This window comes from Malania oleifera, chromosome 8 (genome assembly GCF_029873635.1).
Source record: "Malania oleifera isolate guangnan ecotype guangnan chromosome 8, ASM2987363v1, whole genome shotgun sequence".
Lineage (NCBI taxonomy): Eukaryota > Viridiplantae > Streptophyta > Magnoliopsida > Santalales > Ximeniaceae > Malania > Malania oleifera.
In genome coordinates, this window is record NC_080424.1 from 13,290,129 (window position 1) to 13,434,307 (window position 144,179).

The 144,179-nt window shown below is 35.7% G+C and overlaps 3 protein-coding genes across 12 annotated transcripts; 2 read left to right on the forward strand and 1 right to left on the reverse strand.

Moving 5' to 3' along the window:
- The first annotated feature begins 13,098 nt into the window (after window positions 1–13,098).
- Window positions 13,099–46,767, forward strand: LOC131162284 (uncharacterized). The gene is made up of 3 exons (XM_058118593.1): window positions 13,099–13,678; window positions 33,768–33,892; window positions 45,893–46,767. The coding sequence occupies exons 1-3, from the start codon at window positions 13,429–13,431 to the stop codon at window positions 46,568–46,570; spliced, it is 1,053 nt and encodes a 350-aa protein (XP_057974576.1). The 5' UTR covers window positions 13,099–13,428; the 3' UTR covers window positions 46,571–46,767.
- Window positions 46,768–68,668: 21,901 nt separating this feature from the next.
- On the reverse strand, window positions 68,669–79,291 carry LOC131162471 (probable serine/threonine-protein kinase At1g09600). 10 transcript variants are annotated; one of them, XM_058118989.1, is made up of 10 exons: window positions 79,069–79,282; window positions 78,761–78,898; window positions 77,727–78,650; window positions 76,191–76,475; window positions 75,551–75,868; window positions 74,217–74,444; window positions 73,120–73,217; window positions 71,301–71,403; window positions 70,895–71,194; window positions 68,669–69,327 (listed from the first exon to the last, which is right to left on the reverse strand). In XM_058118989.1, the coding sequence occupies exons 3-10, from the start codon at window positions 78,177–78,179 to the stop codon at window positions 69,124–69,126; spliced, it is 1,989 nt and encodes a 662-aa protein (XP_057974972.1). In that variant the 5' UTR covers window positions 78,180–78,650; window positions 78,761–78,898; window positions 79,069–79,282; the 3' UTR covers window positions 68,669–69,123. The 10 variants fall into 10 exon arrangements, with proteins under 10 accessions (XP_057974972.1, XP_057974971.1, XP_057974973.1 ...); XM_058118988.1 differs by having other exon boundaries at window positions 77,727–78,898; window positions 79,069–79,291; XM_058118990.1 differs by having other exon boundaries at window positions 70,895–71,188; window positions 77,727–78,898; window positions 79,069–79,287.
- A 44,914-nt stretch (window positions 79,292–124,205) lies between these two features.
- LOC131161989 (lysine histidine transporter-like 5) lies at window positions 124,206–128,083 on the forward strand. Its single transcript, XM_058118070.1, has 7 exons — window positions 124,206–124,345; window positions 124,438–124,824; window positions 124,994–125,390; window positions 125,494–125,599; window positions 126,637–126,728; window positions 126,804–126,872; window positions 127,985–128,083. Exons 1-7 carry the CDS (start codon window positions 124,293–124,295, stop codon window positions 128,081–128,083), a joined length of 1,203 nt encoding a protein of 400 aa, XP_057974053.1. The 5' UTR covers window positions 124,206–124,292.
- Window positions 128,084–144,179: the final 16,096 nt, after the last annotated feature.

The window sequence follows — 144,179 nt, forward strand, 5'->3', positions numbered from 1 at the left end:
GTTTGGGGGTGTTTGATGAGTGGCATAAATTAGAATAATTTATCACTTCTTAACTTTAAACTTTGGCCTAATTTTATTTATTTTTTTCGATTTTAGGTCTCACTGCGGTCATTTAATTTTATTGTAGATTTGAAGAATGTTAAAGATGAATTCAGCCATTCAAGTGAGTCGGGCTTCATGCAAGTGAAGAAAAGAAGTCGTGTGTGTTGGTGCGTGAATGAGGGTTTCGGTTGGGTCATGCACATGGAGATGCATGCATGAGAGTTAAATGCTTAAATAAAATGTGAGAGCTAGGTTTTTAATTCAAAGGGGAAGTGGGCTTCATCTTTGACGTGGCCACGAGGCTCCATGCAAGTGGAGGTCGTATGGGCTTTGAAATGAAGGAAGTTGTGAGAAGGCCAAGCAAGCACGTGGACTAACCGTGGGGTGTTGGGCTTTAAAAATAAAACACCCACATGAACAGTGCCATGCAACATGAGGTGTTGGGTCTTTTTCTTCCTAAAGTGCCAAACTGCACATGGACTTGGAAAGATGGTTGGGCTTCTCATGAGGTGTTGGACTTGGAGGAGGCTAAGGGCCTCAAAATGAAAAACAAGAGAGACGCTGAGCTTGGACAAAGGGCATGCGCCGAGCTTGATTTGACCCAGCCATGCACTAATGAAGACGGCAGCTTAGGGTTTTCTTGAAGGGGGGGCGGAGGTCTTCTTTGTGGGAGGCAGTGCTGAAGAAAAAAGAAAAAGAGACGAACAATAGTGAGAGAGTGGCTGGGCGGCACAGAAAAAAATAATAATAATCATTGGAGGAAGAGGAAGGCGGGCACGATGATTGTGCTCTGTGTGTTCGCTACACACAACGGCTGCTCTACATGTTGATTTTTCTTCCATTCCTATAAGAAAAGAAAAAATGGTGAATTCATTTATATGGAATTTAATTTTCGGCATGAACAATTTTCTTATTTCTAGGAAAACGATGTAATCTAGTTTCAAACTATGTTTTCTTTTCTATGCTAATTTGAAGTAATTTTCTTCTATATTTTTTTTGATTTATTCTAAGCTTATTGCTTTTAATTAACTGGTCATTAATTAAATGATTTTGATGTTATGATTTGCTACCGAAAGGGGAAATTATAGGATAAATATTGGATATTTCAGTATAGGTAAATATAGAAATCGAAAGACTTGCATGAACCTATGTAGTATTAAAATCGTGGGTCTTATTGCGTTCTTATTTTATTAATTTGCATACTCTTATGTTAAATAATGAACAAGAATAGTTTCCAATTAACTATCGAAAGAGGCTTTCGGGAAGAATTGGAGATTTACTAACAAACAGATAAAATGAAATCTTATTAGCTAGATTAGTAAAGCATAGTAGGAAACTAGGTGAAATCGATTTCCTAGAAGTTTTATTTCTCATTAATTTGATACTTGGCAAACAGTTTTATTTTCCTTTAAATAGTTTCTTTAAAGTGATTTTATTTCATTTTGCACTTACAAAACTCTTAGTTTCTTTCTCAATAAATTCAAGATTAGTATAATTCCGGTACTTGTCAAAAGTAAGTTACCAATTCCTAAGGACGATACTCTTCTCATCATTTTACTATAAAACTATGATACTGTGCACTTGCAGTTTTGCACCGATCAAACTGGCAGGAAACCGAGTTTATGACACCTGCATGTTTGGGGTTGTCAGTTAGAAATAAAAGGTTATAATCCATAAGAAAAGAAGCTGGATGCAAGAACAATCAGTGGTAATTTCATTGGTTATCCAGAAAAATTGAAAGGGTATATATTTTATTGTCCTAATCATGCCACCAAAATAGTTGAAACTAGAAATGCGAGGTTCACTAAGAATGATGAAACTAGTGGGAGTATGGTTCCATTAAATGTGGAAATTAAGGAAATTACAACTCATGCTATTCAAAGTGAACATATTATAGAAAAACCACAAGAGGTTGCGTTAAGACGATCTCAAAGAGAAAAGAGATCTTCTATCTCGGATGATTATGTGGTTTGTCTTCAAGAGTCATATTTTGACTTAGGAATTGAAGATGATCCAGTTTCGTTTTCACAGGCCATTAGCTGTGATAATTCTGATAAATGGATAGATGCTGTGAAAGATGAGTTAAAGTCTATGGAACAAAATGAAGTCTGGGATCTTATAGAATCGTTAGAAGGTTGCAAGAGAGTTGGATGTAAATGGGTTTTTAAAACCAAGCGCGACTCTTGTGGTAATCTTGAACATTACAACACCAGACTTGTAGCTAAAGGCTTTACTCAGAAAGATGATATTGATTATAAAGAGACCTTTTCACCGGTCTCTAAGAAAGATTCTTTCAGAATTATTATGGCTTTAGCAGATCATTATGATTTAGTGTTATGACAAATGGATGTGAAAACTGCCTTTCTAAATGGAAATTTGGATGAAGATGTTTATATGGATCAACCATTGGGTTTTACAGTTGAAGGGAAAGAAAATTTGGTGTGTAAACTTAAGAAGTCAATATACAAACTTAAACAAGTTTCCCAACAATGGTATCTTAAGTTTAATAATACCATTGGTTCCTTTGGATTTAAAGAAAACACTGTTGATCGGTGTAAGTTTATATTTCTAATTCTATATGTCGATGATATTTTTCTTGCAACTAATGATCTTGGTTTATTACACGAGACCAAAGAATTTCTTTCTAAAAACTTTGAAATGAAAGATATGGGAGAGGCAAATTATGTGATCGGAATAGAAATATTTCGAGATCGGTCCCAAGGTCTGGTTGGTTTGTCTTAGAAAGGTTATATAAATAAAATTTTAAAGAGATTTAAAATGGACAAATGCTTAGCATCTCTCGTTCCAATTCAGAAAGGAGACAAGTTCAGTCTTGTGCAATGTCTTAAAAATGATCATGAACATATACAAATGAAGGATGTTCCTTATGCATCTGTTGTTGGGAGCTTAATGTATGCTCAAACGTGCACAAGGGCAAATATTAGCTTTGTAGTTGGAATGCTCGGTAGATATCAAAGTAATCTAGGAATGATTCACTAGAAGACTGCAAAGAAAGTTCTGAGATACTTGCAAAGAACGAAAGATCACAAGCTTATTTATCGAAGGTTTGGTCATCTTGAGGTGGTTGGATATTTGGATTCTGATTTTACTAGATGTGTGGATACAAGAAAGTCTACATTTGGCTATGTATACTTGCTAGCCAGTGGAGCAATTTCATGGAAGAGGGCGAAGTAGTCAACAATTTCTGCGTCCACTATGGAAGCTAAATTTGTAGCTTGCTTAAAGGCTACGGTTCAGGCTAATTGGTTGCGGAACTTTATTTCAAGACTTGGAATAGTTGACAGTGTTGCCAAGCCGCAAAAAATTTATTGTGATAATTCCGCAACTGTCTTCTTCTCTAAGCATGATAAGTATTCCAAGGGTGTTAAGCATATGGAATTGAAATACTTTGCTACTAAAGAAGAAGTACAAAAACAAAAAATGTCAATTGATCATATTAGCACCGATTTTATGATAGCTGATCCTTTGACGAAAGGATTGCCGCCCAAAAGATGGGCAATATTGAATCTTAATGTATGTTGTTTAATTGATACTTGAGCTCGATAATGAAAATGTTTCTGTTATTTATGTTTTTCATTTTTGTATACATAATTGCTATGGAATAATGATGTTCACTTTTTGAGGCTGATCCCTAGTTTTGATAATGACAAATTGCAAGTTACTTATGTATGCACTCAGTACTTGAATAGATCTTTAATTGAAACACACACATAAGGCAAGGAAATGGAAGCTAGAAAGGACATAAAGCGCACATATTCCTGACATATTCTATGAAGTTTTAGAAGAGCAAAGAAGAAGAAGACTTATTATTTATTTTGTATAATGGATTTTGTTTCATTATTTGGTCTGTAATATTGTGGTCTATAATAACTGCATCTCATGCATGATAACTTTTTTGCTCAAAAACCATAGTTTGACCATAGGGAACTCAATGACCATAGAAAAAGCTTTGGTCAACCGACGCCAGGTTTTTAGGCTAAATTAAAAAATCCTAGGTCATAAACTGATCATAGGTTCCCATGCACATAATGAAAAACCCCTAAAAGATTAAATATTACACTTACAATTATAGGGACAAAACTTATTAGGCCAATTAGGACCTAGCTTGAGTTTTGAAAGGGCTTCGGGCGACCGAAGTTAAGAGGTTAAAATGGTTCGGGTGACTGAATGTGTAAAAAGTCAAAAAGTTGACTAAGACCCGGGCGACTGAGCCTAATTTGAACTGATTGTCCACGGTCGACCAAACGCTCAAAGTAACTTTTCCCACTATCATCGGGCAACCAAACTTATAGCTCAAAATAGGCCCGGGTGACCAAATTGTGAAGTTCGGCAACCCGAATCATGGACCAGGCGATCGAAACCACGAACGATTGGAAAATCCCTAGCTCAACCGACTGATCGTTGCCTACGATCAACCGAACCGGAGAAATTTACTTTTCTCCTTGTGTTTGTTTGGGCGATCGACCCTAAGGACCGGGCGACTGAAACTCTCGGGTTGCCATAATTTAATCACGGTAATCAGGGTAAAAATGCTAATTAAACTTTTCTAAAAATTCCCTTTGAGTCCCAACAGTTATATTTTTTGGGAAACTTATAAATACTCCTTCATTTGCCCTGATTAGGAATAGATTAGAAATTTGATTAGGAACATTCTCTTTGAAAATTATTTTACTCTTAGTGCTATATTTTCTTAATCTTCAAGTATAATATACATTCTCTCCTTCATTCTTGCTTGCGAAAATCATTCATAGAGGAAAGCATTAATCTCATCCTCTTCATTTGCAAACTCATTGAAAAGTGAAGAGTGATTGATATTTATTCTTGTGTGCTTATTTATTATACTTCTCTAAAGCATACACACTCTAACTCATTTGATTTTAAAAATATATTTGAGTGTGCTTTGAGTATTTCCCATTTCACTTAATTGGTAATTTTTTTTGGGAAATCATTTCTTGCTTGTGAATGTTTTCTGCATCTTCATTGCAAGACTTAAAAGCCTACTTTGTGCTTATTGCTAAATATATTTTTGTCAAAGCAAATATCTAATATCTCCTACACTTTACTTCAAAATATTTTTAGAGATATTATATGTGCACTAGATCTTTGAAGAGTTGTTAATATATATAAAATATTTTTTAAATCAAAGATCTTTATCTCTCATATATCTCATATATCTTTTGAGAGAGATACACATATTCACATAAACTATACTGAGCATAAAGCCTTATCATACTTGAGTGCATTACTAGTATTGTGCTTATCGTTGTACACATCAGCTTGTATTAGACGCATTTGTTTGTATAAAATAATTTAATTATCTGTTGTATTCCCGATGTGTGGTCGGAAGAGGGAGACTAGCCCTGTGAATAATCCCGTATTGCTCTGACTCGATTAGAAGAGCACCGGACTAGTTTAGACCCGGTTAAAAGAACTAGGTGCACTATCTTGGTAAGGTGTTGTAAACGGTGTCGCTCCACCCGTGAATTGAGCAACTAGTGGAATCCTTGAGTTGCGGCTTAAGGCGGGGATGTAAGCACAATTGGCCGAACCTCGATATCATATCTTATGTCCAAATTTCTCTTTCCTTACACTATTTAATTTATGCACTTATATGTTTTTTATTGATTACTGTGAATACTTGGGAAATATTGAGATTACTTTAATTGTTTAAATTTCTACTTAGTTTAATTTGTTGTGGGAATTGGAATTTGTTTAAAAAGACCCTAGGTTGTGAAATACTGTTGTTTATATAAATTGACCTAGGAAAGTTTAAATTTCCAATTCAACCTCCCTCTTGGGAATACACCAATTCCAACAAATGATAACAGGATTATCTCAATTAAGTCATCAAAGTTGGACCTAATGTATGCCTCTCACTTAAAGATCACTACATGTAGTGGAACTTGTATCGTAGTGCATGGAAGAGACTATGTTTATAAAGATGATATGGAACCGCTAGGACTCCTACAAGTTTTCTACATATTAATGATAACTAATGTATGCACATTATGTTTATATGATCAACTACGTTAAGTAATTTCACTTGAGTCAAGTGGGAGAATGTAAGACATTAATTGTCTCAAATAAAATTATGATCATATTTATTGAGGTAATATGAAAGGTCTTTAATATTAAATATATTAATGTTATCATAATTTACAATAATAATATCTCGAAATATGAAAAGTCTATAATTATGATAAATTATGTATATTAATTAATTACTTGATGGAAGTGATGAATATATAAAGGAGGTTTGGGGCTGGTCCTATCTCAACCTAGAAAGCTTGTGCTAAGATTTCTATCAAATTAAGATATAACATAAGGAAGCGTAAGGTTGTGAGATAGAAACACAGTCTAAGGATATATGCTTGGAGGTTATAGATCAAGGTATGATTTTCTTTTCACGTTTGTTGTGTAAAATTATGAGTTTTGAAGGTCTTTAAATTTAAGACGTATAAATCATGTTATTAAGACGTATAAATCATGTTTATTGTGTGTGTCTAAACTTACATTCATACGTCATGGCTTATGGGTATAACTTTTAAATCCCATTAATGCTTTGGCCAACATACACTAGGGGGGCTAGTTTATGCTCTTCAAAGGCCCTAAAGTCATGTATTTCATAGGAGAATGAACCATTTTTCATCTGCATCCACCTTCATTTTTTAAGAACAAAGGAGTAGTAGATCTTATTAAATTTCCATTAATAACTTACTTGGTATGTTAGATAGAATATAATGAACTAATAGTGGAATAGAATGAAAAATTATATAACTAATATATATAAATATAAATATCAATTTCATTTCATTATATTCTTATATATCAATACATTGGGTAAGAGTATAATTAGAAGTGTAGAATGGTTCAAGTGGATTATATGCGTCAAAAAGAAAAGTTTTATGAGTTAAAAAGAAATATAATACGCATTCTAGTTAATGTACTTCAGTAATTTCTTTACAATGTTGTTTGCGCAAAAGGGCTTCTACATATAAATCTCTCACAAAAACATAGTTCATATTATAAGTTGTCGTTTAGTTGTGTTAGCATTGGGGGAGTTTTTGTGAGCAGATTTTGTAGAGACCCGAACCCATAAAATAAAAAAGAAAAGGGTAAAAAGGGAATAACAGCAGGGTTCGTCGATGAGGTTAGTATGTTAGTCGATGAAGTCCCTTCAGTTCTTTGTCGCTGAAATTTAGAGTGTCGTCAATGAAAAAATACCGAGCGAACCAAATATCCAGATGGGGTTCGTTGACGAGGGAAGAGCTTCGTCCACGAACAACCTGGTTGATTCTTCGACGAAGGCGTCGCTTTGTCGACGAATTTGACTCGGTCAAAGGTTCTATAAATATCATTTTTGGTTGCTTAAGGGATAAGAAAACTCAAAATCTCTCTCTCTCTCTCTAGAACCGGCGAGTTCTCTCTCTCTCTCTTTCTCTCTCTCTCTCTCTCTCTCTACGATTCTTCGTCGTTCGTCATCCCTTTTGATGATCGGAAGTTCCTGCATGGATCAGAGGGAGAAACTCTACAATTATAGCGGATCAGATCGTCGTTTTGAGGATTTTCGAGATTTTACCTAAAATCGAGGTAAGGATCTGAATTCATTTTCGATTCGGTAGATCTGTAGTAGATAGAATTATATTGAAATATTGTTCTTCGATTTTTAGGTTTTGAGGTTTCTGTGTCGTAGTTTTGGATCAACAAGCTCATGTTTCAATTTTTACATTAAAAGGTAAGGGAATTTGTTTACATCAGTATTCTTAGAAAAAGAAACCACGAAATTTGTAGCTTATGTTTATATGTACATATTGACTGCTTATTTGCAAAGTTTTACCGGGTATAAATGTCGATTCTTACGGTTTTCTTTTACGGTTTTGGAAAAAATAGAGTTTTTGGCATATGATCTCCAAATTTATTTTACTCCTTTATTTGCATTAAAACTAAAGTAGGAGATGCCCGAAACTCTTAAATAGCAATAGAAATGATATTTTACGAACCAGCTTATATGAAATGTATAATTTACCAAATAAGTGTGATGTATGATATGAATTGAATCTTTATTGATTTGAGATGTATGTATATGAACTATGGGGACTAAAGTCCCAAGTGATTATCAGAAAATGTAGAAAACAAGTGTCAGTTAGATACCGTGCCAAGTATGAGAAAAGGGTAAAATCGAGAGGTTACGAGGTGGTTTTTACCACAGTATGAATGAAAGCATGCATGAATGATATTGTGAAAATACTGGAATTGCACAAGTTATTACATTTTAATATAAATTGTATATATGATATTGGGACCGCAACTTGTCTCAATAGTATATGAAGCCTTAAAAAGCTTATATTATGTAGGCTCGGTACTGTTGCCAAAACAGAGGTACAGTGCAACCATACGTAGTTATTGTTCAGTATGCATACTTAGTAGTAGGCTTGGTAAGAAGGGCCACCGGTCAAAAGGGATTAGGGTGGTGACGGCCAAGTTGGACTACAGTATGTTATGATGCCTGATAATGCCTATAGGTACATGACTCGATCAATGTTTTCTTATTGCACAACCCTTGCCACGGGGAGGTACTAGCATAGTTATGATAGTTTCGAGAGGGATCGTACAGTATATGTGCCTGTACCCTGCCCTAACCTCGGGAACTTTCACTTGTAATGAAGGTGGGTTTTATATTATCAGGGAGTTATATATGTATTATATATATACATTACAGTATTGAGAATGTGCAATTTATGTAACTATTTTCAAACAAGATTATAACTGTACAGTCACACACTGATGTAATATCTTCCTCCTTACTGAGAAGTGTCCCACCCCAATCTTACAACCTTGTTTTCAGGAGTTACAGGAAATCAGTCCTAGTCGTCTAGAGAGGCTGTGGAGCATTGAGTCCTATTAGTTAGCGTAAGTTTTTGTATGAGTACTGGGTTGTTAGCCTGGTTGGTTTTGTGAATGTACTACAATTTATGTTTTACGTACATTTGAATATATGTAAGGAACATTTAGATACTCCAGTATATCTATTAGAATCCATATGAACGTTTATGTTTTCTGCAATATATGTGAATACAAATCATTATGAAATACCCGTATGTCCCTGTTTAGGGCGGGTAGTTATGTATGTTATTAGGATTTGTATAAGATATGTATGTATAATAGCACTTTGGGGCCGTATTAAGGGCTGGGGCGCTACAGGCTTAACATAATGTAAGCACCAAGTAATCAACTTGACCTAGAAACTTAGCCAATTAGGTATTGGGTCCAATCATGTATGTTAAACACTCATCTTTGACTCAATTTTTCAATGTAAAAAAAACCCACAAATGAAATTCTCAACAATCTTCTATCTTTAAATTATGGTACTATCTTGAATGGATGTCATTTTTTATCACTTAGTGTCACACAGCTAACTAAAAGCCATTACTTAATCATTAGAAAGGCAACAAAGCATTGGAGTCTACTAAGCTACGAGATCAGCGTTAGTAAGATATGTCCACATTGCATTTTGTTTAAGTTAACTCGAGATACTAATCTCCGTTAAACTCATTTTTCCTCTCTCTTCCTTTATCTTCTTTTCTCCTTGGTGTTCTAAACTTTTCCTTTAATAATGCTCTACAATGGTCTGGATTGGTCCAGGGCAGTCCAAGGATCTTGCACAAAAATTGAGAATTTTATTTTTTTATTTAGGATTTTTCTTCTTGAATTTTTGTTACCTTCTTGGAACTTATTTTCAATTTTAAATTATTTTTATGCACATGAGAAAGTGTTCTTCAAATAAAAACAAAAAAATAAAATAAAAATAAAAATGCAAAATAAGATAATATTGATGCTTAAGCGCGTAGCTCCCACCATTCCCCACGTGGCTCCCATGCGCAACGCATGTACTCATGCATACAAGTCCTACCTCAAATTAAAGAAGTATTATTTTACTTGAACTTCATAATGACCCAAGTTCACGTTCCATGATACATTTGATGTAAAGTCTAAGGTACACTACCCTTCTAGTTGGTGCAATGTGTCGAAAAATATAGAATGGAAAACTTACCTTAGTTTGCATTTTAGAGAATAAACGAGTATTATTTTACTTGAACTTGTTGAAAAGTACAGTTTCGAGGTTTTAGAACCCAAATTCATCAAACATGAACTCTTTGATGTAAAATCTAGAGGACACCACCCTTTGATTTGTGGGATATGTAAGAAAAGGTGAAATTGAAAAATAAATTGCGACTTACAATTTAGACAGCAAAGTAGTAGGCTAAAATTTATCAAGCATTATCTATTTGAGGACATCGCTCTTTTGGATCATGGGACATATAGAAAAAGGCAAAATTGAAAAACTAATCTTAATTTGCAGGTTATACTCCAAAATAGTATTATTTTATTTGAATTTCTTAAAAACTAGAACTAAAAGATGTTGATGATCCAAATTCATTAATATTAAACATCATCCATTTGGTCGAAAAGCTGGAGACACTGTCATTTAGGTTTTTGGTTTATGGAAAAATGGAATTATAAAACTAATTTTGGCTTGGAAGTTAGACAACAAATTAATATTATTTTACTTGAAATTATTTTTAAAAATTAGATTTTGTCCTTTCACAACCAAATTCATCGATTCAAACATGATTTGTTTGATGTAAAAATTGGGAAACATTGCCCTTGCGGTTGATGGATTGTGCGGGAAAATGTAAAATAGAAAAACTAATCTCAATTTGCAAGTTAAACACCAAAGCATTATTGTTTTACTCAAATGTTTTTAAATCTTGAATTTAATTAAGCTTGTTAGTATAAAATATTTTTCATTCAAAATGTCTTATATATGATTGTTATTTTTTACTAATAATCCCTTATTATTTATTAAATTTTTGTACGGTTCGACTGATTGAACACTTAACGGATTGATTTATCTATTTTTTTTCTTTGGATCCCAAAACCCATTCCAATGTTTATTTAATTGTACGATTAATTTGATTTCTTCTATAAGTTTATATTATGATTAATTTAATATTATTAGGTATGTTAATAAAAAATATATTATATTGTTCATATGTCACAAAATATTATATTACTATTTAGAATTAGCAATGATTTTCATAAATATGATTAAGAACTATTGCAAGTATATTTGCCTGACAAAAATCATGGCAAATTTAACACCAACATACGCGCGCGCGCACACACACACACACACATATATATATATATATATATATATATATATTTGCAAAGCTTTAAACATCAAGGTATAATCATGACAAATACTTTTTACCACGCTTTTCAATACTATTTGTCATTGTTTTGGGCCACAAAAGACCCATTTTTTTTTTGGATTACATAAAAACTCTAACCATGAACAAGCCCTTCGGATCCCCTAGTGCGGCACCAAACCTACAGATCAACGTCCTCCTCCTAGGTCTCGCTGATCAGGTAAAGTTCGAAATGCGGACACGACTGCCGTGCATTAGTTGGACGTTCGGCCAACCCGACCCTTGTGACACATCTCCATTACCATCTACAGTCTTTGCTGGCTCATAGAGAACTCTCACCATCCACGGTCCCCGCTGGCTCACAGAGCGAACTCTCACCATTCACGGTCCCCGCTGACTCACAGAGTAAATTCTCACTATCCACAGGTACCGTTGGCTCCGTGAGTGTATCTACCTAGAATTGAACTCTCGATGCTCCTTCTTACGTGCTGATATCTTTCCACCGCGCCATGTCTGTGGGGACAAAAGACCCATCTTCTTGAGCTTAGAAGAGTCGATTTTATTATGGCTTTGTCAAAAACAAATTTTATTAATTGAATTTTAGCCACTTAACTTAAGATTTATGTAATTTGTGAATAAAATTTAATATAATTTTGTATTATATTGTATAAGTTGACAAAAAATTAAATCTATAGATTAAATTTTAAACTCTCAAAACCAAAGCAAAGAATAAAAAGCTCTCCTATTCAAAAAATAATTATGAAATTATACACAATTTGTGCCCTTGAGTAGTTACTAATTAAATAAATTCAAAGTTGTTTTCATTCATATTTTATATGCAATCATCTTTCCAAAAAATATTTTCGATGCCTTATTTTCGATGCCTTTTCAATTGTATACGTTTTCAAATACTCACGAACATACAAATAAGGATAACATGAAATTATAATTTATGATTTATCCTTTGTATCAAACAAATTGCCCCTTTTTTATTTTTAAATACCATAACTTTTAAAATATCTCTACCATTTTCTAGTTATTTTAAAAAATTGATACGATAAGTTTAAATGTGAATTCTTAAAATATCTTTACATGCTAGTTTCGATTATTAATTAAGAGAAAGACTTAACAATTTTTAATCATCTTATTTTTGCAACAAAAAAAAAAAAAAAAAGGTTCATAATACCCTCATACTTAACACGTTTTCTCTTAAAAGAAAGGTTAAATACGTAATATTTTATTTAACCAATTAAGTTCTAAAAGGGAATACCTGAGAGGATTTGAATTTAGAGTCGTATTGGATTTTGATAAAATGTAATATAAAATTATATTAAAATTTATTCAAATTATTTTAAATTCAAATTTAAGGTTTGAAATCTATGTTGTCAAACATTACCTTAAATAACACACTTCTTTTTTCTTATCCAACTTTTTCAAGAGAATATGTGCCAAAGCATTGAACTTATTTTTGTTCAAATCCAAAACTTTTAATTATTTGGTGCTACACCAAGGGATTCGAAAGTGCTTGTTGGTGGCTGAAGTTCCTATATAAAAAAAAAAAAAAAAAATCTATTCACAACTCTTTATCATAAAAGGGGACATTATTTTAAATTTTAAATTTAAAATGGAATCATAATTCCTCCTTATCTAAACTTCTCCTATTGTATGCACAATTTAAAATTTAAAATTTAAAATTTAAAATCTACTCATCAATCTCCATCATATCAACTCACCATAGCTAATATCAATTAAAAAAACTGCAAATTGACTCTAAGAAAATGATTCTATTTAACTAAAGACTTGTTTTCGTTATCATCATCTTGAGGAGGGGTAGAATGGGAAAGGAGGTCCACCTCACTAGCGTCCTCTCCTGCATAGTGCCGCTACGTACATGCACGCATCGATCCACAACCTTTTGCTTCGGCGGAGTAGTCAATCGTCATTCGTCACCCATTAATATATATAATTCGGTTAAAATAAGCATATTCTCTCTCTCTCTCTCTCTCTTCTCGCTGCACTCTCTCTTCTTCTCCATCCCTCTCTCTTCCCGATTGCTTCTTTGGTTCGTTCGCATTTCGCCTCGTATCCATCCCACATTTTCTCTCTACTCAAATTGGAAATCCCTTACCTTCCCATCGTGTCCGCGGTGGCCATGGATGTCTGGTCCGTGCACGTCAAGAACACACATCAAACGCCCCTTCTGCTGCGAAGCTCGTTTGTCGATAAAGCCCTTTCCTGGAATCCGAGGCACTTGAGTTATTCCGGAGTCGAAGATGGCAGGGCGTTCGAGATCAGGGTTTCGAAGCGCAAGGCTGCTGCTTTGTTTTCTCCTTCTAAGTGTCAGCCGTCGATTGTTAGAGCCATGGGGAAGAAGAATCACGGGGGGAATTCGTCTTCGTCGGGTAAAGTGATTTCCCAGCTCTTGTGCTTTTCAATTCTCGTGAATTTCAGTTTTCCGCGAACCGGGTTTTCGAATTTGGGTTTGATTTCGTGTTTGCGGTTCTGTTGCTGTTGGTTTCTCATTACGCATCGATGGTTTTTTCCGTTTAGCTGTCATTTGATTGCTCAGAAAACTGTGGAAAATTAAGTGAGAAGTTCAGTTGCCACGTTTTTCGTTTGGGCTGTGTAAGCCGTTAAGTGGAGGAATTTTTTTTTTTTGGGTGTCTGTTTATTAATTCAGAAGTAAGTGTGAAAGCTGCTTCACGGAGTCGAGATATGCATAATATTATTTCTTCATTTTTCACTTCTTGCTTGTCAACCGTTTCTTCATATACTTGTGTAAAATAATCTTTGGCTTTTGGAAGGTTCCTCTTCTAATTTAGTATTATGAGCTTAAAATAAGATGCTGATCATTTATTTACACAATGTACAGGAAAATTATTGATAAAAAAGAAAAAATTTTTGATGTAAGAATTAGCTTGTAGTACTAACAATAGAAAAAAAATGGAATTTAGTGTGGGATGTCTTGGTTGGATTATTATTATTATTTTTTATCTCCAAAGAGTAAATAATATTAGTGAGGAATCAAGGGGATGCTAACCACATCAACCAGTCTGTTGAGTGTTGCAAACATCAACCAATCTTGGCTAGATGATGTGGGACAGGAACTGAAAATCAGAAGCAGAGATAGAATTGAGTAAGAGAAACAGACTGCAGAAGAGAAGGAGGAGAAAGAACAAGGGAGAAGAAGAGAAAACAGCAGGGCAGAAAAGTGGGTGGAGAAAGAACAGAAATTTGACACAAAACAAAATTTACAATAGAATAGAGAAGATAAGTTGAGGAGGAACAAGAAGGACGAAGTAGAGGAGAGGGAGAGGCTGTCTGAGAGAGAGAGAGAGAGAGAGAGAGAGAGATGGAAAACCAATCAGGGAAATCTAAATTTTTATTTGTTAACTGTTTAATACAATATAGACGAAGTACTTATGCATAGGACTGCAATTGAGGTGAGCGGAGCTCTAGCACATTTAGGTTTGGTGTCACGGACCCCCAAATAAGACTCAATTAAGGGCTGTGCGACACTCACTAGAAGCTCTCCCTCAACAGAGTCGGCCGATAATTACACATTCACGCCTACAGACATGAGCACCAAATGGGTCTAGAAAGCCACTCATAACCATGAAAGTATTAATACAAACAACAATAGATCATGAAGGCAAGAGATATTCATACTCAATGATAAATAGGACTAATTATTTAATTAAATTAAGAGGAAAACCATACAAGCCATAACACAAGTAATTTGATATCCATTATAAATCCTTGGAGAATACATGTAAAGTCATTTATCCTCCCCATTTGACCCACATTACATTGCCACCCCCTAACACCCTCCCCCACTTATTTTATCGACGTCTTCATCAATTTGTTGTAAGGAGTCTTCAGTTTTCGGGTTCTGTTGTTGTTGTCTTGAAGTTTATGAAATCTTGAATCTTTTGTGTGGCATGCTAGAGGTTTTCTGTCTTCTCCCAACTGTTGTTGTTGGCGACCTTCGTCGTTGACAATTTATCTGCAAGGATCTCCTCTACATCTTTGGTCTCTTACCTCTGTACAACTCATTCACTGTGCGAAGTAACTGCGCTGCTGGCTTGTAGCAAATTGAAAACAACTCTTGTTGGTTGTTGAACTCTTTTGGGCATTGAAACAGAACTGAGCCACATCAAGTAGTTGCACTCAATTCTTATAATTGGCGTTGACGAAATGGAGCAAGTACTCTCCTAGTAGCCCATGGAATCTCTTCATATGTCCGTTTTTCTATGGATGATAGCTTGAAGAGATGTCAAGCTATGAATCGAGGATTCTAAAAAGTTTTGTCTAAAATTTTCCAGTGAATCTTTAGTTTCGGTCACTGACAATATCTTGGGGAACACCCCAATACTTCACAACATTCTTGAAGAATAGTTATGTCATCTCCTTTGTCGAACACTATTTTCGGTGCGGGTTTAAACATACCATATTTTGAAACCCTCTCTATAACCACAAGTATAAACCCCGCATCTCAAAGGGTTTCATGATATGTCTGGAAGAGCAAGTATCGGTTCTCTCTTCATAGCATCCTTCAAATCATCAAAGGCTCCCCAACACTTCTCTGTCCAGTTCCACCCTTGACCCTTCTTCAGTAGTTTTGTTAAAGGAGCTGTTCTCCTCGAGTATCCCTCTATGAACTTCTTGTAATAGATGGCACGCCCAAGAAAGGAACGCAACTCCTTTAATGTCGTCAAGATCTTCCATTTTTGAATTGCTCTCACTTTATCCATATACCTTTTGATATGACCTTGCTCAATCACATGAACAAGGAATTTGATGCTTCGTTGTGCAAAAGATCACTTCTCTTTCTACTCATCCAACACAACTTGGATGGTTGTAGGCACCAGTTCTTGGCCTACTTCTTCCTCTATCCACATCGTGGTGAGATACATGTATTCACCCCTTCTCAATTCCTTTTGGAGTTACATGGATGAAAGGAACTTCTTATCATCTCCTTCCCTTTGGCGCAAAGCGTGCAACATTTACCCCGCCTTCCCTTTGGTGCTTGGCGTGACACCCTACCCACCCCTCTTGGGCGCTTGGCGTGGCACCTTGGAACCCTTTTGGGCGCTTGGTGTAAATCATTTTCCTTTTTCCTCAAGATTAACTTACCAGAGCATGCAGTGTACCCGTTAGTGCTTGGCGTGACACCCTGCTACCCCTCCCGAGCGCTTGGTGTGGCACCCTACCAACATTCCTGGGTGCTTGGCGTGAATCATTACCCTTTCTCAGCAATAGTGCAATGTTAAATTACCAGAATGTGCAACGTTCACCCTGTCTACTCGTTTCGGGTGCTAGGTGTGGCACCCTACCTACTTTAGTGGGCGCTCAAGGTGAACCATTACCCTTTCTCTATAGTCTGGTGGAAGTCCTCCGACCACTCCACCATCAAATATTCATGGTCCTCAACCCTTGTTTGCAGGTTCTTTGTGAATTGGTAGGTTTTTGGCCGATGTTTACCACGTGGGCCATCAAAAGTGAGTGCGAGAATTGGTTGTTAACCTGTCACCATTTCAAAAAAATTTTATTAGTTGCAAAAAATATTTAGGTTTTAGTACCATAATTTGAGACCCCTCATTGGTATTTGTTATCAGCCTTCGAGACATCTGTGCCATTGCATTTAACTTAGCACTCATCTCCTGCATCGTGTTTAACTTAGCATTCATCTCCTGCAAGTTGTTCTGAAATTGACTCATTATGTTCTGGTGCTCGCCCCACTTCTTTGAACTCCTCTTTCAGGGTGTCAATGGATTCTTTGATATTCTCTGCAAGCAAATAAAAAATTCTAGTTAACTCCAGTAGGGAGGTCTCAAGTTCTATTGGCTCTCTCCCTTGAAAATTAAGGGATGGCATCATGCCCTCAATGTGTTTTAGCCTATTTTCAAGGGCTTCCAACTACTGAATGCTCCTCTAGAAGACCTCAAGCTCTATTGGTCTTTTCTCTAGGGGTTTTATATGTGGAATGAATTTCTCAAGTTCCACGATTTTATTTTTCAAGCTCAGATACACTATAGAGGTTTTCTCTAGTGTTTTCTTTGGCAACCTCAAGCTTTATTGGCACGCCTTTTTCTTTTGACAATTTCGCCACAAACCCTTGGAGTTCAAAGAACTTTGTCTCCAAGGTTTTGAGTTTGGTCACTCTTGCCTCAAGTGCTTCTATACGCTCTGTCTTTACGGACTTTTGAAGTTCTCATTTTACCACTTATGGTGCTTGCATACGCTGTGCTCTGATGCCGACTGTCACGGACCCCCCAAATAAGACTCAATCAAGGGCCACGCGGCACTCGTTAGAGGCTCTCCCCCAATAGAATCAGCTGATAATTACACGTTCAAGCCTGAAAACATGAGCACTAAATGAGTCTCGAAAGCCACTCGTAACCATGAAAATATTAATACAAACAACAATAGATCATAAAGGCAAGAGATGTTCATACTCAATGATAAATAGGACTACTTATTTTATTTAATTAAGAGGACAACCATACAAGCCATAGCACAAGTAATTTGATATCCATTATAAATCCTTGGAGAATACATGTAAAGCCATCTCTCCTCCCCATTTAACCCACATTACATTGCCACCCCCTAACACTTAGCCTATTTAACAAATGTGCCTTTAATATGACATTTAGTAGTTCGGACAAGCTGTTATTGAGCTGAGCAACGAGTAGCTTGTGAACGACTTGGCTGATTTGCAGCTCTAGTTATATACCCAACATTACAACTAAAATAAATAATTAAAAAGTAACCTCAAAGTACTTAAAATACACAAAAAAAAATCTTAAATTCATGGAACTTCTAAAATATCTAGATTACTAGTTTAAAACAAAATCTCTAATTTTTAAATCTTCAAGAAAAATATGATTGCCTAGAATTATCTACAATTTAAAACAAAATCTCTAATTTTTAAATCTTCAAGAAAAATATGATTGCCTAGAATTATCTACAATTTAAAACAAAATCTCTAATTTTTAAATCTTCAAGAAAAATATGATTGCCTAGAATTATCTACAAGCAACCCTCCTTCAACCTCCCAATGTTAGAGAAAACTTGACCTTGGATTTTAGAATGGCGCAACAAGAGTGGGGAATGTATATCCACGAGTCATTTGACTTGTACATATTGTCCATTTTCAATTGACATGTAATTATCAACATATTATCAAAATCATCCTCAAGATTCCCTATCTCGATAAATTCGATAGGTTGAGAATTATCGCACTCAGAAGATAATTTAGGGCTTGGGGCCTATGATCAGAAGCTTATCACATGATTCAACAATTTTCATCATCTAAAATTGAATCCCAATTTTGACATTGAGTTTTCTTGTCTGCTCCTTGGACTCTTCTACAACTTGAACTATTGCATCTGCTTACTCTTCAAGGAGGGTATCATGCAGTCTATCATCCACACAATCAATGGAGCTTTCATTTCCACATTGATAATCCATGGCAACAATTAATTTAGATTCACTTGCAATTAATTTAGATTCACTTGCAATTTCCTTGTTTCTATGATTGTATGTGTACACTGTTAGTCCATAACAAAATTTTTTTTTGTTTCATTCTTGATAGGATGTTCTAAGAATTCAGATTCACTTGCAATTTCCTCATTTCTTGTCTATGATAATATGTGGTGTCCATAACAACAAAATTTTTAATTCATCCTTGACAGGCTGCTTTGAGATCAGAAGCTCATGTTATCCAAAATAGGAACTCTTTCTTCTCTTGAGATGGAAGATGATCTCATCACAACATTTGGCAAAAAATTATGATATTAACTAACTTTTCATTCTAAACCAAAAGAAGGTTTGAGTTTTACCTTGTTGTCTTTGGTAATATTGTATTTTATCCCACTACTCAACCACATAGGCCACAAGCTTATAAGACGCAAATCTTGCTCTCTTTGTTTTTGGTGTTCCATTGTATTCAAAATAAATGTCAAGATAAAACAACCAATCTATGAATTTTCTCTTGGAAAAGTTTCCTTTGAAACAAGCAATATCCGCAAGACAAAGCATAGGAGCCTAGGTCACATTTTTCCCAAATTTATATCTTGTGAAATATTAAAATGCTGACCCAAATTAAAATGTCTTCAATTTCTAATCACTATTTCTAATTCAAAGTCAAACCACTTGGGGGTAACTTGTTATTTGTCGCTTTTTGGGATCTGGTTCTTGAGAGGGAAGGGAAGAGACTAGATGAGTACAAGAAGTCGTATATTTCCTTGGGTGGCAGGATTATTCTCATCAATGCTTTTTTCCCTAACATTCCTATTTAGTACACTACTCCTATCCTTTTAAAATTCCTATGAAATTAGCTAGGAGTCTAAGAAGCTTATGAGAGAGTTTTTGTGGTTAGGTATTTGTTAGTTGGGAAGCGGTTAGGAAACCAAAATCTGAGGGAGGCTTGGGCTTTGGTAGTTTGGTTTCTAAAAGCATTTCTTTAGTAGGCAAATGGTTATGGAGATTCACTTTAGAGTTTGGTTCCTTATGGCAAAAAGTAATAAAGAGCAAGTATTGTACTCATAGGAATGGGTGGGATATTAAGGGGATGGAATTGGTTCACATGAATGCCCTTGGAAATTTCTGTCTTAGGTTTCTGGTTATTTCTTTCCTCTCCCTCGTTTTTTGGTTGATATTGGGGATAGGGTTCGCTTTTGGGAAAATATTTTGGGTGAGTAAGACTTCCTTGGAATACCTTGTGCCTCGATTGTATAGATTTTCTTCTTTCATCTATGTACGATGCTCCTATTTTTGAATTTTATTCTTCTGAGAGGGGTCTTGTGTCTTGGTACTTCCTTTTTTTTCTAGAGTCTCAATGAGAGAGAGAGAGAAGAGCTCATTTTCTTGTTTGTGTTTTGAATTCATTCATTCCCAAAACCCAGGGATAGTAAGCTTTGGATTGGGGACTCGTTGGGTTCTTTCTTCAAAGTCTTTTTTTGTTCGTCTGGCTAAACCTGTCATTCCTAGTCCTTCTCATCTGAATAAAGTAGTGTGGAAGGCTGTTTTCCTTTTAAGATTCAAGCTTTCATATGGCCTTTGGCTCTTAACAGGGTTAAGAAAAATGAGTTTCAGATTAGGAGGCCTTGTAAGGCCCTCAGTCCTGACATCTATTTGATGTTTGGCGAGGAAAGTGAGACTAAGTGTCATTTATTCCTACATAGTGAGACTAATTGTCATTTATTCCTACGTAGTGAGGTGGCAAGGGCATTGTGGAATAATTTGTTTTCTTGTAGCGGTGAGGATTGGGTGGCTCCAAAGACTACTTACGATTTCTTAGCTGCATGGTTATCATAATCCCAATCCAGATTGTTCGATTCTACGATCCTACGGTCCATACTTGCCTAATCAATCCGGATATTAAGTAGGATCTTAATAAAGTAGGATCCTAGTAGTATCTTATCTGGAACCTTAGGATCTTGATCCTACTTGCGATCCTTCTGATCCTACTTTTGCAATGGAATGTGGATTTTTCCTATTTAATATTTTAACAGAAAAGGCCCAATATATATTTTTATTGGCCCAAACACTTTACTTTTGCAATAGACACAATATTTGGTCTAGTTGGCTAAATGCATCAAAATTACAGCAACATAACCAGCATGTTCTAGGATTTGTTCAATCCAAGTCAAGTGGGCAGCTGAGCATCTCTTGAAAGCTCTCCTCCAAAATTGAAACCTCTCTAAGAGCTTAGAGTTCTTGATGGATAGATTCTAGGCTGTCTATCAGTAGGCTTGGATTGTTCCTTCTTCCAGCAATAGTAGAGGTCAGCTGATAGCTTTTAGATCAGCAGAGAGCTTCAACAAATAGGGAGTTGCACAGTCAGGCTGAGAGCTTAAAGTTGCAGGTATGTAGCAGTTATGCTATCTTTGTAGTTTTTTTTTTTCACTTTTTTCCTCTTTTATTTTTCCCCTTTATTATTGACAAGTCAGTGACCAATCTATTTTCCTTAAGCAAAGAGCATATAACTTTCTTTTTCCTCTTCTTTTCTTTGCGACTAACAAAAAGTTCGTCCTCTTCCCTGTTTTCTTCTTCTTCTTTGATGACAAAACCGCGGGAATTGGAAATTTGCATCAGTTCATTGAATTAAGATTAGCAATTTTTTCTTCCTTCTTCTCTTCATTCTTTTTTCTTTTCTATTTAATTATAATTATTAAATAAATAAGCTAGAAATAGTCTGTCCTTTGCAGAGCAATTGCAATTCAGTCTATTTAGATATTTTTTGTTCTTTTCAAGCTCAAAATTGTTGAAGAAAAAGCTTTCTGGGTGCTAGCTAGCAGCCTAGCAAGCTGGCTACATTCCTGAAATTTGCTTTAATATCTTAAACTTACTACCAAGTTTTTAGAATTATTTTATTGAGAGTTTTCATTAATTGCCAAATATATAAATTTTTAATTTATTTTACATTATAAGTAGAATCTTATGATCTACGATCTGATCCTACGATCCGATCCTGCAGACCCTCCCAACGATCCTATGTAGGATCCCAATTCTAACAACCTTGCTTAGCAGTACAGTTTTGGGGCTTTGGAAACAAGAAAAAAGGGAAAAGGTTTTGGTTTTGTGTTGTTTTCTCTATATTGTGGACTCTTTGGCCTAAAAGGAATACGAAGATATTCAGAGATCAGAAGACTTCTAACACATTTGATTTGGAAGAAAGTTTTGTTTTTGGGTGCATTTTGGGATTATTCTTTGGGGTTTTTAAGAGCGTTGCACTGTCCAATATCCAGAGGGATTGGAAGGCAGCATTGATGTGAATGATTTTTTTTTTTCCTGTAAAGGAGGATGGCTTGTACTCTTTTTCTGGTAATTTTTTCTTCTTTCTTGCATTAATGAAGTTTTTGTTATCTAAAAGAAAGAATTCTGAATTTCTTGCTGATACTTCACTGAATTTAGAATTAAACTAACTATGGGTGCTGACAGTATTGAATTTTCTGCCAAAAAAAAAAATATCAAATCACTCGCAGTTGAATTTCTTCAGATCATTGTCAAAATCTCATGAAGCAAAACCAGTATGTCATAGTAAATCTCAAAATAGCTCAGGATGCACAGATGAGTCTCAATCTGAATGCTGGCAGATTAATTCATCCAATAAAAACACTCAAAATAGCACACTCCAAGACAGGAGATTAAGGATTTTTGTTACTCACGAAAGACTCTTCAGCAAAAAACTTGCAGCACGTCTCAGCTTAGTCATGCCATTTTCTTAAACTGACCTCCCCATTTCTCAAGTCTTCACAAAAAGAACTAACAAGGAACATGTCTGAATCTGGTACCAGGAGGAAAATGCAGAACAGAGTCTAATTCTTTGATGTTGCATCAACAATTGACTCTTTAAGATGATGATGGTACACTGGCAGTCCAATCTCTAGCAATTCAGAAGAAAATGTCCTGCATGTTTGTAAAATGAAGTGTCCAAAATCAAAATATTGCATTGCAGATCAAAATCTCTGGGAAAAACCCAAAATCTCATGGCTGGAACCAATTTAGCATCAATCTGGAATTTGCAGAAGGTTCTGTCTTTGTTTTGCATGCACGTTGCTGCTGCTTGGGGCGTGTGTAGTGATGGTCGTCCGGCGACAGTATTACGGCTGTTGGTAGATCAAGGGTGGTGAGTCTGTTGGTGGAGGTGTTGCGTCAAAGTGCAAAGTGAGAAGCTGAAGGGTTGGTGACTGGAAATCCTCAGGTGGCATGTGTGGCTTCTTTGGTGGTAGAACGACGATGAAACTTCTGGGGAAGGTGAGTCTCAGGGGTTTCTGTTTTTGATGGTGTTGGAGGTATTGCAAAAATCTCCTTACAAAAGGCTGTATCAAAATGAATGGCATCAGTTGTAATTTTGGAGGAAAGCTGCATATGCTGAATTGAACAGTGAAAGCCCAACTGTCTGTGTGTTTCATATGGCTATGTGGGACTTCTCTGGTCCATGACAACAACTGTAATACGCAATTGGATTGAAGGGTTGGCTTCAGTGTGTTTATTTTGGAGAATGGTAAAGGAAAATTTCATCAGTGAAAGGTTGTGGTATGGAATCAAAGTGGCTCTCATAACAAATTGATTTAGGACAGTGAACATATTGAATGAGAGAAACCGAAAGAAGAAGAGTAGAAGAAGAAAAAGCAGGGGAGAAGAAGAGAAAACAGCAGGATAGAAGAGAAGTTAGAGACAAAGCTGATATTAGAGATTGATCAGAAATCAGAGACAGAATAGAAAATATAACATAACAGAGAAGAGAAGGGAGGAGGAAGGATAAGGAAGAAGGAGAGGAAAGGAAGAGATTGCATGAGAGTGAGAGAGAGGGACCCAGTCTGGAAATCTGAATTCAAATTAGATAACTGTTTATAGAATACAAATTGAGTACTTGTATGCCCAGCATTACGACTAAAACAAATAATTACAGAAGAACTCCAACTAAGACAAATAATTACAAAATGATCCCAAAGCACTTAAAATATGCACAATAATGCAAAATTATCTAAACTTTTAAAATATCCAGATTTAATAAATTTTTAAAAATCCCTAATTTTTAAATCTCTGAATGAAACTTGGTCGCCTAGAATTATCCACAAGGGATCGTCCATCCCTAGACCACATGGACATATGATGGAAAGAGGCTTGGATTGTAAATATGTTAGTACAACCTACTGCCACATCCCAAAGCCCGTGACCTGCCATGGTACCCACTTCATCTTCTCTACTTGGGAAAAAAAGCCACTTTTGAAACCTCCATGATAGATTGTCTGTTTAAAGGGATGGTCACCCTAAGGCAAGTTTATTCTCATCCATTTATTTCTAACTTAAGCCTTTGCAATCCTTTTACTGAGTATTGGAAGGTTTTTCTATAGCATCATCTTTGGTCATCCTATTGGTCTTTTGTTTGCAAGTTTCACCATAAATACCAATCCAATTTGACCATTGACGAAAAATAGCGTCAATGGTTTGGCTCTATGAACCCGAATGGCTCTATGAATCTGAATGAATAGTCATGACTTGCTCTGGTTTTCTTTGAAACATAGAGTGATCCAACTATTGAAGACAAAGATGATCACCCTTCTGTCTTGTCATGGCTTAGGGAGCTGGTGGATCAATCCAACATCTATGCAAGCACCCTAGGGCACATTGTTCCCATTCTAAGATATGGAAAGGCCAATAAGGATTTTAGCTCAAAAAGTGAAAAATCTATTAGCTTCATGCTACTCGCACCATGAACTGAGCATGGATAACATTGTGCCTCAAGCTCCTAGACGAAAATAAAATTTCTGGAGGGCCATGGTAGTCATGAATCCTCGAAACACCCTTCCAAATGTCAGTCATGAAAGGAGCTCGTGATTGACAAAGAACTATTTTTTTTTTTTTTTTGATTGGGAGAAAAGCACTCAAGGAGATATGTTGGTGTTAAGTGCTTGTCTCTCTATTAAAAGCTGTTCAACAATGAAATCATGAAGGAAGCCTCGCCCCAGGATTTTTAAATGGTGACCATGAAATCCTACAATGGTGGCTGGATAGATATTGTTCTTCATGGAGCACCTGGAACAATAATGTGCAGAGCTCTTGGTGTATCTTTGGAGATGGGGGTGGTACTCTGGTCTTAGGCTGACCCTTGTATGCTTTGTGATTTGTTCATTAACCATTTCATAAGTTGGAGGAGGATATAAAAAATTTTGCCGATCTCATTGAGGTCAAACAGAGGCATTGAGAATCTCTGTGAGAATACATTAGACAATTTAAAGTTGAAGCCTTAGAGATAACTAACTCGGACCAATGACAGTGGCTGCCTTGATGTATGACCTCCAACCCGTCTAGTTTCAGCTTCTTCCTCTCTAAGAGATTCCTAAAGATCTGAGCTCTTGTAGAGAGCAAAGAAGTATTTCAATGTAGAGGAGACCATGCAAGCTAGGAATGTAGCTGAATTGAGGAAAGATAAGAAGAGGAAGGAATGGTACAATACAAACAAACTTGCAGCCCATGGAAGGCGTTTGAGCATTCACTCCCCTAAACACCTCTAGTGGATGCATATATTCATTGAGTCTATGGGCATGACACCGATTTCTAACACATAGAGCCTCATCTATTAAGGTTCATTGGGGATTTGTTGGGTAGCTTGAGCGATATCAGAAAGAGAAGAAATATGATGATGATTATGGGGACTGATACTCTATCAGCTTGATCTCCAGCGGGCCCTATAGGAGGATATGCCTCATGTGCCCATAGCGGCTTGACAACTCCAAATGAATAAACTGAGCCAGCTTTATCTCTCGTTGGTTATTCATCTCATTTTCATACGAGAATCTCTAGGGATTTCAATTTATAGACATAGGATACCTTCAACAGGATAAATATTATCTTCTCTTGCCTGAAGATGGTGAAAACCATCCTCCACAGATTCACAGGTGATATGGTGCAACCTTAAAAGATGACCTCTTTGTAGTTGTTGTTAGGGACTGCCCTAGTAAGGCCAGCAATGTGGTGGTTTTCGTAGTGGTGAAAACCCCAAAATTTACAAAGCTCTAGGTTGAACTTTCTTTGGGGGCAATCACATCAATGCACCATAAAATGGTGAAGTTTCCAACGCCCCTTCCCCGTACCCCGCATACATGGGATCTTTGTGCACCGGACTGCCATTTTTTTTCGCCAATTTGACAAGGCGCTAGGATTCCCAAGATTGATTGATGGCTAGATTGTGTTACATGGCACCCCTAAAGAAGTAGCTGTTCAAAGTCTTGAGGCAGCCAGAAGCAGGGTGCTAGAGGTGAAAGACTTCTTGATAGAAGAGCTGAAGCAAATCAAACTGAATGAACAAGATCCAACTAGAACTGCGCAAGTTGGGTTTGGTTTGCAACAAGCCTAGGAGGAAGAACTAGCGTGCTTTTCGGGCATGATGCTGATGTGTTTGCATGGATTGAGGATATGCACGACATTTATCTGGGTGTTATTATTCATTGGTAATGTTGATATGACCTCTAGTCTTGGGTAAAGCAGAGGATGTGGACATTTTTGCTTTGAGCACAACAAAGCAATTGATAAGGAGGGCCAAACGTTCTTAAATTCTGGCGTTATAAGGGGGTAAGCTACCCCCATTGGGTTGCTGATGTTGTATTAATTAAGGTTGCAATTAACAAATTGTAGGGGCTGCATCATTTTCTTGAATTTCAACATGCCTTGCCTTAAGGATAGCATAGCTTCCTTTTCACCAGAAATGAACATCCCATGGACGCTAACCCTGGGCATAAGATGTTGAGCTTTATGGATGCTTTCTTGTTCTACAATTAGATATTCAGTTCTAGAGGATGTGAAAAAGATGATGTTCATCATCGAAGGTAGACTTATTGTTATTGTGTTGTTCTCTTTAAACTCAAAAATGTGGGGCCACCTATGAGTGGTCAGTAAATTGGATTTTCAGGGAATAGGAGAAATATGAAGCTTGTGTCAGCGACATGCTAGTCAAGCCAAGTTGGTGGACATATCCAAGACCAGGACTTGGAAGACTACTTTAGGGTGGCAACGAAATACTGGATGAAGCTTAATTAAGTCAAATGCGCCTTTGGGATCTCCCCTGAAAATTCCTATGTGTCATTGTAAGAAAGTAGGAATTGAAGCAAACCTAGAGAATTTATATCCCTTACTAGATATGACTTCACTCTGGAGCATCCATGGGAGGCCTGGAATCTGACAGGCAAAATTGCTGCTCTAAGTTGATACATATTGAGGGCAGCAGAGAAGTTCCTTCCATTCTTTAGCTTGCTCAGTAAGGTTCTAGGATTCAAGTGAACAGAGGGTCTTCAAAGAACTTAAGTAGTCCCTTGGATCACCATCTCTGTTGATCAAACTTGAGTTGGACGATATTTTGTCAGGGAATGACTGGAGTCATCTTTTATATTAACCATGTGCTAAGGTGGTAAAGCTGTGATATCAATGAGTATAAAAGATGGTCAATGCCCATGTGACTTTGGAAAGAATGCTGAAGTTCTACAAAGACCTTTGGAAGATTGATTAAGTGGTTGTTTGAGCTAAACAAATTTGGTTATAGTATAAATCTAGATCAACCATGGAAGCACCAGTCCTTGCTGACTTCTTGCTGGGATGCACCATGCTAAATGAACATGAGGTAGGAGAGCTGGAAGAGGCGGTGTTCTCTAGAGCAAAGCATTACTTAGAATGCTTTTTGGCTTGAGCTCAAAGCAACGAACAATGAAGTTGAGAATGAGGCCTTAGATCTATTTTTTCTTTTATTGTGGAGCCGGGTGGTCCTTTACCTTCTTGATATTTTCACTTCAGGAGACCCTTCAATGATAGGGAGATAAAGGATTCCTCCTTGTTAGTCTTGTTGAATAATTTCTGAGTCTCTTTGGAAGCTGTTGGCCGCTCTTGGTATTTGGATCCATCAGGGTTTCATTCCTGAAAATCTTTTTGTGAGTTCTTGACTACCTCTAGTTTTTCTTTTCCTCTCCATAAAACTAGTTGGAAGGCCAAAGTCCCCACTAGAATCAAAGATTTTCTCTGGCTGGTTGTCCTTAATAGGATCAGTATGAATAATTTGTTATAGATGAGGAAACCATTAAAGGCTCACTCTCTGGATGTATGTGTGCTTTGTTTTAATTGCTCTGAAACTGTTCCGCATCTTCTCTTGCATTGTGACTGCCCCTGGAGGATTTTGGCACAAGCTATTTTAATTACTTTGGGGAATCTTGGGCTTGTCCAGTGATAGTGGAGGAGTTTTTGGCTGTTCATTTTGCTAGTTTTGGCAGGAAATATGGAAGGTAAAGATTTATGGAATTGTGCCCTATTTGCTGTATTTTGGGATCTGTGGACGGAACAAAACACGCGTATTTTTTCGTGGAAGAAATTTTCATTCCATTGGTTTGGGAGGACATTTACTGCTTAGCTTCTCTATGGTGTGTGGGTAGTGAGAACTTCAGGGGGTTTGTCTTTTCGGATATTCAGCATGATTGGCTTTCCTTATTGAATTGATAAGGCACGATGATTATTTTGAGTTGTTTCTGATGTTTTTTATTTTTATTTTATTTTATTTTTTCTCTTTTTAATTTTTACTTTTTTTGGGGTAGCCCAGAGTTCTGAAAGATATACAGTGACATTCATTGAAGTAGCAAGAGAGTGTTATCAAATGGAACATGTTGGAATAATAAGATATTTTTTTTTGGTTACCTTTAGTAATTATTAGTAAAGAGCATAACGATACATAATCAAAATACATCACTGTCTAGCGCATAACCATATTTCTTAGTTGATTGAATCCTTGTTATCTTCTGATTGTTTCACAGTGACAGTGAGGAGATAGTCTATTACATTTTTTTTTTTGGATTCGTCCGGGTATCCGCCTACCGTCAACAGTGTCAGTTTTTACTGTCCACTGCACCGGCCAGCGACTAATCCCACGCCCCGTGGATCCGGCCCCACATCACCACGAGGAGGGTAAACCAGGAGCTCAGAGCGGAATCGATCCCGGGTGGCTAATTGCTGACCTCGTGAGAGGCACACCCTGGAAATCGCTCCACCACCTGAGCTTAGCCCTGGGGGCTAGTCTATTACATTTTTGACTATATGGTTGCTGGTTACAGAGAAGAACTTCCTTTTTCACTCTGTACAGTATAAAAGAGCTAATTATTATCTAGTGTAATATTAATTAAATACAAACTCTTGTGAGTCTGCATACAAATAATGCAAAGTATCTTCCAACCTTGCACAACTACTTAAATTCTCCATCCAACTGTACAATCTAAAGGCCTAGTCAATAGACACTACATTAGTAGCACAAGGGAATTGGGAAGTTTTGATAGCCCTCTTACCATGTAAGGATATATAGCCCTTTAGAAAACCCCCAGCTTCTTAGGACAAAGCAAGTATCAACATTCATTTTCCCATGCTCTTGGTGAATGAATAATTCAGTGAAATATATTTTCATGATGGGGATTTCAGGTCTTTTACTTATTAGGCGATGCCCTGATTTGAACAAGGAAGAGGGATTTGTAGTCCACCTTACTGTTCAGCCATGCCACCAAAATGATACAAAATAGATGGAGCCCTTTTTTTTGGTCAGGGGGCCCCTGCCGGGGGGTGGGGGGTGGGGGGGAGGGCAAGGGTGAGGAGTAAGCAAATCAAGTATCAAGATCCCTTTTCCTATGTTTCTAGTGGCAAATAAATAATTCAGATAACCACTTGGACATGCTGCCAAAACGATACAAACGAGATGAAAAAATAGAGGGGTAAGGGGGAGGAGGGCTCAGACCCAGAGACAATTACAAAGAGAAGTAAATGTAAGAAGATCATCTCTAGGTTGACAGCCTTTCAGGTCGAGGCTGCTCCTAGCCAGGGGGAGAGGTATGCCCATTAGCATTCTCTTCTTGAGCATTCCCTTCTATGTGCAGATTGAAGGGACTTAAGTCACCCATCTGTGGTAATTGTACTTTCTTGCGGCATGTTGGGGATCACCTTCTTGCAAAGGTTGAAACCATCAATCCTAGATGAGGCTGTTGTTCTTCTCATGCTTCTTGGTATTGCTTCGAAGCTCAGAACTCAAAAACTGCTCCTTCCTTGGTGCCAACTAGCTTCGACCTCATCCCTTCAGCCTTAGCATTGAACCTTGTCCTCCGCCTTATCTTTCACTGCAATTGTTTTCTCAATGGTCATTTTGGGAACTCCCCAATCCTTGCCTTCTTATCAAGGGCTTGGAAGTGAGGGATCCTTTCTCCAGAGGCAGAAATTTGGCTGAAGCTGCCTGAACAGCAATTTTCAAATGCCAATGAATAATGAAAGAATAAATTCAGTATGTATTCTGTCTATTTCTATGTATTATTATCCTTGTTCAGGATTCCAGTGCATGTAGTTTGTCAGTTAGAAAATAAGTGAGGGGTTTTATAGTCTGGTGTGGTTTAGTTAGAATGATCATTTAGTGGGATATGGTTTGTAGGTCTAAGGAATGGGAAGCGTTGGGCCTGGGCATTTTATTATTTAAAAGTGTCTTCTTAGTGAGTGCTGATATGTAGAATGGGCTTAACAAAACGGGCGGAATGCTAAAGCCGGGGTTAACATTAGCTATGCCAGACCTTGGAAATTTTATTTTGCGTGTGCCGCATTTGTTTTTCAACAGCTGAGATACAAAGTTGGTACCAGTGAGAGAGGATTTTGTTTGGACAAGAACTTTGGATTTGGAAAGCTTCTCTTTCAATCTTCTTCTCATCTTTATTGCTAATCTAATCTCTATATGCTGTTTCTATCGTTAATTTCCTTCTTGCGTAGGGGAATTTACCTTCTTGGACATTTGATTTTATTTGTCGCTTAGGCGATAGTGGGACTCATGGTCTTATTCTTTTGATGAATTTTCTTGATTCTTTTCATATTTCAGTGGGGTGGGATCATAGATCCTGATTTTTGGATTCTTTTGAGTCTGCAAATTGTTTTTTGTTAATCTTATGCATGCTCCTAATATTCTCCCCCTTGAACTAGAGTCCCTCATTTGTGTGCTTTGTTATCAAAGAGATGAGAATGCTTCTCATTTGTTTTTGCATTGCTCTTTCTCTTTGGAGGTTTGGAATAAGTACTTTGTGTTTTTTGGGGAATAGTGGGTTGTCTTCCATGTTTGGAGAGTTCATGTCTCCTCTTCTTTAGGGATTTATGTAAATGGACCCTGAGGAACGCATTATAGATAAATGTGTTGTTTGTGGATTTTGTGTATTTGTTTGGGATGTAATACTGAACTTTTGAAAGGTTCTTCTCTTTCTTTTGTACATTTATGGAACACTGGGGGTGTTTTTGGTACTCTCCCTTAGAGCGAATATTTTGTTTAGAGGGCATTCCTTTGACCAACTTGCAAAGGGACTGGTGTGCAGCTATTCATTACCCTTCTAGATTTGTATTGATCATTTTTTGGTTTTATTTTTTTGTTTCTTGCTTTCCTTTTAGTTGGAAGATGCCTTACTATCCTTATTGTATATTATTTTATCTTTTCTAATATAATTATTTGTTTATAAAAAAAATTATGTTAGAAAAAAGTTTATTGTAATGAAAACACATTTATATTGCATTTTTATGGCATTTTTATTTATGTTTTTTAATATTTTAATTTTGTGTGGGGGGGGGGGGGAGTTGTTTTTGATTTGCTACTGTAGAAGCTCTCTTTTTCTCAGGAAAGAAATTCTCAAAAACAAATGACTTGGTGGTGCTGAAGGAGATTACAATTATAGCCTCGAAGCCCAACATATATTATGAGTTTTACCTACTTTCTATGGGGAATAATTGTAATTTAATTTATTTAGAAAATTTTTATTTCATGAGAATTTTAGGGCCATTTTTTTTGGATCATATTTGATGATATTTTGCCTATTTCTTTATTAGGGAAAAAATATTCAGCCAATTTTTTAGGATTTGTTTTTGATAAACAAATTAGAAGAGAAAAGAGGTTGCAACAAAGGAGTAGTATAAAACAAGGAGAACAAGGTGTAATCACTTTACAAAATAAGAGAAAGAAAACCAGCTATTGGATCACAGAAAAACAAAACCAAGACAACTGAATGAAGCAAAACCAACCAATGCTTCTTTAGGCCTTCCAGAGAAACATGATGAAAGAAACCATTTGTTGGCGCCCTCAGGGACGCAAGATAAACCACTCTACTCTAAAGCAAGTTCTTGGGAGTAGGCATGCCTTTGAAGATTTTGGCATTCCTCTCCAATCAACAACCACATAATTGCCATAACAGTGCACCACTACAAAGGCTATTTTAGGATATTAGTAATTTTTTCCTTTAAAAGCGTATTCTGTTTGTAAAAGACCCTAGCATGTACTATTTTTGGTAAATTTAGAATTTATGACTCTGTGTTCAGGAGCGGTGCCCTTCTCCTTTATACCTTTTTCGTTCTCTCCTCTCATGTCTCCCTTTCTTCCTTCTTTTCTCATTCTTTCATTCACGTTTTCCTTTTGCTATTCCTATCCTGCCATAATTTCTCTCTTCCAACCTGCATTATTTGACATGAGAGCCAAACCTAGTATTCAAATCTCTCTCACGATCCGGTTCCTTTATTTCTCCCTTTGGTCACACCACATCTTTCTTTTCTCATCTTAAATTCATTATAGAAAAAATTTGTGAGAAAAATTTCCCCACTACTGCTCCCTTTGCTCACTGCCATCCACACATCCTTCCACAACCATCATAAAGAGAAAAAAAAGAATGCTGCTACATCAAGTAGTTGAAATCAAAGCAACAGCAGGGAAAAAAAATCACTGCAAAAAAAGAAGTTCTTGTGATTGTTCATCAGCATCATCATCCGTCTTCGACGTATGCCCTTCTTAGAATCTCAGTTGCTTGCCCCTTCACTGAACTCACAAGCTCATTTGCAAAGAGATTTTGCATTGAAGCAGGGAGCAGGTCTATAAAGGATTTACTCAATGTTGCTGGTCATGCTAGTCCTTGGGTGCAAATATCTAGTTGCAGTTCTAACCTTCAGGAGAAGTGGCCTCTCTTAGAACTCGATCCTATGCAGTTGCACTCCATGGCTTCAGACACTTGCAATTCTAGTTGAGAAAGTCCTCTGGGATAAGGTAAAAAATTTATTTTATTGACCACAAAGGCCCCTTAGTTGGACTAAAATGGGTAGATTTGATCTAACAGAAGAGGGTACAAGGCTTCCTTTGATGTTATTAGCTTTTCCATTACAAACACTCGTGCAAATAGATGGTCTTGTGGCTATACAATATGTTGAACATGAAAGGCAGAAGGTATTGGTGACGTATGGTTTCATCAGTAGTTTGGTTGCAAACATGGTGTACTGCTGTGAGGCTTGTCTTTCTATCAGTCATTTCTATAGGAAATTAAGATGTTCTTGATTGCTTTGCAGATTTTTGAATTTTATGGTAAATAAATTGTTTTACTGGGCAACACATGCAATTTTAAATGACACTTCCACAATTTTTGCAGCTTTTGATGCTTGGGGAACATTAAATAATTATATAGTGATTGCAGAACCCTGCCTCATTGAAGAACCAATAGGCCAAGCCCATCTCTCTTGTAATTTTTAGTTTTAAAGTTTTGAACCTGAGGGTGTACAGTCACTTTGCAGATGTTTCAATTTGTATTGATGCTATACAAGCAAATGGTTGAGTGTGGATCCTACATTTTTTTTTTCTTTGGTAATTAACACTGGAAATATTTATAAATTTTGAGTTTATAAAGTCTGGTGAATGCTTAATAACTGATGATTGTCTTCACATTGGTTATCCAGAAAATGTAAAAAAGTCATTTATAAAGTGACACGTTTGGAGTGTATATTTGAGTGTCTATCACTTGGTCTGTCATGGAGATGAACATTATTCGTAAGTTATTATTTGCAATTTTCATTTCCTGTATCCATTAGTCTTAAAAAAATTTACTGAATCTTGCAATACATCATACAATGCAACACGTAAGTACTAAAATTGCTGATTGATGTGATATGCAAGTTGAAAATTGAGTATAATTTCAGGAAATGGTGATCGGTTTGTTCCTGGAGGAGATAGCCCTAAACGAAATAATTCTTCTGATGGAAACAAATCCAATATAATTTTGGACTGGAGAGAAGTTAGAGCAACTCTCTTTAGGCGGGAGCAGGTAATGTATTTCTTTCCTGCAAGGATTGTAGTATTGTTATTTCTTCAAAACATTAGGGTGTGATTAATGATGTTTTAGAAATCGCTCTTTATCATGTATGAAGGTTCATCCTTCTCCTTTGAAAGCAAGAAATTACAACCAGAGCTGAAAAAGAAGGTGTATTCCCAAGAAGGGGGGAGGGGGTGAATTGGGATTTTAAAAATTTTTTTGATTGATTTTTCTTAACTTATTTTAAGTTCAGCAACTACTTGAGTAAAGTTGTTTTTCAATTACAAGTTCAGCGGAAAATTAACTTTGTTAAACCTTTATGAATGTATATACCAAGTTGAATATCCTGTTCAACACCTCAACACAATCCAATCAACACAATTACAACACAATCCACAATAGATAAAGAATTCAGCAATGCTGTCAAAGTTTCAGCACTTTTGTAACTTAAAGTGGAGTTTGAGAATATATGTTTGCTGATAAGAAGCCCTGTATTTGTGTACCTGTTTTCTCAATATGAAACACAATTCAAACTTTTAACACTCTTCCAAAAACTCAATCTTTAAATAAACTTTCAATTAATAAGTCTTGGGTGTTAACCAATCAACGTACTCCCTTATGGTTTCTGCAATTTGTATTGATCAACTAACGTACTTTCATTCGGTTTCCGCAATCCCAAAATCAAATTAATCCTTGGTTTATTTAATTTTCAATTCACGTAGTTATTAAGAATAAAAAATTAAAATCCAACCACGCAGTTTATATAAACAGAAAATTAAATGAGAGTAAAGAAGAGAGTTTTTACGAGGTTTGGCTATACCTGCCTACGTCCTGGCTTTAGGCTAAACCCTCCAAGGATTCCACTATAACCACTCCTTTATGGGCAGGAGCAACCTTACAATCTCTCCTTCAATAGGCTGGAGTTCACCTCTCCAAATAATACCCCACGCTTGGTCCAACAACGATTCAAGAACTTGAACCATGTACAAAACAAGAACAAGTTTTGGTATGCAAAGACTCTCTCAACAAGAGCTAATTAGTACAACAATTAAGCACTAGAATATACTTCAATTCAAAACAATAATTGAAAGAATTTGAAGCCTTTAGAAGTATATCACCGTGAACTTTCTTTCTAGATTGAAAGAATTCAAAGTAGGCTCAGAATTTTGTAAGAGATTCCCATCAAACCTTAGTAGAGAAATTCAGAAAGTGATTGCACAAGAAAGCTTTTGAGAGTTTTGAGAGCAAGAAAATTTGATTGCTGTAATTGCTTGGTGTGTTTGAATCCTAAGCCTTGGGGGGTATTTATAGGTGTTTAATCAAAAGTATTTCGTGCTCCCCAAGTGACTTGGAGTGTTTCCCAAGTTTTTATAACATTTAGAATTCAAAAAAATCAAATTTGGAAACTTCTCGTTTAAAATTTAAAATCTCGAAGAGTGAGTCGACTGGAAAGTATGAGTTAGTCGCCTAAATTCATATAAAACACTGAGATTTTCAAAGACAGAACGAGTCAGTCGACTGGGAACACACGAGTCAGTCGCCTAGGTCCTCTCTGGTTGTTTCAAAATTAGTTTAAATATTTGTCAATCGTCTGGGAAAACCTTGTCAGTAGCCTGGAAAGACCAAACAATTGATTTTTCAATTTTGTTTCCAATTTCTTTTTACTCTTTTGCTTTCCCCAAAATAATTTAAGACTTTTGAAAAGCATTTTCCGGGGTTTTTCAAAGCATGGTCTCTAAGTCAATGAAATTCCTAATGAGTTTCAAATCCAATCAAATCATCATTTGAATGAAGTACTTACATAGAGACTCTCTTAAGACTTTAAAACACATTCTAAGCTTGGAGTCTTCATGCTTGTCCTTTGTTTAGTCCATCTTGTCTTTGAGCTTCAAATTCTCTAAGCTTTTAGCAAGTTCTCTTTGATATTCATGCTCTCATGATCTTCAAGCTTTCATATCTTTTTCACGGAGTCTTGCAATAAGCTTTGTATTCACTTGAACTTGAGCTTTAATGACTTGATTCCTGAAGTTTCATCACTTGCAACAAAATATGTTAAATGACTTTATATTTGTTATCATCAAAACAAGATTAGTAAGCCATATTAGGCTAACAATCTCCCATTTTTTGATGATGACAAATAAGGAGCAAAAGTGAGTGAGATTTGATAAGGCTTCCCCTTCCAATGAGCATATTTTTAACAATGTTTTGAAAATACAATAATCATTCAATAGTATCAACTTCAGATTTCTTCGTTTGTTATATCAATATATTTCATATTTCATCATATATTTCAATTTTAATATCTCAATTTTGCTTAATCCTTCTCCCCCTTTTGACATAAATCAAAAAGAGAAAATAATAAGCAATCAAAAGTCCAAGGTAGACACAAAGTCATACACACAAAATGATATTCATAGAAAGGCATAGGTGTACATAGTGTCATGGTCTTAAATTTCTACGAAATTGTCGAAATTTCCGATTTCCGTCACCCTCGAAATCGAAATGGTAGTCGATTTCCGTCTTGCATAATTTCCGTCGAAATTTCAACTAATCATCCAAAATTTATTGAAATCTCAAAATTTTAGCGAAACTTATCAAAATATTTACCATACGATGAAATTTTGTCAGAATTCAAATGAGAAATATAGGAGTGAAGTGAAATTTCTATCTTAATTTATTTTTATTTATTTTATCGAAACAAAAGATTATTACAAGTTCTTTGAAGTTATATGAAAAAATAAATTTACAGAACATTTTATTTAACCATTCATGTATAAATTATCGTGATTTGTATAATAAATAATATTTAAATGATTTATGAATTTCATTTGTATTAACTGAATATGTTTAATGTATATTATCTTACAAATATGTTTGATATACATACTATTTTACAACTTTTCCACCTCATACAAAACATAGATGTATTTAATTTGTAATATATTAGTCCTAAAACTTATATTATTATGTTTGTTAACCATTTCTAAAGTTTCACAAAGAATTCCATGCTTTAATACTAATTTCTGTTATTTTTTCAAATCGAAATCGAAATTTCCATCGAAATTTCCGTACTGTTGGAGCTTCGAAATTTGAGTTGAAATCGAAATTTAAGACCATGCATAATGTCATAGGCAACTTGAGATACATAACAAAAAAAAAAAACTAACTGAAATACAATCCGAAACATAAACTAACTGAATACATGTGACAAGTCAAGTTTCTTTCCTTTCAAAAGACACCACATGATGAAGCAATCTACATATGACATGTAATCATGTGATCCGATCTGAGGTGTGATGTTGTAGATTATGATTTTTTGAAGAATCTGAGCTTGAAGGTTCAACTGAGTGTACTTGGGAGGAGTTCTGAATTGTTTGGGTGCTTCTATCATGATCAAAGGTAAGAATTCCTCGGGTGTGAATCCTTGATCCATAATCCAAGTATGGGAAAATGTAGGACACTCAAAGTCACCTCGGTCAATATGAAGAATTGGGGCCAAGGTTTGAGGAGTTAAGGAAATTTTATGGCCTCTAACTTTGGAGGAAAGAACCGATTGATTTTGAGTCATGTTGGCATAGAAAATCTTAACAAGATTAGGGTATAGACCCTTTGCTTGATAGACTGCTAGATTTTTCCAATCTATTGCCCTGAACATCGGTAAAATATTCGGAAAATTGTCTGCGAAGAAAGCGGTGTCAATTATCTTACCAAGTATGGGATCAACTGCACGAAGATGAAGATGATACCTTTGTTTGGCTTGCGGAGTAACCAACCATTGATCTAGGTTATCTTCTTCTTGGCTGGAGGAAGAACCTCGATTGGGAGCCCGTTTGGTTCTCGGCATATTTGTGAATGAATATTGGCAGAAACCCTAGAAATCCGAAATGGGTAAATGTGGGTAGATGATTTTTATTTGTTTGGAGGAAGGATTTTGGGTTTAGAATCAAGGGGAATGAAGGAGAAGAGTTCTGGGTGAGTGGAGGAGCAGAGTCTAGTTGATTGGAAAGAAGAAACTTAGGGTTTTCGCGCTAAAAATTTATAAACCCCGATGATCCAGTCGACTGGGTCTCTTGAGTCAGTCGCCCGACTGACAGAAAAATGAAATTCAGCAACCTAGAGGCTTGTCAGTCGACTGGGAATTCTGACTCAGTTGCCCGACTTCCCAGAAATTTCTATTTTTCTCCTTTTCTCTTTTTGTATTCTTTCTAAACAACTTCTCTATTGTGTAATAGACCAAGTTCTCTTCTAATTGATATAAATCTTTCTTCTGGAAGAGGTTTTGTGAAAATGTCCGCCCATTGGTCGTTTGTATTTATGAATTAAAGCATTATGTCCTCTTTTTGCACGTGATTTCTTAGGAAATGATGTCTTATGTCAATGTGTTTAGTTCTTGAGTGTGATATTGGATTTTTTGAAATGTTTATCGCACTTGTATTATCACATTTAATTGTTGTTTCATGTACAATGTTTGTGCACAACTCCCTGCTGCTACATACTTAGCTTTAGCAGTAGATAAAGTTATAGAGTTCTGTTTCTTTGAAAACCAAGATACTAGAGATCATCCTAGAAAATGACACGTACCACTTGTACTTTTTCTATCGATTTTGCATCCTGCGTAATCGGCATTTGAATAATTAATCATTTCAAATCCGGTGTCCTTAGGGTACCAAAGTCCTAAATCAGTTGTTCCTATCAAGTATCTTAGGATTCGTTTCACAGCTATTTGATGAGATTCTTTAGGAGCGGATTGAAATCGTGCACACATGCATATGCTAAAAATTATGTCCAGTCTACTAGCTATCAAATATAATAGACTTCTTATCATACTTCTATAGTATTTCATATCTACCAGTTTTCCTTTTTCATCCTTGTCAAGGCTTATGGAGGTGCTCATGGGAGTTCCTATGGGCTTACTACTTTCCATGTCAAATTTCTTAAGCATGTCTTTTATATATTTAGATTGATTTATAAAAGTTCCATTCTTGGCTTGTTTAATTTGTAAACCTGTGAAGTAGTTTAATTCTCCCATCATGCTCATTTCAAATTTTCTTGCATACATTTAGCAAATTCCTTACATAGATCATTATTAGTTGCACCAAATTTGATATCATCTCCATAAATTTGAATTATTGGCATGTCTTCCTTCTTAGTTTTGATAAATAAGGTGCTATCAACTTTTCCGCTAGAAAACCCCTTTTCTAGTAAGAATCCACTTAGTCTTTCATACTAAGCACTAGGGGCTTGTTTTAAACCATATAAAGCCTTAGTTAACTTAAACACATAATCAGGATTTTGAATGTTCTCAAAGCCCGGTGGTTGTGCTACATATACCTCGTCATTTATAAAACCATTTAAAAAAACACTCTTTACATCCATTTGATACAATTTGAATTCCTTATGAGATGTATAAGCTAAAAGTATTCTTATTGCTTCCATTCTAGCTATGGGAGCAAATGTGTCATTATAGTCTATTCCTTCTTCTTGGTTGTATCCTTGAGCTACAAGTCTATCTTTATTTGTTACCACAATTCCATTTTCATCCTTAATATTTCTAAATACCCACTTAGTTCCAATGATTGAATGGTTATCCGGTTTGAGAACTAATTTCCATACTTTATTTCTTTTGAATTGATTTAATTCTTCTTGCATGACTATTATCCATGAGTCATCACTTAAAGCTTCTTCAACATTCTTAGGTTCATCTTGGGATAAGAAAGCATAATGATTACATAAATATTTCAAAGAAGATCTTGTAGTTACACCTCGTGATGGTTCTCCTATGATTTGATCTTTAAGATGATTTCTTACATATTTCTATTCTTTGGGTATTTCAGAATTTTTTGTAGCATCATTATTTGAATTTGATTCATTTTTCTCTTTTTTGCTTCTATAATTTCCAAGTCTTTTGGTTTTTGAGTAGTTTGAACTTTTTCAACATTTATTATTTTATTAAATGGATTTTCTTCATCAAATGTTACATGAATTGATTCCATAATTCTGAGAGTTCTTTTATTATAGATTCTAAAGGCTTTGCTCTTTAATGCATACCCTAAGAATATACCTTCATCGGCTTTTGCATCAAATTTACCTAAATCATCTTTATCATTTAATATAAAACATTTGCATCCAAAAACATGAAAGTAAGAAATGTTAGGCCTTCTACATTTCCAAAGTTCATAGGGAGTTTTATTTAAATTTGATCTTATTGATACTCTATTTATCACATAGTATGCGGTATTTACCGCTTCAACCCAAAAGTATTTTGGTAGCTTATGTTCATTAAGTATTGTTCTTGCCATTTCTTGAAGAGTTCTATTCTTTCTTTTAACAACTCCATTTTGGTGTAGAGTTTTAGGTGCTGAAAAATTATGATTGATTCTATATTCATTACAAAATTTTTCAACTTCTTTGTTGTTAAATTCTCTTCCTTGATCACTCCTTATATTTGAAACATTATATCCTTTTTCATTTTGAAGTTTCTTGCACAAATTTATTAAACATGTTACAAGTTTCATCCTTGGAAGCTAAAAATAGTACCCAAGTAAACCTGGAGTAGTTGTCAATTATGACAAAGACATATTGCTTACCTCCTATGCTTTGGGTTCTAGTAGGACCTAACAAATCTAAATGAATTAGTTCTAAGGGTCTACTAGTAGAGATATGTTTCTTCTTTTTAAAGCTTGTTTTAATTTGCTTCCCAAGTTGGCAAGCATCACAAATTTTATATTTTATGAATTTTGTTCTTGGTAAACCTTTGACTAACTTCATTCTAGATAAGTTTGATAATAGACCCATGCTTGCATGTCCTAGTCTTCTATGCCAAAGCCAATTGACTTCATTCATGACAGTCGAGCATGCTACATTTTGAGAGATTAGATTTTCAAGGTTTATACAATATACAGTATTGACTCTATATGCTGTAAATAAAATTTCATGTTTTCTTGGATTTTGAGCTATGCACTTATCTTGCTTAAAGACTATGTCAAAACCTTTATCACTAAGTTGACTTATGCTTAAAAGATTATGCTTTAATCCATCCACTAACAAAACATCATCAATTGTAAGTGAGGACTCTTTACCTATTTTACCAATTCCGACAATTTTATCTTTAGCGTTGTCATCGAAGGTTACATACCCTCCATCTTTTTGAATTAGGGTGGTGAACTTTGTTCTATCCCTAGTCATATGTCTTGAATATCCGTTGTTGAAGTACCATTTTTCCTTTGATGGAGTGGTCCTAAAGCATACCTACAAGGAAGGATTCATAGTGTTACTTTTGGAACCAAAACCTTCTTAATTCTTTTTAAGTCATATCTATTTTTAGCGTTCACTTTTCATTCATTCTTGATTTTGACATACTTCTTTTTAAGTGGACAATTAAACTTTGTGTGTCCCTTATTCCTACACAAGTAACAAGTAGTGTTTTCATGAATATTTGTAGAAGATGTACTAGCATATTTTGCTTCTTTTACAAAATGTCCCATAAATAAGTTTCTCTTTTTTTTATTCTCTTTTCCATTGTAACCAATTCCTTCTTTATTACTAATCATCCTTTGTTGTCCAACCATTTTTTCAAAGTTCTCTTTTCCTATAGTAAAGTTGTAAATGATTTTATCTTTATCTTCAATTTTACTTTTAAGATTACTAATTTCTAAGCCTTTCTTGCTTTCACCATTTACTTGTAGTTTTACCAACTCTTGAGACATGTTGTTAATTTTCTTCATTAGGTCATCAATATGAGATTCCTTTTCTTTTTCAGCTGTTTTAGAGGATTCTAGCTGATTTTTAAGATTTTCATTTTGTTCTTTCAAGGCTATATTCCTTTTATTTACTTTAATGAACCTATTGTGTAAGGCGAATAATTCAGCCTGAATTTCTTTGTATGAAGGCATACTATCACATGAATCATTACAAAACTCTCCACTAGATTCTTCCGATGAACTATAGTAAGAGTTTATCTCAGCATTGTGCGCCATGAAGCACATGTTGACAACTTCTTGTTCACTTGATTCATTCTCCGATTCATTAGAGCTTGTATCATCCCATGTAGCTTTCATTGCCTTCTTTTTCTTCATCTTGTCTTTCTTCAGCTACGGGCAATCAGGTTTAATGTGTCTGACCTTTTTTGCAGTTATAACACGTAGGTGGTTCATTCTTAGTTTCCTTTGTGTTTGTTTCTCCTTTATTAGTTTTTGTTCCTTTAAACTTCCGAGGGAATCTCCTATTCTTTCTAAAAAATTTTCCAAGTCTTTTAGTAATGAAGGCTAGTTCTTCATCATCTAATTCATTATCTTCGTCTTCATCACTAGAACTTTCTTTGGTAGCCTTGAGGGCTATTGATTTCTTATTTTTATTACTGTTCTCTAAATTTCTTTCGTTTATTGCCATCTCATATGTGAGAAGGGATCTGATTAACTCATCAAGGGAGGTATTTTTCATGTGTCTTCCTTCTGTGATTGTTGTGGCCTTAGGTTCCCATATCAGAGGAAGTCCTCTAAGGATTTTTCGAATCATTTCATATGTTGAGTAATTTTTCCCTAAAGCATTTAAGAAGTTTATTATGTGAGTAAACCTAGTATACATGTTAGTGATAGTTTCGTCTGGATTCATCTTAAAAGCCTCATACTCGCTTGTGAGCTTGTTTATTCTACTATTTCTAACATCTATCATTCCTTCATGGGTTACCTCTAGCTTGTCCCAAATTTCTTTAGCTAACCTACATGCCGTGACCCTATTAAATTCATTTACGTCTTAATGCACAATACAATGCATTCATGGCACTTGAATTAACTTATAGCAGCTTAAAATCATTATCGGTCATGTCTTTTTCTTCTTTGGGTACTTCTTTACCATCAACTAATTTAGTGGGAATGTCGTCACCATGTGTGACAACCTTTCATGCCTTCCAATCTCTAGTTTGTAGATAGATTCTCATTCTTTGTTTCCAAAACGTATAATTTACACCACAGAAAATAGGAGGTCTAGTTGAGGATTGTCCCTCACCAAAAGGGTATACACCTAGGTGTGGCATAGAGATCTTTATATAGCTTCTAGTTAAGATTTGCTATAATCCCGCTCTGATGCCAATTGAAAAGGAAGGTGTATTCTCAAGAGGGGGGTGAATTGGGATTTTTAAAATTTTTTTGATTGATTCTTTCTTAACTTATTTTAAGTTCAGCAACTACTTAAGTAAAGTTGTTTTTCAATTACAAGTTCAGCAGAAAATTAACTTTGTAAAACCTTTATGAATGTATATACCAAGTTGAATATCTTGTTCAACACCTCAACACAATCCAATCAACACAATCACAACACAATCCACAATAAATAAAGAATTTAGTAATGCTGTCAAAGTTTCAGCACTTTTGTAACTCGAAGTGGAGTTTAAGAATATATGTTTGCAGATAAGAAGCTCTGTATTTGTGTACCTGTTTTCTCAATATGAAACACAATTCAAACTTTCAACACTCTTCCAAAAACTCAAGATTTTAAATAAACTTTCAGTTAAGAAGTCTTGGGTGTTAACAAATCAACGTACTCCCTTACGATTTCCGCAATTTGTATTGATCAATCAACGTACTTCCTTTCGGTTTTTGCAATCTCAAAATCAAATTAATCCTTAGTTTATTTAATTTCCAATCCACGTAGTTATTAAGAATAAAAAATTAAAATCCAACCATGCAGTTTATATAAAAGGAAAATTAAATGAGAGTAAGGAAGAGAGTGAGACGAGAGTTTTTATGAGATTCGGCTATACCCGCCTACGTCCTCGCCTTAGGCTAAACCACCCAAGGATTCTACTATAACCACTCCTTTACGGGTTGGAGCAACCTTACAATCTCTCTTTCAATAGGCTAGAGTTCGCCTCTCCAAATGATACCCCACGCTTGGTCCAACAACGATTCAAGAACTGAACCGTTTACAAAACAAGAACAAGTTTTGGTGTTCAAAGACACTCTCAACAAGAGCTAATTAGTACAACAATTAAGCACTAGAATATACTTCAATTCAAAACAATAATTGAAAGATATTGAAGCCTTTAGAAGTATATCACCGTGAGCTTTCTTTCTAGATTGAAAGAATTCAAAGTAGGCTCAGAATTTTGTAAAAGATTCCCAGCAAACCTCAGTAGAGAAATTCAGAAAGTGATTGCACAAGAAAGCTTTTGAGAGTATTGAGAGTTTTGAGAGCAAGAAAGCTTGATTGCTGTAATTGCTTGGTGTGTTTGAATCCTAAGCCTTGAGAGGTATTTATAGATGTTTAATCAAGAGTATTTCGTGCTCCCTAAGTGACTTGGAGTATTTCCCAAGTTTTTATAACATTTAGAATTCAAAAAATCAAATTTGGAAACTTCTCGTTATGTTTAAAATTTAAAATCTTGAAGAGTGAGTCGACTGGAAAGTATGAGTTAGTCGCCTGAATTCATATAAAACACTGAGATTTTCAAAGACAGAACGAGTCAGTCGACTGGGAACACACGAGTTAGTCGCCTGGGTCCTCTCGGGTTGTTTCAAAATTAGTTTAAATATTTGTCAATCGTCTGGGAAAACCTTGTCAGTAGCCTGGAAAGACCAAACAATTGATTTTTCAATTTTGTTTCCAATTTCTTTTTGCTCTTTTGCTTTCTCCAAAATAATTTAAGACGTCTGAAAAGCATTTTCCGGGGTTTTTCAAAACATGGTCTCTAAGTCAATGAAATTCCTAATTAGCTTTAAATCCAATCAAATTATCATTTGAATGAAGTACTTACATAGAGACTCTCTTAAGACTTTAAAACACATTCTAAGCTTGGAGTCTTCATGCTTGTCTTTTGTTTAGTCCATCTTGTCTTTGAGCTTCAAATTCTCTAAGCTTTTAGCAAGTCCTCTTTGATATGCATGCTCTCATGATCTTCAAGCTTTCATATATTTTTCATGGAGTCTTGCGATGAGCTTTGTATTCACTTGAACTTGAGCTTTAATGACTTGATTCCTGAAGTTTCATCACTTGCAACAAAACATGTTAAATGACTTTAATATTTGTTATCATCAAAACAAGATTAGTAAGCCATGTTAGGCCAACAAGAGCAATAGGTTCCCATGCTGAATTGGGTGTCTGGGAAGGAAGGAGGTGATGGATGCAGCCTTTCCTCTGGTCCTCTGCATTTAGGGAGGCTGTTTTCCTGTTTCCATGATTTGGACCCGTGATCTCCAATTATGGTATAGCGCCCTAACCATTAGGCCAGGGTTTGCCCTCAAACTTGAATTTTAGAAAGAATGTTGTGGTGGAGAAAATATGATTATAATAGTTTTGAGTGGGATGGCTTTAATATGTATGGGCTTGTAAGTGCTGTAGTTTTACATATAAGGTCTTGCATCAAGATAAAGACACTGTTCATTCTGCAACATTACAAAAGAAATTCTGGTTTCTAGCAATACGCCCAGATCAGGTTGTTTTCAGCTTGGTTTGGGTAACATGTTCTGAGATCTGCATGCAGCATGGCTATAATTTGTTGGATATGGTATTCAAATGTTACCCATGTCCTAAATGGGTGACACATCATGAGGTCTGGTTATTTATGATGGTTCAGTTATCTAGTTTTCCTTTTCAGAAACAACTCTACGTGCCTTGATTTTGTTTGTCACTAAAATAAAATCTAGGTGTTAAAAGCTGGATGTACATTGTTGGCCAACAACATAACAAACAGCTCAAGCTTTTAGGAAAAGTTGTCGTCTAACATGATACAAGCTATGATTACTAAGAGGTCCAAGGTTCTAGTCTTGCCTGCATTTGTTGCATGTGCAGGTAATTGTTAAAGCTTGATATACATTGTTGGTCCACAACCTAACAGCCTAAGCTTCAGCTGAAGTTATAATCTAGCACTAAGTATTGGATTTTGTAGAGGATCATGCTTTGTTGTTTTCCATCTAGGAATGAATTATTTTAGGTCATCATTCTTGATGCTGTTCTTTTATAAAATGCTCAAAATCATGCTTTCCACAAACAGTAAATTTAAGCTCAAAAACTTATCAGGCAGAAAAGGCAGAATCAGAAGTTCGTACCAAGGAAGGGGCATCCTACGAGTCTAAACCTCTAGGCCAGAAATGGGCCCACCCCATAACAGTACCTGAGACTGGCTGTGTCCTCGTTGCCACAGAAAAGCTTGATGGTGTTCGCACTTTTGAGAGAACCGTTATTCTCCTCCTCCGATCTGGAACTAGGCATCCACATGAGGGGCCATTTGGGGTTGTCATTAACCGCCCACTTCCAAAAAAGATTAAACACATGAAGCCCTCTAATCTTGATCTAGCTACCACTTTTGCTGATTGCTCTTTGCATTTTGGTGGCCCCCTTGAGGCAAGCATGTTTTTGTTAAAAGCAGGTGACAAATCAAAAAAGCTCCCTGGCTTTGAAGAGGTGATCCCTGGCCTCTGCTTTGGTGCACGAAACAGTTTGGATGAAGCTGCTGGACTGGTGAGGAATGGGGTACTTAAGCCTCAGGACTTCAGGTTCTTTGTTGGATATGCAGGCTGGCAGTTGGATCAATTGAGAGAGGAGATTGAGTCAGATTACTGGTATGTCGCAGCTTGTAGCTCAAATTTGATTTATGGGGCTTCGGAGTCATCGGAAAGTCAGTGGGAGGAGATTTTGCAGCTAATGGGAGGTCGCTACTCAGAGCTGAGCCGGAAGCCCAAGCAAGATACACAGTAATTTCTCAGTGAGTAGGAGCTCATAGCTTAAAGAGGCAATTGCTGTATATCTGCTGCAAAATGTACAGGATGTTTAAGGGGACTACTTTTTTTTTTGGTTAATTAGTTTTCCTTTTTTCAAAAACTTATTATTTTGTATGTAATAAGAACTTGAGGTTATTTATTTGAATAATAGTTGAAGAATTTCAATTCCGCCAATAATTGAAATCGGGTATCGGCTATTCTGTTCATCCTGAAGTGTCTGCATGCCAAAAATGTGCTTCAGGCAATCATCACCAGCCACCAGCAGAAAACTCTTTGGAACATCTTGATGAAATGTTACCATGGTTATCCAAATGCCCTGGATGCTGTTCCATGTTCTACCCTTCCTACAATATTTAGACTCATGTTTGATGCTTGGCTATAATATATATAAAAACTGGAAACAATTTGGAAAAGGAAGTAGAGTGGAGGAATTTTGATTTTTATGTTTGGTTGTCATGAAAAGTGAAAGAAAATGAAAATATTCTATATCACTGAATAAAAATTTAATTGTATATATCATTAAAAATTTATTTTTAAATTTTTTTTAATTATATTAGAATAAATTTTTATTTTTAGTAGCATTTGATATTTAGAAAAAACATAACAGGATTTAAGTTTATTATTATTATTATTATTATTATTATTATTATTATTATTATTTACCCCAAAAGCCTTGACCTAAACAGGCCCTTGGACTCTAATATTGTGTTTGGAATCATTAATTTCAAGATTTATTTATCTAGATTTGGTTCAAATTTTACTTTACTTTTTTGTTTAATATCCTCCAAATTTATATTTAAAACTCAAATTTGAAGCTTCAAAAGACATAAAACAGATAGTTGTGTTTTGCAGTCTCAACATTGTACTTTTCAATAATAAGATCAAATAAACGATTTAATCAACCGTATAATCACAATAGTAAAAAAAAAAAAATATTTTAAAAAATGATCAATCAACCATAATCCACAGTAGTAACAATAAACATACCTTATCATCTCTAATAAAAAGATCAAATAAAAGAATTTAGTCAAAAATCTTCTAAACAATCTTTTTACAGAAGCATTTGTGTTTAATTACAAGTCCTAGTTTTCAGCACAAGGGAATGGAAGCATACAATTTAGTAGGCAATTAACTCCTCGAGGTAAAGATCAGTTAACTTCTTTGCATATATATATAGGCGATGCTACTCTTTTTCATTTTTTACTTGATTAATTTCCTTTCTCTAATTGCAATTGGGCTGATTCAAGTAAATGGTTCGGTGTACAACTTACTAGAAGTTATAGGCCGTTGAATCTTGGATAATAGTCATCAAGTACCTATTGTGGCGAAGTGGTAGTGAATTCAATTTTAGAATAACGGATTATTGTATTTTAGCCTACAAACTCTACTACTATAATTACGGACTACTCTAATACGGTTTTTAAGTAATTTTTTTTTAATTCTCGACAATCAAATTTGAATTCCATGATTGTTGAATTGAAATGTGAAATGGTTATAGTGATACTTTTTGTACCCTAGCAAAAATGCACAAAAATAACTTTTTGATGATGATATAGAGGTTTGTGAAGGGGATCATTATGGCAGACCTCATGTAAGAGGTTTTGAGATTGTCCTATCACACAAGGGATAACCTGTAGAATAGGGATGATACAACAAAAGTCTTAGAATTCAATGAAAATCATAAGAAAGAATAGAGAAGGGAGGTGATCAAATACATATTAGAGAAAGAGAAGGAAGAATACACATGTTTATACACTTATCAGGTCAATCCTAGGCCAATTACATGCTTACTAATCATAAATTCAAAAAATTAATTATAATCACAAAAAATGTAAAATATTAATTTGGGAATTTTCCAAAAACTAAAGAACCTAATAATTACAGTTGACTTCTTTTCTCTATTTTCCTCTGGATAGCCCTTTATAATTAGTTAGACAGTTGGACAATAAGAGATTTGTCCTCCTAATTTTCTATGTGCCACGTGATCAAAGATTGAGAACTTGTTACATATTCCAAGGAGGTATACAAAAATTGTACAAAAAATTTCCCCCTATGATTATTCCATTTGGTTTCATTTAATGATTTTAAATGAGTAATTGTTATACCCTATGATTGTGGAGTATGAATTACCTTCACTATCTTCCTAGGTCAATCATCTCCTCATCGGTCAAATTAATCTTAAATGACGCCCCACATTTTGACTAATCAAGGGTGGATGATAAAAGTTGATCACCATATATTAGATTTAGGCCAGGTGAAGGTATGATTCCCACCTGACTAAAAAACGCTTTCTTCTTTGAATGCGACCACATCCACATTAGATTTTTCTTTAACTATCTAAGCGTCAATATTAGAATTTGAGCCTATATTGTTTGGCGTTAATAAGATCCGTACGATCTTTGAGATAATCTTCTTCATATGTAGGCTTCAAATCCTTGGCTTATGATAGCTTCTTGAATTCTTCAAATTCGGTAGGGTTATAATCCTCACAAACAGAGCAAAGCATGACCTTTTCTAAAGAAATGATGAATGCATATAAAAAATTGGATGAAATGGTTTTTGAATGTTGCAAAATTCTTTCCTATCCTAAAGGTACACCTTTTATGCCCAACTGTTGTCTTTAGATGAGTGAGATTTTGGTTTTCAAACCCACTAAAAATTTATCATCCCTTTGGTCATTGCCTTTTCCCAACTATTCTCTTCTTCCCCCAGCCCCAGCCACTGAACCAGATATTATTGTTGTTGACGACCTTCTGCATTGATGACTCTATTTGCAATGATCTCCTGGACATCTTTGTTTATAGGCTGCCTTCTGGAAATTGTTGATCTCCTTATCTTTTGTCGGTGCGGATCTGCTTCATCTGTGTGGAATGGCTTTAAATTGCTTACGTGGAACACGAGATGGACTGGACGTCTATGGCTTTTCATCCACTCGGGTTGTTCAAGCCGATAATATGCATGTCCCACCTTCTCGATCACTCTGATTGGACCTTCATAATAGCGTAAAAGCCTTTTATCCTTGTCGCGAAGAAATCGAAATGTCTCTGGCGGCACTTTTACAAGAACCAGATCTCCAGTTTCAAATTGTTGTGGTCGTCTCCCTTTGTCAGCCCATTTCTTCATGCCCTTCGATGCTTTTTCTAATTGAGCTCAGGTGACTTCGATGTTTTGTAACCAATTTTTCGTGAATTGGTATGCTTTCGGGCAATTTCCTTTGTATGGACCATCCAGAGTGTGCGGGAGAGTCGATTGTTGACCCGTCACAATATCAAAAGGGCTTTTATTAGTCGCAGAAGATTTCATAGAGTTAAAACAGAATTGTGTCGTGTCCAGGAAAGTAACCAAATTCTTCTGATTTGAGTTAACAAAATGTTGCAAGTATTCTTCCAGCATCCCATTAAAATGTTTGGTTTGACCATCTGTCTGTGGATGGTAGCTGGTGGACAGATTAAGGTTTGAACCCATCAATCGAAAGAGTTCACCCCAAAATTTCCCCGTGAATCTGAGATCCCTGTCACTGATTAGGCTTTCTGGAACACCCCAATATTTCACCACATGCTTGAAGAATAGCTGAGCTGTCTTCTCTGCTGAACATGGTTTCGAGACTGGTATGAAAGTTGCATACTTTGAGAACCGGTCAATCACCACCAAAATTGTGTCGTACTCCTCTACTTTTGGCAACGAGGAAATGAAGTCCAAAGAGGCACTCTCCCATGGCCTAGCAAGAACTAGCAATGGCTCCAATAAACCTGAGGTTTTCTTTCTTTCTACCTTGTCTTGTTGACAAATCAAGCAAGTTTTGGTATAACTCATCACATCCTTTTGCATATTCAGCCAATAGTACCTTTGTGTAATCAATGCATGTGTTCTTCACCATCTCGGATGACCAGCCCACAATGTATCATGACACTCTTTTAGTAAGGTTTTCCTCAAGTTTCTAGATTTGGGCACATAGACTCTCCCGCCTTTAGTCATTATCAGTCCATCTTCTACCCAGAATTGTTGTGTCTTCCCTTCTTCTATTTGTTTGCTCAGTGTCTGCGCTTACTGGTCTGTACTTAAATGTTCTCTGATAAGATTTTTCAAAGGTAACGCCACCCTACTAGTTGATAAATAACTGATGAGTTTCAATGCTGCCAATTCAGTTTTTCTACTTAAAGCATCGACCGCTTCATTCGTCTTCTTTGCTTTGTATTCAAATCAAAATTAAATTCAGCTAGCTTCTCCTGCCAACGGGCTTGTTTTGAAGTTAGTACAGGTTGTGACAAGAAGTGAGTAATTGCCACATTATCGATTTTTACCACAAATTTGGACCCCAAGAGATAGTGCCTCCACACCCGGAGACAGTGTACCACTGCAAGAAGCTCCTTTTCCTTTGCTGTATAGTTTCGTTCGGCATCTGTTAACTTTCTACTTTCAAAAGCAATTGGATGCCCTTCCTGCAAAAGAACTCCCCCTAATGCAAAGTCTAAGGCATCTGCTTGTACTTCAAACGACTTTGTCACATCAAGAAGGATTAGCATAGGATCTCCTACAATCTTTTCCTTTAATTCAACAAATGCTGATTGACACTCTTCTGACCACCCCCATGGTACCCCATTTCTCAGTAAATTTGTTAACGATATAACTCTTCTGGAGTAACCCTCTATAAACTTTCGATAATAGTTGGCTAGGCCCAAGAAAGATCACAGTTCTCTAATGGATGTAGGTGCTCGCCATTCATTGATGGTTTGTACTTTAGTTGAGTCCATTCGTATTTGGCCCTTTCAATGATATGCTCGAAGAATTTAATACGCTTTTGAGCGAAAGAACACTTCTCCCCTTTTACATATAACTAATTTTCTTAGAGTTTTTGAAAAACCTTCCAAAAGTGATCTTTATGTTCTTTTAAGGATGCGCTGAAAACCATTATGTCATCAAGGTAAACAACCACAAATTGATCAAGGTAGTCCCGAAAAACTTGATTCATTAAAGAACAAAAGGTAGCAGCGCATTAGCTACCACATTTGCTTTTCCTCGGTGGTAACTGATAGTACAATAAAAATATTTAATAAGTTCCAACCACCTTCTTTGCCTCATGTTCAATTCCTTCTGAGTGAAAAAGTACTTTAAACTCTTATGGTCGGAGAAGATTTCACATCATTCAGCATACAGATAATGCCTCCAAATCTTCAATGCATGTACTACTACAGTCAATTCAAGATCATGTGTAGGGTAGTTCTTTTCATATTCTTTCAATTTCCTAGAAGCATACGCTACCACCCTACCATACTGCATCAATACACAGCCAAGTCCCTTCAAGGACACATCACTGTAGATAACATAACCCTCACCCCCTGCCAGGATGATCAACATTGGTGTCGTGACAAACCTTTGCTTTAATTCTTGGAAATTTTGCTCACAACTGTCGTCCCATTCAAATCTAATGTTCTTCCTAGTCAGTCGCGTCAGAGGCCCCGATAACGTTGAGAATCCCTCAATGAAATGACGGTAATAACCAACCAGCCCCAAGAAACTCCTGATTTCCTAGACCTTCCTCGGTCTAGCCCAATTCACTACTGCATCAATTTTACTAGTATCCATAGAAATTCCATCCTCTAAGATAACGTGCCCCCAATATGCAACCTTCTTGAGCCAGAATTCATATTTTTTGAACTTGGCATACAACTTCTTCTCTCTAAGCATCTGTAAAACTTGTCTCAAATGCGCCTCATGCTCCCCATAGCTCCTCGAATAGACCAGTACATCATCAATAAAAACAACAACAAACTAGTCTAAATATTGGTGGAAGATCCTATTCATTAAATCCATAAATATTGCAGGATCATTCGTAAGACCAAAAGGCATAACAAGAAACTCATAATGGCCATACCTGGTCTGAAATGCTATCCTCGATACATCTCCTGCCCTTACCTTTAATTGATGATATCCTGACTTGAGACCAATCTTAGAATACATCTTTGTACCTTGGAGCTGGTTAAATAAATCATCTATATGGGGTAGAGGATACTTGTTCTTGATTGTCACCTTATTAATTTCCCTATAATCTATACACATCCTCATAGACCCGTCTTTCTTCTTCATAAATAGCACTGGAGCTGCTTCTCACAGGGATACACTGGGCCATATAAAACCCTTATCAAGCAAATCTTGCTACTGATTCTTTAATTTTGCTGACGCCATTTGATAAAGTGCTTTAGAGATCAACACTGTACCTGGAAGTAGATCAATAGGAAAATTTATCTTACAATCAGGTGGCAAGCTTGATAGCTTATCTGGGAAAACATCTGTAAATTCCTTTACTACTAGTGTACTAGTGAGCTCCAATTCATTCCTTGACATTTCCTTCACAAAGGCCACGAATCCTTGACAACCACTCAGGAGCAGTTTCCTCGCCTGAATAGCTGAAACTAACTGAGGTGGGGATTGCACTCACGATCTTATAAATCTAAATCCTGGTCTTCCCAGAGGTTTGAAAATCACTTCTCTTGAATGGCAATCTATACTAGCAAAGTTAGCCACTAGCCAATCCATGTCGAATATTACATCAAACCCATGCATGTCCAGCACTATCAAATCAGTTGACAGAATCTTCCCCTGAATATCAACTGGACGGCCCCGGAGCACCTTACTACACCTCACTGTTGACTCGGTTAGTGTAGTTACTAACAGTTCGGTGTCTAATAACTGTGTTTCTGCCCCACTTAATTTAATATACCCCATAGACACGAATGAGTGTGTGGCTCCTGAATCAAATAGTACAATAACTTTAAATGAAAGCATACTAACCATACTTGTCACCACATTGCCGGCCGTCTCAGCATCGCCAGACGTCAAAGCAAAAACTCTAGATGGAACCATATTTCTCTACTGGCCTCCATGTGGCGCCTAATAGCCTCTTCGAATAGGTCTAGGAGTGGGAGCAGCTCCAATTTGAGCCTGATAGTCCCTCATCATATGCCCTGGATCCCCACATCGGTAACAAATATCTCGCCCGACACGACACTAGCCCAGATGTCTCTTTCCACAAGTCGGGTTAGCTGGAAAAGGTTGCATACCTTGAAAACCACGATTCCCTAACTCCTGCCCCTGATCCCTGTAATAGTCACCTCTCTTCCACAAACCACGATGGAACCCCTGCTGAGAACCAGAAGGCATGAATCTCTTCCTCTATCTTTGCTCCTCAGCCTCTAACCACTCTCCAGCTTCTGCCATAGTTGCCCTATCTACCAGTTCGGAAAAATCTTGCAATTTTAGTATCAAAACTTGCTTATATAATTCTCTCCTTAGACCTCTTCCAAACTGCCTTACCTTCTTCGTCTCATGTGGAATAATGTACGGGGTGAAGCGAGACAACTCAATGAGCCTCGCAGCATACTGCTACACTGTTTGCGGTCTCTGCTTCAGATTCAGGAACTCCTTTATCTTAGCTTCCCTAAATGAGACTGGAAAATATTTATCAAAAAATATCTCCTTAAATCTCTCCCATGTCATCTCTATAGGCACTGCCCTCTACTTCTCTAGGAGTTTCACTGTCGTCCACCATCTCTCGGCCTCTCTAATTAGTTTATATGTAGCGAATAGCACCCTCTGCTCCTTAGTACACTGCAGCACTGCAAACACTTTTTCAATCTCCTGCACCTAGTTTTTAGCGACTACAAGATTAGTTTCTCCTAAGAAAGCCGAAGGATTCATCTTAATAAACTTCTCAATCGAATTGTCGTGGCTTGTAGATGGACCACCCTGCTCTCTGGAGTTCCTAGCAATTTCAGCCATGACTTACTAAGCCACACTGCGCAATACCACATCTGAATCGCCACTAACAGCGCTCAAGGCCCTAGCACCCTCATTACCACTAGCATGGGCGCTACTACCACTAGGGTTCATCTTGAAAAGACAATAAACTTAGCTTAGGACCCTATTACCATAACATATCATCTAACTAATATATCATATCCTTAATTGATTCATCATCCCCGATTCAGTCCTGCAACCTAGGTACCAAATTCGAAAATAGTTTACCATGACTTTCCTGAAATCGTCACCCCAGGAAAGACACACAAATCATCACGAAAGTCCTACATCTAGACTACAAACCAAACCTCAAATTCCCTTATCGTATACTATGGTATTGTTACCGCTGCATTCTAGAGTTTACAGAACCTAACATCCTAGGCTCTGATACCAAACTGTAATGACCTGCTTAATTTACTACATAATCAACCATATTAAATATCATTAACTTAAAACATAACAAAGTCAACCCGAACCCATGGGTGACAGGGACACACCTATTATACACAGTGAAAATCTAAGCAGCAGTAAGCATAAATTCCATTCATCCAACCATAGAATACCATATACTAGAGTTACCTATATTTCATCATATACTGTATAAATATACAAGTCTCAAAATCACAAAAAGATAAAACTAGGATTTTACATCGAACCCATTGACCCTAGTTCAAAAGACTCACCCTCCTAGCAGGGTAGTAAAAACTGCCTTAACGGCGGGCTCATTCTACCTATCTTTCTGGGTTCCCTGAAATGGTTTAAGTTAGGGTGAGATACCTCTCAGTAAGGGAAATAAACTAAATACATTTGAGCGGCAACATGAATATTTGCATGCTATAGGATTTTACATCGAACCCACTGACCCTAGTTCAAAAGACTCACCCTCCTAGCAGGGTACTAAAAATTGCCTTAATGGAGGGCTCCGTCCGCCTGTCTTTCTAGGTTCTCTGAAATGGTTTAAGCTAGGGTGAGACACCTCTCAGTAAGGGAAATAAACTAAATACAATTGTACGGAAACATGAATATTTGCATGCTATAGTAAGTATACGATACATGTCACATGCTTGAAAACATTGATAATATCATAACTGAGTAAACATACAATTTCATAGTGTTACTAAAGCATACTATATTTCATTGTTCGTAAAATTATTTGATATAACTAGTAATTCTGAAATTTACCCAGGATGAATAGCTAATTGATGTCATGTATTACCCCCTATGACGGGTTGTGCAGCCCGAAGGCGGAACCCGACAATGACTGGCCAGCCACTCCCGAGTAAAAAATGTTTGTAAGTATGATGGGCTTGTCACACCCTGGTTCGGACTACCAAGTGGATGTCTACAACTCTACACTGAAAGCCACATTGACTATCCATCTCCCACCCCCTCTACTAGCAGGGGCAGTTAACACAAGTCTAAACTGAACTGAATTGTATAGCTATGGTACTGTGCTCCTAATAACTTATCTGAACTATCATCCGGGTTCTGATAACATATAGTATAGGATAATATACTATTTTAGCATAAATAGATTGATAACATTTTTCTGAATTCTGTAATATTATAAATAGTCACGGCCTTGCACCGAATACATTCATAACTACGGCCTTGCATCGAAAACATGCATAACTACGACCTTGCGCCGGCTATCAATCATGGTCTTGCACCAAAAATTTCATACATACTAATCTGAATAAATGTACTTTTTATCATGTATTCTGAAATCATAGTTTACTGTGTTATCATGCTATTCCTGAAAATAACTGAAACATGCTTTTTTATGTAAAATTGACTTAACATAATACAAAATGTGTAAAATAATATTCATACCACACAGACTGAATAAAATCATGAATTGTGTTCTGAAATCACATTTCTTGACATTTTATAGTAACATATATATTCCTGTGTAACCGCAGTATTTTCCCAAATATACATTTTCACAAATATGCTCATATATAATACATGCTTTACGAAAATTAATCTGCTATTAAATAATAATAATTTTCATGAAAAATTACTACTTTAGTTTACTCCCTTACCTCACTACTGAAAAGCCCCTATAATGAGTGATCATACACCCGTAGGGTGTTCCTCGTTCAACACCTTAAAAACAACATCTCCCTGAACAAAACGTTAGTATTTCTTCAAGTATTACATTTTCTACAACTGTAGGAAAGCCAAATACTAAATAAAAAGTCTTACCCTGAATTTGGGATGGAGTCCAAGTTAGTCCCACCAATGATCCACTCCAGCCGACTTGAAGAGAAACTTCCCAGGAGTGTCGTGGCGGCCTCAGATCATCGAACCGGCAAAAGACTGGCCCAAAATCTTTGAGAGAAGGGAGAGGGGACGAGTAGGGGAGAGAGAGAGAGAGAGAGAGAGAGAGAGAGAGAGAGAGAGAGAGAGAGAGAGAGAGAGAGAGAGAGAGAGTGAGGGTTCTTCGCGTGATTTCTGAGAGAAAAATCGAGTTTAGGCTATTTATACACATGTACTCATCGACAAGCCACGTCACTTCATCGACGAGGCCACAAAGGGAGTTCGTCGATGAACGCTCATTTCTCGTTGATGAAATTCAGAGCTGAAAATAGTCTCTCGGTAACTTCTCGTCAATGAGACTCATGTCCCCGTCGACGATCCCATTGAGTGTGTTCGTCGACGAGACCCCTGTTGAATTTCCAAATTCAATTTACTTTCTCTCGCTCTCTCTCTCTTTCCTTATTATTAAATTAATATAATTCACTGGGTCTCTACATGTGCGTTAAAAATGTTTAAGAAAAATACAAAGTGCTTCAACCCATAAGCAAACAATGAATAGATAAACACATAGCACATAGATGTTTGCTATACATACAAAATCTTACTATAAAGAACCATCAAGCCTTGATAGGCTAAATACCTGGATCGACTGTCTAACATCCCTAGTGGAGTCCTTAATTTGTCAACACATGCAAATAAGGATTTGATGCCTCAACAAGGATGGTGATCCAAAAAATATTTTATCTTTTGATTTTGTCTTTTTAAGGTTCTACGAAGTCACCACTAAATGTAGTTAGCTTATTTGATTACTAGAAACCACTTGGTCTCTAAGCTAAAACCTAGGGTTAAGGGACCAATAGTCATGGTATGTACTACTAGAGTCAGGTTCAGGAGTATGATTTTCTGAGGGGAAGGTCTAGTGATTGTCCCTACATACCTATTCCATGAATGATGATTGATTTTTCTGAGATCAACTGATCTAGACTTTGATCTTAATATTGGACAAGCCTGCACAAATAAAGATTGTCCTCACCTCATCCTAGGAGCATGTGTAAACATAGTTCCTAGATCCATCATTGGATTGATTTTGACTCATGATTTTCAAATTTATTATTTACCTTGCAGTTTAATGTTGACAAGCCTTATATAGATAGAGACCTTTATCACCTTAACATCCTCGAAGGCATGCACAAACATAACCTTGAAGTCAGTCGTCAAATTAATTACAGATAACTATGGTAAACAAAGTAAAGAAATAAACTAAAGTTACAAAGCTGAACCAAATAGCGTGCACACAAGACTAGAAAGTCTAATATGACCACTAAGGGAACTTCAGATAATTCTACTAGACTAACTGCTCCTCAAAGTGTCAAACAAAGGCCTATATATTCAATTCCACGTGTTTCCCATCATGAGAAAAAATCATGGACCAAACACTTCACATCTTTTAAAAGGTCGATGAAACTAGCTAAAGCATTCTTACTTAACTAGTCAACCAAAAGTGTTCCTTGGTTTACCACAATAACACAGTCACGACGTTTGAATGCAAAGTAAGAAGAAGTAGTGAGCAAGTAAACAAGAGTCACATGGTAACAATAAAGCAACGTAATTCATTCTAAACATCACCATAAGCAATGTGTGAGGAAGCATATAGGCTAAACATGTTTCCAAATGCTTGTGAGTTTTACGACCACTATTTAACACTTACACTCCCATAGAAAACTTTCTATGTTATTCTTACTCTAAAACTAGGAAACATAAAACTTATCAAGGGGTCATAGTCTCATTCAACACTAAGACATAAACACACTTAATAGATAAAACCTATATTACTATTTACATGATGATGTAAACAAGATAAATGACCACAGAGAAGTATAGTGTCCAAAAAAATCTTGTCTGTGATAGGATCCCACACACATGTATTTAAGAGATAGATGAAAAGTAAGCAAAAGAGCATTCAAAACTCACATGAAATGCAATGACCTGAAAATTAAAACTATTAAAATTATTAGGAAGTATAATAAATGAAATAGATTAACGGATAATAAGGAAAAAAAAGGAAAGATTTTAGAGGAAGGAATAACAAGCCTCGTCGATGAATGTTCTGTCTTTGTCGACGAGTGTCCTTCTGGAGATCATGGACGAACTCCAGTCCCTCGTCGACGAAGAAATCCTAAGAGAGTAATTTTAAACTCTGAATTTCATCGACGAATGTATCTTCTTGTCGACGAATCTACGTGGCAGTAGCGTTTATAAAAGGATCCAAGGTTGCTTCCACGCGAAGAATTCAAGAAATTTCTATTTCTCTCTCTAGGAAGTCATTTTCTCTCTCTTCTCTCTTCAAATCCAGCCTGGATTCAGCCCGAATCGCTGAACATAAGTCATTACGGTATTCTAGGGAAGATTCTCTACACATATAACAGATCAATTTCTTAAATTGGGCTTTTTTAGGAAACACTCCTAAGTTGAGGTAAGGGCCTGGATTCTTAGTTTTGGGGGTTTTAAATGTTTGTTTGAGGTTTATAAGTTGATAAATTGCTGAAATAAGGGTTATTTGGGGTATATCTGACTAAACTAGGGTTTTGATTCAAGGTTCAAGTGAACGCCGTGGGTATTGGTTCGGGAATACTATCGACGTAGTTTAGAAGTTAGGTAAGGGGAAATTATATATTAAATCATGTTTTATGAAATAAAATATAATGAATTATGTTATACTTATGTATATATTTTGGTATGAGTTTTTAAATGTATATATTTTGGTATGAGTTTTTAAAATGCCAACCATGTGAATTATGTTTTCTAAGTTTAGGACCGTTTATTTAGCTATGTATATGTGAAAATGAGCTAATGAAAGTGAAAGGTATTTTCTGGGAAATTATGTACGAAATGGAAATTATATTTTTAGTATTTAAATGCTAATTGTGAGTTGACTTAATTTACAAGGAATATGTATGAATTTTATTGTTAAATTATGTGACATGAGTAAATGTAAGTTCTGTGCAAATGTACGTTATATATATGAGATGCAGACTAAGTAAGTAATGCATTTAGAATAAAATGTGAAATGAGCTATGCTGCTTGTGTATGTTAATGCAATTAGGTAAATGTATGACAGCTAAAAGCCGTGTTAGTAGATTCTAGCGCATTTGTATGTGGACTAACTGATGACAGCTAAAAGGAGCTGTGTTAGCAGATTCTAGCTCATTTCTATGTGGACTAATTGATGACGGCTAAAGAGCGGCTGTAGTACGAATGAAATGACAATGGAATGAAATGTAAAATATGAACGATGTAAATGGGAAAGAGTCACTTAAAGTGAAATGCAATGCACTGTTTAAGCTATGAACATGAACATATGTGAATGGTTGAATAATGACACAAAGAATAATGTATTATGATATTAGAAGTATCTATGTTTGTAGAACATATTATGATTGGATGGGACATACTTTTCGCCTTAGGGCTTGCTAAGAAAGGCGAGTGCGCTAGTAATTTTAGATGTGACAGTAACTACATAACGTACTACAGCAGAGGGAACCTACTTGTATGGGCGGGTATATTTCCCTATCATCGGGGCCTTCGTTGGTAAACCTTTGTTTGAACTGTGTGAGTACGAGATCAATCTAATACTAGAGGGCTCACTGAGTAAGGTAAGTGCCCTGATATGCTTCAGTAGTGACCTTTGGGTTGCCTAAATATCAGAGTAGAAGGGTGCTACTTGTATAGGTGGGTAATCACCCCTATCTTCAAGTAATCTTGTGGGTTAAATCTTTTGCATGTGATTGATTAGGTTTAGAGAATGATTTCAGAAATTGTGTGATCGGTTTTCAAATGTTAAATATTACATTGTTATATAATCTCATGTTAGCCATATGCTGTTTTAATATATTGTTTCTTCCCTTACTGAGATGTGTCTCACTCGAATATGAATATTTTTTTTTCAGGACATCCTCGAGGACGGTCTTAGAGAGCTCGAAGGTTTATAAAATTTTTGAGGATTATAAAGAGAAAGGGTATATTTTGATAATACTATTGGGTTGTATAAAGTCTAAGTTTATGTTTTTATGTTTTATGTTTTAAGTCTGCTGGGAAAGGAGTGAATGTGGATATTGGTTTTGTGGAATGAGTTTTTGGGGGCATATGGATTTGTGAATACAGGTGGATGAATGGTTAATTTGGATTATAGATAGAAATAATAAACTCTAGTATTTTATTTATGGAAATTATGATTTTCGCTGCATATATGTATTGATTTATGGATTATCAGGATTTTATCAGGTATAACGCACCAGATCGGGTTTGAGGGTTCGAGGCGTTACATTTTGGTATCAGAGCATTGATTTTGAGATTTTGAGAACTTAGGAAATAATTTATACCAGAGTATAGGAATGAGTTAGGATGAAAATATGAGATGGATAGGTTAGGTGTTGATAAGTATAAGATTTTGTCTTATAGTTTGGAGGCAGAAATCACTCGACGGACTTATATGATTTTCTGATTCAGTCAATGGTCTCAAAAAACCATGGTAAATCCATCGACGGTGATGTTTTTTAGCTGCGAGATTGGTCCTTATATGGAGACTTTGGATTTTTATTGTATTTAATTTAATGATTATGTCATTTGAAGTTATGATATGGAATTCTTATCTCTTCTCTGTCCTTTTTCAGGATGGATTTTGGAGATAGGGATGTAGAGGTTGAAGAAAGGGAAGGTTCTGATACTTCTAGTGAAGAGGATGTTGATACATCCAAGGTTTTGTAGGGTATAGCCCGTCAGGTTAAGGCAGAGATGAAGAAGGATTCTAAAGAACAAAAATGTCCATCTGTAGGTCAGGGCTGCAACATTAAGGAGTTTATGAGGATGAATGCTCCGACCTTTACAGGAGGACCTGATCCAGTGACTGCAGAGAATTGGGTACAAAAAATAGAAAAGATCATGGTTGTACTCAACTGCACGGACGAACAGAAGGTCCGTTATGCTGCATTCAAGATGACTGGAGAAGCGAAGGGCTGGTGGCTTTCTGCAAAGCTACTAGAGGATCAGAGGGTGATAAAGATAGCTCTTACCTGGGAGAGATTCAAGGAGCTGTTCTTTGACATGTATTTTCCTTCATCTGTCAGAGAGGAGAAGATTGAGGAATTTACTAATCTGACCTAGGGGGAGATGACCATTGTGGAATATGCAGTGAAATTTGTGGAGCTGTCACGCTTCGCACCAATTCTGATTCTGAATGAGGCAAGGAAGGCCAGGAAATTTGAGAAAGGCCTAAGGTGCAGAATCTATGAGCTGGTGGCTGGGTTCTAGGTCCAGAGTTTTTCAGAACTAGTTGATAAGACCTCGGTGTTGGAGAAGAGTATCCAGAGCAACATTGAGTCTTTAGAGCAGAAGAAGAGACTTGCACCACCTAGTTTTCAATCTGAGATCAGTCAAGGATTAGGGAAGAAAGGAAAAGAAGCAGTGGGCTCTGTATGCCCAAAATGTAATAAGAGGCCTAGGGGCAAATGGTGGTTTGGCACTCCGAATTGTTATTGGTGTGGCAAGCCATGACATGTTAGGAAAGATTGCCTGGAGCCATTGTCTATGGTATCTGTGCAGAATTAGGATCGGGGAAAGTAGCAGGTATCGTTAAGAAGAGGTGCTCCAGCTCGAGTGTATACACTTCAAGCTGAGGAGGATGCCATTAGAGAAGCAGGTATGAGATTATATTTAAGATAATGATGATTTAATTTAATGAAGAATGATTGAATGGTTTATATAATGATATGTATGCTTAGTTCTTATAGTTATAATTAGAAAATGAATTCAAGTAATGTGAAAGGGTGATTAGTTAGTAAAATTTTGAGGACGAAATTTTTTAAGGAGGGGAGAATGTAATGACCTAGGAATTAAAACTATTAAAATAATTAGGAAATATAATAAATGAAATAGATTAACGGATCATAGGGAAAAAAGGAAAGATTTTAGAGGAAGGAACAGCAGGCTTTGTCAATGAATGTTCTGTCTTTGTCGATGAGTGTCCTTTTAAAGATCATGGACGAACTCCAGTCCCTCATCGACGAAGAAATCCTGAGAGAGTAATTTTAAACTCTGAATTTTGTCGACGAATGTATGTTCTCGTCGATGAAGTCTCTTCAGTAGTTCGTCGACGAATCTTGCCTTCTCATCGACGAATCTACGTGGCAGCAGCATTTATAAAAGGATCCAAGGTTGCTTCCACACGAAGAATTCAAGAAATTTTCATTTCTCTCTAGAGGAAGTCATTTTCTCTCTCTTCTCTCTTCAAATTCTGTCTGGATTTAGTCTGAATCGCTAAACGGAAGTCGCTACGGTGTTTTAGGGAAGATTCTCTACACATCTAATGGATCAGTTTCTTAAATTGGGCTTTTTTGGGAAACGCTCCTAAGTTGAGGTAAGGGCTTGGATTCTTAGTTTTGGGGGCTTTAAATTTTTATTTGAGGCTTATAAGTTGATAAATTGCTGAAATAATGGGTTATTTGGGGTATATCTGACTAAACTAGGGTTTTGATTCAAGGTTCAAGTGAACGCCGCGAGTATCGGTTCGGGGATACTGCCGGCGTAGTTCAGAAGTCAGGTAAGGGGAAATTATATATTAAATCAAGTTTTATGAAATAAAAGATAATAAATTATTTTATACTTATGTATATGTTTTGGTATGGGTTTTTAAAATGCCAACCATGTGAATTATGCTTTCTGAGGCAATGACCGTTTATTTAGCTATGTATATGTGAAAATGAGCTGATGAAAGTGAAAGGTATTTTTCTGGGAAATTATGTACGAAATGGAAATTATATTTTCAGTATTTAAATGCTAAATGTGAGTTAGCTTATTTTATAAGGAATATGTAGTTAGCTTATTTTATAAGGAATATGTATGAATTTTATTGTTAAATTATGTGACATGAGTAAATGTAAGTTTTGTACAAATGTACGTTATATGTATGAGATGCAAGTTAAGTAAGTAATGCATTGAGAATAAAATATGAAATGAGCTATACTGCTTGTGTATGTTAATGCAACCATGTAAATGTATAATAACTGAAAGCCGTGTTAGTAGATTCTAGTGCATTTCTATGTGGACTAACTGATGACAGTTAAAAGGAGCCATGTTAGCAGATTCTAGCTCATTTCTATGTGGATTAACTGATGATGGCTAAAGAGCGGCTGTAGTACAAATGAATAAAATGAAAATTGAATGAAATGACAATGGAATGAATTGTGAAATGCGAACGATGTAAATGGGAAAAAGTCACTTAAAGTGAAATGCAATGCAATGTTTAAGCTATGAACATGAGTTGAATAATGACAGAAAGAATAATGTATTATGATATTAGAAGTATCTATGCTCGTAGAACATGCTATGATTGGGAGGAGCGTACTCTTCACTTGAGGGCTTGCTGAGCAAGGCGAGTGCGCTAGTAACTTCAAATGTGGCAATAGCTGCATAACGTACTAAGGCAGAGAGAACCTACTTGTATAGGCGGACATATTTCCCTATTATCGAGGCATTCGTTGGTAAACCTTTGTTTGAACTGTGTGAGTACGAGATCAATCTAACACTAGAGGGCTCACTGAGTAAGGTAAGTGCCCTGATATGTTTCAGTAGTGACCTTAGGGCTGCCTAAATATCAGAGTAGAGGGATGCTACTTGTCTTAGTGAGTGATCACCCCTTATCTTCAAGCAATCTCGTGGGTTAAATCTTTTGTATGTGATTGATTAGGTTTAGAGAATGATTTTAGAAATTGTGTTATCGGTTTTCAATGTTAAATATTACGTTGTTATATAATCTCATATTAGTCACGCGCTGTTTTAACATATTGTTTCTTCCCTTACTGAGATATGTCTCACCCGAATATGAATATTTCTTTTTCAGGACATCCTAGAGGTTGGGCTTAGAGAGCTCGAAGGTTTATAGCATTTTTGAGGATTATAAAGAGAAAGGGTATATTTTGATAATACTGTTGGGTTGTATAAAGTCTAAGTTTATGTTTTTATGTTTTATATTTTAAGTCCGTTGGGAAAGGAATGAATGTGGATATTGATTTTGTGGAATGAGTTTTTGGGGGCATATGGATTTGTGAATACATGTGGATGAATGGTTAATTTGGATTATAGATAGAAATAGTAAACTCTGGTATTTTATTTATGAAATTATGATTATGTTTTCCGTTGCATATATGTAATGATTTATGGATTATTTGGATTTTATCAAGTATAACGCACCAGACCGGGTTTAAGGGTTCGGGGCATTACATGAAATGTGCAAACCATTCAAGAAAAATTTAAACTGAATGCATAAGAAAGAGGCCCTAGGGGGTCTAGATATTTTTGAAAATTTCCAATTTTTTTTTAAAAAATTAAATGGACTTTCTTAGAATTTTCTATGATTTTTAGGGAATTTTTTTCTATTTTATTTTTGGAGTTTTTTACAATATTGAAACCTTAACCTACACAAAAGGAATCCTACAACCCTAAATATAATTTAAAAAATATATATATTTTATGTAATTTTGTGTGTGTGTGTTTTTTTTTTCGAAACTTTATTATTTATAACTTAAATAATAATGATAGTACCAATAAAATAAAAATAATGATATTATATTAATAATAAGTTTACAAAGAGTAATGAATAAATACCCAAAATACAACTAGATTTTTTTATTTTTAAAGATTTTTTATTTTTATGGATTTTAATTAATTTAAAAATATTAAAATAAAATAAAATAAAATAATAATAAAAAAAAGAATGCATGTAGGCATGTAGGGGCATGCCACCAACACTGTTCATGTTCCACCTTTAATAGCTAAGGCTTAAGAAATCCTAGTTGTCAGTTGTCACGGTTTCGAGCCCAAATCTGACAAGATATTGTCTACTTTGACCAACTACCTTATGATTTTGTCCTCTAAAAGGCACATCACATAATTGGAATCCAAATCATCCGTATAAGCCCCAAATTTCCCTAGTATATCTTATAGAATGTGACACTCTCTCTCGTCCAATCTATGATGCCCTCCTCTAAGTTCCTATTTAGGACCTTTATAGTTAGGTTCAAGCTCTCTCTCTCTCTCTCTCTCTCTCTCTCTCTCTCTCTCTCTCTCTCTCCAACTTAGACTCCCAAAGACCCTAATCTCAGACCCTATGCTTCCTTCTCTCAAAATTAATGTACAATCTCTCTCTCTCTCTCTCTCTCTCTCTCTCTCTCTCTCTCTCTCTCTCTCTCTCTCTCTCTCTCTCTCTCTCTCTCTCTCTCTCTCGTCTTCTTAAATGGACCAAGGGGCTAGGTTTTGCCCTAATAGAATATTTTTCCAAAATACCCTTAAAAATAAAAGGGCTCTCCTTCTCATGTCCAAAGAGATTTTTCTCGACACAATTCTTGTCCAAATTCAATCAAATAAATCCTAATTTGACTAGATATTCTCCTTGAAAAGGTGAACCAATCCCTTAATATGAAATTGAAGCCCAAAATTAGGCCAATCTAAAGTATGCTCACTAAAGGTTAGGAAAAGATAGGCAACCTTAGTTAATTACGTTTAATATTTTTTTTTTTTGCTCATTATTTGCTCAATCAATCAATAATTCACCCATACGTCCACCCACGCCCCCCCCCCCCCAAAAAAAATGATTGTTAACATCTAGTTTGAATGTTCGATTGAGAATGAAGAAAATAGAGCTAGAAGAAAAATTATGAATGGTGGAGTGTCCTAGGTTGAAAATCTTGTAAAGGCAACCTAGAAAAAAAAAAAATAGAGTAGAATGCTCTTATCTTGTACGTAGCCAATTATTTAATCTAAAAGTTCTTCTTTTTTATGAAACTTCATACATATGTGGTGTTGAGCCTGTTATATCCATGCTTTTATAACCTTGAGTTAGCCTACATTACATGTTTAATGAGTCCATTCTCATCAATGATTGACTGCTTATGATGTATAGTACAAATATTAAAATGTGTAGTGCACCTTTCAAGAGTATATTATTCACATAACAATTGCTATTTCCTGGTTGAACAATTTGCATCATCTATTGAAACCCTCTCAATGCCTTAAGTCATATCTAGAGTCTTTTAACCATGCATCATTCTATCTCTATCCATCTAAATATTACAATGGGCCAACCACCTTTTAGCTTTTTATACTATTAGTTTGAACCAAAAGCAAGAATTAGTTGGCAAATTAGGGGTGGTTTAGTAGCAAAAATAGGCATTGATAAAGAAAATTGGTATCCATGAAGCTCGAGGTTAAAAATTACGTTCTTTTGAAATCAAAATTGGAGGGGCTGTCTTTGAAGAGCCAATATTGAATTGTCTTTCGTAAGAATGCACCTCAACAACATGTCATGGTTTGGCACATAGCAAAAAGGCACGTTTCTATATATAAATTATTTGTACCTTAAGGTTTGTCTTCTCCCTCCATCACTCTCATAGCACTGTGTCTTGGTCCCACATTAGATGTGTACTAGTGAGATCTTGTACTTATAAGGAGGATCTGGGTTCCAACTAAGTGAGACGTATTTTATAGGATAAACTTGAAAGCCCAGTGGGGTAAAAGCAGATAATACCTCACCAGAGTTGAGTCTAGAACTATTACACGTTGTCATCATCTCTCATTTTGGCATGGTAAAATTTCTTTCAAAATACGGCTTGTTTGCTTCCTCATTTTCTTCTTTTATATATAAAAAAAAAAATCAACATTGACTTGCATCATTTTTGCATCATCAAGATTTGAGTATACCTTATGTCGTTATCCATTAATTTGGCTATGTTTGAATTAAAAAAAAAAATGCATCTCACAACATCTAATTACGCTTTATATTTTGCAAACATTATGTTGCCTCTTTTTAATTTAGCTTTATTCCATTCAGCTACATTTGTTCCAAACTTGTTCATTTTCTGATATCCCATCATCCCACTTTGATTTGGATTTGTTCTATTTAACTACATTGTAAGATATTCTACCATGCCTCTTATGATTTTACTTTTTTCTTTTACCATTCAACTTTGCAATGTATTCAAAACTTAATTTCCTTTCCTATGGGGACAAACCCTACAACCTTCTTTCCTTTTATATTCAAAACACAAAGGCTTCACTCTTTCTAGTTACAAAAATTTCAACTAGAGAAGGGGCTTAGAGGGTTCATCGTTCCCCATCATTGATTCTAAGCAACCCTACCCTCCAAATCAACGAGTTCTTTAAGAAACACGAGAGTAAATTTGATGAGCTTGGTTTAAACAAGGGGAGGGTAGTCACCCCACCTTGGTCTTCTTTCTCTTTTGGTTCACTTTCTTTAAAAACCTTTCAATTTCTTCCTTTTCCAACTCGCAAACATACTATAAAGCTTATGTTTGCCCATATCTTCTGACCGCCAAAGTTGAAAAAGAAGCTTGTTCACTGAGGTTCCAATATTTAACTGTTATATATACATTTATGGATTACTACATTCACTCAGCACTGCCAAAAAAAAAAAAAAAAAACTTAGAAACAATTTTTTTAAAAACCCAAATTAACCAAAAAAAAAACCCCCTTAACAATTCACCAAATAATAATAATAATAAATGAACCAAGCTACTCCAAGTAAACAAAGTGCTTGTCCATAAACAACTTAGGAGGTTCCATCAGACAGCTAAGCAGGCAATGTTCATCCTTGTTAATCCTGACTGTCATCCTAATTATGGAAAACAATTTACATTGAATTTTGGCATTTGAGGGGGAGAAGAGGAAGATGTTATAGCAGCAATTTGAGGCCTAGAAAATGAATCTAGATGAGAAAAATACAAATTATCACCTAATTGCTTGAAGTGGACCTTGAGGCCAAGTCATCCCACTCCTAAATGAGAGACCAGAGGATCCAGTTCCTGCCCCTTCGAAGGCATTGTACAGGACTCAATCCCAAAAGGGTGAGAGTTTTTGGGGGGGGGGGGGGGGGGGGGGTGGGGGTGGTGGTGGTGACACAAGAAGAATATCTCTTCACTAGGACTGGTAACTAATTCATGCAATTGGGACATGAGGCACTCAGCTCTAAGAGGCTCTATAACCATATTTATGTTCACAAAAAAATAAAACCCTGTCACAGAGAGCAAATTTCTATAATTCCATATTCAAAATACAGCTGCGAATGGAGAGCAATGTTGGAATTATACAGCATCTGTGCATGTAGTGGCTTGGACTGAGGAACTCTTAGCCATTCACAGCACAACCCCAGTGCACGCAACAGTAGTAAACCAATGAAAAATGCAGGCATCCTTTCTCAAGCAACATGATCGCATGGTTAACCCCCAATAGAATACCCTTGACCCCTCTTCCTTGGTTCTTGCAAACACTATTTAACTCCACTTGAGTAGGTCAATCAAAAGATTAACAAGACTCTGTGGCGGGTGGCAAAATCCTTGCTGGTGAAAAGGAACCAAATCCAAACAGAATCGCTTCCAAACTAGACCACAGGACTTCGGTTCTCCTGGATTATCGACCATTTGTTACGTGAACTACTAAATTGGACTGCCCATAATCCTCATAAGTTTTCTTGGTCTTGGTCTTATCAAGACGTGCTTTTCTAACAGCCTGCTGGATTTGTCTCTCATGTTCTTTAAGCATGTCATCAATATTTCCCCCAGGAGGCATCAATGGACCAGAGTAGTGGATTCTGTTTTTCTTTGGTACATAGTCCTAAAATCACAGAAAAAAGAAAGTTCAGTCCTATAAATAACCCCAAAAAAAGTCAAGGACCATAATAAGGTCAGAAAAGAGCTCAATGAATATGATCATAGTAATTATGACGTAAACAGAAAATAACAGAGCTGCCTTTTTTCATATTGATGATGCTGTGATTAAAGATGGTAAATGATATAGAGATGTAATAGGAAGAAATTCAAGGAAAGCCTACATTAAATATTTAAAATTGCTAGTCTCTCCTTGGAACTACAGTGACACTATAACCGGAGATTTACTTCCAACAAATACAGAGGAATCATATATTCATAAAGCGAGGCCTGCAAAAGATCTGTAAAATATAAGAGAAACCCCTATTCATACATTTGAGAACCCAGATTGAAAATAAATCTGCCCTTCTCTCAGTTGTTTTACTGTTGTGTACCATTAACTAATTTACTCATTGCTGCTATTGTGGAGCAAGTTTTTGGTATTATAGTCTGATTTCATCAAGGTTTATCCAAACATATTGGACTAAGGAAAATGCCATGATTTTACTAGTATCCAAGTTCAAAGGTAATCATATTAAGTATTCCATGGAACAAAGTAAAAGACAGGATGAATTTGTTCTCCGCATAAACATAGAATTTAAAGTAGTTGACATTCTCATTCTAAGTGTCCCAAAACCTCACTCTGACATATCATAGCTAGTTTGGCGTAATTGGCTTCCCACCTCTCACTCAGGAGACTTTAAAAAATGCAGTTGTGTCTTAGTATCTGTCATATTATTACTGGTGGTCATATCTTTTTGAAGGATCATGTTTATTGTCTGCATATAGAAATATATACAAATATAATATATGAAGTCTTAAAAATGATACATCTCCTTTCATCCCCATCCTCTTTCTCTTTATCAATCTTAGAAGTCCCAGAAATCATATTTACACAATTTATACTGCATTTATGTAGGCCTCATTCAGTGTAGGGTCCATGTTCATATATCACGTGGAAATTCTTCAATAATTGTACCTTAAATGCCATTTTCAACCATGTCTTGTAAAGTTTATCCATCTCAATCTACCGAAATGTGCTCAGCTCCCAAAAGCGAGATGTGCAAGATGTAAATATGAAAAAAATATCACAAAGTGAGCAGGCAATTTGTAAATCATTTCCTAAGCTATCAGATCTCATTCCATGAGCATGTCAGTGGATAAGTTATATAGCCCCAACAGAACTTGTCATTCATGTCCAGGAAATGTGGTCATTTGTTGCATTATATAACCAGTGAAACACTAGCATATGTAAAAAGCATACAACTGCATGACTCTACTAATCTGTAGATAAATGATTATATTGATTAACCCAATGATCATGAAAGAGCCAACATATTCTAAAAATAAAGTATCCAAAGTATTGGCAGTGAATAATTTCAAATTTTTATGGCCCACTCATTCATGCTTCAGGTTTCAAGTTCAGGTTCTGATCTTGTCATAGTCATATAACCAAGAGGCTAAATAGAGGGAAATGTGCATGAGCTTGGTTGGCAGTGAAAAGCATAAGAAGATTCTTTTAGATGTTCAATTACCATTGATGATTCCCGGGAGGACACAGTTTCATTCTTTCTGTGAGAAAAGTTGGACAAATCTGTTGCTCCTTGAGGAATGTGAGATTTCTGTGTCTTCAACTCTGCATTATTTCTCGAAGTTCGTCCTGGACCCATATTTTCATTATTCCTTACCTTCTTAGTCCATGATGATCCATCAGCCTTGTGGTGAATCACTGAAGCAGAATGAGATAGACCACTGTGCACAGTCCCTTTAGGCGGTTCAATTGGATATCCAGAACCACTGTATTCTGCATTGCTGCCTTTAAGGTTTGACTGCACCTGCCATGCCTGAGTGAGTCATTAAAGTGAAGACAGAAATATACATTTCAAGACTACTAAGTAGATACATCCTTCATGATACGTATACATATACTTTCATAAGTACCTGCCCCTGAGCATTGAACTCTGGTGTTGGCACTCCCTTCGTATCCCTTGAGCCCCTTCTGACTGATTCAGGTCCACGTCCCTTTACAGCCCCTGCCCTTTGCCTGAAATGGAAATATAGAATGCATATACTATAATTCTCCCCACCCAAAAAAAAGGCAAGTACCATTATCCTGAAAAAATCTTAAATGAACAGGACACAGTTTTAACAAAGGTGAGCAGCAGAATAAATGACACGATAAATTTTAGGGTAAAACACACTAACCTCTCCTAAGGTTTGACAAAAAGACAACTCACCTCCCTTGAGATCTTAAAAATCCCATGTACCTCTCTTGAAATTTTGATTTTTGGGACATTTGCAACCCTCAAATGGTTTGTCATTTTGCAATATATAAGGGAATGTTTGTGTTCTTTTAACAATCATCAGGGGAGGTTCTGTGGAATTCATGAAATCTCAGGAGAGATCCTTGGTATTTTGGAAACCTTTGGGAAATTAATGTCTTTTAGCCAAACCTTAAGGGAGGTCCTAGGATTTTTGGAACCTGAGGGGAGGTAAGTGCCTTTTAGCCAAACCTCAGGGGAGGCTTTTGTTTAACGAAGGAGCAGTTGTCAATGTTTCAAAGAGTAGGCTATTTGCATGGGGGTGCTTGCCTCCTCATTCCCTTTTACCAATGCCATGATGCTCATGGGCAGCTTATCTCTAATTGGATTTTTATAACCTCATCTTTCATATGGGTTAACCTTCAAATTTAGAAAACCCAACGAATCAGGCATCTCAAATGCACCTAATTATACTACAGTTTTCCAGTACTTCAAAATTTTGACCATTATAGTACACGAGAGAAATAAATTGCCTTGCCACCAACCAATGCATTGCTTTCATTCTGAGATAATATTCATTGCAGCTGTTGCTGTAACATTGGCATGAGAATGATGTGGATGTCTCTAGTGTAACAATAATGTGTGCAATCCAATTACATGGATTGAAAGATACAGTAGTATGTGGAGACAACTACTTTTATAATATTGGAGCACTAACTATTTCAAAGTATAAAAATAAAACAAAATAAAATGAGTGCCAGAAATATATTTAAAGAAAAGACGATCAACAAAGTGCTGACTAAGTGTTTTGGTTGTGCCTAGACTACATGTACTGGGACTTGGACTCCTGGCACAACACTTTCTGCAACAGGCTCATAAGCCTCCTACCTCAAATTAGCAATATACATAGAAGTGAGGAATTTAGACTAGCCGTAATGGTTTCTCAGAACATTGACAAGTTCCTACAAACGTGTCAGAATTTTAGGTACAAGTGAGATGCAGGTACATTACTACACAGCCCAGGCTACATAGAATGTCTGGTACTTACAATTTAAAAAAAAAAAAAAAAATGAATACCAGTAATTACAATTTTAATAAATATAACTTGTTAAGGCTTCATGTAAATTGTAGATCCTGGGTTCTAGTGTTATCGCTTTTGTTTGTTGTAAGTTTGTTAAAAGATTATCTTGTTAATAATAATGGGTGTCGCTCATTTCTGAAAATCTATCCACATGCAGTCAGGCTGCATGTGCAGGGGAGTGTAAGGCTTGATATACATTGTTGGCCTACAACCTAACAGCTCAAGCTTTTAGGTGAAGTGTTTGCTTAACAAGATTGATGCAACATCCTGCATAAATACAGATGCATCAATGGCTTTTGTTTTTCCTCTCTCTCTATCTTTTGTATTTACATCACTTGCTTCTTTACTGTTAGAGAAAACCGGCAACTTGACCAGAAAAGGAAACACAAATAGACCTACAACAAATCAAAAAGCATACCTTCTTGCTTCATCTCTAAGCTTGGCATCAAATTCCTTGCTTGGAGGATATTTTGGTAAACTTGACGGGTCACAAGGCAGAGGCTTTGTTGTGAAGAACTGAAAAGAAGTTAAAAGTTTAGGGATATATTTCCAAATTAAAAAAAAAAAAAAGTCCTTAAACGAGGTAACCATAATATCTGAGTATCAGTGTGTAATCAAATGCGGCACCAGCAGATCAAAAAACTTCACCATAAAATAAAGTGGTTTGAATTTTTATCCACATGCAAGTCCCTATTCTTAAATTAAATTAGAATTTTGAGAAGTGCTTTTCCTTTTTTTAAATATAAAATAATTTTGACAAAAATACGTCCTTGAAAAGATGGAAAAAAAAGAAAAGAGAAAAGTTCTCATATGGCATGAAGCAAAAAAAATGTGCAAGACTGTTGAGTATAACCAGGGGAAGAAAAGAAGGGAGAGGAGGAGACCTACATTGCCATCACAAAAGAAAGGGAATTATACAGGCTTAATTATAATATTAACTGTGAAAAAGTCATGAACCAACAAATTATGAACAATAAAACAAATCATGAACCAATAAATTATGAACAATGAAACAAAATTATGTGTGTACAATAAGAAGCCACATAAAATTTTGAACTCTTTTAAGACAACAAAAAAGGCCAACCATGAGCTTTCCTTTGGTCCTATTGAAAATCACTGAGAACTGGGATAAATCCAGAATGGCATCTAGTGACTCCTTAAATTGAAATACACTCATCAAAGAAAGATATGTTTATTGATCCTACTGAATTTGGATTATATCCAGCTTTTCCTCCACTAGGCACCATGTCTGACAATTGGCATCAAGGCCATTCATTCTGCACTCATATCTCTCTCCCGTCATTCCAAGTTATATATTCCAAATACTTTCTTAGATAGAATCCTTCCTCTTCCAATTAAAACATGCTCAACAACTTTTAATCATACAGAAGCAACTATTGATAGTATTAGAACTTGGTTCAAGTTGGTTATCATTGATTAAAGCAAGAAAGATAGATGCAGAACACTTCTCGCAGAGCAAAACTTTTGACCCTAACAAGGGATTCTAAAAATTACCTCACTTTTAAGTGCAAAAGCTGCTCTTCCCCGGTCCTCTGGTTCTATTGTGAGGAGCTTATCAACAAGAGCCAAAGCTGAAGGAGGGAAATCTTTGAATGTCTCAGAAACACAACGCTTGTAAGGATGTTGTGGTTTGAAACTAGTTGCATGTGGCAATTTAGATTTCCTCCAGTACTCTTCAGAGGGTGAACCGCAAAGCTTAAAAATCTTATGCATTTGCTCCACCTGGGAATATTTAGGATTATATTAGTCACGTGTTGAAAGAATTCTATGATTAGGCTCCACTGAGAATTGTTGCACATGAAAATGTAACATACTAACAAAAAATTTGAAATTTATGTTATTGTGTGCAGTTTCACAAACATCCAAATGTATCTATAGCAGCACATAAACTAGCTTACATTCTGTATGGCATAGATGATATGTTTTCTCCACCCTATGAGCAAAGCTGATCAACCACATTTATCAAGTCAAACCACAGCTTAACTGCTGTGTGTGTGTGTGTGTGAGAGAGAGAGAGAGAGAGAAAATGAGGTAGAATCAACAAAGGAACAGCTATCAGCTTAACTGCAAAATTTCATTCATATTCATAGTAGACATAGTTAAATGCTGGCAACAGATTTGGGAATTAATAAAGTAAATATCAATATTAATTCACAGATTACTGACTCACAAACAAAATCAAGTACACATTCTTAAAGAAAGGATTGTGTATAGTTTGAAAGTAAAAAGAAAGCAAATTAACAAAAGATTTTGAACAAAAAGTCAAAAAAGAAATATTCACACAAATGCATATCTGCTGACAGGTTACTGATTAGTTAGGCTATAAGCACCCAATAGCAAGCAAACCATCCATGAGGTTAATAAATGTTTTTATATCAATAGTTAGGTTATTGGTAAGGAAAGAGATGGAGATACTATGGAGAGAATGCTACTTTGTTGTGGTTAGAAGTTAAAAAAGAGTCCAATTTATCCTTCTAGAAATCAAGAAGCATGTACAATATATATGATTTTTATTATAATTCTTGTCAAAAGAAATACACACATTCTTTCCTTAATAAAGTTTCTATTTCTATAAAAAAACGTAAAGCAATACACTTGCACACACATTATTCAGGGTCACATATTTAAACAGCTTTTCTTTTCCTTTTTTTTTTCTGCAGCATCAATATTTACTCTCTCTAAAAGAAAAGTTACATAAGATATTGGACATGCCTGTAGCATAAGCTGTTCATTTCATCATCGATGAAACTTCCAATATAATAAAATAGAAAATTAAAATTTTCTAAAGTAAGAAGTTCATGATAAGACTGAACAAATACAATAAATACCTCTGTTCTCCCAGGCATGATAGGCTTCCCAGAAAGTAACTCTGCAAGGATGCAACCGGTGCTCCACAAATCTATAGCAACTCCATACTCAGTGGCACCAAGTAAAAGCTCAGGAGCCCTATACCACAGAGTAACAACACGACTTGTTAACGGCTGGATTTGATCAGGCTGAAAAAGTGTTGCTAGACCGAAGTCTCCAATCTTGAGAACTCCATTATTGCTGATTAGAAGATTAGAGCCTTTGATGTCTCTATGCAGGACACCGCGACTATGGCAATGTTCAAGTCCACGGAATAGCTGTTGCATATAACATTTAATCTGCAAGACAACACAATCCCAAATAAATTCACTTCAATTGCAGGATAGCAAACTACCTGATGCAATTATGTGAGACGAAAAAAAGATAAGGAAAATCTCCAAGGCTGACATCATGTAAATTATTTCCCAGAAATGAAGATCGCAAATGCCATAGACCAAATGTATGGACTTCCCAGAACATCAATTGAACCAAATTGACATACATTTTGGCAGCATTTTTGTCAAAAAATAGAGAGAGACAGAGAGAGAGAGAGAGAGAGAGAGAGAGAGAGAGAGAGAGAGAGCCTTGAATTTTTGAAAGCATATGTGAAAGAAGAGGTACCTGTGGTTCAGTAAACTTGATGCCACGAGTTGCCGTAAGCCCAGCAAGATCATGCTCCATATATTCAAAGACAAGGTACAAGCTGCACGACATTCTTGAAGTAACTAGACCCTCAAGCTTCATGACATTTGGATGGTCAAGCTTACGCAAAATAAGTATTTCCCGAGCCATAAAACGAACACTTTCTGGATCCATATTAACGAACCGTACTTTTTTCATTGCAACAATTCTACCAGTTTCAAGGTCACGAGCTTTGTACACACTACTGTAAGTTCCTTGCCCAATCTGCAGATAACCAGCACATTAATAAATATAAGCCGATAAAACAAATAACAGAGTCAATAATTACCTCTAAAATAAAACCCAAAAAATTCGACAGAGTTTATAAATCCAAGGAAAATATTTAACCTACCAACACACTATATACACAAACCATAACTTCGAATCCTTGACAATGTTGACAGCTTTTAACAGAGTTTGATAATTTGAAATTTTAAAATCGAATGGGTCAACTGCATTTTACATGTCATGTCAATATATAAATAATCAATTTGTATTGAATCATTAGAATAGCAGCCACCTCATGTAAGGATATATAAGTATCGAAATATTAACAGTAAAATATCGAAATGATCCTACACCATCTTAAATGCTAAAATTTACCACTTTATTCAAATAATAATTTAACTCCAGCAGATAGATGTTCACATCAACTGCTAAGGAAACATAAAGGGTTCAAGTCGACACCCAAACACAGCCTCAGCCCATCCAAACTATTAGAAGTGATCAATAGTACACATATATCTCAAGAAAGGGGAGAGAAATTTTGTAAATCACTTGATAGTTCAGCTGGAAAATAAACAAATAAATATTGGACAGTTGCCAAATTGATTATCATAAGTCATGGCAATACTTACTTTTCCTGTAGAAAGAATGGTAATTTGATCATGTGATTGTTCCCAGTTTCATTTCTGTTGAAAACTTAAAATTAAAATACTGACGAAGTTCAAAGAAATTTAAGTTTCTGCCTGTCCTACAGAGTGCAATTAGGAAAATATGGAACTTCATTTTAATTCCAACTTGATACATATAAATCATAATATTTCCTTCACATAAAAGCTAAAATAGTCATAAATGCAGGCCCAAAAGAGATTTCACTAAACATCATAATGACGGTACCACAGGAACAGGAATGGTAAGGAGTTAGCTCACAAGGCATACTTTAATAAACCCCAAGGAAACTGCACTTTTACGTAAACCAATACGCCCATTCCTACATGAGCCAATTACTGGTATAGGCTTTGCCATATTTTATCATTTCATAAATATGAGTCAAGAGATATGGATATATCCATTTCTTGTCAAAAAAAGTGGATCCCTTATTAAGGTGTCATAATTAAGAATATAAAAACTAATTTTTGCAGGCAATTGAAGAGGACACAAATATAATGTTCATCAAAACAGAAAGGAATTGTACATGAATTGGATAAAATTAATATGAAGCATGTAAATGAAGAAGTGCTAATAAGAACTGACTTTGTCTAACTTCTCAAATGAGTCTGCCCTTCGAGGCACCCAACCTTTGATGGCTTCTCCTGCCACTGATGATAGCCAAGACGGCCAACCGGCAAGAACCTGCTCACCCTCAGCACCATGCGGCATGCTAACTATTCTAGAAATAGGTGCGTGAGCTACGTTTACTCCTATATCCACCGTTGCCCGTCTCTGATGATGGGTTTTAATGCCTCTTTCTGCACTTGTAAGTGCCTTCTCTTCCTCATCAGGCACTGGAACCCTGACATTAGCTTGCACTGCAGGCTTAGAGCTCGGATGATGAACATACCCATTGGTCCTAATCTCCACAACAATCTCCTCTTTCTTTGAGGGGGCAACTGGCGTTGCTGAAGGCTTGTAATTCAACTGCCTATCTTTACCACTCTCATCAGGTTGAGCAGTTGCACAGGTTCCCTTTGAGCAAATGCAGCCCATAATCACCCTGTTGCCAAATGCACTTGATGTCTCCAAATCTGCACAATCAACCTTTCAAAACCCCTAGCATTAAGCACAAGGGTACAACTGCATTTCCCTTGAGAATCCCAAATTTCCCCCCCAATTTTCTTCAATTATCACAATCTGCAAAGCATTTCCCCCAAAATTCGGAATTTGGGTACTCTCAATTTTGCACAATCAAGAACCACAAATCCCAATGTATCACGATTTTCAATTCCTTTGTTGCAATAATCCCTTGTGATTATCAGCACTGTTTCCTTGACAAATACAGAAAAGGTGCGACATAAAACCTCGAAGCCTCAAACACAATAAATACTCGTCTCACGATAATGACCAGAATCCTCTTGATAATCCAAACCCAGCGTTTATAGCACTTGAAACAAATATCTATAACGATCGAAAACCCAAAACCTCAAGCCAGAGAATAATGCGTAGGTGCAAAACGCCAATCTTCGAAAAATTATACGAGAAACAGGGCAGAAAATTTGAGAGAAATTTGATTGAATCTTATTTTATATTGCATATGCAAAGAACCAATGATGGCATAAATTCAAATGTACCCAGTTGAGGGGACCTTGAGAAAATTGCAGATTAAACCTCGCATGCAGTTCTGGCCGAGGTGGTTGGCCACTCACCGGCGTATCTGGATTGGAGGTTGCCTCTGCCTCTGCCTCAAAATCGCTGCCCGAAACAAAACTCTTTTATTTTATTCAATTCAATTTTTTTTTGGGCATAGGTAGACCAAAACAAGAAAAAAAAAAAAAATAGAAGTGGATTAGTGGGAAATTAGCTATGCGAGGAGTCAACAGAAATAACAAAAAAATGAAATAAAAGGGTTAGGATGTTGCATTTCGAAAATTTTCGTTACTCTGTTTGCTCGGAATTGGAATGTTGGTTGTCTGAGGGCCGTGTGGGAGAAGCGCCAGACAGAGACGGAGAGGAGAGCGAGGGTTTTGCGGTAGCCAGAAGCCCCTAAAATTGCGAAAAGCCGAGAGTTTTTTTGGGATTGTGACAGAGTGCAGAGATGACGAGGGAGAGTGGGAGAGAGGCAGAGGATCCATTTGCCAGCGACAGAGGCTGTGGGCGGTCTCACTTCAAACTATGAAAAGGAATGGAGTCGACATGCAGCGCACCACTTCAACTTTTGCCATGCTATGCCCATGCTACCCTCTCATAACTCGGTGATAATAATAATAATAATAATAATAATAATAATAATAATAAAAAATAAATAAATAAATAAATAAATAAATAATTAAATAAGATAAGGGACGAATTTTACATAATTTGGATATACCTATTCCACAGGTGGATGAAATCAAAACTTCACTATTTTTTAGGAAGAATTACAAAGTAATATAAAACTGAATATCTCTCTCACTTTCTTTTATATCTCTCATATTTCTTTCCCCTTATTTCTCTCTCTCTCTCTCTCTCTCTCTCTCTTTTTCTTCTTTTTTTTTTTCTTTTTTCTTCTTCTTTTTTTCTTTTTTCTTTTTTCTTTTTTCTCTACTCCACTAGCAATGTGGGAGGAGATTTTTATAACCTTCACAAGCTAGCTAATACTAATTTTATTAGTGTAAACATATGAGACAAGTTCACATGGGAACATAATTAGTACAGACATATAAGACAGTTTCATAAGGACATTAATTAGTGCAGACATATGAGGGCAGGTTCATGGGGACATGAAGAGGTGGACAAAATATGGATGAATGACAGCCACCCTCATCCATTCACTCCCCCTTGGCTATCACTCATATATTAACTTCTTTTGTTAAAATCTTTAAGATGTTTCATTCCGATGAGATGAACTAATTTCTTGAATATTGTAGTAGGCAAAGCTTTGGTGATCAAATCCGCCGGATTATCATTTGATCGAATCGGCTGAACATCTATATCACAATTCTTCTGGAATTCATGTGTATAGAAGAATTTTGGAGAGATATGATTTATTTTGTCACCCTTTATGTATCCTTCTCTTAGTTGAACTATACATGCAGCGTTATCTTCATATAAAACTATTGGAATATCCTTAATTAATTAAAGATCACAATTCTTAGATATAAAAATCATTTATATGAGCCACACGCATTCTCTACTAGTTTCATGCATAGCTAGTATTTCAAAATGATTAGAGGATGTTGTTGTTGTCAAATGTAACTTTCATTCATGCCATTTCCATAAAACTGAGTACAAGATATAGAGATACAAGAAACTATTTTAGGAAACTATTCTATGTCTGTACAATATTTACGACTACAATCATGTTTGACCCTTGAATGAAGGAATTCCTAAATCTAAGATTTCCATAGCTGGCTAATTGCGGGACTCACGCCAACACTCCCACTCAAGTTGATGTGTAGATATCTCTAACACCTAACTTGTCAAGTGAGTCATTGAAGTTTTTGCTGGAAACTGCCTTGGTAAGAATGTTAGCTAACTGATCTTCAGATTTAATGAAAGGGAACTGAATGATCTTCTCTTCCAAGTTCTGTTTGATGAAATGTCGGTTTATCTCCACGTGCTTGGTGCGGTCATGTTGAACTGGGTTGTGAGATATGTCGATGGCAACTTTGTTATCACAGAATAAATTCATTGCAGAGTCAGGAGGAAAACCGACCTCTGTTAGGAAACCTCTAAGCCAAAGAAGCTCACATAATCCTTTCACCATGCTTCGAAACTCAGCTTCAGCGCTAGATAATGCTACCACCTTCTGCTTTTTACTTCTCCATGTAACTAAGTTTCCTCCAATAAATGTAAAGTAGCCTGAAGTAGACTTTCTATCCAAGATATTCCCAGCCCAGTCCACATCTGTGTACCCTTCAATCTTCAGATGAGCATTCTTGGAGAACATTAGTCCTCTTCCTGGTGATGACTTTAGATAGTGGAGAATTCGAATTACGGCACCCATATGATCTTCACTTGGATTATGCATAAATTGGCTTACCACACTTACAGCGTAAGCAATGTCTGGACGAGTGTTAGATAAGTAAATGAGCTTCCCCACTAGTCTTTGATACCTCACCTTATCGGCTGGAACCTGGTCCAAATATTCTCCAAGCCTATGGTTCTGCACAATCGGCGTATCCACAGGTTTACACTCTAGTAATCCCACTTCCGTTAATAAGTCTAGTACATATTTCTGTTGAGAGAGGAATATGCCTTTTCTTGAACTTGCCACCTCTATTCCCAGAAAATACTTAAGCCCTCCCAAGTTTTTCATTTCAAATTCAGTGGACAATTGTTCTTGTAGCCTCGAGATCTCATCAGCGTCATCCCCTGTAATTATCATATCATCCACATAGACTATTAATGCTGTCACCTTGCTTTGTTGGTGTTTCAGGAAGAGAGTATGGTCAGAGTTACTGTAACGACCCGAAGAATAATGGTATTTAAATAATAAAAGAAAGGGAAATGGAAATAGGAACAGAAGGAGGCAGTCAACTTCGTTGATGAACACTTCATGTTCGTTGACGACATTGCATTTTGGATGACATAATCTTGAGGAATTTTTTCAGCTCCTCGTCGAGGAGTCGAAGAACACAGAGGACTCATTGACGAGGGTATAGAAGGAGCTCGTCGACAAGGACAGGATTCGTCGACGAGAAGATACCAAGAGAGAATTTGTGGAAACCTGAAATTCGTCGACGAGGGTTGAAGTTCATCCACGAACTTTCTATAAGACTCATAGACGAGGTGACGTGGCTCGTCGATGATCCCGTAGTATAAATAGGGTTAAACGAGAACTTTCAGTCATTTTCCTGCGCCGAATTTCTCTCTCTCTCCTCATACGGTTTCTCCTCCTTCTCACTAAGATTTTGGGCCGAATTTCTGCCAGTTTGACGATCTGAAGCCACCACGACGCTCCTGGAAAAGTTCTCTACAAGTTTGCCAGAGCGGATCGTCGGTGAGGCTGAGTTGGAAACCATCCCAAATCCAGGGTAAGGCTTTCTACTTCGTATTTGGTTATTTGATAGTTGTAGGAAGTGTTATACGCGTAGAAATATTGAACTTTAGTTCTGGGGAATGTTGTTTCCAGGATGTTGAATTGGGAACCCTACGGATGCGGGATAGATTTTCTTAGGGGCTTTTCAGAAATCAGGTAAGGGGATAAACTAAGCTAGTATTTTATGAAAATATGTATATTGTTATAGCATTTGATTTCAGGAAATAAATATATTTATATATGATTCATATTTGGAAAAATTCTGTTGAAAATGATAGTATGTTAAATATGCAAAAAACCTGTTAGTGTGGCATGAGTAGAAATTGTTATGAAATATTGTTTGCTGGGAATGTGTTAATGACACGGATTTTTATAATGGAAAATCGGCGTATGGGCTGAGATTTTTATATGTTTTTTCGGGGTGCGGGCCATGCTATATGTATGATTTGCCAGCGTACGGACTGAGTTATGGATATATTTTACCAGCGTACGGGTCATGCTATGGATGTGATTTGCCAGCATACGGGCTGAGCTATATATATGATTTGCCAGCTAATTACGCGTGCAAACTGCGTAATTGGGTACTTTAACTCGGTCTTTACGGCATATATTTTTAATTTAATGTCCAAATTTGTCCAATATTTTAATAAAGTTCCAAAATTATCATTCTTGAGTTTTATTGTGCAATTTACGAGTTTTTGATAATTTTTTTATCGCAGGAAAAGTCCCGGGAACCAAACTGACACCTGTTCGTATTTCATGCATAACTTTTCCGTCCAAACTCTGATCGAGGCGATTCAAATTTCTAGAAAAAGATAAAAATATTATCTACAACTTTTGTATTTTGAGTTTTGTGAGAAACTAGCTTCAAAAGGGTCAAATATTGCAGTGAACAGAGAACAAAAATGTGACCCGGCCATGCAAGCCGGGTCGGGTTGGCTAAACCGGGTCTAGGGCTTCCCCCAATCTCTTTTAAATTCTTCTTCTTCTCCCCCTTCTTTACTAGGCAGCCCGAGGGCTTTCCTCCTCTTCTCCCTTCTTCCAATTTCCTTTCTCTTTATCTTTTCCTTCTTGGTTTCCTTCCTATCCTTCTGTTCTCGCTCTCTTTTTCTCTTTTCTCTATTCTCTGCTCCAACCACAACACTGCCTCATCCTCTGCAAAACACCAGCAGCTCCAACTCTCTTAGCATCCCAAGCACCAGCCACCAGCAAACCCCTTGCGGCCACAACACGGCACCAACTTCTCGGCCATCACAGCAGCGGCTCTTCTCCAACAGCTTACTGGCAGCCAAAGCTAAAGGCTTCCCTTTGCAGCAACCGAAGCTCCATCTCCAGCCCCTCCACAGTACTAGCCTTCTGCCTCTCCAGAACTTCCCAGCAATAGTAGCTTGCTGCCCCTACCAGCCTGCAATTCAGAGGCCATCTCCGTGGCTTTGTTTTATCCCTCTCTCTCTCTACCTCTCTCTCTTTTTTTCTATCTCTTTATTTTATTTATTTATTTATTTACTTTTTTGTATTGAAAGTTGGACATGGTTAAATTAGTATTAAGGTTTATTTTAGATTATAAATAATTATTAAGTTGTTTTTGCCTTTGGAAAATTAAATTAGTTGTGTTTTTTTTGTTCAAGATTTATTTTTATTTTTTTGTTGAAACTCAATTTAGATTAGGTTCGGTTTTATCAAAGTTTGTATTTTTCTTATGGTTTTTCGTTTTATTGATGCAGTGAGCCACTGTGGAATTAATTTGACCCAGAAATTGTGTATTGTGAGCATGAGTGGCTAAGTTCGGTAACTCGGGTTGTGGGTCAATGTTGTTTGTTTTCCATGGTTTATTAGTTCTCTTAAGAAATTATTGTTAAAATTTATTTTGTTAAAACCGAATATTGAAGGCATCGTTGATAAATCGTTGGCTCTTATTTCTTGTTTTGTTGTTGACGATAGGCACATCAAAACCTTGATTTAATCTAAGATTTTAATCAACTAATTTTTACATAAAATTCGGTTATTGCTTAATGAGAGTTTTTATTTTCTTCCGTTTGAATGTAGCCAATTTACTCGATCATTAGTAATAAAATTTCATCTTATTAATGCCTTGATTGGATTAACAAGAAGAGGAGTAAGACCTAGGAAATTAGTAAACGGTGGAAGCAAATAGACGTTGAACCCGTAACCCAAGTGTTTGGTAAAATTGTTTCAGTTAATCTGTTTAGTTTTGGTTGTGTTATTAGATTTACATTTTTGGAAAATTGATAAAATTTCAGTTTCATTTTGATAGTTTACTCAAGCTTCTCTCACTTTGTTTACTGTTTTCAAAATCGTAAAAGACCAAAAAGATTTTCAAACCCCATTTTTCAGCAACAGGATTTCACTAAACTTGCATAAATACTTTGATACTCAGTGGTCCTTATGGAATACGATCCTGGACTCATCCTTGATACAACTTGACACTTTTGCACTTGGAAGCACAACTCAGAACGAGTCACCGGCGTACGGGCCGAGTTATGGATGTGGTTTTCCAGCATATGAGTTGTGCTATGATATGATTTGCCATCGTACGGGCTGAGCTATGGTAAAATGTGTAATACCGGCGTACGGACCGATGATTTTCATGATATACATATATATGCAAAATGATATGATTGATTTGATAATTAATGATATGAAATATCCATGTATATCACAGTTTCAGTATATGCTATAAAATATCAGAACCTGGTTGGCTTGGTCTAGGCTAGCACTTGCACGATGTCGTTGCTATGTGTCCATGGTCATCATGATCATGATATCCGTGTTAACGCCGCTGTATGGAGTGGTGTGAGATTGGATGGTCGATGTGGTTTTTAAGAAGGTGTGAGCGCCCCTGGTGTAAGGACCAAGTCTGGCAGACCCATCAGAATTACAGACTGTATTTTTGATTTGGCAGTGGTCGGCCAACCATTATTATTATATGAGATGAAATATGTTTATGAAAATGCAGTATGTTCTGCCATGTTTTGATGATATATATGTTTTCCCATATTTGACAAAAGAGTTATTGAATATGTTCTGTATGGTATATGTATAAAATGAAATAATCATGTTGCCACACACTAGTATTAGTTTATTTTTCTTATTGAGAGGTGTCTTACCCCAAAATTTTATAAACTTTTCAGGAACCCCTCATAGGAGAGCGGGAAAAGCCTCGCTAATCTAGTGCTGTTTATTTGCCCTCTTTGAAGGATAAGTTTTAGTAGGGACAGTTGGATTTTGTGGGAAATGTTCCGAGATCTCGTTTTTGGGATGTGTATACTGAAATACAGTAGATATAGCGACTCTGGTATTTATGGTAATGTGATAGATGTTTTCATATTTATGATATTGTGAGTGTATGTTTTCTGCTACTTAGGCTTCCGTTATGTGTTTTGATCTATCCCTGGTACCCATGGGTCCATGTGGGTTATGATCTGATGAGTTGAGTTTTGTGATTTTGTAATATGGAAAAAAAATATGGGGAAATTAAGCAGGTCGTCACAGTTACTTTGGCGATAGTCATACTTCCTTATAGCTGAACTAAGTCGGCCAAACCATGCTCACGGTGACTATTTTAGTCCATACAATGCCCTCTCTAGTTTACAAACAATTTTGTTCCTAGCTGATCCTGTATATCCTAGCGGGATATCCATGTACACCTCCTTATCAAGGTTGCCATGAAGGAAAACATTCTTCACGTCGAGTTGATGTAGTGGCCAGTCCAAATTTACTGCAAGAGATAGTAAGACTCTAACGGTATTTAGTTTAGCTATTGGTGAGAAGGTTTCTGAGTAGTCTATGTCATACGTTTGGGAAAAACCCTTTGCCAGAAGTCTCGCCTTGTATCGGTCAATTGATCCATCAACCTTGTACTTTATAGAGAACACCCATTTGCATCCCACTATTTTTTTTCCTTCCGGTAATGGGACCAACTTCCAAGTATTATTTTTCTTTAAGGCTTCTAGTTCTTCTTGCATTGCTTGCACCCACTCTGGATCAGATAACGCCTCTTCAGCACTATTGGGAATATGGCAGGAGGATAGTGTTTGAGTGAAAGTCTTGAGCAGCTTGACAAACCTTGAGTAGAATAATTTGCAATTGGGTATTTGGACTTCCTTCCTTCTTCATCTGGGTTGTATCTGTTCGACGGTTTCCCACGATTGTGTCTAAAAGGCAACACATAACCAGTAGAGGAATCCAAAATATTAGCATGTAAAGGTGTAGCAGGAGTACTTACCTCAGGGACATTCTCAGGAGGAGGAGGGTCTTCGGGTATTGAGGAGTAAGGGGACTGAGGGTACTCTATATTTTCTGCTTATTCATTTTCGGCTTCTTCGTTTCCAGGTTCTTCGGCTTCGTCATTCCTCAATTTGACATATTCAATCTTTGGTGGTACCTTATGCGGTTCAACCTCTCTATTTCCAGTTCCATGCTCACCTACGGGGGCCATCAATAGAAGCCTTTTTTATGTAAACCATATCCCAAAAATAAGCACCGAATGACACATGGGTCCAGCTTGGTACATTGATTCTTGTGGAGGTGGACAAAAGCAACACACCCGAAAATTCTAGGAGGAAGCATCAATATTGAGGGAAGGGATATATGAGTAGAGAGGATTTGTAAGGGGGTTTTAAAGTATAAAATTTTAGATGACATACGGTTGATTAAGTACATTGCAGTAGCCACAACATCCCCCCAATGGCAACTCGGCACCATTGCTCCAAGGAGTAGGGCACAGGATGTTTCCAAAATATGCCGATTTTTCCTCTTGGCGACACCATTATGTTGTGGTGTTTGAGAGCATGAGATCTCATGGAAGAGGCCATGTTGTTGGAAATAGGCCTAAAATCTTTGGTTGATGAATTCGCCGCCATTATCGGAATGAAGAATTTTTATCTTGAAAGAGAATTGAGTTTGAACCATGGCATGAAATGCTTGAAAAATGGTGAAAACTTCGTCTTTGGTTTTTAGCTGATAGAGCCATGTCATTCAAGTACAATTGTCGACAAAAATTACAAACCAATGGTGACCAGAGGAAGTAGGTATCGAGGATGGTCCCCACACATCAGAGTGTATCAATGCAAACAGAATATTAGTTTTATTCAAGCTAACTGGATAAGAAACTCGTTGGCTTTTAGCCTTGATACATGTATCACATTTAAAGTCCACATTTTGCAAATGGGAAAATAAAGATGGGAGTAGATGCCAGAGATAGTCGAATGATGTGTAACGACCTCAAAATTCATACCATATATATATATACCATACCTAAGCAGCGGAAACACAAATCATATAACCATTTACATATATACAAAACAACACCAGAAACCAATATCTACAAACTATATCCATACAAAATGCTCTTCTGTCAACATCTACTCAAAAATATACCCAACTCTGTCAAAAACTCACCCTAAACCAGGGTGATCAAACACTCTCTCTATTCGAGAGCCTAATCCGCTCGCCTAACTGGCTCACCTGAAAAATGTTAGAGTAATGGGGTGAGTCGACGCTCAGTAAGTGGAAATATGCTATTACTAGTGTGTGGCATCTAAGTTACAGATAATTTTAAAAATAATAACTGAACTGCAATGTAATAAATCATCTGTAAAACGTATCTTTCTTTCACAATTTAAAACATACTATATCGTCTGTTTTTCTACTTTCCATACTAGTAATATCATACTATACTCATCATATACTGTAAAACTGTAAACATATATATAACTGTGCTTTTATCCCTGGGACTCTGTAAGTCATGATTTGACCCCTCATAGGGTTATGCGGCCCGTAGGTGGGACTCTATCTGGCCGGCACTCCAGATAAGTCAATATACTCTACACTACCTCAGCCCGACCAAACTATATCCTCTCCTAGGCGCGGGATTGGCTGCTACCTCGTCTAACCAGCCCCCCTCTACCCAGTGTACTGGGGAGCTGCACCCTCTCCGAGCTCGGTTAGACGGTACCCACATACTATTTGAGATATGTGGTTGCACTCTATCTGTATATAGCAACGGTACCGTGCTCTGTAATCAATATCTGTACTGTATCTGTCTGAAATCTTTCCACAGGGATCTGATACTATATACATATATACATATATACTCTTTTATTGTTTTCGTCATATTTCCAAAATTACCATAACTCTATCTTTCTGTTCTGTATATTCTGTAATTTCTGTATACTGTATCCGTAGCATCTTGATGCTACCTCTATATATATATATATATATATCTGTCTATATCTCTGTCTATATACTCTGTTTGTATACTCTGTATGTTATGGTAATAGGAAACATGACATGCTATAACTCTGTATTACTATTTTGTGTAAAGCTGTAATATAAGTATTGATCTGAGTAACTGTAAACATGTGTATGTATATATGTACATATCTGTTTCATGAAACTATTCATATAAAAACTGTATATGCATGTACATTCTCTGTATAATCTCTGTGAATATATATATATATATATATATATTTTGTATAATCTCATATACTGGAAAAAACTATATAAACTGTACATACTGTCAATAACTGTATATTCAGTATAGTATGATACATTATAAAAGCTATATAAATTTCTTCATCACATGAAAATCCATTCAGGCCATGCAACATTTAAATTCATATTCTGTTAATACTGTATTATAAACTGGAATAAATATGCGTCTATGAAATCTCTATTAACATTATAAAAACTTATAGCATAGCATATTTCTCTTACTTTGGCTTTGAAAAACCCCTATATAATTCTGGCTTTATACCCGCATGGTTCCTAGCCCAACATCCTGAAAACGCAATATCCCAGAACAAAATATTAGAATTTGTTCGCCTACATCATTTCCTATAACTGTCATAAGGCCAAAATCTAGATAAAAGACTTTACCCTAAATTTGGGATGAAATTCAACTTTGTTTTCCTGACGATACGCTTCAGCAAACTTGTAGAGAACTCCACCAGGAGCGTCGTGGTAGCTTCGGATCGTCGATCCGGCGATTGGTGGGGCCAGAATCGAAGAGAGAAGGGAGAGGATTCGTAGAGAGAGAGTGGAGCGCTAAAAATGAGTAAAAATCCTGTTTTCCCTCCATCTATACTGCCAGATTCGTCGACGAGACACGTCATCTCGTCGACGAGTCCTTCATTAAATTTGTCGACGAGTCCCTGTATTCGTCGATGAAATTCAGGTTGCTCCATACCCCCTCTCGGTATTTTCTCATCGATGATGCCCTGTATTCATCGACGAATTTCCTTATGTACTTGTCGACAAGGCCTTGTATTCATCGATGAGTTTCCTTATGCACTCGTCGACGAAGCCCTGTATTCGTCGACGAGTTCTGACAATTCCTTGATATTATTATTATCTCTAAAATGCGATGTAGTTGACGAATGCTCTGCATTCATCAACGAAGTCTACTACCTCCTTCTATTTCTGTTTCCATTTTCCTCTCTCTTTAATATTAAAATATCAGTATTTTCCGGGTCGTTACATGATGAGTGCCCCAAGCACTTATGCCATAGCCAAATCTGTCGTTTATGGAGACTGGTTTGATGGTGCGTGTGATTTGCTTTGCCTGGAGTGAAGTCATCAAGGTAGTACAGTCCCCCCCCCCTTAGTACCACGCCTAATAATCTCCTTGCCGAGGACATCCTGAAGAAGACAAAAAGTAGAGTATATCAGCACAACACAATTAAGCTCTTCAGTAACTTGACTCACATACATCAATTTGTTGGAGAAAGATGGAACAAGAAATGTGTGAGTTAGAGAGAGGGGGGGAGACAGGGGCACGATTCCAGCCCCCTGTGACTGGGTAAGTGGCCTTATTGGCATTGACAATGCAAGTCCTCTGTGGCTGAGTTGTGTTGGAGAAGTTATTTGGATCAAATGTTATATGATCCGTCGCTATGGAGTTGATAATCCAGGCACCATCATTCCGAGTAGTAGAGCTGCAAAAAACTTGACCACAATTACCTTGATCTAGGGTTGAGGTAGATGGTTCAGCCACGGGAATAATAGAGAGTTGAGATTCATATATGGCCACCGTTGCTCGACCTGGAACATCTTCAGTTGTAGGAGCATCTCGTTTCTTTTGGGCTTGTAATTCGTGCCACCAATCTGGGTAGCCATGTAATTTGAAACAGGTTTCCCGAGTATGTTTTGTACTCCCACAGTGAGTGCATTTATTCCCATCAGAATGACCTTTGGATTGTGAGGAGGACCCAGACTTTTGTGACTAGCTAGATTTCACGCCTTTGATGGCCATAACAGCGCCACTGCTTTTGCTCCAGATATCATCACAGATTGTCGGAGATCTTCCCTTCGAACGTGAGCATATGCCTGCTCAATTGAAGGGAAAGGTTTCAGGCGAAGAACATCGCTCCGAACATGATCCAATCGATCATCTACTCCATCAAGAAAAGTGTATACTCGCTCCTCTTATAAAATGGAGTTGTAGCTTTGTATGTCAGTTGCATATTTCATTGGATTCGGTCAACAAAAATCAATCTCTCGCCATAAACCCTATAGATCATTATAGTATTTTTCTATAGATCCGCCTACTTGTTTCATTCGAGATACACAACATCGGAGCTCATATACCTGCGAGGTGTCAGTTCCATTGAAGTATGTTGTGGCAACAGAATCCCATACCTGCTTAGCTGTTGGGTAGCGAATAAAGTTCACGACCAAGGAATGATCCATGGAGTTGATCAACCAGCCTTTCACCATGGCATTCTCAGTGCGCCACTTACGAAAGGAGGGATCGGTTTCTGGAGGTTGGGGGTAGTCTCCATTGATGTATCCCAGTTTGTCTTTTCCTGAGATATACATTTCAACAACTTGGGACTAGAATCCATAGTTGGAACCATCCAACTTGATGCTGATTAGAACCATCGAGGAATCAGTGATGGGAGAGGAAGAGGTCTGGACCCTTGACAAAACCTCTGTCATTTTTTATGTTAGATTATCCATAATTTTTTTGGTGGAGTCAGCCATGAAGGCCGAGCAAAATCTTGACTCCTGCCTAATCAAAAAACAGGGAACCCAAGATCATGCTCTGATACCATGTCAAACGTAACTCTCATTCATGTCATTTTCATAAAATTGAGTACAAGATATAGAGATACAAGAAACTATTTTAGGAAGCTATTCTATATTTGTAAAATATTTACAGCTACAATTATGTTTGACCCTTGAATGAAGTAATTCCTAAATCTAAGATTTCCATAGCTAGCTAATTGCGGGACTCACGCCAACAGTTGTAATTGTCTGCTTTACTAATTTCCAAGATATAACTGTTTTTCCGTGAAGAAATACATATCTAATTTGAGATTTAGCATTGTGAAGATCAAATAGATATCCAACATATGCATATTCTACTAGCTGAGATTTAATTAAATAAGTAAAACAGACCTAAATCAGATATAACTCTCAAAGAGCGTAGAATGTGCTTAATTCCATTTTAGTATCGCAAAGTAGGAGTATAACTATATCTTGCTAGTAGATTTACAGCAAATGCAATGTTGGGTCTTGTATAATCAACCAGATACATTAGAGAACCGATAACACTTAAATAAGGTACTTCAGAACCAAGTAATTCCTCCCCTTCATCATGAGATCGAAGTGAATCCTTCTTAACATCAAGTGATCATACTATCATTGGAGATCCCAAAGGATGAATTTTGTCCAAATATAATTGTTTTAATACCTTTTCTGTATATTTAGATTGATGAACAAGAATTCCTCTATTTACATGTTCAATCTGTAGGCTAAGATAATATTTTGTCTTTTCTAAATCTTTCATCTCAAATTTTGCCATTAAATAATTAGCAGCTTTAGTGAGCTCTTCAGGAGTCCCAATTAAATTCAAATCTTCAACATAAACAACAATTATAGAAAATCCAGATTCTGATCTTTTAATAAAAATGCATGGACAAATTGGATCATTTATGAATCCCTTTTTCACAAGGTACTTAATCAATTGTACCACTTGCATCTAGATTGCTTTAGTCCATATAAAGAATGTTGGAGTTTAATTGAATATAAATTTCTGAGTTTTGCTTCCAACAATTTAAATCCTTCAGAGATTTTCATATAAATTTCATTATCCAATGATCCATATAGGTATGGTGTTATTGTAGTAATCCGGAAATAATAATAATAATAAATAAATTAATTAAGATTAATAATTAATTAATTATTAAATTGAATTAATTAAATTCAGTAATATGATATATATATATATATAAAATGATAAGTGATATATATATATATAAAAGTAATATAATAGGTTGTATTTGGATGGATTGAAATGCAATCCATGCCCTCTCTCTCTCTCTCTCTCTCTCTCTCTCTCTCTCTCTCTCTCTCTCTCTCTCTCTCTCTCTCTCTCTCTCTCTCTCTCTCTCTTTCTCTCTCTCCCTCTCCCTCCTTAACCACTTTCCCACTCTCCTCAATTTTTCGGCGGATATTCGGTCAATCGGGAAACAGAAGGTATCGTTGGATTCCTAACTCTGCCACCGACATTTCTACTAGAGCGGATTTATCGTGGGAGCGGCGTAAGCACCACTCCTGAGGAAAGGTAAACCCTCACTTTTTACTCAATTTCTCCTTAGATTTTTAACTAAATCGATGATTGGGCACCACCATAGGATCCTAGTTTCAATCGTTGGCATTTTGGCCAAAGTAAAATTTCAATTTGGGTATCTTAGGCATCACTCCAAAGTGAGAGTGAGATTTGGGGAATTAAGTAATTGGTAATATTTGTAAGTTTAAATGTTTATTAAGAATTTATAGGCCTACAAAATGTTAAAATAGTATTTTATTTAGGGTTAATTTGATTAAATTCGGGTTATTGAATTTAGGGTTCGGGTGAGCGTCGCAGGTATAATTTTGGGATCCCTGCAGGCTTAATTTAGGAAATCAGGTAAGGGTGTTATTTGGGTATTTTTGGATTGATTATTAATTTATTGAAGGTATAAGCTTAGATATGAATATATTTATGAGGTTAAATTGAGAAATTGGGATTTTATACAATTCAGGGTTGGTATATACACAGTAGACAGACTAGGTTTTTAGTGGGCGTTCCCAAGAATTCAGGTAAGATAATGAATAGTTTATAGTTCGGGAAATGTGAGTATGAGATTATTCTAAATTATTTGATAGGAATATATATATATATATATATATATATATATATATATATATATATATATATGATATTTTCAGGGAAATCGAATTATAAACGCCGTGGGTGTGAGTTAGAATTGGTAGACGAGTTCAGTTAGCCAAGGTAAGGGAAATATGCTATGCTAGTAAATTCAGAAATATTATCAGTAAATTATAGTATTTGTTTATTAAGGTACAAGGTATAAATTATACAGTTTTATAGATTCCAGAACATGAGTTTTATTAATTGTGTGGTCTGAGTAGATATTTGTTTAGTACAAAGTTATATAGTTTTTTAGAATATCATGATTTATAGTGTTTTTACATAGAAACATGTTTTACTAGATTTTACAGAATTATGAATTATAGTTGAAAACTAAGGTGTAGTCCCAAAAGGGGGGGGGGGGTGAATTGGATTTAAAAAATTTCATTTAATTCTCTTCAACAAATTCTTAACTTCTTGTTGATTTATCAAATACACAATAATACTTAAAATAAAATTCAATTCACATTCACAACACAAGTATTTAAACAATCAAGTAACCAATCAATCAACCAAGCCAATCGTTTTTCCAATCAACCACAATATCCAAACTAAGATATAAGATTCAACTTTTGTTTGTTTGCAGCCTTGTAAATATAAAAGTTTGATTCAAGCCTTGTGGTAATGAATTTGTTTTCTCAAAATGATTTTCAACAAAACATCCACACTCTTCCTAAAATTCAGAATTCAAATAAACTCTTAGTTAATTTATTTTTGGGATGTTAACCAATTAACAGACTCCCTTAAGGTTTCCACAACCCAAATAAAAATTAGACTTTAAGTTTATTTAATTTCCAAATTTACGTAGTATATGTCATTTAGAAATTAAATCATTTATGCAGTTTATATATGCTAAAAGCAAAGATTAAGGGAAAGAGAGAGTGAGACCACGACTTTTACGAGCTTCAGCTTATACCCAGCCTACATCCTCGCCTTTGGCAAACCACCAAAGGATTCAGTAAAATCAGTTCCTTTGCCAGGCGAAATAATACCGTTTACACACTCCTTTAGTAGGCTAGAGTTCGCCTCTCCAAGTGATACCCCACACTCGGTCACTCCTTCAATAGGCTAGAGCTTGTCTCTCTAAGCGATACCCCATGCTTAGTCCAACAACGATCCAAATACCTTGGAACGTCCAAGAATTACAAGAAAACACAAAATAATAGCTGCATACAAGAACACTCTCAAACAGAGTAGATTAATATAAATTCAGCACTATATACTTCAATGTAATTCAATATAAAGAAATTGAAACTCGATTGAATTAAACATCGAATTTATCTTCCTTGGATTGAAAGATTCAGACTTTGAAGACACAAATCCAGAGTTAGAATCAACAACAACTCAGTAGTGAAAGCAAGATGTGAACAAGAGAATTTTAGAGCACTTTGAGAATTCTTCATTGCTAAAAGATTTTCTTAGTTGATAAAATCCTTGTATTGGGGGCTATTTATAGATGTTTAAAAGTTATTCTTTGTTCCCCAAGTTTGCTTGGAGTATGGACCAAGTTTTTGAAAAGAGTAGTGCTCAAGAAACCAAAATTAAAAATATGCCCGATGGAATTTTTGAAGCACTATTCGAGTGGCAGTAGCCTGCAACAATCTAGCAGTCGCCTGCCATAGTTCAATCTTGAAACTCAGAAGGTAGGCAGTCACCTACCAAAGCACGGGTAGGTGCCTGGCTTGACCACCCAGGCGCCTGACAGGTACAGGTAGTCGCCCGGGACCCTACTGTTTGTCAGATTTTAAATATTTAAAATGAGCAGTCGCCTGCTTGAATTGACAGTCTCTTGGCTTTCAGAAAATTGATTTTAACTTTGAAAACATCTTCTTATCTAAGACCTTTATGATTTTAATTTTAAGAAAACATATTTTAAGGTCTTCGTTATTGGTTTCTTAGTTTCTTTTTCTTAAAGAGCTTCAATTCAATTTATATTGAGTATTACATGAGTACTTACATAGAGACTTCCTTAAGACTTTTAAACCCTTCAACTCTTGAAGTCTTCATGTATGTCCTTGCTTTGAGTCCATATTTTCTTCAAGCTTTCAATGTACTTTAGGATTTTAGCAAGTTCACTTTAATATGCATGCTCTCATAATCTTCAAGCTCTGTTAAATCATCTTTGAATCCATGCCTTAAGTTTCATATGATCATCATTCTTTGAAGTATAGGCTTTCATGAATTCTTTAACCTTGCATTCATCATTGAGTCCTGAAAAGACATCACTAAACAAAGCATGTTAAGTTCTACTTGTTTGTTAGCATCAAAACAGGATGTTAAGCCTTGTAAGGCCAACAATCTCCCCCTTTTTGATGATGATAAACAAGAAGCAAAAATTGGAGTGAGCCTTAAAAAGACTCCCCCTTACAGTAAGCATCATCTTAACAATATTCATAAGATCAATATTAATTTCAAAAACTCTTTTACAATCATGCTCATCACTTCATTTTACATTCATGCTCATCACTTCATTCAAGTTCAAGTTTATTAATCAATATCAAATACTTCTCCTTCTTTTGATATATATTATATTCATGCTCAATTTTTGCAATACCATGCTCAATTTTTGCTTAAAACTTCTCCCTCTTTTGACATTAATCAAAAAGAGTAAAAAAATGATTAAATTTAAATAAAGTCACATTTTGAGCATATCTTCAAATATGCATGTCAACATAAGTATACACTCACTTTATTATTTTTCAATGTAGTGTGTTTTATTAGTCATGCATATGTGTTGTAACATCTTTACTAACAACATTTTTCCCTCTGACATATTCAAGATACCAATTGATGATTTCATGATACCACTATAACTTTTGATTTGTGATATCAATTTAGACATTAAATAATACGAACCAAATTAAAATTCATGATACCAATTGAAAAATAGGGAAACGATCATAATATAAGCAATAAGTCATAACTCTCCCCCCCTGAATTTAATATATTCAGTTTTGTTACCAATTGAAAATAGAATAGTGTTGCCAATTATGCTTTTATCATCCCATGTTTCAAAAACTTTGATTCATATCATGTATCAAATACCCATATCATGTCAATATCATCAATGTAATACCATGCATGGATACCAAAGTACTTTATAGATACCAAAGCCAATATCACATCATACATAGCTCATGAATACCAATATAACTATTATTATATTTCTCATAGCTCATAGATATCAATATAAAGAGCAGTAAGTTTATCCATGTGATTCATCAATAGCATACATGATCAAGAATTAATCTCATATCAAAATTCATGTGTATGCTCAATAATCTCATGCTCAAATTTGCAACATAGTGAGCCATAAATCATCAATGTAGGTCAAGTTATGATCATGTCTTTGGAACTTTCAAGATACGAATTCTCAAAATATACATGTAGCACATAGAATATCATATAGGCATGTAAGCATGTAGCATATAGGCTTTCATTCTCAAATATCTTTTTCTTAATCAAGGTACTTATGTAATAAGCTCAATTTGATAATTCTTAATATTTTCTTAAGTTAAGCCTTGTAAAAATCATCCTATGATTTTGGCCAACAATGCCATTTTGAATTTGTTATAATAAGCTCTTAAACTCATCTTTAAGTTTTTCTATTTCAACTAGTTCATTTGTTGATCATGAATTAAGTTAATTTCTCAATTTTTAAAGGGGAATGACTTAATCTATGGAGTTTTTCGTTTATGAACTAGTCTTTCATCTTGGTACCCATACTTTCTTGGGTTTGGTTGGTCTAACAAGGGATGTTTCTTTTACTTTCCATACTTGTTTAGTTTTCATACTCTTTCTCTTACATGGACATTCAAACTTTATATGTCCCTTCTTTTTACATAGGTAGCATATGGTGTGAGTATAAGCATTTGAAGAAGTGCTTGCATAGTCTTTGGAGGCTTTAGTAAAGTACCCCCCATATAGAGGTTCTTCTTCATTGTATTTTCAACTCTATTAAATCCTATGCCTTCTTTGTTTAAGGACATTCTTCTTTGTGATCCAATCATTTTGTCAAAATTTTCTTTTCCTTTTGTGAAATTGTAAATTATTTTGGCTTGATCTTCAATTTTTCTTATAAGATCATTTATTTCAGAATTTTCTACATTTTTACCCTTTTCTTTGTTTTGAGACATCTTAGTAATTTTGTTTTCTAATTCATAAATATATTGATCTTTCTTATTCTCCATAGAGAATTGGGATCTCAAGTCTTCTACTTCCTTGATCAATTCTTCATTCTTGCTCTCTAATTTCTTGATTTTCAATTCTTTTTCTTTTTCAGCAAAATTTTTAGACTCTAATTCATTTATCACAGCTTTATACTTATTTTCTAGTTTCTTGATTTTTGAATCTTTATCATTTTCAGTAAGCTTAATTGATTCTAGCTCTTTCATCACTCCATCATTCATTGACATTTCATATGTGAGTAGAGAACCTATAAGTTCATCTAAGGAGGTGTTTTTCCAATGTCTTCCTTCGGTTATGGCAGTGGCTTTTGGTTCCCATATTGGTGGCAGCCCTTTAAGAATTTTTCTAATTATTTCATATGTGGTGTATGTCTTTCCTAAGGCATTGAGTGAGTTAATTATGTGCGTGAACCTTGTGTACATGTTTGTAATTGATTCATCTGGGTTCATCTTGAAAGCTTCATACTCGCTTGTGAGCATGTCTATTCTGCTATCTCTTACATCAATGGTTCCTTTATAAGTAACTTCTAATTTATCCCAAATCTCATTGGCTAATTTGCAAGACATGACCCTATTGAATTCATTCATGTATAGAGCACAATATAAAGCATTCATAGCACTGGAATTTACTTGTAATATCTTGTGATCTATTTCGGTCATATCCTTTTTCTCTTTAGGAAGTTGTTTTCCTTCTACTAGTTTGAGGGGAATTAGATCACCATCCATGATAACCTTTCAAGCTTTCCAATTCATAGTTTAAAGATATATTCTCATCCTTTGTTTCCAAAATGTATAATTTAATCCACAAAAGATGAGTGGCCTAGTTGACGACTCTCCTTCTCCAAAGGGAGCTACGCCTAAGTGTGCCATTAAGATCTTTGTATAGCTATTAATTAAGATTTTCTATAACCCCACTCTGATACCAATTGAAAACTAAGGTGTAGTCCCAAGAGTGGGGGTTAATTGGATTTAAATTTTTTTTTAATTCTCTTGAACAAATTCTTGACTTCTTGTTGATTTATCAAATACACAATGAATACTTAAAAAAAAAAAAAAATTTCAATTCACATCCACAACGGAAGAATTTAAACAATCAAGTAACCAATTAATCAACCAAGCCAATCAATTTTCCAATCAACCACAATATCCAAACAAAGATATAAGATTCAACTTTTATTTGTTTGCAACCCTGTAAATATAAAAGTTTGATTCAAGCCCTATGGTAATGAATTTGCTTTCTCAAAATGATTTTCAACAAAACATCCACACTCTTCCCAAAATTTAGAATTCAAATAAACTCTTAGTTAATTTATGTTTGGGATGTTAACCAATTAACGTACTCTCTTATAGTTTCCGCAACTCAAATCAAAATTAGACTTTAAGTTTATTTAATTTCCAAATTTGCATAGTATATATGATTAAGAAATTAAATCATCCATACAATTTATATATGCTGAAAGTAAAGAGTACGGGAAAGAAAGAGTGAGACCATGTCTTTTATGAGGTTCGGCTTATACCCAGCCTACGTCTTTGCCTTTGGTAAACCACTAGAGGATTTACTAAAACTAGTTCCTTTGCTAGATAGAACAACACCATTTATACAATCCTTTAGTAGGCTAGAGTTCGCCTCTCCAAGTGATACCCCACGCTCGGTCACTCCTTCAATAGGCTAGAGCTTGTCTCTCTAAGCGATACCCCATGCTTAGTCCAACAACGATCCAAATACCTTGGAACGTCCAAGAATTACAAGAAAACACAAAATAATAGCTGCATACAAGAACACTCTCAAACAGAGTAGATTAATATAAATTCAGCACTATATACTTCAATGTAATTCAATATAAAGAAATTGAAACTCGATTGAATTAAACATCGAATTTATCTTCCTTGGATTGAAAGATTCAGGCTTTGAAGACACAAATCCAGAGTTAGAATCAACAACAACTCAGTAGTGAAAGCAAGATGTGAACAAGAGAGTTTTAGAGCACTTTGAGAATTCTTCATTGCTAAAAGATTTTCTTAGTTGATAAAATCCTTGTATTGGGGGCTATTTATAGATGTTTAAAAGTTAATTCCTTATTCCCCAAGTTTGCTTGGAGTATGGACCAAGTTTTTGAAAAGAGTAGTGCTCAAGAAACCAAAATGAAAAATTTGCCCGTTGGAATTTTTGAAGCATTGTTCGAGTGGCAGTAGCCTGCCACGATCTAGCAGTTGCCTGCCATAGTTCATTCTTGAAACTCAGAAGGTAGGCAATTGCTTGCCAAAGCATGGGTAGGTGCTTGGCTTGACCAGCCAGACACCTGGCAGGTTACAAGCAGTTGCTTGGGACACTACTGTCTCCCAGATTTTAAATATTTAAAATGAGTAGTCGCCTGGCTTTTAGAAAACTGATTTTAACTTTGAAAACATCCTTTTATTTGAGACCTTTATGATTTTAATTTTAAGAAAACATATTTTAAGGTCTTCATAATTGGTTTCTTAGTTTCTTTTTCTTAAAGAGCTTCAATTCAATTTATATTGAGTATTACATGAAGTACTTACAGAGAGACTTCCTTAAGACTCTTAAACCCTTCAACTCTTGAAGTTTTCATGTATGTCCTTGCTTTGAGTCCATCTTTTCTTCAAGCTTTCAATCTACTTTAAACATTTAGCAAGTTCACTTTAATATGCATGCTCTCATAATCTTCAAGCTCTATTAAATCATCTTTGAATCCATGCCTTAAGTTTCATATGATCATCCTTCTTTGAAGTATAAGCTTTCATGAATTCTTTAACCTTGCATTCATCATTGAGTCCTGAAAAGACATCACTAAACAAAACAGTTTAAGTTCTACTAGTTTGTTAGCATCAAAACAGGATGTTAAGCCTTGTAAGGCCAAAAATAGTGTATATATAGACATATATATATTTTACAGACAGATATTATACAGACATATATATTTTGCAGACAAATATTATACAGATAGATATTTATCACACATAAATTTTACAGATATTATATAATTAGATATTTTACAGTAATTACAGAATGCCATGATTTCCAAAACCATAACACTCAGACATGAAAGATTATTTAGTCAGATATTACAACGAGATATTACAATTATTTCAGTGAGATATTACAGTTATTTTAGTTAGATAATACAGTATTTCATATCAGATTTATAGTGTATCATGATGAAACAACAAGATACTTATATATATATATATATATATATATATATTAGTATTATATAATATCAAATCCCTGATGAATTATTTCAGACAGATTCACTCGGTAGTGCACAGTACCGTTGCTATTTTCATATCAGAGTGCAACTACATATCTCAAATATTGTGTGGATTCCGTCAACCGTGCCTATGGAGAGATTGCAGTCTCCCCAGTATTCTGGGTTGAGGAGGCCGGTTCGACGAGGTAGATACCAGTACTGTGCCTTTGGAGAGATTGCAGTAAAGGCCGGACTGAGGATTGGTAGATTATTCAGGTGACTTATCCTAGTAGGCCAACCAGAGTTAAGTCCAGCCTACGAGCCACACAATCCTGTCATAAGGGGTTAAATCATGACATACAGATTTTCAGGGATATTTCTTAGTTATATATGTATATATATATATATATATATATAGTTATAGATTTACAGAAGAACAACAGATATGTTATATTCTTATCAGTATATATAAATAGAAAACTCAGATAATACAATTATATTTTAAGCCATGTAGGTGTGAGTTGCACAATATTTACATGATATCTTAGTTCAGTTATTTATCAGCAAATTATTTATGTAGACTCAGTTGCCACACACTAGTAATAGCATATTTCTTCTTACTAAGTGTTGCCTCATCCCAATAAATTAACATTTTTTAGGTGATCCAACTAGATAAACGGATCACGCTTTCAGGTAGAGAGGTCGTCTACACTACCCTATCTGAAGGGTAAGCTTTATCAGGGGATTGTATTTTTGAGTAGTATTCAAGAGTGTTGGGTAGAAGGTGCTAGGATGATGTATAATTATGTATGTATGCTTTGGGTCAATACTGGATTCTAGTATTGTAATTATGGATGTATGACTTTATGCTTTCCGCTTAATAGGTGATTTCAGGGGTATTAAAGTAAAATGATTATTAGTATATTTTATATATTATTTGGAAAAAAAGTGGTACAAAATTACAGGTCGTTACAGTTACTATGGCCAACGTCCATAAGACGCATGCTCAGTCGTTCAACAACTGCTAGTGTAATTAAGAATCTAAAAGTGATTCCATCCATTACGAGAGAATATGTCTCCTCATAATCAATTTCGGGTTTCTATGAGAAACCTTGTGCCACAAGCCTTACTTTATATTAAGAAATTTCATTAATTTAATTTCGCTTGCGCACAACCCATTTTTGTATCCAACGGGTTGGACATCTTCTGATGTCTGAACTATAGGTCCAAAAAATTCTGTTTTTGATAAAGAGTTGAATTCTGATGTGATAACCTCTTTCCATTTTGGTCAATCACTTCTATATCTACATTCATCAACAAATTTAGGTTTGAGATCCTTATTATTTCTAGTAATGTCAGTAGTTACTGCATATGTAAATGCATTGTTGACAACAACTTTATTTCTATTTCACATTTCTCCTATGTAATGAATTGAGATCTCATTATTATTTCCAAGTACCTGTCCCTTTTCAAAGGAAGTCTCTTCAAGAGTTTTCTTTTCAAGAGATTCCTCTTCAGGAGGTTCCTCTTCAGGAGGTTCCATAACAGGTATTTTATTTTCAGGAGAAATGAGTTTGTGAAGGTCGAATGAATTACCAACCTTTGTAACCTCTTATGGAGTGTTTACAGATTTCAATTTTCTTCTTCTAAGAGTTTTATCTTTTGTACCAATAGACCTTAAATGCTTAACTTGTCGTTTAGATTTATTAGCCGGTTGTTGTCATTTAGGGGCATCAATACGTGCTGGAATATTTATAGCAAGTATATGAGATTTTAATATGACCTTGGTATCTACAAAAGAACCTAGTATTTGATTTGCAACCCCTTGCAAATGTATAATCTTCTGAACTTCAAATTCACTTTGATTTGTGCGAGAATTTAAATGGGATAAACTCGTGATATTCTATGTAATTTCATATTGTACTTCAGGCATTGATTTTGCTCCCCCTAATGTAGGGAATACTGTAACGACCTGCTTATATATTCATATAAGAAAAGCAAAATAAATAAAATAGCCAACCCGAACCCGTGGGTAGCGGGGACACCTGTTATACACAGCGGAACCTAGACAGCAGTAAATGTAAATCCCAAATACATAACCACAAAATACATAATACCAAAGTCAAGTATATCTCAAAATATTGTGTTTATATACAATCTCTCAAAAATACAAAACATCCCTAGGACCTCACATTAAAATCCTCTGATCCTAGTCCAAACTTACCCTCCTAGCAGGGTAGTACAACTGACTCAATGGCGGTCAGGCTCCGCCGGTCTTTCTGGGTTTCCTGAAAATCATTTAATGTTCGAGGGTGAGACATTTCTTAGTAAGGGAAAATAAACTAAATACAATTTTGTGGTAACATGAATATTTGATGCAATTATACATATGCAGTACATTTCATATATCTATAACATTCATCATAACATACTGAATAATCAAATACTTTCGTATTTTCTAATAAATCATATAGTTCATAAAATGTTTGGTATAGTTGATAATACTGAAAACATACTCAAGATGAATAGCTAGCTGAAGTCATGTATTACCCCCCATGACGGGTTGTGCAGCCCGAAGGCGGGACCTGACAATAGCTGGCCGATCACTGCCGAGTTAAAAATATTTGTAAGTACGATGGGCCCGCCACACCCTGGTCCGTACTGCTAGGTGGACGTCTACAACTCTACACTGAAAGCCACATTGACTATCTATCTCCCATCCCCTTGTGGGGTGGTTAGTACAAGTCTGAATATAGATATCTAATCTATATAGCTACGGTACCGTGCTCCTGAAATTGAACTAAACTAACATCCGGGGTCTGATAACATATAGTACATGATAATATAGCATTTAACATAAATGGATTGATAGCATTTCTATACTTTCATAAATACAGCCTTGCACCGAACATTTCGTAAATATGACCTTCCGTTGAACATTTCATATACACGGTGTAACGACCTGCTACTTATTAAAAATTATTTTTTTTAAAACATCTATCTGAAATAGAACTGATAATAACATCCCAGATCAACTCCCTAAAACAGTACTGAAAATAACTCGAGCTCAAAAGAGCACTAAGGAATCTCTATAAATCATACACAACTAAGCAGCGGTACACAAAACTGGGAACTGCTATATACAATACCAGAAAACTATAAAGCTCTGAAATATAATTACAACAAAAAATACCTAATGACAACATCCAAAACAATCTACCCCAAATCACTGGCATCAAGAATACACCTACCCTTCCAACTAGGGCAGCTCAAGACAATCTCACTACCCGAGAGCTTGATCTGCTGGCCTAGCAGGATCCCCTGAAAAATAATAAGTCATTGGGATGAGACAACGCTCAGTAAGTGGAAATATGCTTTTACTAGTATGTGGCGGCTGACTTAATCATTTAAAATACTGAAATAACACTGCTACTATAATCTGAGAAAACTAATAAATTGTACAGAATATATATCTATCATGTAATCTTTAAAATATAACTGTGTATCTGAGTTTACTATCTGAAGGTACTGCTAATATAATAATATAAACTGCTATTGTGAAATATATCTGTACATAGGAACTTTTGTTATACCCTGAGATTTGTATATCATGACATATCCCCTCATGATAGGGTTGTGCGGCCTGTAGGTTGGACTTACTCTGGTCGGCCCTCCAGGTAAATCAATTTCTATCATCCGCCAATCTGTAACGATCTATGAAGATCCTAGCCCACTGCAATCACTTCAGGCCATCTCAAACCTCTGTCGTCGTCTAACTGGCTACCTCAACCCAGCATGCTAGGGAGACTGCAAATCTCTCTTAGCACGGTTAGACGAAATCCACATACTATCTGAGTCATGCGGTTGCACGTGTCTAAAACTAGCAACGATACCGTGCTCTTCTGTAAATATATCTGTCTATAATTTCCACAGGAATCTGATATCGTATAATACTGTATACATATATAAATATATAATCATCTTGCTGCTTTTAAAATGATTTCAAAAACAACCATAACACTATAATTCTGAGATGTATTATCTGAGATATCTGATTGAAATATATATATTATCTGTCTGTAACATTTGTGTTTTCTTTCTGTACTATCTGTATAAAATATCTGTATATAATATATGTATACTCTGTATATAATATTTGTAATCTTTGAATAATTTTATGTAGTATCTTGATGCTATAACTGTATAATCTGTCCGAATAAACTGTCTGAGTGTTATGGTTTAGAAATCATGTTTTAACCTGGGAAATACTGTAAGCCTCATTCATTGCTAATAATATGAAATATCTGAATATCTATAATACTGTAAAATCTACATATTGTACTGTAATAAACTCATGCCACACATTTGAGTATACACAATCTCATGCTTGATTTCTGTAATTTTGCTATAAAGATAATATTCATAATTCTTTGGAAAAATAATTTGATCTGCATGCTTGTAAATACATATTCATAATATTCTGTATACATATTAAAACTGCCAGCATAGCATATTTCTTTTACCTTAAATCTGAAAAGCCCCTACTAAATTCTGGCCCTATACCCACAAGGTTCCTAACTCAACATACTGAAAACAATATCCCCCAGAACAAAATATCAGTATTTTTCTGTATATAACACTTCTTATAACTGTAGGGAAAGCAGATTCTAAATAAAACACCTTACCCTGGATTTGGGATGAATTTCAAATCAATTTTCCCCACGATCTGCTCCGGTAGACTTGCAAAAAACTTAGCTAAGAGCATCGTGGTGGCCTCAGATCTTCAATCCGACGAGAAATGGGGCCAGGATCGAAGAGAGAAGGGGAGGGGGTCGTGAGAGAAAGAGAGGAGGGTTTCTGTGCTGAAGATTTTGATTAAAAATTCGAGTTTCAGCTATTTATAGGGTCGGACTCGTCGACGAGACACATCACCTCGTCGACGAGATCCTGAAGAGCCCTCGTCGACAAAACCCCTATGTTCGTCGATGAGTCCTATGGGAATTTCTTGGGTTATTACACATGACTTTACGCCAAAAACATTTAATAGACACGGCCTTGCGCCAGCTATCAATCACGACCTTACGCTAAAAATCTCATACATATCATTTTGAGTAAATAAGTCATCTATCATGCATTTCAAAATCATCATATACTGCATTATTTCATAATTCCTAAAAACATGCTTATTCATAAAATTTGCCATAATATAATACATATCATGTAAAAATAATATTCATGCCACACAATGCTGAATAAAATCATACATTTCATTCTAAAATCTTAGTTCCTATATAACAACAGTATTTTCCCCAAATATGCATTTACTCAATAATATTCAGATATAATACATGTTTTTCTGAAAATTAATTTGTTGATAAATAATAGTAATTTGCGTGGAAAATAACTATTTTAGTTTATTCCCTTACCTGATACTGAAAAGAAACCCCCCTAAAAATCTACTCGTCCTGCACCCGCTGGGTTCCCTAAGCAACACCCTGAAACCAACAACTCACAGAACTAAACTTCAATATTTCTCTGTGAATAACCTTTCCTATACCTACAGGAATACCAAATTCTAAATATTTAGCCTTACGTTGAATCAAGGATGAATTTCCAACTCACTCCCACCAACGATCCGCTCCGGCAATTTGGAGAGAACTTCCCTAGGAGCATTGTGGTGGCCTCAGATCGTCGATCCGACGAACGATGGAGCCAAAATCGAAGAGAGAGGAGAGAGAAACTGTAGGGAGAGAGAGAGAGAGAGAGAGATTGATTTTCTAATTTTTCTGCGTTTAAATCCGAGTTTTAGGTTATTTATACAAGGGGCTTCGTCGACGAGGTCAAGAGGAAATTCGTCGACAAACTCTCCCCTTCGTCAATGAAATTCAGAGGCCCAAAATATCCTCTTGGTATCCTCTCGTCAACGAAACACACCTTCGTCGACGAGCTCATAATACAACGTCGTCGACGAAGGCTGATGCATCCTTTCGTTCTATTTCCTTTTTCCTTTCTCTTTAATATTTAAATACCATTATTTTTGGGTCATTACAAATACTGCTTCATTAAAATGACAATCTTGAAACCATGTTTTAAACAAATCACCTATCAAAGGTTCAAGGTATCTAATAATAGAAAGGGAATCAAAACCAGATAGATACCAAACTTATGTTGAGGATCCCTTTTAGTTCTTTAAGGAGGGGCAATAGGAACATATACAGCACAACCAAAAGTTCTTAAATAAGAAATATCAGGTTGTTGCTCAAAAACTAATTGCATGGGTGAAAGATTATTGTAAGCAGTTGGCCTTATACGAACTAAACATGCAGCATGAAGAATAACATGCCCCCAAACAGATAAAGGCAATTTGGTTATCATAATCATAGGTTTAGCAATGATTAAAATCTTTTAATAAAAGATTCAGCTAAACCATTTTGTGTATGGGTATAAGCAATAGGATGTTCAAAATCTATTCCAAGTGACATGTAATAGTTATCCAAAGTTTGAGATGTAAATTCACCAACATTATCCAAACAAATTATTTTAATTGGATAATTGGGAAAATGAGCTCGTAATCTAATCAGTTGAGAAAAAAGTCAAGCAAATGCAATATTACGAGTAGAAATTAGAGAAACATGTGACCATTTAGTAAATGCATCAGTCAAGACCATAAAATATCTAAATGGTATAGATGGTGGATTTATTGGTCCGCATATGTCACCATGAATTCTCTCTATAAGAAATTGGGAAATTAAAGACTTACTTTTGAAATAGATGGTTGATAGTTTGACAATTAATTTCCCTTGAGAGCAAGCGGTACGCATGAAATCATTTGATAAAAGAATCTTCTAGTTCTTTAGTGGATGCATGTGAATTCTCAATGATTCTTCGCATCATTACATCTCCAGGATGTCCAAGACGATCATATCAAAGTGTAAATAACTTTGGGACAATGCAGTTCTAGTGCAAAATATTATATGATTCAATTGCTCTAATCTTTGTATAATACAACCCAGAAGATAAAGTTGATAGTTTTTCTAAAACTTGTTTCTTCTCATAAACAATAGAAGTAATATAAAGGAATTCTTTACTGCCTTCATTTGTAGTTTCAATGTGATATCCATTGAGTCTTAAATCTTTAAAGCCTAACAGATTTCTTTTGGATATGTTGGAATATAAATTTTCATCAATTTGTAACAAAGTACCATTGGGTATCATTATATTAGCTCTTCCAGAACCTTCAATCAAATTTGTAGAACCAGATATTGTATGGGTATCATTATATTAGCTCTTCCAGAACCTTCAATCAAATTTGTAGAACCAGATATTGTATTAACATTTATTGAAGATATGTTCAAGTAAAGGAAATATTTCTTATCTCGAAGAATTGTGTCTATTGTAGCACTGTTAGTTAAACAAACTTTTTCTAAAGACATCTTAGAATCGATCAAAGTTTTAAGACACTTCACACTACAACACATATTTTAAAAACCCATTATTATACTTGATCATAACAACAATATGATAGTTTATTTATTAAAATACAATATTACTTACTGTATATCTTAAAATATTACATCATTATTTTCAACTTGATTTACAAGGAAATCAACAATATCAAGATAAACATAGTTGGATGGTCCAGCATTAAGATTTATTAGAACAACATTATTAGAAAAAATTGTTTCAACTCCTTCACTCTTTTTTTATTTTTTTATTTTTTAGAGGTTTGGTATAGATCTACCAAGTGTCTAGGCGTACAACAGGGACGTGACCAATGAATTTTTCCTTTGCATCTGTAACATTCAGTTTCATGCTGCCTGCATCACTGATTTTGATCATTTACTCGCTTCTGGGGGTCATCCCTCTTCTAGGGGATTGCAGCCTCACATTGATGTCGGTGATTATTTCAACCACGGTCACGACCATGCCTGCATCCTTGTCCTCGACCACGAGATATATTCATATTCACTTTAGGGAATGGGGTCAAACCAGTTGGATAAGTTTGGTATTTTTATTTTTATTTTTATCAAAAGCTCGTTATTTTGCTCAGTAACAAGAAGACATGAAATAAGTTCAAAAAATTTAGTAAATTTCCTCTCCATATATTGCTGCAAGAGCACATTAGTGGGATGGAAAGTAGTAAAAGTTTTTTCTAACATGTCTTCATCAGTAATACTTTCACCACATAATTTTAGATTCTAGTTAATCTTATGCAGAGATGAGTTATATTCACCGACTATTTTAAAGTCTTGCAACCTCAAATGCAACCATTTATACTGAACTTTTGGTAAAATCATAGTTTTTTGGTGGTCAAATCTACTTTAAATATTTCCATAAGATATGTGGGTTTTTAATAGTGAGATATTCAGTCTTTAATTCCTCATTTAAATGATGACGGAGGAAGATCATAACTTTTGCGCGATCCTGCAGGTATGTGATATTTCCATCTGTTAGCCTTAGTGACTACATAACTATACTTAATGTGTTTTGATGATATTAACCTATTTGTTGTTCCAAGTATATCCTATCTTTGCGGATCATGTTAAGTACAGGTACAGGTGACAAATAGATCAAAGGCAGAGATCGAACCGAGTAGACGTTTGAATAGGAAAGATCAAAAGGACACTCACGCGGAATAACTCAAGCACAACCAACTGAAACCTATGAAAAGTATCGCATGTATTATGGGTTGTGTGTGAGGTAGGAACATTTTGTAACTCTTGTAGTTATGATCTTGGAAAGAATATCTAGTAAGAGTTGAGCCAATTGCATGTGCATACTGTTGGAAGTTCCAGCCCGGAGTATATAGTATAGAGGGGGGGTGAATAGACTCTTTTCGTGGAATACATATTTTTCTACAAAATAAAAACTCTTGGAAAAATACAAGAAATTATATTGTAATATAAATATAAATCATGCACAAGATATAAAATAAAGAGTGTAAGGGAGAGAAAGAACAACACCGGTATTTTTATGTGGTTCGGCACCAAGCCTACGTCCACGCCTTAGCACCAAGCCAAGGATTCTACAATCCACTATAATCGCTCCTTCCACAGCGGAGCAAGCCTTACAAACTTCGGAACAAATCCCTACCGCTCACAAAGAGCCTTTACCGATTCGGTTCACAAAGAACCTTACAACTTGGTTCACAAAGAACCTTTCACAAGAACATGGAAGATTACAAAGAATGCTTCTTACAATGAGAAAATATGATTTACAACTCAAACCTCACACTATTCTCTCAAGAATTGAATTAAACATAATAAGTCAGCAAGAGAGAATGAGCACATGTAATGAAGAACTAATATGCAATGTGCTAGGTTTTGTGTAAAATGATGTTTTTTACTAACAATGATCAAAGACCTTCAAAACCTTGTTAATACAAGTCTAATAGCTTGTATTTATAGCCCAAGAACCTTAGGAGCCGTTAACTAGCCGTTGGGGGGAAGAAAAAATATTTTATTTGGCAAACTAGCCATTTTCCACCCGTTGGAGCACTTCTGCCCAGAATTCGTCGACAAAATCCTCTGAATTTCGTCGACGAGGTCCCTGAATCAGAAAAAGTCACCAAAATGAAAGTTGTGGAATTTTGTCATAACATTCCAGGGACACCAAGATCCTCCTATTTGGACTTTTCTAGAAAAATTTATGCCCAAAATACCTTAAGGTGTTTAGGACTCAAGACTGCACTACAACAATAACGATTACTTTGTTTTTCCTTGTCAAAAAGTATTTTAATGACTCAAAACATTTTTGGACAAAATTATATGAAATATATTAAGTCTAATGAAGATTAAAACTTGTCCAAATGAGTTTACTTTTGAATATAAATATTTTAATTAATAAAACACGTTTGAAAACCCATTTTGATATCTTATATGCTTAGTATGTCCTTTTGTAAATATACTTGACTTTCTTTGAACCTTTAGGACATTAAACTTGTTTTAACACAATTGGGACTAAGTATAAAAATGTTCTTAAAATTAGGATGTTAAAAACTTGTCCCTTTGAAAATATATTTGAGTTTTAGGATTCATTTGACAAACTCTTATTTTAACTTAGAAAGTCATGTAAGGTGAGTTTGTGTTTATGTCTTTAGTGCAATCCTATAAACTCATGTGTCCTAGTATGCTTATGCAATGGCTCAACTCTTACTCAGAAATCATGCAAGATACACACCGCAAGAGTTATAATACGCACTCACTCACACAACCCTTATTACAAATAATTCTACAATTAAGCTTTCTTTGGTTGTGCTTGGGTCATTCCAAGTACGTGTCCATTTGATCTTTCCTTCTTGAAGTCTACTCGGTCCGATCTTTGCCTTCGATCTAATAATTCATGTACGAGTACCTGTACTAAACATGATCTGTAAAGATAGGAAAACACTAGGAACAACATATAGGTTAATATCATCAAAACACATTAAACAATGATGGTGTAGTCACTAAGGTTAACATTCTCTCCCTTTTTGATGATGTCTAACCTATTACTAATATACTTAATCTTTATATTTATATTTATACTAATCGTGACTTGATATACAAAGATAAGCTTACCTAGAACCACTAATGGTTTGTTATCATCAAAACAATGCAAATAAGCTCACATAACCTCTAAGGCTAACACATACTATGATAAAAGAGTATATAGGATTTCACTAAGTCATAAGTTCAACACTCATGGTTTTCCAAAGATAAAACAAAGAGTTTGACAAAAGCATCCTATACTTAAATATATTTTCATAAGGGACAAGTTTATACATCTTCGTATTGTGAACTTTTAGATACTTGGTCCCGATTGAGTCAAAATGATTTTTATGTCGTAAAGATTCAAGAAAATAAAGTATATTCTTATATAGGACATACTAGTATATAAGATATCAAAATGAGCTTTCAAATGCATTTTCACAAACAAGATATCTTATAATCGAATGGAACTTCATAAGGACAAGTATTAATTATCTTTAAAATTAATATCTTTCATATACACTTGTCCTAGATTGGTTTAATTCTTTTAAAAGCATATAAGTATGAAAAATAGGGCAATTAGTCGACTAATTGACCTTAATCGTTGACGAATTAAACCAGTAGCTAAATGGAGTTTTAAGCCTAGGTAAATTGTAGACTAATTGGGGAAATCGTCAACTAATTGGGGCAACTCGTCGACGAATTGGAGCATATCATTGATGAATTAATACAGTACCTTAATGTGTTTTCTACCCAGGTAATTCGTCGACTAATTGGGAAAGTCCTCGACGACTTGCATTGAGCACCTGAAAACAACGGGCATTTAACGGCTAGTTCTCGAGCCAAACAAATGTTTTTCACACCCAACAGCTACCTGGGGCATTTACCTATAAATACAAGCTACTTGCATTAATTATACAACCCTTTGAACCATTATTAGTGATTAATTCATTGTTGCAAGCATTCTAGGGCATCATTTGATTAAAACTCTCTTGCTCCTCATTCTTGTGAAGTATCATTTGCTAAAGAGAGTAATGTGAGGTTTTATATTGTAAGATCAGCTCAAGAAGGAGTATTCTTTGTATCATTTACATTCTTAGTGATTGTAAAAGGGTTCTTTATGAACTGAGTTGTGAAGGTTCCGGTGAATCGAATTGCAAGGATTCTTGGTGAACCGAAGTGTAAGGATTCTTGGTGAGCCTTGTAGCTCTTGGTGAGCAAAAGGGATTGGTTCCCGTGTGAAGGTTCTTGGTGAACCTTGCGGCTCTTGGTGAGCGATAGGGGATTTGTTCCCATTTCTAAGGCTTCTCCATTGGTGAAAGAGTTTATAGTGGATTGTGGAATTCTTGAGTGTGTCTCAAGATGTGGACGTAGGCTTGGTGCCAAACCACGTTAAAACATTGGTGTTAAACTTTTCTTCCCTATACTCTTTATTTTTGTCTTGTGCATGATTTACATTTTATTTATTGTAATATAATTGCTTGTATTTTACCAAGAATTATTTTTGTAGAGAAAAACCTAAATATGCAAAATAGTCCATTCACCCCCTCTTTAGACTCTACTCTCGGGACATCACCATCTAAAATAGTGTTTCCCAAGTTCACTGTATTTAGATGAATATCAACATTAAGAATCCATGATAAATAATTGTTACTTTTGATATCAAGGGCAACAAATTCAACTTTACTTAGGTTCAACATATGAATAAATTAACAATAATAAGGCAATTTAGAAAACAAAATGTAAAAAGTGAAATAAAACTGAGATAATAATATAATAATATTTCCACCCTTCTAGGGTACTTAAATATGTTTCTTCAGGAATATTATTTTATTATTCTCAATTTGTACTCTTTGGGAGTATGATTCTAATTTACAATATTAAATTGGATAATAGTTTATCACCTCTTCCGGAGGTTAAATATACTACCTCTTCTGGAGGATAAATGTTTCACCTCTTCAGGAGGTCGAATTTAACATCTCTTCGGGAGGTTAAAAATATACCTTCTTCAAGAGGTACATATTTACCATCTCTTTTGGAGATTAGATAAATAACCTTTTCAGGAGGTCTATTTTTTCGGGAAATTAAATATATAGATAACAGATTTAAATATATTGCATCTTCAGGAGGACTATCTCTTTGGGAGAGATATATATAATCTCTTTAGGAGGATTATTTTATCATCTCTTCTGGAGATTGATACTCTTTAAATTTTAAAAAAAAAAAAATTCTCTTCTGGAGAATATTATATTCTTATGGAGTAAAATTTACAAGAAATGAATAAATTAAATAAGAATTAAAGAAATAACTCAATTAGTTAGAGTCTCGTACTGATAACGTATTATAAAAATATAGAAAAATAAATAGAAAATTAAATAAGACGAGATAGAAATTTTATGTGATTCATATATACCTATTCCACGGGCAGATAAAATCAGAACTTCACTATTTTGAGGAAGAATTACAAAATAATATGGAACTGGCCTTGTACAAAATATCTCTCCCACTTTCTTTTATATCTCTCCTCTTTCTTTCCACTTATTTCTTTCTCTCTATCTTTTTTTTTTTCTTTTATCTACTCCACTAGCTATATGGGTAGAGGCTTTTATAGTCTTCACAAGCTAACTAATGTTGACTTTATTAGTGTAAACATATGGGGCAGGTTCACATGGAGACATAATTAGTGCAGACATATGAGGCAGGTTCATGAGGATATTATTTAGTGCAGACATATGGGGCAGGTTCATGGGAACATGAAGAGGTGGACAAGATATGGTTGAATGACAGCCACCCTCATCCATTCATAATAATAATAATAATAATAATAACACTTGTAATATTTCTTCGTTGATGAAGAAATACTGAGAGGGGGTTTTGAGCCGACTGAATTTCGTCGACGAAGACTGAATTTCATCGACGAAATTAATGAGATTTCGTCGACGAAGGATGGGCTCGTTGACGAAATTCCCTGTATATATATACGAAAATCCAGGATTTTAAGCTTCATTAAGAAGCTAACTCTTTCCTTATCTCTCCTTTTTGATTTTCTCTCTCTCTCTCTCTCTCTCTCTCTCTCTCTCTCTCTCTCTCTCTCTTCGTTTTTGGGCTATTTTTACGCCGGATCGATGATCCGAAGTCACCACGACGCTCCTAGCGGAGTTCTCTCTGAATTTGCTGGCACCCCTAGTGCTCCTCATCGTCTAGGGGAGGTTTGTAGACAGAGGAAAGCTTTGTATGGTCTTAAGCAGGCTCGCAGGGCTTGGTTTTAGAAGTTCTTTAAAGTACTTTGTTTTTTTGGCTTCCGCTCAAGTGATCATGATTCTTCCTTATTTACTCGTTCTACATTTGCTGGGCGTATTATTCTCCTTCTTTATGTAGGTAATATGATTTTAACTGGAGATGATATAGATGGGATTGCAAAGTTGAAATATTTTGAGAATGTGAGTGATCATTATTGAAGTGTATTGTGTACAATTTGATTTCTTTAGTGAAATTGTGTGTCATTACTTCTGTGGATGTAGGCTTTGCCAAACCACTTAAATCTTTGTGTTGATCTTGTTCTGGTTGTGTGTGTTATTTATATTCACTTATTGTTGTTTACTCTGCTGTGCATCTTCATTATACGATCCATCACAACAAATTGGTATCAGAACGATTGTTGTTATGACATCGAGATCGTCTTCTGCACGATTTGATATTGTCAAATTTGATGGAACTGAAAACTTCAATTTATGATAGAGGAGAGTGAAAGATATTCTTGTGCAACAAGGAATGGTTAAGGCTCTGCTTGATACCCAACCAGAAGGAATAGATGAGGCAACATGGTTAGAATTGAGAGCAAAGGCAGCATCGACAATATGCTTGTGTTTGGCTGACGAAGTTCTCTATTGGGTGATGGAGGAGGATTCTCCAATGGCTATCTGGCGAAAGTTAGAAAGTTGGTATATGTCTAAATCCCTCAATAACAAACTTTTTCTTAAGTAGCGTTTATATTGGCTTAAGATGGTAAAAGGATCTAGTATAGATCAATACATCAATGCGTTTAATCAAATCATAAGTGATCTTATGAGAGTTGATGTGAAGTTTGGAGAGGATGATAAGACTTTAATGCTGTTAAATTCTTTGCCCTCAACTCATACCTACGAAAATCTTATGACCACTCTTACGTGGGGAAAAGAAACACTTGATTTGGAAGAGGTAACGAGTGCTTTGTTAAATTTTCATCAAAGGTTGAAAATATGTGATGAAGGAGAAGGACTTGTGATAAAGGGTTGTAATGTGCGAGCAAAGGAAGGTTGAAATATTATTATTATTATTATTATTATTATTATTATTATTATTTGGTCCTATTAATGGATAAAAACATAAATTATTTTATTTTTTGTATTTACTGATATTTAATAATTAGTAAATAAGATTTGGACTGATGCATATTTCAAAAAAACAAAAAACAAAAAACAAAAAAAAAACATGAACTTTAAACAAAAGATTAATATAAGTGTAGATTATAATAATTCGTCATTATCACTTTCATACCTCAAGTATTCATTAATTTTGACTATGATATATGCATATTACAAACTCAATTTTTTCATGAAATTTATTTAATGGTTTTGTAGCAAAGTCAAAGTTATCTTTATGTGCATTAGGTTTAATTTAATGATGCTCTTTTATATTTTTTTAATAAAATTCGCCGATAAAACATTCTTATAATATTGTATTTTTTAAAATGATTATAGATTTAATTGAACTATATTTTTCACAATCTCTATTAATAATTGAACTAATAATATTGACATTCATTATAAATTGGTTATATGTTTTTGAAATTTAAATTTTTAATTTAATTTTTAACTACTATTTTTAATGTTTTAATATTTAATAGTAATTGAATTAATAATTTCTATAACTATAGCTAATAGATAAATTAATTCATAAAAATGATTAATATCTTAAAATCTTCCCCATAAATAAAATAATTAGCATTTTACAACTTCTCATTAATTTATAATTTAATTTTTGAAACTATCAATAATTTATTAACTACTGATTGAAATTATTTGCATAATTCAAGAACATCATGAACATAAAAAAAAAAACACAAAATTCTTTTAATTTGAAATAGTCCCTTTTACCTTTCAAACATTTAATAAATTTGAATATAATACAAAATATTATAAAATGATAAATTTTTATATAATTCATTTAAAAATTTAGAACTAAAATAAAGTCATATTATTTTAATGGGCTAGATTTAGTTTAATGATTCTCATCTATGTTTCTCTAGTAATATCTTTTTGTAGAATTTCCTTATAATTTTATAATTTATCTCAAAATGTTAATATAGTAGTTGAATTAATAATTTTCATAATATTTATTAATAGCTAAACTAATAATTCAGTAATCATTAATAGATGAATTAATTCTTTAATTTAATTTTAACTGCTATTAATAATGAATTAACAATTTAATAGTGATTGAATTAATAATTTCTATAATGGTTGTTAATAAATGAATTAATTTATATAACATAAAAAATAAAATGATTAATATTTTGAAAACGCTCCTTAGTATTTTGAAACCTCCCCATAAGTTTATAATTTAATTTTGTATAATATTTTAATATTTAATAGTAATTGAATTAATAATTTCCATAACTATAGTTAGCAAATGAATTAATTTATAAAATAAATAAATAAAATGATTAATATCTTAAAAACTCCCCCCATAAATAAATTAATTAGCACTTTACAGCTTCCCATAAATTTATAATTTAATTTTTGTGACTACTAATAATGTTGACCCTATGAGTTACACCCGGTTTTGATAATGACAAATACTAGTAATTGATGGCTATCAAGTTTGTGTGCAAGTTTATATTCACAAATACTTTGATGGCACATGAAGTAGAGCATGAAGACCCTGAAGATCATTTATGTTGTAATTCGTTATTATTCATTTGGGTCTGTAATAGTAATATAGGAAAGGTCTGTAATATTTAATGCATATCATGCATGTAGGAACTACAAAGCTCAAAAGCCTTAGAACGACTCTAGGTCCCTACACATCACTTGAAAATCAAATGACCTTAGACAAGACTTCAGTCGACCGATGCTGGATTTTTTCGATGTCCTCAAGAAGACCTAGACTAACCTTAGGACTCCCTATACTTCATAAAAATATGCTTTATAGTCTTAACATTAATCATCATATGAATAGGAAAAAGTTTATAAGAGGAAAAATACATAAATGCACAAAAAGGGCATGTTCGGTCGACTGAACTTCTACACTCAAAAACCTTTGGTCGACCGAACCTCCACCGGGTCAACATGTTGACCGCTCAATCAATCAACGAGAAACATATAGGCTCTCCTTGGTCGACCAAACCTCCCAGGGATCAATAATTGATTCTTCGGTCGACCGACCAGAAAATGAACTCCAATACTCTAGTCAACAGAACATCCTCGGGAGAAGCCCTAACTGCCTGATCGACCGAACCTCCTAGTTCAAAATGACCTAACCAACCGAACCACATGGATTTGGGAAAATCTCCTTTAAGTTAGTCCGGTCGACCGAACTCACAATTCATTTTTTCCACGGTCGACCGAACTTTATCACTCGGTCAACTGAACCTTAAGTTCAATCAACCGGTGCTCTCGGATTGGAAATTTTTTTACCGACGTTAAAAGTTTTAAACGAGGTTAACTTTGCTAAATCGTTTTAAAACTTTCATAATAATACCCTACATGTCCTAAACGGTCATAATTTGGCCTTGGTCTATAAATATGAGTTCATTTGTAAGGATTAGAAGGAGATTAGCAAAAGTGATTAAGAAAATTTCTCTTAGATATTTTATACCCTTTTTGCTATATACTCAACATTCCAAGCAAATTTTTTACACTCTCTTTGATTCTTCTTTGCAAAACCATCTTTAATAAAGAGAGCGTTTATTGTATTATCTTCATTTGCATTATTGTTGCAACTTGAAGAGTGAATATATTTGTGTGTTTTCATACATTACTTTAAAGCTAGTATACACTCTCATTTACTATTGTTGAAATCATTTTTAGAGAGTTAGCTTGAGTTGATCTCAAATTATTTCATTGATAAATATTATCTTGGGATAACTCATTTGAGCTTGTGAATCTTGCATTGTTGTTGTAAGTATTCAAAGGCTTGTTCTTGTGTTTTGTGAAATATTTTTTTAACATGATTAATTTCAAATATCTCGTGTTATAATCGTGAGAAAATCATCGTAGAGATATTTTGATTACATTCTCTGAAAATCTTTGAAAACCTATTTGTGGTTGATATATTTATATATTGTTTCAAAGATAGATTGCAAAAACACTCTCACACTTGAATTGCCTAGTGACATTATCTTGAGAGTTGCAGTATTATCTGCACTGAGCCTATAGTTCCTATATTATTGATGTGCATTGATTGATTGATTATACCGAGCTTAGTGGTACAAATCCACTTGTGTAAGAAGCATTTTTGTGTACGCAAAAATTTACACTTGTTGTAATTCCAAGCATGGCCTAAGGGGGTTTAATCTAACCCGGAAGGATCAGGTTGGGGTTAGTCTTGTGAATTTGACCTAGGGCCTTCTTCGCCCCGCAAAGAGAATTTATAAAGGTTGAGATCAGTCTTGTGCTAATTGACTTGATTGTAACCGGTGCCGCTCCACCCGTTAAGTGAGCATTAGTGAAATCCTCGGACTTACGAGCTAGAGGTGGGGACGTAGGTAGTATTGGCCAAACCCCAATAACATATCTAGTGTTAATTTTATTTTCAGCAATTTACTTTCTGCACCTGTATGTTTATTATTTGAATACTTGATTGGGTGTACGATTACATAGAACGACCCTATGTTTGTGTTAGCCTGGTTAACCTAGGAAAGAATTTTAAATACCCAATTCACCCCCCTTTTGGGAATACACCAATTCCAAAAATTGGTATCGGAGCCTCGTGACATTGACTTAATCGTTTTTACTAAAGATCGAGATGACTCAAATTGGTGTATCTCCATTCAGAGTGGGACGGTCACCTTCTAGCCCTCCATTATTTTGTGGTGTTGATTACACCACCTGAAAAATTAGAATGAGTATATTTATAAAATCTGTGAACTGGAGGGCCTGACAAGTGATTGATAAAGGAATTTGTATGCCAATTGAAAATGATAATAGTTTAATGCATGCAAATTCACATGCCTTGGATTTACTATATTGCGCTTTAGATTCTAACATTTTTATTGAGATTATGGCATGTAAGAGTGCAAAAGATATATAAGATGAGCTGGAAAGGAAATATGGAGAGTCCCAGGAAAAGGTGACCACCACTTCGGGAGTGTCAGGTTCAAATGATCTAGAAGTGGTAAATCTTAGGGGTAGTGCTCTATCATAACATGAGGTATATGATTTTCACTCTAGCTTGATTGATGATTCATATGATGAATGTTGTGTTGCTTCATATGCTGAATCATATATTGAATATCATGATAATTCTGTTTTTAGTGCACTTGATGATTTTCATGTAGAATATGAGAATATATTATGCGTTGAATCATCTATTGAAAATAATGATAATCTTGCTGATATTGCATGCAATGATTCTTATGAAAACTATTGTAATGAATCTTATGATGAATCATGCAATGAGCTAAATGATAAAAGCATGCCTTCTTGCAAACAAATAGAAAATGCTTTGAGTAAAATGCATAAGCTTCTTGTTAGGGTGTCTAAATAGGAAAAGATTTTGAAAAAGGAAAATAAAAGGTTGGCTAAAGAATTAGAGGGATTAAAAGATTATCATGCCACCTTAGAAAAAAAAAAAAAGTTGAAGAAAATATTAGAAATAATCTGCCAGGAGGGAGAAATGGGAGATGATAAATCCTTAGGAATTAAAAAGAAAAATCTTTGTGAAAAGGATTCAGGGTCATCATATAAATCTCATAATCATGCCTTATCATGGAAACATAAGATTTATAAGCATAGCCTTTTACGAAAACTCAAAACTTATTTACAACATAAAAGAAAAGGGCACAACGGGTTTAATTGTTTAGTTAGAGGTGCCAGAGGCATGGCAAAAGAAATGAAATGGATAATCAGTAAAGAAAACCCTGTAGGACCTAAAGTAAAATGGATTGAAATTAATATTGCACAATTATTTAATTCTTCCTTAGTTCCTAGGTTTAAGGGTAGTGATGACTGTAGGCTTGGGAAGTGGTTGGTGCTTAAAATGAAAATTCTTAGTAGATGCATTCACTATACACTATATTGAACACTAAGAATCCTAGATAATTAAGCCAATATGAAAAGTTAACTATGAAACTTAAGGTGTAGTCCCAAAAGAGGGGGTGAATTGGGTTATTTAAAATTTCTTGGAGTCTTTTTATGAGTTCTTGACTTTTTACAATCTTCTAAAGACTTCTTATATTCTTGTTAATTAGGCAATCCACACAAACACTTACTTCTTCTATTCAATCCATAACCACAACATACACAACCAATTGATTAATTGTTCAAATCAAACAAACACAATACAAGTAATCAATATTTGCATTGCAAAATTCAGCAACCCTGTATATGAATGTGCATGTGCAAGTCTTGTATGTTAAAATAACATCCAAACACTTTTTCAAAATCAGAATTCAAATAAACCTTCAGCTAATAGGTTTTGGGTTGTTAACCAATCAACGTACTCCATTACGATTTTCGCAAAATATTGATTAACCAATGTACTCCCTTTCAGTTTTCGCAAGCCCAAGAACAAATTAGGTTTTGATTTATTTAATTTCCAATATACGTTATTTTTATAATTGAAAGAATGACAACATCCACAGAGTTTATATTTTTGTTGAAATTTAAAGAGAGTAAGGGAAAGAGAGTGACATCGCTGCTTTTACGAGGTTCGGCTTACCCCAGCCTACGTCGTTGCCCTAGGTCAACAACCTAAGGATTTCACTATACCTTGTTCCTTTCGGGTGGAACAAAAACCTTTACAACAACCAACCTCTTTTTCAGGAAGAGTAAACTCTCCAAGCAACAACCTATGCTTGGTGCAACGATCCAACTATACCTTGAACCGTTAAAGATCTAGTAGAAAGGAATGGATATATGTGTACAAAAACACTCTCAAACACCGAGCAAGTTGTACAAGTTAAATCTCTAATTGTACTTCAAAACCAAAATTAAATAGAAAATGTGAAGCTCAAGGTTTAGAAGTCACCAATGGTTCTTTCTTATTGATATAAAGATTTTAGATGCAAATCAGAACCAAAGCCCCTTTTTTAATCCAGCAATTTCATAGGATTTTCCCCCAGCAAGAGTGTGAGTAAGTATGAGCTTTAGGAGAACTTTAGTGTAGAAAGCGTGTATTGCTTAAGCGTATTTTTTCATTGAGCAAGGGAGGTATTTATAGACTTTTTAAAGAAAAGTTTCCTCATTTAACATGGAGTATTTAGGTAACTTTTTAAAAAATATTAAATCATAGAATCAATTTTGAAAATCTTCCCGTAAGTTTGAAATTCAAAAATTCTCCGCAGAGTTAGTCGGTTGACTCACTTGACTGGGTCACTTTTTGTACTAGTCAATCAGTTGGACAAGCGGTTGACACCATTCTGTCTCTTCAAAAAATAATTGTCAGTCGGCTGACTGAATCACGTTCAAAATGGTCAGTCGGCTGGGTACTGTCAGTCGATTAGGTGTTTTCAATTCATCGAGTCATTCGGCTGGACAGTTAACTCTGCTGAAGGTTTCCTATCAGTCGGCTGACTGAACCACATTCAAAATGGTTAGTCAGCTAGGCACTGTCAGTCAACTTGGCGTTTTCAGTTCATCGAGTTAGTCGGCTGGACAGTCCTCCTTTTTTAAATATTTTTTTTATTTCTGATTTTTTAAAATCTAGTTTACTTGAAAAACTCAAATACAATTTTTCAAAAATATTTTCAAGGGTTTTTCAAGTGTTGGTCTCTAAGTCTTTGTATCTTAAGGAGTTTCACATATCTATATAGTAATGACTTGAAGTACTTACAAATATCCTTCTAAGCATGATCTCTTTAATTACTAAGTCTTACAGTCTCTTAAGATTCAGTCTTTACTTCAAGATCTGCTTGACCTTTAAGCTCTTCATTTGTCGTTCATTGCTTCAATATACTGAGAAACTTTCACTCAATTGACTTTGAGTGTCCTTTTAAGCTTACTTCCATGATTAACCATGAGTGTCCTTTTACTTAGACCTGAAATAAAGGCACTCAACAACACAAGTTAAAACATCCTTCATTTGTTATCATCAAAATAAGATTAAAAAACTCAGTTAGGCCAACAATCTCCTCCTTTTTTATGATGACAAACAAGGACCAAAGCTGAGGGTTCCTATGAAAAAACTCCCCCTTACTATATGCGCTCTTTAACATGTGACAACAAAAATGTTCAATATGCTCAAAAGATAACAATATAAGCATTCTTTAACAAATGTTCAATATGCTCAAAAGATAACAATATGCTCAAAGTCAAGTAAGGCTCATCATTGTTTAACATGGTCATGCTTATCATTGTTTAACATGGTCATCATAGATATTTCATATTCCATACACATTATTATATTAATATTCCATATTCCATGCACATCATGAGTTCAAAGAATAACCATAGGAGAGTAAATGATGCAATAGGATGAAAAAATTATACAAGGGACTTCCTCCTATATGTGTCTGTGTGCATATTTCTTTAATTGTACACTTATTAAAAATGAGTTCTTCTTTGATATTAATGAATGTAGGACCAATTTGCCACACATCTAACATTAAGAAAATAGGCACATGGACACGCGGAGGGTGAGGTTCCCTTTATAATTTCTCAGTAGGGTGGTAGCAACTTTCATAGTCATCAATGAATTATCTCTCTTCTGTATGTGTTTTTTGGTCTGCATCAATAAATGTACTAACCCTATGTTTGGAAATGTCTTAAATTTGGATTTGTATTGAATTTGGATACGATATAATATAAAATTGTATTAAAATTTATTCAAATTAATCCAAATTCAAATCTAACGTTCGAAATCCATGCTCTCAAATGCTGCCTGAGAATACTCCGGAAATCTCTGGCTTGTACAGGTTTTTGCATGTGAGATTAAATTATGGATAAGCTTGTCCCACTTCCTTTATTTTCTCAAAATTCCGTTGCATTCTTTGACTTCTGTAAATAATATGTTTTTAAAATTGTGGCTAGGAGTAGTTTAGGGCAGATTCAAGACCCAATTGAATAGGATCTGCTGACCCCAAATAATCTGAAGCTATATATATTTAGATTTCTTCTATGTACTACTGAATCTTTAACTCCTCCTTTCTTTTTTTTGGATAAGAGTAGAATTGTTAAAGGATCCTGGTAGGCTTCTAAAGAGGATGTGCTTTAACACTGAGGCTCCAATGGTATTTATTTTGCCCATGAACATATATATTTGTGCATGTGTATTCCCCTTTTATATTTGATTTACGAAAAATAAACATCATTAATCTAAGGCAAATGATCATACAAATTAAAACAAAAAATTTGATATTCTTCAAACTAGTTGGAATAGAATTCCATCCTCCCCAAAAGTAAAGCAAGCATTATTCAAAAATTCTCACTGGATATTGCGTGCACTTTGAGATTATATCACAACTTGAAAAGTAAGTGCGTCGCTTGCATGCATGCATGCTCATGGGAGTAAAAATAATTTCCATTCAAATTGTGTTTGAAAGTGTTTGGAGACTGATATGTATCCGCAATCTAATCTCTTAAGCCTTTGACCGTTGATTAAATGCTCTAATATATTTGAATTTATCGTTTCTTCGACGAGTTTTATGTTGCCTAATGAATAAATTAATCAATAAACATAATTGGCAATACGTACGTACGTGCAGGAGAATGAGAATGGAGGAGGAGCAGCAACTGCTGCAACAAGCGGGCAGCAGGCGGAGGATGAGGAGGTAGCAGACTTGAACGCTTGGCTTCCAATAACAGCATCTCGTAAAGCAAAATGGTGGTATTCAGCGTTCCACAACGTCACGGCCATGGTGGGTGCAGGAGTTCTAGGCTTACCTTTTGCATTGTCTCAACTGGGCTGGTAATTACTATTATTATTTAATTACTTCTTCATCAAAATTTAATCGATCCCTTCTTTAATTAATTATCTGTATTGCATCTCTTAATTTGCAGGATTCCCGGAGTGAGCGCACTCGTTGTGTCTTGGTTAATCACATTCTATTCGCTGTGGCAATTGGTGGAATTGCATGAAGTAGTGCCGGGGAAGCGATTCGATCGATATCCAGAGCTCGGGGAGCATGCATTTGGTTCGGATCTGGGTTATTGGATCGTCATGCCACAGCAAATGCTTGTTCAGATTGCATCAGACATAGTGTACATGGTTACTGGTGGGAAGTCGCTGATGAAGTTCTTTGATTTGGTTCTTCCCAACGTAGTTAGCGGTTTTCGACAAACTTATTTCATCATTGTGTTCATGTGCGTGCATTTGGTACTCTCCCAAACTCCAAATTTTAATTCCTTGAAAGGAGTTTCCCTGCTGGCTGCAGTCATGTCTTTTAGGTATGTGATCTTAAGACAGCATTATATCATATTCTTCTTATCCCATGTAATAAAATAAATGAAAATAAGCCCTAACGAGTCTAATTGCCGTGGGGTTCAGTTTCTAACGAATTGATTGACTTGAATTTACTCATTAATATTCACTAGCTATACAATATTGTGCATCCAGTTATTCAACGGTGGCCTTTGTTACATCCACCATTAGGGGTAGCCATCAGCGTCATGTTGAATATGGAGTTCGATCACACACGACAGCAGGCAAAGTATTCAATATTCTGAATGCTATTGGGACCATCGCATTTGCCTTTGCAGGTCACAGTGTGGCTCTTGAGATTCAAGCCACAATACCTTCCTCTCCTGAGAAGCCATCTAAGAGGCCTATGTGGAGAGGCGTTGTGGTTGCATACAGCATTGTTGCCTTCTGTTACCTCTCTGTGGCAATTTCAGGCTTCTGGGCTTTTGGGAACCTTGTGGATGATGATGTTCTCATTTCATTGGAGAGGCCGCGTTGGCTCATCGCTGCTGCAAATTTGATGGTGTTCATTCACGTTGTAGGAAGTTATCAAGTAATTACTAATATTGTTTTTTAATTTTAATTTTTTTTTTTGCCTGGTATATTAATTTTGAAGTACAATATTAAATTTCTTTTTGTTTCCTATATGAATTAAGGTTTTCGCAATGCCCGTGTTCGATAAAATAGAGTCATGCCTCGTGCAAAAGCTACATTTTACTCCGGGACGATGTCTTCGCCTTGTTGCACGAAGCACATATGTTAGTAAGTGCAATTTTAAAAATTAAAAAAAAAAATTTTTATTTTTTCCTCTTCTAAAACTAGCAGTAAATGCTTTATACTTGCAACAATTTGAATCCCAACTCCTTGCTTGTTTTCTTTTTCTTTAATAAAATTACCTTCCTTTAAAAAAAAAATACAATTTGAATGGAATGTTTTAATAATTTCTAATGTCTCAAATATAAATTAAAGGAAAGTGCCTTTGTTTTTAAAAGTTATTTATCGATCTTATGCGAGTAATCGGATCAAGTACATGAATTAATATTGTATTTGGTTCAAGAGAAGTCCACAAATTATGGTCATCCAATACATAATGACTTTACTTGTTTTTATACTTAATTAATAAGGTAATCATGCAATATTCCGGTCAATGAAAAATAAGGTTACTAATTTGCAGCTAATTAATTATTATATACATAATCACTAACAAAAAAATATTTCTTATAAAAAAGAAGGAACTTATAAGCAACATTGTTATGGAGGAAAACTTCAAATAAATAATTATCAATAAAATTCATAAGATTTTCTAATTATCATTCAAACTACACACACATTAAACTTTTTAAAGAGCTTTATTAATTAACAACTAAAAAACAAAAGCATTTTCAACAATTTTCTATCTTTCAAGAAAAATGTAAATATCGAATTCCACATTATAATTTATTAAAAAAAAAAAAGAGGTCATTTTGGGGGACAATTGTCTATAACAATTTGGTTGCCAAAGAGAACTCACATTTTAGATGTCAAAATTATTGAACTTATGAAAGGAAACTTGGATTAAAAAAATTAATTAATTAATGAGAAGATGCAATTGAAATATGAAATGGTTTGTGAGAAAACATCTAAAAATTATTTCCTCCCTACTTCTAACTTTGCAATGTTTCCAAACCTCTTATGCACATACTCGTAAAAAATAAAAATAAAAAATTATTGTTATTATGTTTTAAAGTAGACTAGTAACATTCATTTTGCTTTACATACCTTCTTGTTACTGTCCATTAATTTCATGATTTTTTTTATAGTCTTAACAGGATTTATCGGGATTTGCATCCCATTTTTTGGAGGACTATTAGGATTTTTTGGAGGGCTAGTATTTGCATCAACTTCATATATTGTGAGTCATATATTTCATTCTCAATTTTCTTTCTTGAAATATACACATTTAATAGAACTATTGTATCTAATGCAGCTCCCTTGTATGATATGGCTTATCGTCCATCGCCCTAAAAAGTGGAGTCGTCATTGGATTTTATCTTGGGTAAGTTTAAAAATATATACTTTGTGTTTGCAAACATAAATTTCGGATCTTAAATTTGAATTTGGGTGGTTTTAGAAAAAATTTTATACAATATTATATTACTTTTTATCCAAATCCAATACAAATCCAAATCTAAAACTTTTCTAAGCAGGAAGATAGTTAATTCATTCCTTTAAGTATCTTTCAATATTGCTTTAATTAGTTTGTGTCTCTATGTTAACATTTCACTCAATTATTATCGACTTTTTTTTTTTTTTTAATATAACATGTTTAGCCACTCTTTTATGCATGAAGGTATATGATTACCCCCTTCAAGAGACATTTGAAGTTTTATGCTCTTGTTATATTTTTTAAAGAGATAGTTCTTTTATTTTTATTATTTAATGCAGAAGGATAAATTAATTCTAATGTTAATAACAAATTAATGTCTAAGAAGTGTCTAGGTATTTAAGATAAAATAAAATTTCAAAGAACATGAAAACTAGAAATCTATTTCAAGCATTTGCACATCTCCACACATGTTGTAAGTAACATCTTAAAGCGCTACACCATATTTGTCTACCCATTTTTCACGCAAATGAATTTTTAAATATAATGTTTTATATCGCTTATATATGATTCAACAATGATTTCAAGAATACATTTTGAACTTATCATCTTATACTTGGTTTAGTGATTATATTTTGTAAGTAATAGAGTCCCAGAAAAGCTTTCAATTTTTTTTTTTAAAGAATCATTAAAAAACTTTAAGTGTCATTTTATTTTAGTCTCTATATAGGTTTTGATTAATTTGTTTACTAAATTAAATTAATTTTTTCAAAGTACAAAAAAAAAAAAAATTAAAGAAAATGTTGATATTTCAAATAGTTAATCTACTTTTTCACTTGTGTTTGCAGCACGTACTTTTTGTAGTATCAACATTTGGGATCATGGATTTGTGCATGAAAATGGTCAAATAATTGTATGATACTAAAATTTTGGTCAAATTCTTTAAAATCTTTGAAAAAAGAATTCCATTTTGATTTATATTAAAAGAAATAATAAAAATATCTATTTCTTATGTAAAATATTAACATTTTCAATTTTCTTTTATTTATTATTATTTTTTTCAGATTTCAATGATTATCGGCATTATGATAGCAGTTCTGGCACCTATTGGAGGAGCACGACAAATTATTATTTCAGCCAAAACCTACAAAATGTTTTCCTAGTAATCTAGTGTAATTTCCTTATGTAGAGTAGAAACATGATGTTAGGACTTGATAAAGCAGGATTGACTAACCTTGCGTGCAATGTACTTTGAGAGAGCATAATTCTTCTACCTTTTTATCTCTGTTAAATATTTGTGATACCCTCTAAATTTGCTTTAATGACTAGTAGTTTTTTTTTAGTTTTGTTGATCAAGCATTTTACTAACTATTATATTTTCAATACAATATAAGTAGCAATGGTAGCATATTAGAGTTGATATTATATATGGTATGGAAGGGCAACAATAACGATGACATTGGAGGTGGTAAGAAGCAATGGTGTGTTAGTATTGATGATGTATGCACTATCAATAATGTGTTGGATTATAGGAGAGGTACTACTTCGACGATGGCATTAGGGTTTTCATAATGTTATCATAATGATTGTTACAATTATAGTGAATGGTTTCATTTGATTTAATTAAAGTGACTATACTGCTCACTAGCAATGATAATAATTATTGACACCATACATATTTCATCTGGGATAGCTTATGAAGTTTTATGGCATTGTTATAGGGGGAAAAATTCATTTCTAATTTATGTTACTTTGTTTATTAGGTCCTTTCTTGTTACCATTTTGAATGATTGAATGAATAACTTAAACATGGATTCAGAATAAAATAAATAAAAATTTAAATATTGCTTGCCGCTCAACCTGAATTTGCATTTAATTCTCGTATCTAATGTTAACTTTCTTATTTTAAATTCATGCGTAAGTTGATTTTCTTTGATTTTTGTGAATAGGGATGTGCTTAGGTCATGGAAAGGGGATTCTAGTTGATCTTTGGAGATTTCAAGGGTTTTGGATGATTTGGATCGGTTTTGAGTTTCAATTGTGGTTTTAGGTTTTGTTTGATGTTTTTTGTGTTCTATTGATGGGAATTGATTGTAGATTTAGGTTTGGTGTTTGATGGTAGAGTACTTAAGAGGACAATGAAGCACAATGGTTGGAGAGGAGAGCCAACATTGAGTGCCATTTTTTAAATCATTTTAACATTTTGATTATTATTTTTTTAGATTTTTAATTAAAGGAAGTAACATGAATAGGAAAAATGAAGATTGATTGGGCCAAAAGTCCCTTTAATTTAAAAGATTACACAAGACCCTAAGTAGGGCATTCGAAGGCTTAAAGTTGGCTTAGATAAAATTAGGTGGTGATAGTAGCCCTATTTGTTTATTACTTTGATTAGTAGTATGTAACAAAGTTAGAGGCACTAAATTAGATCTGTGGTCAACTTTGTGTACTCCAATAGAAGTGATCGATGTAAAACTGTAAGTGCACAGTATCGTAGTTTTATAGTAAAATGATGAGAAGAGTATCGTCCTCAGGGATTGGTAACTTACTTTTGACAAGTACCAAAATTATACTAATCTTGACTTTATTTAGAAAGAAACTAAGAGTTTTATAAGTGCAAATTGAAATAAAATAACTTTAAAGAAACTATTTTAAGGAAAATAAAACTGTTTGTCAAGTATCAAATTAATGAGAAAGAAAACTTCTAGGAAATCGATTTCACCTAATTTATCACTATGCTTTATTTATCTAACTAATAAGATTTCATTTTCTCTATTTCTCAGCAAATCTCCAATTTTTCCCAAAAGCCTTTTTCGATAGTCAATTGGAAACTATTCTTATTCATTATTTAACATAAGAGTATGCACATTAATAAAGTAGGAATGTCATAAGACTCACGATTTTAATACTACATAGGTTCATACAAGTCTTTCAATCTCTATATTTACCTATGTTGAAATACCCAATATCTATCCTATAATTTCCCTTTTTGGTAGCAAATCACAATATCAAAATCATCTAATTAATGGTTAGTTAATTAAAAACAATAAGTTCAGAATAAATCAAACAAACATAGAAGAAAATTACTTCAGATTAGCATAGAAAGGCAAGTATAGTTTAAAACTAGATTACATCATTTTCCTAGAATAAAGAAATTTAGTTCATACTGAAAATTAAATTCCACATAAACGAATTCACCATCTTTTCTTTTCTTCAGAGAATAGAAAAAAAATCACACACAGCCCCAACCATCGTGTGCGGCCTTCCTGTTCCTCCAAGGATTATTTTCTTTCTTTTGTGCAGCCAGCCACTCCCCCATGTTGTTGTGCGTGTTTTTTCCCCTTCCACACCATCTCCCAAAAGCCTCCAGAAAACCCCCCTTTTATTTATTTGATTAAAACCCTAAACTAAAGAACCCTCCAGCGCCTCCTTTGCTTGTGCATGGCTGGGTCAAATAAAGCTCAGCGCATGCACAAGAAGCCCATTTAATCGAGGTCCTCCACACACGCGTTCCAACCAGCTGCCTATGCATGCACATGCGGCCTCCTTTTATTGCTCCTGTAAAATAACCCCACTACAAAAGAGAATAAACACCACAGCCACTAATTTTGAATTTTTAAAATTAGAACATACATACATACATACATACATACATACATATATATATATATATATGTTTACATATATGTTTATATATTTTTCTTTTTGATTTTTCTTTAAATGTCCAAAATTGTTTCAACACAACTCCATACGCATGCCTCATGAGCCCAGGCTCAGCTTTAGACACGGTTACCTTTCACGTCAAGTCAGATGCACTTAACACGGCCACAACACATGGTTTTGGGTCTTTTTTTTTCTTCAAATCTGGGATAAAATTAAATGACCGCAGTGAAGCCTACAATTGGAAAAAATAAATAAAATTAGACCAAAGTTTAAAGTTAAGAAGTGGTAATTTATTATAATATATGTCAGTCACCAAACACCCCCAAACCTAAAACTTTGTTTGTCCTCAAACAAAAGAAAACAAAATAAAAGACCACTATAGACAATATCAACTAGACCCCATAGATGTTGAAGATTAAACTTGAAGACCGGCAGCCCACCTCCATTGAAGACCGGCAGCCCACCGTTGTGGACATTGGAGATTTGCAGGCAACCTACTCCACCTACCAGCCCACCTCTATTGAAGATTTGCACTCACCATTGTTGATTATTTGATTTCTATAATTACTATAAATAGCTGAGTTGTGTGTGAGTAAATGTGAGCAATGTGGTGTGTGAGAGAGATTAGCCAGTGAGCCGTGAGAGAGATTTTATTCCTCTGTAATTTATTTTCAGATTGAAATTACTGATTTGGCAATTTATCCTCACTGAGTTTCAGCCACAACCAGTGGCTGAGTGCTCCTCTCCACCCATCAGTGGTATCAGAGCGTCTAGGTACGCCGGAATTTGCCAAACAGAGGCGAACAGAGGAGAAATCCGATTTTCTCCCAGTTTTGAAGTTGCTCCAAATCCCAAATTGAGCCTGCCATTGTGCAATTAGACTCAAGACGATTCCAACGGTGGAAACTACGTCTCAAACGAACACAAGGAGAGTATACACGCGCTCCCACGCGCCTCCCACGAAGACAGCGCTCTTCCCACGCGCTGCACGCGCCGACGAAGACTCCGGCGACGGCGACACGCGCCTCACGCTCCCGCACGCGTCTTCTTCGCCCGATTGGCGAGATCCGACCCGGACAGCGACCCGCAACCCGGCCCAGCGACCAGCAACCCGGATCCGTACCCGAGACTTGACCCGCATCCGACCCGCCTCCAGAAGCGGACACGCGGCAAGCGCAGAGAACGCCACGTGGCGTAACGGAAAAATTAACGCCGTTAAGCGGTCGTTAAGTTAAACCGGTTAGTTTAAAAAATTCACCAGAATTTTCCTATAGCCGGTTCGGTGATTTTTAGACCGGTTCTTTGCAAACCAAAACCGGTTCCTAAGGTTTTTCAATCCTCTGAATTTATTGGTGGCATTAGATTTACCAAAATCAGCCCCCATTTTTCTATTTTTTATATATTGAATTCGATGGCTAACGGTACTATCCAATCGGTCATTCCAAAATTGACCCGAGAGAATTATGACAACTGGTCGATTCAAATGAGAGCCCTTCTAGGTTCTCAGGATGTCATGGATATCGTTGAAGATGGGTACAGAGAAAGCCCATCAAAAGAAGCCGAAGCAGCTATGCCCGAAGCTCAAAGAACAACCTTGCGAGCCGATCGAAAGAAAGATTGCAAGGCAAAATCTATAATCTACCAAGGCCTTGATGAGACCACGTTCGAGATCATCGCCTCCGCAAAGACATCTAAAGAAGTTTGGGACTCTCTCCATCGAACACACAAAGGTGCAGATAAAGTAAAAAAAGATTCGTCTTCAGACATTGCGAGGTGAGTTCGAATCTCTCAAAATGAAGTCTACTGAATCCATTTCAGACTACTATACACGAGTAATGGTAGTATCAAATCAATTAAGAAGAAATGGAGAAATTCTCAATGACGAGAGAATTTGTGAAAAAATTTTGCGATCTTTAGATCCAAAATATGATTATATAGCTGTGACCCTGGAAGAAACAAAAGACTTGGAAACAATGTCTGTAGAAGAACTTGTGGGCTCACTCCAAGCCCATGAGCAAAAAGTCAATAGAAGAAGTGATGATAAAGCACTGGAGCAAGCTCTCCAAACGAAGTTGTCCCTCACTACAGATAGATACGACAAAGGGGGGACGTCACAACAAGGAAGAGGACGAGACCGAGGATCTCGTGGAAGAAATTCTGGAAATTTTAACTCCAGAGAAGGTGGCAGAGGCAGAAGAGGTCCCATTAGAGGAGGACGAAATCAACAGAGCTATGTCCCACAAGGCAGAGGACAAGGAAGAAGAGGAGGATACAATAATCGATCGAATGTAGACAAAAGAAACATTCAATGCTACAATTGTCACAAGTATGGACACTATAGCAATGAATGTTGGGGGCGACAACAAGAAAAGGTTAGCGAGGAGGCCAACCTTGCTGAAACTGATCATGCAGATGGAGAGTCATTGATGCTGATGGCACACAATTCAACTCCCCAGGACCAAAGCGTTTGGTACCTTGATTCTGGAGCCAGCAACCATATGACTGGCAGAAAGAACCTATTCTTTGAACTTGATGAGAAAGTTCAGGGGGAGATATCTTTCGGCGATAATTCTAAAATCCCAGTCCAAGGGAGAGGAGATGTTTTGATCAAACAAAAGTCTGGAGATCATGCTTACATCTCCAACGTCTACTTTGTGCCAGCCATGAAGACTAATATACTTAGTCTCGGACAGCTCGTGGAGAGAGGCTATCGAATTAGCCTTAGTGATAAGCAGATGGTGATAATAGATGCTCGAGGAAAGCTTGTTACTCGAGTTCAAATGGCAAAGAATCGAATGTTTCCGCTCGCCATCCAACATGATACGCCAAGGTGTTTGAGCGCTATCATCAAAGACAAAGACTGGCTATGGCATCTAAGGTATGGGCATCTAAACTTTGAAAGTTTGAAACAATTGGGAAGCAAGAAGATGGTGAAAGGCTTACCAAATATCCATCATCCAAATGTGATATGTGAAAGCTGTATTTTGAGCAAGCAACATAGAAACAGCTTTGGAAAGCAAACCGACTGGAGATCAACTATGCCGCTCCAACTAATACACACAGATGTGTGTGGTCCACTAAGACCATTTTCAAATGGACAGAATCGATACTTCCTCACCTTTATTGACGACTACAGCAGGAAGACCTGGGTCTACTTCTTGAAAAGGAAGTCAGAGGTATTCGATAAGTTCAAAGAGTTCAAAACTCTTGTGGAGAAACAGAGTGGCTTTCGCATTAAGTCACTCCGGTCAGACCAAGGAGGAGAGTACAAAGACGAAGCTTTCCTGGAATTCCTTAGACAACAAGGGATTCAGAAACAGTTCACACCATCATACACTCCCCAGTTGAATGGTGTAGCTGAAAGGAAGAACCGCACAATCCTTAACATGGCTAGAAGCATGTTAAAGGATAAAAATGTGCCCAAGAGTTTTTGGGCAGAAGCAGTGTTATGTGCAGTCTATCTGCTCAATAGGTGTCCGACGAAGAGTCTTGATACAAAGACACCATATGAAGCCTGGAGTACTCACAAGCCCAGTGTGAGTCATCTGAGGGTGTTTGGCTCCATAGCCTACGCCAAGATCCCAGAAGCAAGAAGGACAAAGCTGGATGATAAAGGAGAGAAGTGTATCCTTGTAGGATACGGTGACAGCACCATGGGATATCGACTCTACAATCCCATCAACAAGAAAGTCTTTCACAGTCGGGATGTCATCTTTGAAGAAAATGAATCCTGGAAATGGGACCAGGTTGAATGTTCCAAAGATGCGGAATTGACACTTGAAGGAGAAGAACCTACACAGACAAGAGAAGTGGCTATCGAGCCACAAATTCCTGAGCTGCAGACACCTCCACATGGTTCACCACAGAGGAATGAAGCTCCATCACCAATTGAGCGTGAAATCTCAGACATGAGACCTAGAGGAGCTCGAAATCTAGCCGACCTATATGAAACTACAGAACCAATTGAAGAGTATGTTACTCTTTACTGTCTATTGTTAACCAGCGACCCGGTTAGCTTTGAGGAAGCTAACGAAGAAGACAAATGGAGAAAAGCGATGGATGAGGAGATTCAATCCATCGAGAAGAACAAAACTTGGGAGTTGACAAATCTCCCGAAGGGCCGCAAAACCATTGGTGTGAAATGGGTCTACAAGACCAAAAAGAATGCTCAAGGAGAAGTTCAAAGATATAAAGCAAGACTTGTCGCCAAAGGCTACAAGCAAAAAGAAGGGATTGATTATGGAGAAATCTTTGCCCCGGTTGCTAGACTTGAAACCATCAGATTACTTATTTCACTTTCAGCACAAAATAGATGGAAGATTTACCAGCTAGACGTGAAATCAGCTTTTCTGAACGGTTTTCTGGAAGAAGAGATTTATATCGATCAACCACCTGGATATGTAAAGAAGGGCAAAGAAGATAGAGTGTACAAGTTGAAGAAAACACTCTATGGCTTGAAGCAAGCACCTCGTGCGTGGAACATGAGGATTGATGACTACTTCCAGAAGAATGGATTTGAGAAGTGTCCCTACGAGCATGCGCTATATATAAAGATGGAGACAGATGGAAGCATGCTCATAGCCTGCCTATATGTTTATGATCTGATCTTCACCGGCAACAATCCAGAGATGTTTGCCGCTTTCAAAAGGAGCATGGTCAAAGAATTCGAAATGACAGATATTGGCCAGATGGCTCATTTTCTTGGCATAGAAGTCGTGCAAAGCGAGAAAGGAATTTTCATCTCCCAGAGCCACTATGCAAAAGAAGTATTGAAGAAGTTTGGGATGGACAAATGCAACCCAGTGACAACTCCAGTTGAAACAGGATTGGAGTTGAGAAAGAATGAGCAAGGAGATGTTGACCCCACATATTTTAAGAGTCTGGTTGGAAGCTTAAGGTATTTGACGTGGACCAGACCAGATATACTCTATGGAGTTGGACTTGTCAGCAGGTACATGGAGACTCCTGACCAGTCCCACCTGAATGCAGCGAAAAGGATACTCCGATATGTCAAAGGTACCATCACCGATGGTATGTTTTATTCATCAAGAGATGATTGCAAACTTATCGGCTATTCAGATAGCGATTGGGGAAGAGATCTTGATGAAAGAAAAAGTACGACGGGATTCACATTTTTTATGGGAGATACATCGTTTACATGGTCTTCGAAGAAGCAACCCATCGTAACGCTATCATCATGTGAAGCTGAGTATGTTGCTGCTAGCTCAGCTGTTTGTCATGGTATATGGATTAGGAATGTACTGAAGTATCTGGGATTTCTTGAAGGTAACCCCACAGAAGTTTACATCGACAACCGATCAGCGATTGCACTTGCGAAAAATCCAGTTTACCATGAAAGAAGTAAACATATTGATACTCGGTATCATTTTATCAGGGAGCATGTCAAAAATAAAGAAGTGGAATTGATATCTTGCAGAACGTATGATCAGATTGCTGACATTTTCACAAAACCACTCAGACATGATATTTTTGCAAGACTGAAGACAATGCTCGGAATGACAAAATTAGGAGAGTCAAGTTTAAGGGGGGATGTTGAAGATTAAACTTGAAGACCGGCAGCCCACCTCCATTGAAGACCGGCAGCCCACCGTTGTGGACATTGGAGATTTGCAGGCAACCTACTCCACCTACCAGCCCACCTCTATTGAAGATTTGCACTCACCATTGTTGATTATTTGATTTCTATAATTACTATAAATAGCTGAGTTGTGTGTGAGTAAATGTGAGCAATGTGGTGTGTGAGAGAGATTAGCCAGTGAGCCGTGAGAGAGATTTTATTCCTCTGTAATTTATTTTCAGATTGAAATTACTGATTTGGCAATTTATCCTCACTGAGTTTCAGCCACAACCAGTGGCTGAGTGCTCCTCTCCACCCATCAATAGAGAAGTATCATCACTCACCAAGCCATGATCTGAATTTAGATTTCATCACTAATATCTTACTCTTTTAACATCAAAGATGGCAGGAAAATCAATCAAAAATTTAACAATTTTTCAAGCAAGAGTTAGGTGTTTACTTCAACCTAAGGCTAAGACCTTGAGTGTGTGTGTGTGTGATATAGTCAACTTAATTCCAAACCACCAATAAATTCAGATAACAGTAGAACAACCGAAACCAGAAGAATTCTCTCAAAACTTAACCCCATAAGTCCAATTTTTTGAAATCTTTTCGACTAATGTAGTCAAACGCCAAAATCAGAGATTAAAATGTCTTTAATCAAGGTTGTAATGATAGGCCACTGGGTGAGGGCTATGAAAGAAAGGATAAGGAAAATTAAAGCAAACTTGGAAAAATACTTGGTGGAAAGAACGATCAAAGAGATATTCCCAAGATTCAAACCATAACTCTCTCTCGACAATATGCTCATACTGATGACAATATTGTTGTTGTAACCAATGAAGTAGTATCAAGTAGACCTTTAACAAAATCTGAAGTGATCCATACTCCACTTATTGAGTACTCTTCTCTCTTTCTTTCTTTCTTTTCTTTTCTTCCCTCCCCCCCCCCCCCCTTTTTTTTTAAGAAAATTTCTCTTTAAATGTAAATTTCCACCAAAGTATTTTCTCAAAATGTAAAGGTAAATTCATGATTTGTCAAGCCTAGACGGGAATGATTTATATAGTTAAAAGAACAAATAAAAGCTTATGTAACATGAGGCTCAAGGGGGTTGACTATGGAAGTACACCATGCAATGATGGCATGATAATCAAGACGGCTGGGAAAGCTTTTTTGGTTATGACAAAAAAAAATTTCCCTAGATCATTTCTCTAATATTTGGTATCAACTAGGATTTCACCTCAAGGATCCATCAACGGATTCTAGAGCAAAGCAAGATTGAACTCCTCTGACCTAATCAATTTTACTCATTCTCTTTATAAGCAAAATGGAATAGAGAAAAAAAAAAAAAACAACTATGTGTGCAATTATGTTCATGGACAAAGATTTAAATCAAAGTACCCACAAAACCCCACTTGACATAAAAGAAATTTTTGAAAATTTTTCTCAATCTCATCCTCAATCACAAATTTCAGAGTCATAGAAAATTCAATCATACTCAAATACATGCTTGGTAAGAGAATCCAATAACTCAAGACTTATAAAATCACAAGTAAAGAAAAAATTCGTAAGAAAAATAAACATAACCCACAATCAAGAAGACCAAATCACACCCCCAAACTTAAACTAGACAATGTCCTCATTGTAATTCAAATGTGAGAAAGATTGAAGACTTTGTCAATTGTATAAGGACTTATCCATCTTGACCTTAACTTGCCCAGGAAGAGTTTTAATCTTGAGTTGAAGAGTAAAACCTGTTGTCCTGGAGCAAACTCACGCCTAAGAATATGTTTGTCATGTCACTTCTTCGTCTGTTCTTTGTAGATTTTTGCATTTTCATACACATCATTCCGGAACTCATCCATCTCATTCAATTGAAGAAGTCTCTTTTCTCCTGCTGCCTTCAAATCAAAATTAAGTTTCTTTACAGCCCAGTAGGCTTTATGCTGCAACTCAACAAGGAGATGACACCCTTTTCCAAACACTAATCGGTAAGGGGACATCCCAATAGGTGTTTTAAAAGCAGTGCGGTATGCCCACAAAGCATCTTCAAGCTTCTTTTCCCAATGCTTTCTATTGGAGTTGACTGGCTTCTCAAGGATGTTCTTGATTTCTCGATTTGAGATTTCAGCTTAGCCATTAGTTTGAGGATGGTAGCCAAGTGTTATCTTATGCTTCACACCATATTTAGAAAGAAGGTTGTCAAATAACTTGTTGCAAAAGTGGGTCCCTTTATCACTAATAAAAGCTCATGGAGTGCCAAATCTTGTGAATATATTCTTATGTAGAAATTTGAGGACTACCTTTGCATCGTTTGTTGTTGCAGCAATTGCTTCTACCCATTTTGACACATAATCAATTGCTAACAAGATATAAACATAGCCAAAAGAATGAGGAAACATACCCATAAAATCTGTTCCCCAAACGTCAAATAACTCAGCCCCTAAGACATTTTTCAATGGTAACTCCTGACATCTTGAAACATTTTTCATACGTTGGCACCGGTCACAAATTTTCACCAAAGTATAACTATCACAAAAAATAGAAGGCCAAAATAAGCCACTTTGGAGTACCTTAGCTATTGTTCGTGTTGCTCCAAAGTGTCCTCTATATGATGAGAAATGGCAATGATGAAGAATGGCCTGCATCTCTACTTTTGGCACACACCTTCGGATGATTTGATCAGGGCATCTTTTGAATAGCAAAGGCTCATCCCAAAGATAATATTTCACATCATGCAGAAACTTCTTGCGTTGATGGTAAGTGAGATCTGGTGGCAATACTTTGCAAGCTAGGTAGTTTACAATATCAGCGTACCAAGGAAACTTGATTTCACATGCAAACAACTGCTCATCAGGGAATGCTCCTTGGATCACTGAATCTGGTCTTACTTCCTCTTGCTCCAACCGAGAGAGATGATCAGCAACTGTATTTTCACGTCCTTTCTTATCGTGCACCTCTTGCCAAACAAATAGCGAAGTGTTTCATGATCAATGAACACTCTCACCTTTGTACCAATTCTGAAATTTGTCACAAGCAAATACCACAGCAAGCATCTCCTTCTTAGTTGTTGTATAATTTAAATGAACTTCCTTCAATGTCCGGCTTGCATAATATATGACTCTAAACACTTTTTCTCATCGTTGTCCTAGCACTGCTCCAACTACAAAGTCACTTGCATCACACATGACTTGAAAAGGTTGACTCCAATTAGGTACAGTTATAACAGGTGCTGAAATAAGTTTCTCTTTGATTGCATTAAAGGCCTGCAAACAAACATTATTAAAGTCAAATGTAGAATTTTTTTCAAGAAGATTACATAAAGGTTTAAAGAGTCTATAAAAATCCTTTATAAATCTTCTATAAAATCTCGCATGTCCCAAAAATCTTTTGATTCCCTTCATATTCTTTGGGGGTGGTAGTTTTTCTATGGTTGCAATTTTATCTTGATCAACTTCAATTCCTTTAGATGACACTCTATGGCTAAGCACGATCCCATCTTGAACCATGAAATGGCACTTCTCCCAATTTAGGACTAGATTTTTATCTTCACATATCTACAAAACAAGAGCCAAATTATGCAAACAATGATCAAAATATGTACCAAAAACTAAAAAGTCATCCATGAAAATTTCCATTATCTCTTCTACCATATCAAAAAAGATAGCCATCATGCAACGTTGAAATGTCGCTAGGGCATTGCACAATCCAAAGGGCATCCTCCTAAAAGCAAATGTTCCATAGGGGCATATGAATGTAGTTTTCTCCTAATCTTTGGGAGCTATAGCAATCTGGTTATACCCCAAATAACCATCTAAGAAGCAATAATTGGAATATCCAGCCAATTGATCCAACATTTGATCAATGAAAGGAAGTGAAAAATGATCCTTCCTTGTTGCTTTATTCAACTTGCGGTAATCCATACATACACACCACCCCGTGACTGCTCTTGTAGGAATAAACTCATTGTTGTCCTTTTTTCACCACCGTCATTCCACCTCTTTGGTACAACCTGCACTAGGCTTACCCATGAGCTGTCTGAAATAGCATAAATAATTCCAACATTGAGGAGTTTCAAAATTTCGGCTCTCACAACTTCCTTCATTGCTGGATTTAATCTTCTTTGGTGCTCAATCGACGATTTGTAAAGTTTCTCCATTAAAATATTGTGGATGCAAATTAAAGGACTTATACCTTTCATGTCAGAAATAGTCCATCCCAAGGCTGTTCTATGCTCCCTTAACACATGCAACAACTTTTCCTCTTCTTCGAATGTGAGTGATGTCGCGACAATCACTGGAAAGGTGTCACTATCCCCTAAGAATGCATAGCGAATATGCTCAGGTAATTGCTTCAACTCTGGAGTTGTAGTTGTTGCATCTTTTCTGAAATACATATAGGAAAATAAAATTGTTACAAGTTACAAAAAATTGTTGCAGGGGAATGAGCACAAGGGTACATCCACATCAAAAAATAATAATTACAAAAATAAATAAAATGCAAGCCCTCCAGTCCTTTGCTGCTAACTGGTGAAGATGATGGCATCCCCAAGATCACCTGCGCACAAAAGAGAGAAGAGAACACATCAACAAGTTCAATTCACAAAACAAAATGCAAAATGTAAATTCACGTGGAGAATAAAAGTGGTTAAAGGAATTATTCCTTGTCACCGTAGGGAATTCTATTGAGAGCAGAGAATTTGGTGCCAAAAGGATTGCCCAGCCTCCCTATAAATTGGGAGGCTGGCACTATAGTAAAGACACGATATCAGAGCATAGTAACACTCTGCAAAAACTGAGAGAGGAGAGAGTTATCAGAGAGGATAGTAACACTCTGCAAAAATTAAGAAAAGAGAGAATTAAAGAAGGGAAACTCTACCCAATCACAGAAAGCAGAGAAGTAGAGAAAGAAAGAGAGCATAAGCGGAATCGATCAGAACCCAAATACCAGTCCTCAAACTCTCAAGCACAGACAGACTCAGAAGCTAGAGAAAAAGACTGGAGGAGAAAGAAGTCAAAGGTATAATCACTCATTCCCTTCCCTGTTTCTCGTAAGTTACCTACAATTGAGCATGCTAACATATGTTTATGCCTTGGGTTCTCATGTGAACCCGAGTTTGTAATCAACGGGAATCCCTCTTCTCAGGCTTCGAGTTCATGAACCTATGTAATGACCTGAAGAATAATGGTATTTAAATAATAAAGAGAGAGGAAAATGGAAATAGTAAAAGGGGGCAGCAGCAGACTTCGTGGATGACGTGGCATTTTGGGCTCGTCAATAAGGCTGCACTTCGTCGATGAGAAGATACCGAGAAGCTATTTTTTTTTCAGCTCTAAATTTCATTGACGAGGAATAGTATTCGTCGACGAATTTCCTTCTTGACCTCGTTGAAGAAGTGACGTGGCTTGTCGATGAAGGCCAATGTATAAATAGGTCTAAGCCTCATTTTTGGCTGAAAACCATGCAAGAACTTCCCTCTCTCTCCTCCATTCATCCTTCCTTCCTTCTCTCTAAGATTTCAGGTCGGATTTACGCCAGTTCGACAATCTGAAGCCACCACGACACTCCTGGGAAGATTCTTTGCAAATCTACTAGAGTGGATCGTCGGTGGGGCTACCTTGAAATTCATCCCAAATTCAAGGTAAGGCTTTTTATTCGGAATTTGGTCTTTTTATAGTTGTAGAAAATGTTATTCATGGAGAAATACTGAAGTTTGGTTCTAGGAGATCTCGTTTTCAGAGTATTGAACGGGGAACCCTGCGGGTATAGGACTAGTATATTTTAAGGGGTTTCATTTCGGAAATCAGGTAAGGGAATAAACTAAAGCAATCATTTTTCCATGAAAATACTATTAAATTACTAGTAGATTTATGTTCAAAAAGTATGTATTACATTTGAATATCATTGAGAAAATGTTTATTTGGAAAAATACTACTATTATATTAAAATGTATGTATTAGTATGAAATGCCAGGAAATATGATTTCAGTATAGAATATATGGTCTTATTCAACATTGTGTGGCATGAATATTATTTTATGTGAAAAGTATTATGTTAAGGCAATTTTACATATAAAGTATGTTTTCAAAAAATATGGAATAATGCAGTACATTACGATTTTGCAATACATGATAAATAACATGTTTATTCATATTATTATTTATGAAATGTTCGATGCAAGGCCGTGTATTATGTATGATTTCAGCGCAAGGCCATATTTATGAAATGTTTTGCGCAAGGCCGCAGATGTGAAAGTAATTGACGCAAGGCCGTATGTATTTATGCTATAACAGAAAATGCTATTAATCTATTTACGTTAAACTGTATATTATCATGTATTATATATTATCAGAATCCGGATGATAGTTCAGTTCAGTTACAGGAGCACAGTACCGTAGCTATACAGATCAGATTATTATGTTTCAGACTTGTCTAACCGCCCCTACAAGTAGAGGAGGTGGGAGATGGATAGTCGATGTGGCTTTCAGTGTAGAGTTATAGATGTCTACTTGGCAGTCCGGACCAGGATATGGTGGGCCCATCATACTTACAAACATTTTTTACTCGACAGTGGTCGGCCAACCATTGTCAGGTCCCGCCTTCGGGTTGCACAACCCGTCATGGGGGGTAATACATGACATCAAGTAGCTATGCATCCTGTGTAAATTTTAGTATTATTAGCTATATCATACAGTTCATGAATAGTACGATTTATTAGAAATATGAAAGTATATGTTTATGCAGTTATTAAATTATTAATGCTTTCTAGTATGCAAAATGTACTGTATATTTATAATAGCATTGAATATTCATGTTGTCACACAACTGTATTTAGTTTATTTCCCCTTACTGAGAGGTGTCTCACCCCCAGCTTAAATAAATTTTTCAGGAAACCCAGAAAGACTGGCGGATCGAGGCCGCTGTTGAGTTAGTTTGGTGCTACCCTGTTAGGAGGGTAAGTTTTGTGCCAGGGTTATGAGATTTTTTTGCGGGATCCTAGTTATATTTTTGGATGTTTTGGGGATTGTATATATATATATATAACACTCTACTATGATGGTTTGTAGTTTACTCTGGTATTATGTACCTTTTTGGTTTAGAGAATGTAATTTATATATACTACTGCTTAGGTTTCGCTGTGCATGACAGGTATATCCCCGTTACCCACGGATTCAGGTTGACTATATATATATATTATATGTGATTTATTATGTTGAAGTTAAGCAGGTCGTTACAACCTAAGCCTTGATCCCACAGTGATAGTACCCAAACCCAAACCTGGGTTCGAACCGTTCAACCATTCTATCGCCTTACCTGTTTTTAATGAATCACTTGAACCCATTTTAAACAAACCCATTACCCATGTTTAAACCAAAGCCCATTTTCAAACTTAAAACCCGCGGCCCATTTCATGTTTAAAATCGGAAACGCATAATATTTTAAAAATAAACTCGAGGCCCATTTTTCAAGTTTAACTTGAGGCCCAGTTCCTGTTTTAAAAGATCTCGTCCCAATTCTTGCTTTCAAAACCAACCTGTTTTCAAATTTTAACCCTAGCCTATTTTTTTATTTTTTATTTTTAACTTAAACCAAGCCCACCCCCATTTTCAAATTAACCCGGCCAACTTTGTTATAAAAAATTAACCTGGGCTAGCCCATTTTAAAATCCAACCAGCCCATTTTGAAAAACTAAACCGGAAGCCCAAGCCTATTTGAAAATTAAGTTGAAGCCCACACTAACCCAGACCCCCCACGTGCTAGGCCACGTGCATGACCAAGCTCACTCGGGTTCACCCGAGTTTCCACAATTCACCCCAGGGTGACTCATGTGAGTCAACTCTCACTCACTCACTGGCTCGAGACAAGTTGACTTGTCTTCGTCCCCAATCCAAAAACCCTAACTGAGCCAAAATCCCTAACTCAAAGAACTCGACCATCATGACATTCAGATTAAAAAATAATCAGAACCATAAATCACTATCACAACTCTCAAATCACACACATGCGTACATCATACA

Coding starts and splice junctions, on each gene's coding strand:
- LOC131162471 (XM_058118984.1), bottom strand. CDS start 78,179: ATGGGCTGCATTTGCTCAAAGGGAACCTGTGCAACTGCTCAACCTGAT. Junction 73,218..74,216: donor CTTTTGCACTTAAAAGTGAG/GTAATTTTTAGA, acceptor ACTTCTTTTCAG/TTCTTCACAACAAAGCCTCT. Junction 71,204..71,300: donor AGTTCAATGCTCAGGGGCAG/GTACTTATGAAA, acceptor TGACTCACTCAG/GCATGGCAGGTGCAGTCAAA.
- LOC131161989 (XM_058118070.1), top strand. CDS start 124,293: ATGGTGGGTGCAGGAGTTCTAGGCTTACCTTTTGCATTGTCTCAACTG. Junction 124,346..124,437: donor GCATTGTCTCAACTGGGCTG/GTAATTACTATT, acceptor CTTAATTTGCAG/GATTCCCGGAGTGAGCGCAC. Junction 124,825..124,993: donor GCTGCAGTCATGTCTTTTAG/GTATGTGATCTT, acceptor TTGTGCATCCAG/TTATTCAACGGTGGCCTTTG.
- LOC131162284 (XM_058118593.1), top strand. CDS start 13,429: ATGGATGTCTGGTCCGTGCACGTCAAGAACACACATCAAACGCCCCTT. Junction 13,679..33,767: donor GGGGAATTCGTCTTCGTCGG/GTAAAGTGATTT, acceptor GTATAATTTCAG/GAAATGGTGATCGGTTTGTT. Junction 33,893..45,892: donor CTCTCTTTAGGCGGGAGCAG/GTAATGTATTTC, acceptor AAAACTTATCAG/GCAGAAAAGGCAGAATCAGA.